We start from the raw sequence: 131,154 nt of genomic DNA on the forward strand, positions 1-131,154 counted from the left end.
AACTCATGTTGTTGTTGGTAGAGGATACTGCGGCTGGTGAAATGTTTTAATCACCCCTCGGATATGGTGCCTGCTTTTTAATTTTATCTTTTGGCAGTATCTGTGAAATACTGGCCCCATGCATATCCCCCCACCCCCTCTAAATTTCAGTTTGTTTAGTTCTGTCCATTGTTTTCTCGTTTAGGGCACAACCATTATTTTATCTGGGGACCATACGTCGTGTTTCATTGAATTGCATTCTGTGCATCATTGAAGATTCCATGTGCATATCCGTATGAATACATCTGCGGATGTCTCTAAATTACATTCTGGTATTTAGAACATGTGTAAATATTGGGTTCTGCTCTACCCGGGGCTAGAGGACGTGGAAGGTAACTTGCACTTCCACTGCTGTCCATGAACAGACTCAATCAAAACCGAGCCAGCAAATATTTGTTTTTATAATGTCGTGTTGGGCAACCTGTGGTTTTCCACTTTTTTATTTTACTATTATGGAAGAAACAATATATTCTAGTACTTTGCACAGAACACATGTTAGTAAACATAGTTTATTTCAAACAATAATTGCAATATTTACAATTCATGATACATGGTACTGATAATAATGCCTTAAAAAGGATCAGAGCCGAAATCAACAGCTTGTAGAGGTCTTTTCCTACAATAACATATTGTTATAGGTACAGTACGACAGTGGTTATGATCCTGTCTGAAATATTATCTTAAGCAATATATAATCAATTTTAGCGCTTAATCAAAGAACTATAAATTAGAACATTGTCAATAAAGGGATACTAAAGTTGTAGCGTGCACGGTCTAGCTCAGTATATTAAATATAATATAATTTTCCTATGGGCTTCCTTGCCGAATGATTGGAAAACAAATGATTCTTAAAATGATTGGTGAAATATAAAATAATTAATGGTAATCAATCTATCTCAATTTAACTGATGATGAGCACTCAAAATTAGTGGATGGGATCTTGTAGTATGGAGATTCACAACAAACAATGCCTGAGGTGAATACCATACATTAAGATCTTACCAAAATACTACTAGATGTCAAGTTCCTGTCGTCGTGGCCCTTAAACGAAACGCAATGTTTTGAGTAAGAACTCAGACTATGACAGGAGGTCAAGAACCCAATAGTATATGGTAATTATTTCTTATTTATTATCGCTCGGCAGCTTGGCAGATTCATATAATATATTTACTTTGACGTTGTTGACTCCTCAGTAGCCAGGCAGGTTCTGATCTCTTCGTGGCGCTGTCCCGGTATTTATAAGCTTTTATCCAATTGTAATTAATGAGCGCTCAATGATTATGACAAAATCAAGCTCCTTAGTACATTGATATTGGAAGTGCGTAGTTTGTCCTTAATTTTGTGTATTTTCCGTATTTAGAGCCTAAAACTATCGTAATTAACGTGTCAGTAGATAGAACTTTCTTTTCTAGGAATTCATGAAAGATTAGTGCTTATTTCATTGAGTCTATCATCTAAAATATTGAACTATGACGGATCATCGGCGGTTCGAATATGATTGGGTCTAACTATTCTAGGTACGAATCATAAGGTATGCGGTGACTAAATTATATCAAACATCCTGATAGAGGAATCTCGCCACATTACCCTCTCCTCCGAGTTCATGCGCCCCGCATGACATTTAGAAACATAACTTCGTATTCATAAATTACGACAAATTGAAAAATGCAGAGTATATCGAGGCATTGTTTAAATGTTTCTCTCTGAAACAATGCATACATAAGACAATATCTTTCCTTTAATCTTAAGTTGTTATCAATCACATAGCATATTGAATGTCAGTTTTTTCCAAATCTCAGACTGTTATAATATATTCAAAGATGATAATCAGAATCATATGTTCATCAGCTCTTCCACTGAGATCTAGCCATTATCGTCAACGTAAAATTTGATACTTGATGAATAAGGTTCATAAATAGTTTCACTATGTTGCATTTTCATATGCTTTTTCAAGTATGCAAGTTTTAACATAACTTTATTACATATGTTACATGTCCTCTCTAAATCATTCTTCTTTGAACACTCGACAATATGGTTTTCAAACCTTATACCTTCTGGTATATGTGTCCTGCACACAGGGCATATTGGCAAAAGTCGAAGTTTCTTCGTCTTGTCCGCCATGCTAATATCTTTGCAAACATCTGTATTTTGTAAGGAGTCTACGTTTTGGACTTTACTGTCGCTGTCTGTATGAACCTTTCTTTTCCTACGGCGTGTCCGTCTTTTATTCGGTTCATCAATTTGTCCTGGCTGACCAACTTGGTAACAACCTATTCTTCCTGTACAGAACAAGTCGAAAGTTTGTCCACGGATTTGGATGGTATTTTGTACAATGTCTATGCTTACATCATACATCCGCATAAAATCAAGGCCCAGTACCACGTCCATGTCGATCTCTGCAACTATGACAGTAGTACGCCAATATCTGTTGTTACCAAATAAAATTGACAGCTCTGTCTGTCCTTTGACTTTCAAATAATGCCCACTCGTTGATGAAACTTGGAAGTCAAATTCTTTCAAAGTGTGATTATGCTCAATTGAGCTCCACAGTTTGTCGGATATGAGAGTCAAAGTTGCTCCCGTATCTATCAAACAATCTACTGACTTCCTGTCAATACTTGCTGTGACATATAAACCTGATTTTCGCATGCTTGGTTCATTGCATCTGCGGTCATTTCTATATTTGTCTGCCTCCGATCTTAGTTTTGAGCTGCCTGGTTTAAAGTTATAATGGAACTCTCGTTTTCTATACTTGGGAGGAGAGTTTGTAACACCCGAATTTGAATGATGGTATCGTCTTTTCGATCTATCTTCATTTGCTCGATGATAAGGTGTTTGTCTGTATTTATCTTGTTGTACTCGTCGTCTATCATAACTGTATGGTCTATACATGGATCTATCTTCAGTCTTATTGTATTGTCCTTGGCGTTTCAAACTATCTACGCTATGTTTAAGATTCAAAACTACGTGTTTAAGATCTTCAATTTCTTTTGACTGTCCCTCATTTACTGCGCTTCTAAAGATTCCCTCTTCTTTCTTTTCTGCTCGACAGAAGGCCTCCAACTCCACTGCATGTCTGACGGCATCGTTTAGATCCGTAGGTCTGGCCTGCTTAATCTAGAACGCATTTCTGAACTCACAAGGGCGTCGATGAATTGTTCCTTAGCCAGGGTCTCCCGAACGTCGGCTGGGGCATTAGGATATGCCAAGTTAGCTAGACGTCGGATATCCTGTCCCAGTTCGGCCATTGACTCTGTAGCTTTCTGTTGTCTGTCTCTCAACTGAACCCTATATAACTCGGTTTGATTTCTCGGTGAAAACCTATCTTCTAAAGCTCTTATTAATTCATGATAATCCGTAGTCTTTGAATTAAGGTTGCCAAAAACTCCCTGGGCTTGTCCTCGTAGTGATACGGATAGATACAAGCCTTTCTTGTTATCATCCCAGCCATTTAAAGTAGCACATGCATCAAAGTGTGCCTTATAATCTGTCCATGCACTTGTCCCGTCGTATGTGGCTGGCTTCACCAAAGTCGTCTTACTGGAGCTTGATATTTTTGTTCCATCACTTGAACCTGAAGTTTCCTTATCTTCGATTTTTGGTGGATGGGAAACTTTTTTTATGCGCTCAGTCACAAATCTATCTGGTTTTAATGACTCTTCTTTATCTTCTGATGTAGGTGTTTCTGGTAACAGACGTCTAGGTTTCAAGGGTCCTTTATGTATCGTAGATAACCCTTCATCAGGTCTGCCTGGTGGTATCATTTTAAAGACATACTTTTTATCACTCTGTATTGGGGTTGAGGTGCCAATATCACTCAAGGTCTTATCTATTTCTTGTTGTAACTTTGAAATCTCTCGTTCAAGTATCAAAATCCTATTTTGTCTCCTCAACCTCTCAACCTCTTCAACCATGGTTTCGTCGTGATGAGGCAACCCAAAAATGTGCTCAGCCATCTTTTAACGTGGATAAGATAGCCTATATGAAGCTATGAATATGTCCCTCGTTGGGCGCCAAATTTTGTAGCGTGCACGGTCTAGCTCAGTATATTAAATATAATATAATTTTCCTATGGGCTTCCTTGCCGAATGATTGGAAAACAAATGATTCTTAAAATGATTGGTGAAATATAAAATAATTAATGCTAATCAATCTATCTCAATTTAACTGATGATGAGCACTCAAAATTAGTGGATGGGATCTTGTAGTATGGAGATTCACAACAAACAATGCCTGAGGTGAATACCATACATTAAGATCTTACCAAAATACTACTAGATGTCAAGTTCCTGTCGTCGTGGCCCTTAAACGAAACGCAATGTTTTGAGTAAGAACTCAGACTATGACAGGAGGTCAAGAACCCAATAGTATATGGTAATTATTTCTTATTTATTATCGCTCGGCAGCTTGGCAGATTCATATAATATATTTACTTTGACGTTGTTGACTCCTCAGTAGCCAGGCAGGTTCTGATCTCTTCGTGGCGCTGTCCCGGTATTTATAAGCTTTTATCCAATTGTAATTAATGAGCGCTCAATGATTATGACAAAATCAAGCTCCTTAGTACATTGATATTGGAAGTGCGTAGTTTGTCCTTAATTTTGTGTATTTTCCGTATTTAGAGCCTAAAACTATCGTAATTAACGTGTCAGTAGATAGAAATTTCTTTTCTAGGAATTCATGAAAGATTAGTGCTTATTTCATTGAGTCTATCATCTAAAATATTGAACTATGACGGATCATCGGCGGTTCGAATATGATTGGGTCTAACTATTCTAGGTACGAATCATAAGGTATGCGGTGACTAAATTATATCAAACATCCTGATAGAGGAATCTCGCCACAAAGTGAAACAAGCACACATATGGCTAATGAGAACACATGTTAGAGAAATATGCAGGTTTTTACATTTCACCTTTTTGTAAACAGAGGCAGCATTTGCTGACTTTGAATGTTATGCTTGGAATGTAGGTATAGCATTTAATAATGAAATAATAACATTACAGAATTTGTCATGGATACTTTGATCATACACCACCACTACAATCTGGAGTCTCATCTTTATCAACAAACAGATGTAATAGTAATGGATTTTAGCAAAGCATTCGACAAGGTTGATCACAATAAACTGATATTTAAACTTAATGAGCTGGGTGTCCACCCTCTGGTATCACAGTGGATAAAGTCATTTTTGAAGGGCCGAACCCAAAGAGTAGTTGTAGACGGCTGCACTTCTGACACCCTGCCTGTCCTGTCCGGTGTCCCTCGGGGATCTGTCTTAGGGCCCTGTCTCTTCCTGGCTTAAATTAATGACCTACCAGATTCTATTAAAAGTAAGGCAAGACTGTTTGCAGATGATACCATAGTATACCTTACAGTCAAGTCCTCATCTGATGCCCAAACACCACAAAAAGATTTGTACGCCCTTGAAAAGTGGGAATGGGACTTGTCAATGGAATTTAATCCAGACAAGTGTGAGGTGCTGAGAATTACTCGCAAACGAAACCCTGTCATGTTTCCTTACACCCTGCATGACAAGGAACTGAAATCTACCGATACCGCTAAATACTTAGGTGTTACACTAACTAAAGACTTAAACTGGTTTGAACATATAAATACTATTTCCTCTAAAGCAAACAACTCTCTTAAATTCATCAAAAGAAATGTTCAGACAACAAACAAAAAGGTCAAAGAGAAAGCCTATAACACCTATGTCCGTCCACAACTCGAGTATTGCTCATCCATCTGGCACCCCTGGCAAAAGTCCCTCTCATACAAAGTCGAAAAAGTGCAAAGATCAGCTGCACGGTTTATCTTTAACGACTATAATTATACAAGCAGTGTAACCCAGATGATTAACACCCTAAACTGGCGAACTTTAGAACAACGGCGCATACAAACTTCTCTCATCTATTTTTTACAAAATCCGAACGAATCATGTATGCGTCGACCATAACCATCTAACTCCGACCAGAAACCTTAACTACCTAATTCCACAATCCCGTACTCAATACCACATGAACTCCTTCTTCCCCCATACAATCAGACCGTATGGAATGGCCTTCCTCACTATGTACAGTCCAGCCCCAGCCTCAACATATTTGCTGAGCGGCTGGCTACTGTACATCTGCAGTAACTTCCTTCACTATGTTTTTAACTTAGCACCTGTAGTAATTTTTATTCTTTGCACCTAATGAGTTGTCTCATTTTTAACACTGCCCAGACAAGCGCCTTCCAGTCATAATCGCTAATGATTGTTGGAAGTAACATGTAGATGTAGATCTATATGTAGATCTGATTTTGCATCTTTAGTGTTTGTAGGTATATAAGGCCACTTTCAACAGCCTTTAGCGACGTGGTTAGAGTGTCTGCCTACAGATCACTAGGTCCGTGGTTTTACTACACATCAAACTTAACATCCTCCACACACACTTTGCTGGTTTTATTAGTTTTTGTCGTGTTGGGCGACCTGTGAAGCTTTCCCTTTTCTCTATTTTATTAGTACAATAATTTATGAGAAAATGTAAGTTACAGACATTTTAAATGGCTCCTAATATGTGCTGCGGCCAATCAGAACAGCTATTTAGTGTGTTGTAACCTATATTGTGAAAAGGGATTTTATTTAGTAGCCTTCAGCCTTGAATAAAGATTAAAGCCTCGTTTTCAATAACACGCGACGCCCCCGTTTATGTTTACTTTCCGTCTCCATTGAAAAGCTTGGTGATTATGACGAACACATTTAATTAAACTTAATTTTTTTATTTCTGATAGTTTCCCATAAAGTAAGTAAGTAACGTGATTAATTCAAAATTTACCATTTTCATATGACACTTAATCTTTTTACCGACGAACTACTTTTTTAGTCTCTTAATTATTCTTCCGCGACACACCTGTCGGAATATTCAACAGGTGTGAAATTTGTGACGACACCGGATGACTGTCTCAGGAAATTTGACGTTTTGCATGACAAGTTCCAAACAAAGATAAGAAAATTCAAGAACGACTTTCCTGAGGTAGAGTAAAATATATGCGCTGTTTATTTCTGCCTAGATCTGTACCTGTTCTCTTCCAGACTTTTTTTTTTACATCGCCATCGGTGCATGTATACAGTACCGGCTTCAAGCAAGTTCAACTTGTTTCGAATTTAAGCATTCAGGAAGTAAGAGTTTCCCCGTACCTGATATGTGTCTCATGTCTTTTTCCCAGGCTAGGAGATTGTATGTTTATCCCATTTGTCACCCAATCAATAAGAATTAAGATATTTTGATTGTGTTATAGCAACAGGTGCTTGAAACATATAAAAATAAACAGGTCAGAGACTTCCCCTGGATTGAGGGACAGTCTTTCGATCTAAACATTGTCTCTCGTTCGAAAGTCAAAATGTCTTTCGATTGAAAGACTGTATTTAGCTTAAGTGTTGAAAAAACATGAAATCATTAATAAACTATCATTTCATTACAGTCGCATTATTTATTCATTGAAACAACTTGTTATTTCAAGTAAACTTTACAAGAAACACATTGTCATAAAAATTTGCTTAAGCATTATAATGCTTAAACAAAATTCCCAAATAATTTTGATTTTGAAAATTTTATAAAAGAAAGATAACTTTCTATATTTGAAATAAATTTGCGCATTCTAAAAAGAGAGTTTTAATTACTCTTTCATTGATTTTCATGCTTAAGCTAATTTGAGTCTTTCGATCGAAAGACATTTTGTCTTTCGAACGAGAGACAATGTTTAGATTGAGAGAATGTCTCTCAATCCAGGGGAAGTCTCCGACCTGGTAAACACTGAAAGAAAAAAATCATAGAAAAAATACCAAGCAGGGCCCACGCTGTCGTTCGCCACTCGAGCCATTTGGCGAATCTGCGATGAAAGTGGCGAAGAAAAGTGGCGAAAATGAAAAATGTTCGTAATTTGGACCGCCATTTTGTTTCAGACGTTCTAAATCGTAACCTCCGAGAAATTATGTTAAAAAACAGTTGACTGGTTCCGATAATTTTACATTATAAAATTAACTTATTTCGGGATAGTACTACCCAGTCTGCGTTTACTTTACATATGACAATGTGTAATAAACATCTTGACACGCGTGAAGATGCAATTTGCAATCAATTAGCAACCGATTATGGGGTTAAAATAATCTTTTTGTTTTGTTGTCATTACGGCAGATTGAATGATTGATGCCTTTAATTTCCATGGATCAAATAATTAATAAATAAATCAGCAAAATAATGAATGGTTTGATGAATTTCTTTATGTTGTCGCCACCGTCAGACAGTCACAGGCACGGGTCCAGTGTATTTTTTGTTTAATATAAAAATCCTTTTTTTCACACAAATATACTTTTTATATGTTAGTGAAATAAAAAAAAAAATGATGACAAAAAATCCGGTCACAGTATCATACACGATACTGTGACCGGATTTTTGTCATCATTTTTTTTTTTTCATTTGACTAACATATAGAAAGTATATTTGTGTGAAAAAAGGTTGTTTTTTTTATATTAATCAAAAAAAAAAAATACACTGGACCCGTGTCTGTGATCTTAGTAAGTAATTAGTAAAGGTGTTTGCCAAGTTTTTTGAATGTCCTTAAAAGTTAGGAATGGATTTGAAATGTAATCCTGTATCAGGGTAGATTTCTCGGAAGCACAGAGCACCAAAATACAGCCCCCGGGCCATGCATTTACATAGTAGGCCCACAACAAAAAGAAGCTGTAATGGAAAAATATTTCAGAAAGATTGCTTCAAACATCCAACAACATTTTAAAATACAAAACTTGCTTTAGAGGTGTACCCACTTTCATTCAAAAGTCCCCCTATATAGCTAGAATATCACCATTTGCTTGTGGGAAGTAACAAAAAATTTCAACGTGCCGCGGGAAGGGAAACCTCTCCAGCACCCTCCCTACCGTTCCCGAGAAAAAAAGGTGGCTCCAACTTTTTTCAGCCCAGTGTGGGCCCTGACCAAGGTCCCTACTGGGGCTCGAACTGACGGACCTTGAAATCTGTATGTGGACATTCTAACCACGTTGCTAAAGGGTTAGCCCAACAGCAGGGCTGTTAGAAGTGGCCTGTATACCTGCTATCACTACACTTCTCCCACTTCACCTTTCAGAGCTTACCAGCTCTCCAGAATAACAATCCATGCCTGCAGCATGAGTCTGTCAAACACTTCTGACACCATTAAAGTAAACCCTGTGAGAGAAAATACCAAGGCCCCTTCTGGGGCTTGAACCCCGGACCTTGAGATCTGTAGGCAGACACTCTAACCATGCCGCTAAAAAGTTAACCCAACAGCAAGGCTGTTAGAAGCGGCCTAAAAATGTACTATCACTACAGTACTGTTCAGGGAATAAAAGAGCCCAGTGATTTTTTTACCATTTTAGGCCTGGGGCCCATTCTCTTTAGAAAAATTGTGCGTAAAAATTTGAAAATTTTAGAACCAAGTTTTACCATCATACAACCTTTATTTCAGAAATGTTATTGTTGTATATTGCAGTACAAGCCAATTTCTTTTTGTTTTTGAAAGTGTCTACTAAATTTTCCAGTATCTCTTCAGTGAGGGATTTGCAAACAGTAACAGGTCAGTAAATTGAGTACGGTAATACCTTCTGATTAGGGCTGTCATCGATAGAAACGATATCGATGTATCAACGATATTTTTTTGTCGATCGATTATCGATGCCCATTTTCAAAAATCGATATTTTACAGAGAGAAAAAACTATCCAGATAAACACTCAGACCCTCAAAAACAATTAAGCTTACAAAGTTGTAAATTTAGATAAATGCAAAAGAGAAGTGAAGGCAAAATAAAAATGAAAGATTTTATTAATTTTTATTTGTTTCTTTTATTTTCATAAATACAAATACAACACAATCAAACAGTAATATGAAAAGTAGGCAATAAAACTAAAAATAGCATTTACAGGAAGGTATATAGTATGTATGAACAAATAGGTTGTTAATCTAACTTAATAACCGATATATCGATGTATCATCGATATTTGTCTTCTGATATATCGGTATCGTCGATATGCTTAAGACCCAATCAATGACAGCCCTACTTCTGATACTGGTGGGTCAGTACCAGCATCACTTATGTAAATTGTTTTATCTCGGACTTGATCCGAGGATGTGTTTAATTGGTCATCAGCGTTCCCTGATTTAACCGAATCCTCTGACTTTATCGCTGTAAGCTTTTCCTAAGAGCTTGTTTTATTGACAAAGCCAAAGCTAGACAGCTTTTAGTTGTCCGCAGCATACTTTTTTGTTATTTTCAGTTTCTTTGTGTAATATTTACTTTATATACTGCTTGGAATATTTTCATTTCTGGTGAAAATTGGCAGGCTTGATTAAATACGATTGCAGTCATGTATACGAAACATCGAACAGTTTGCAAGGTTTAATTAAATACTTGATACCAACTCCAATGTGGAAGACATCAACTGTTTTAAATAGTACAATCCTCAAGGGACTCCAGTGAGGTAGACTTAAACTGTTTTAAATAGTACAGTTTTAAATGGTACAGTCCGTAAGGGACTCCAATGAGGTAGACATAAACTGTTTTAAATAGTACAGTCCTCAAGGGACTCCAATGAGGTAGTTGAGATAGTCATAAACTGTTTTAAATAGTACAGATCTGATCCTCAAGGGCCACCAATGAGGTAGACATAAACTGTTTTAAATAGTACAGACTGTCAGTCCTTAAGGGACTCCAGTGAGGTAGACTTAAACTGTTTTAAATAGTACAGTCCTCAAGGGACTCCAGCAAGGTGGACATAAACTGTTTTAAATAGTACAGTCCTCAAGGGGTTGCAAGGGACTGCAATGAGGTAGACTTAAACTGTTTTAAATAGTACAGTCCTCAAGGGGCTGCAAGGGACTGCAATGAGGTAGACTTAAACTGTTTTAAATAGTACAGTCCGCAAGGGACTCCAGCAAGGTGGACATAAACTGTTTTAAATAGTACAGTCCTCAAGGGACTCCAATGGGGTAGACATAAACTGTTTTAAATAGTACAGTCCTCAAGGGACTCCAATGAGGTAGACATCAACTGTTTTAAATAGTACAGTCCTCAAGGGACACCAACAAGGTAGACATAAACTGTTTTAGATAGTACAGTCCTTAAGGGACTCCAATGAGGTAGATTTAAACTGTTTCAAATAGTACAGTTTTAAACAGTACAGTCTGCAAGGGGCTCCAGCAAGGTGGACATAAACTGCTTTAAATAGTACAGTCCTCAAGGGACTCCAATGGGGTAGACATAAACTGTTTTAAATAGTACAGTCCTCAAGGGACTACAATGAGGTAGACATCAACTGTTTTAAATAGTACAGTCCTCAAGGGACACCAACAAGGTAGACATAAACTGTTTTAGATAGTACAGTCCTCAAGGGACTCCAATGAGGTAGACATAAACTGTTTTAAATAGTACAGTCCTCAAGGGACTCAAATGAGGTAGACATAAACTGTTTTAAACAGTACAGACGTCAAGGGACTCCAACGGCTGAACGAGGTAGACATAAACTGTTTTAAATAGTACAGTCCTCAAGGGACTCCAGCAAGGTAGACTTAAACTGTTTCAAATAGTACATTCCGCAAGGGACTCCAATAAGCTAGACGTAAACTGTTTTAAATTGTACAGTCCTTAAGGGATTCTAACGAGTTAGACTTAAACTGTTTTTAATAGTACAGTCTTCAAGGGACTCCAGTGAGGTAGACATAAACTGTTTTAAATAGTACAGCCCTCAAGGGACTCCCAACGACTGAACAAGGTAGACATAAACTGTTTTAAATAGTACAGTCCTTAAGGGATCCCAACGAGTTAGACTTAAACTGTTTTAAATAGTACTGTCCTCAAGGGACTCCAGGGAGTTAGACATAAACTGTTTTAAATAGTACAGACCTCGAGGGACTCCCAACGACTGAACAAGGTAGACATAAACTGTTTTAAATAGTACAGTCCTCAAGAGACTCCAACGCGGTAGACTTAAACTGTTTTAAATAGTACAGTCCTCAAGGGACTCCAATGAGGTAGATGAGGTAGTCATAAACTGTTTTAAATAGTACAGTCCTCAAGGGACTCCATTGAGGTAGACATAAACTGTTTTAAATAGTACAGTCCTCAAGGGACTCCAGTGAAGTAGACATAAACTGTTTTAAATAGTACAGTCCGCAAGGGACTCCAATGAGGTAGACTAAACTGTTTCAAATAGTACAGTCCTCAAGGGACTCCAATGAGGTAGACTTAAACTGTTTTAAAATATACAGTCCTCAAGGGACTCCAATGAGGTAGACTTAAACTGTTTTAAAATATACAGTCCTCAAGGGACTCCAATGAGGTAGACTTAAACTGTTTTAAATAGTACAGTCCTCAAGGGACTCCAATGAGGTAGACTTAAACTGTTTTAAATAGTACAGTCCTCAAGGGACTCCAATGAGGTAGACTTAAACTGTTTCAAATAGTACAGTCCTCAAGGGACTCCATTGAGGTAGACTGTTTTAAATAGTACAGTCCTCAGGGGACTCCAATGAGGTAGACTTAAACTGTTTTAAATAGTACAGTCCTCAAGGGACTCCAATGAGGTAGACTTAAACTGTTTCAAATAGTACAGTCCTCAAGGGACTCCAATGAGGTAAACTTAAACTGTTTTAAATAGTACAGACCTCAAGGGACTCCATTGAGGTAGACTGTTTTAAGTAGTACAGTCCTCAATGGACTCCAATGAGGTAGACTTAAACTGTTTTAAATAGTACAGTCCTCAAGGGACTCCATTGAGGTAGACTGTTTTAAGTAGTATAGTCCTCAAGGGACTCCAATGAGGTAGACTTAAACTGTTTTAAAATATACAGTCCTCAGGGGACTCCAATGAGGTAGTCTTAAACTGTTTTAAATAGTACAGTCCTCAATGGACTCCAATGAGGTAGACTTAAACTGTTTTAAATAGTACAGTCCTCAAGGGGCTCCAATGAGGTAGACTTAAACTGTTTTGAATAGTACAGTCCTCAAGGGACTCCATTGAGGTAGACTGTTTTAAGTAGTACAGTCCTCAAGGGACTCCAATGAGGTAGACTTAAACTGTTTTAAATAGAACAGTCCGCAAGGGACTCCATTGAGGTAGACTGTTTTAAGTAGTACAGTCCTCAAGGGACTCCAATGAGGTAGACTTAAACTGTTTTAAAATATACAGTCCTCAGGGGACTCCAATGAGGTAGTCTTAAACTGTTTTAAATAGTACAGTCCTCAGGGGACTCCAATGAGGTAGTCTTAAACTGTTTTAAATAGTAAAGTCCTCAGGGGACTCCAATGAGGTAGTCTTAAACTGTTTTAAATAGTACAGTCCTCAATGGACTCCAATGAGGTAGACTTAAACTGTTTTAAATAGTACAGTCCTCAAGGGACTCCATTGAGGTAGACTGTTTTAAATAGTACAGTCCTCAAGGGACTCCAATGAGGTAGACTTAATTTTTTTTTAAAAGTACAGTCCTCAATGGACTCCAATGAAGAAGACTTAAACTGTTTTAAATAGTACAGTCCTCAAGGGACTCCATTGAGGTAGACTGTTTTAAATAGTACAGTCCTCAAGGGACTCCATTGAGGTAGACTGTTTTAAATAGTACAGTCCTCAAGGGACTCCATTGAGGTAGACTGTTTTAAATAGTACAGTCCTCAAGGGACTCCAGTGAGGTAGACTTAAATTTTTTTAAAAGTACAGTCCTCAATGGACTCCAATGAAGAAGACTTAAACTGTTTTAAATAGTACAGTCCTCAAGGGACTCCATTGAGGTAGACTGTTTTAAATAGTACAGTCCTCAAGGGACTCCAATGAGGTAGACTTAAAATTTTTTAAAAGTACAGTCCTCAAGGGACTCCAATGAGGTAGACTTAAACTGTTTCAAATAGTACAGTCGTGGTCAAGGGACTCCAACAATTTCGACTTAAACTGTTTGAAATAGTACACTGTCTTTAAGGGACGGTGGTCTAGTGGTTAAGGTGTCTGCAGCTCAATACAGGGATGGTAAGTCGAGCCCACTAGGGTCACGACCATGTCTTCTCATGTGACACTAGTTCTGGTTTTTCCAGGAAGCAGACTCAAGAGTGGTTTAAATTATAAATCTTGAACTTGACAGAAGCTTTCATCACAATCCAGCTAAAATAAATAAGTATAAATTTAAGGTACGCCAGCAAGGTAGACCTAACCTATTTTAAATAGAACAGCCCTCTAGGGACCTACAAGGGACTTCAACAAGGTAGACTTAACCTGTTTTAAGTAGTACAGTCGTCGAGGGACTCCAGCAAGGTTTAAATAGTACAGTCATCAAGGGACTCCAGCAAGGTAGACCTAACCTGTTTTACATAGTACAGTCCTCAAGGGACATACAAGGGACCCCATCGAGATAGACTTTACCTGTTTTCAGTAGTACAGTCCTCAATTTGTACTTAAATTGAAAGTGGTTACAACTCTTGACTTAGAATCCATTGTTCCTCGCCTGTAGGTTCAAGCCCTGCTCATGTTATTTGAGGAAGTCATTCTGCTTGTTTCAGGAAGGATGTGCAAGCCTGTGCTTTAAGGCCAAAAAAAATTCTTTGTTTCCGGTAACATGCTGAAAAAAATTAGGGTTGGTAGGTCGGAATTTTTTTTTTTGGAAATTTTTTTTATTAAGGGGGACTTTTTGGAAATTATTTTTTTGTCAAAGAATGGTTACAAATAAGGGGGTTATGCCTTTAGAGCATCAGTAAGTTGGTTTTTAACATCACTGGCTATGTTTAAAGCATAAAAAGTGCAGTTTTGCATCTTTTTGTTAAAAAGTTGTAAAAATTTTTCTCCAAGGCCATAAAAACATTTAGGGTCGGGCCAAAAATTTAGGGTAGGTCGGGATACCGGAAACAAACAATTTTTTTTTTTTATGCCTAATAATGTCACCTAGGGTACCTGAAGGCTTCCAACGTCATTTACACTTGGAAAGTCTGTGTAATGTAAAACTGAACAAAACAAACATTATTTAAAAGCCTTTGTTGTGATCAAGTTTTAATACTTGAAATTTGTATAGACCAGATATTGTAGCAGCTCTGGGAGAATATATTACTGGAAATATTGCCTGCAACACAGCCACCTGATACCAGTGTATTGATTAATGTCTTTAATTGTACAGGTATCATCCCTAACTCTCTGGTTATAACTGACATCTTGCTTTGCATTGTTAATGAGGGGTGTGTTATATCTGTTTTCCCCCATTCTTTTTTTCCATTTTTTCTTCTCTTAAGGAAACCTGCCTCCAGGATTTAATGAGGTTTTTATGGTAATTACACATTTGTCTTATCTCTAGATGTTTTTGAAAATTTTGCATTGGAGAGTAAATAGCCAATATTGAGCAAGTTTTTTCTTGATTGTAAAGTTCCTATACTGGTATGAAATTTATTCGCCATATGCTTAAATCTTAGCATTGGGATCCATTCTATTTTAAATATTCTTTTTTCTCTCAGCAAATTAATCCCAAAAACAAAGTCAATGTTAATTGAATGGTATTATTTTTAGTGTGTGTTAAAAGCATATAAAGTATCGATGACTTATGCCAGGCTAACCTGAGATATCTAGATTACAGGATTTTCACTTATCTGTTCTGCTGCATCTAAAAAGTTCATTTTTGTTGCTATGTTATCCTGCATGTCCACTCACATGTTACTTTTTAAAGGACAGCACAGAGGTCACAAGTTTGATACCTAGTAGGTGTTTGTTCATTGTGTCCAGTCTGAATTATGGCTAATATTTGCTCCTAACCTGTTGTTCATGTTGGGAAGTTGTCAGTTTTCTTGCAAAGAATGATCTGGTGACATAATTATGTAGTACTTGTGTGGAAGTCAAGGATGCAGAGAATGATCTGGTGACATAATTATGTAGTACTTGTGTGGAAGTCAAGGATGCAGAGAATGATCTGGTGACATAATTATGTAGTACTTGTGTGGAAGTCAAGGATGCAGAGAATGATCTGGTGACATAATTATGTAGCACTTGAGTGGAAGTCAAGGATGCAGAGAATGATCTGGTGACATAATTATGTAGCACTTGAGTGGAAGTCAAGGATGCAGAGAATGATCTGGTGACATAATTATGTAGCACTTGAGTGGAAGTCAAGGATGCAGAGAATGATCTGGTGACATAATTATGTAGCACTTGTGTGGAAGTCAAGGATGCAGAGAATGATCTGGTGACATAATTATGTAGTACTTGTGTGGAACAAAGTTTCTTGTAGGTAATTGATTGCCACTGGATGACTGTTAGAACTACTGTTGAAAAATGACATTTATCTAAAACAAGTTTGATTATTCACTAAATATTTTATCAACTGGTATATTTGAGTTTAGATTTTTTCCTGGTTTGCATCAAATCTTTAAATGATTGTTGAATGTATTGTTAAGAGATAAAACAAAGATAAAAGGTAAAAATTGTATGATACAAATACAATGTGTAATATTCACTGATTAAGAGAAATGTCTTTCTGAATTATGTTGTATTTTCTTTTATATCTATGACTGTGGAAACTGTTGCAGAATTTAATTTCATGGACATAAAAGTTTTTTTTTAAAAACAGCAAGTTTGTGAGGCTGTAATCAAAATGTGGATTTTAAATTTTGATGATAGAATTAATTTTAATTATATTTCCTTATTTGGACTTAATTTCATTGATTGATGTAAATCGGTCCTCTGTGAATTTTAATGATGTCACAGTATTATCACCATTCTGTTCCCAGTGTAAGCAGAGATCAGCATTTAATCCATTTGTCTTGAATTAGGTTAAAAGTATGAAGTATGTATGTAAGATCTATGATTCATGATACATTATGTATTTATGTACTCCTTGCCTGTGGCTTATCATACCCTGTTATCAGAGATATAATTCTACCACTGAGCATATGTTTTTGATGATTTAGCCTGAAGATAAATATTTCATTTTTGAATTTTGTGGACTGACTTTATGTGTATATCAGCCACTTTACTGTAATTATGATATTATAGTAAATATTGTAATCCTGTTTGTTCAAATGGATGCTTCACTTAATTTGATGGAGGTTCTCAGAAGAGAAAGGTCAGGGATACATTTTGTAATAGTTTGATTAATAAATAAGCAATACTGTAAAGATTTAATGGCTATCTGCCAATCTGTTGTTACTAATATTTGCTTCATTATTTCATTGTTTATAATTTAAGGATTCATTGATCATAAATCTTATTATAATAACTTGAAATGAAAAAATACACTCTGCAAAGGGCTGTAAGCCAGACTTTTAGTGGATGTTTTTATGTGTTGCATAACTCTGTTATCTGATTAAGGCTTAGGGAATTTAATATCATAATTACAAATGTACTTTGCAGAGTCAGTATGTTATTTTCAAGTCCCAGGTCTATAGCTCTATGGTCAATGTCACTGATTTACACCCAGGTCTATAGCTCTATGGTCAATGTCACTGATTTACACCCAGGTCTATAGCTCTATGGTCAATGTCACTGATTTACAGGGTCTCTCTTCTGTCCTGTAAACAATTCACATAAAAGTGGTTTTGATTAAACTGTTAACATATTATGTTCTTGATGAGATGACATGAAGACCTGTAACTCAGAAGTCAAGGTCACAGTCTTGAGGTCAAAGGTTTACAAGGTGTTCTTGACTTGTATGGAATTTGCCAACCACCAAAAGATTATATAATAATATTACTATTTAAGCACATATATTTCTCTTAGCAGGACAGTGAAGCACACGTAGGACCTAGCTGTATTAATACTAACATCACATTTGATGGGCAAAGGTTTCTAGAGTATCGTTCCTGTCCTTGCCTAAAATTCTGCCATCAGTTAAATGAATGGGTTTAGATATTAATTAATTGGCATATATTTTGCACAAAATGAAATTATGCGTGCTGCACAAGACCCGTGGACGTACATGTAGCTCTAACGTCATGTTCCTACTGTCTAATCTATCATTACTTTCTTCATACAAGGAGTATTGTTTAAGTATGTGAAAAATTTTATGAAAAAAGATTGTAATTATTTATTTTCTTTGGATCGTCAACAGTCGTTGGGTTCGAGTCTCTTGCCTGATACCACTGTGAGTTGTAAGCTTTGCTGAAAGTGTCTGTCAGATGAAGCTATGCAACAGGCTAACTCAAGACTGATCACTCTTACCCAGAAGCCTTCTTGTGTCTGGGGGAGCACCTGGGGTCTTCCTCCACCAAGATTTTTAAACTCTCCTTTTAATGTGGTTTGTTTTAATAGTTTTAATCAAGGTAGCTTAACACTTTAATCTAGCTCACTTGGTTTGCTATCGTGTGTTATGATAGTTTGTTTGTATCTACTTCCTACATTTCCGTGCCAACTGGAGAATTACAAGCACATTCATTTAATTAGTTTTGGAGCTCAATGTTCAACACAATTCTTTCTCTGAAGTGCAATTATTTTGTAATTGAGAAACTTTGGCAATGACAAACATGTAGTTTTATCTGTGTTTCAGCCTAAAATAAATTAATTCTTTAGCTATTTTGAAATGCCCATATTTAGTTTTCTGTTTTCAGTATTTGCATATGTGGTTAGAGAACAAACATTTGCACAGTAGATTTAATGTAGGTAAAGTTCAGTAACTGTTCACTTTGGCTAGAGTTGATTGATAAATATTACTTGTTATATCTAAATTATTTTACATTTTAGAAGATTTCTAGGAAAACCTTTTGCTCTGTGTATAGAGTTTAAAGGGCAAGGAATGCCTGATAATTAGTTAATTTGATATGAAATCCATCCTCAAGCCTTTCTTAATGCTGAAAGATTTTTTAAAATAGGACCATTATTAAAAAAGATATGGCAGTTTGAAGTTTAAGAAAATGGCTGATCATGGAGGCAGCTATTTTAGTGTGTTTATGACGTCATTTACACACTGCTGAACTCTTTATTTAGCAAATAACATTTTAAATAGACTAATTTCATATGTTTCTTGATTGCAAGATGTAAAACATGGTATTTTTCTTCCATTACAGCTGGAATAAGTAGCGGAATTTATTTACAGAAATAAGTAAAAATAGTTCAAGTATGTATCAAGAAATTAAATAAATCTGCCATTTTGTTTCTTGTAGCCATGGAAACAAAATGGCCACCATTTTGATCAAATATTTAAATGCTCATAACTTTCTCATTTTTAAGCCGATTTTGAAAATTCTTTCAATTACTTAAATGATTTAAAAGTTCCTAGCCGACAAAATTAACATATGCGTAACTTTGCCTTTCCCTTTAATGCAATTTTCAACAGTATTTTAAGGTTATGTTACATCTTGGGTATGCTCCCACAAATGCTGTTATGATATACTTAAAAAATAAGACCTTTTTTATGCCCCCGAAGGGAAGCATATTAGTTTTCAACTGTCTGCCATTCGTTCGTCACAAGATTAACTTTTTGCATGAAGGCCAATGTTAACTTAAGCATGAAGGCACTTTACTCGCGAACGACTGCACCCACGACCTTCAAACTTCACATGCTGATAGTTCTTATTGAGTTCATGACCCCTACTGACATTGGGGTCACCTGGTCAAAGGTCAAGGTCACAGGGGCTAATGTTAACTTTTTGCATGAAGGCACTTTACTCGCGAACCACTGCACCCAGGACCTTCAGACTTCACATGCTGATAGTACTTATTGGGTACACGACCCCTACTGACTTGGGGTCACCAGGTCAAAGGTCAAGGTCACAGGGGCCAATGTTAACTTTTTGCATGAAGGCACTTTATCTGCGAACCATTGCACCCAGGACCTTTAAACTTCACATGCTGATAGTACTTATTGAGTACACAACCCCTACTGACTTTGGGGTCACCAGATCAAAGGTCAAGGTCACAGGGGCCAATGTTAACTTTTTGCATGAAGGCACTTTACTTGCAAACCACTGCACCCAGGACCTTCAAATTTCACATGCTGATAGTACTTATTGAGTACACGACCCCTACTGACTGGGGTCACCAGGTCAAAGGTCAAGGTCACAGGGGCCAATGTTAATTTTTTGCATGAAGGCACTTTACTCGCGAAACACTGCATGCAGGACCTTTAAACTTCACATGCTGATAGTACTTATTGAGTACACGACCCCTATTGACTTTGGGGTCACCAGGTCAAAGGTCAAGGCGCTGCGGTGGCATTTGTGACCATTAGTGACAGCTCTTGTTTCCTAATCATTTTTTTCCTGTCATTACCTCTTGTAGTTTCAGACTTACTGTACAGCCATAAAATATGTCCATTATACATTGTAAAGCTAGACACTTGCTAAGGATGTACTTACTAACATTTTCACAGTTCTTAAATAATATATCATGTGGAACATAGAAACTGACATGCTCCCAGTCAAATCTGTGTTAAAGATCACCTCTGAACAGAGACCACCTGGCTCTAAAGACTGCATGTTTTGTTTCCCATTTTAATGTTTACAGTGTATTTTAACCTGTGAATAAAGACCACCTCCCAATAAAGACCACATTTTGGCTCTCCCAAGGGTGGTTTTTATAGACAGGTTTGACTGTATACAAATGCCATGCACACTCGCATACATGCCTGCATTGATTTTATGGATTTATATGTGATGAAATCAACACTGTCACACATATGGTTTGGAAAAAGTGTGTAACACACATAATTATATAAAGAAGTTTAGAATGACAGGCAGCCACTATATCACACCTAGGTCCATTGTGGTACAGGTATATTATTCTCTATTGATTTGTTAACTTCTGGCTGCAGAAGAGCTATTTCAGCTATGATACTTATTATAGACTTCTGCCGTTTTTATTGAATACATGTTGGTGGTCCTCGTTATGGAAAAACTTCTACCAGCAGCTCATTTAATTGCTGTTGTTCTTTTTCTATTAATAGGAAATATTCAGTATCATAATTGTATCAACAGTTTGAAAGGTATGTTGTATAGAAAATAATGTGTGGTTTGTAACAAAAACTGCTGTTTAAACCTTGTTGAGTTGAAAGGTTTTAGAATTAATCCTCAGTTTATTTTAATTATTCAATTGGTTTATTTGATGACAAGCCTGTTAAAATTGTTCATTGTTTTTCTTTTATCTTATTTTAAAAGCTGCCTGCTTCAGTTAATACATAAAGGGAAAGGTTAGGTATATACTTGTACATGTTTCCGATATTGATGTTTTACAGGTGTCAGATCATCAGTCATGCAGCTGTAATGTACAGTTTTTAGTTTGCATTCAATATTATGCACTGTATAATCTATACTGGTTTTTATATTTATTGATTGTTTTATATCTTTTATGAAGTATATCTTGAGGCCATACCAAATTGATTAATAGTTCTTCGGAAAATTTTCAAAAAAAATGGGAGCGAGCGAGCGAGCGAAATTTTTTTTTTTTTTTTTCTCAATTTCGATTTTTTCAGAGGCGGGTAGCTTTTACATGGAGCGAGCGGTTATTTTTTTTTTTGCAGTAATGATTATACATGAAGTTAACATTTCTTTAAGAATAACACAGAACTTAAACATTTACAGTGTGACTAACACAGTAGATTGCTTTTCTGTATGTTTTAAAGACTACATGAATGGTTTTGCAAATAAATTCTTGCTAAAACTCACTGAATCACTTTGTTTTTATTTTGTATTTATAATTACTGAGGGATGAGTGTCTTATTTTTAATTTTGATTGTTCTACATTAATCTGAAGGCGTGCCCATTTAACGGCAGAGGATGAGGAATATTTAAGACAAAACGGCCACCCAAGTGGAATAACATATCTTCTGAAACCCAGTTAGATGGCTTCGTCACATGAGCAACTTTGTGCCCCTAGTGAAACTCCAAACGGTAGAGGTGAGGGGAAAGTAATAAATCACTTGACCAATGAGACCAAACGGAGTTGGGCACACAAATGCTTCGACATTGCTCGAATCCATTGGAATAATTTCTTAACTGATAAGGTTATAATTAGCTTAAGTTTTTGTGGTAGAGGTTCAGTTCAGTCAAAAATGATAACAGACGGACAAAAAATGATCCCAATATGGTCACTCTTTAAAAGTGTTATTTGTTGTGCTTTGATTGACCAAGAAATTTTGAGTTGGGAAGGTCTGTTTTTTCAGATTCTTCCTTTCAATCAATTCACAGCCAATTAATATACAAACAGGGAAAATTAGGGTTACAATACGACAGAAATTATTTTTTATATCTACACTACTTATTTGAAAAGAGCTCTAAACTTTTTTTTAAAATTTTTTTTTAATGAATATGCTGTATGCATTTTGACAGAATATCTGATTGCCGTACTAAAGAAGTTACGTTCAAAACGATTTGGGCCCTAGAAAATTAATGTGATGGATCAGTCAGGATCTGTGAACAAACTTTTTTTTAAGAAAGCACAGGCTTTGGCTCTAGATCTAAAATATTGAACTAAACAACTGATAACAAATGGTTTGAAAACGTTATCTTTGTTATTTTCACTGTATAATTTGAACAATCGTAGAACGTGCCTACTTCATCACCTACTGGCACACCGAAGGCCATGTGTGGCACTAGCACAGACACTCCAGATTTAAAACAAATGATGAACAACACAACAATTCCTGACTTTTTGAGTTTATGTCATCAGCTACATGTATTAAGAACGCATGGATTCCGATCAATATCACTTTGACGCATTAAAACAGCGATAAAACCTGTTTACCGTTATCATTCCAGACCGCGTAATCAGAAAAAAAAAAATTTTCGGCGATTTTTATGTACGTGTGGGCGGGTGATTTTTTTTTTCTTGTTCTCGGGAATGAAATCACTGATGCAGTAGTTCTGACGAACGACAAATCAATTTGGTATGGCCTGAATCATCAGAATAACCAAGAGTTTAGCCGGATGTATGGTTTAGCCTTAGGCAAGAAATTTTATGTAATATGCAGTATTTTTTGTTCCGCTGTCAAATGGGCTTGGGGCTTGTGTTTGATATTCAATTAAGATAGACAAATACAAAATCTTAACAGAATTTTACTCACAATTCAAAGATTGTACCTTACTTCATAGATTTGGTATCTAGACCAAGGTTTTATGGTTTAAAATGTTACCAGTATAGGTTTTTTAGGGGTCCTATATGGTCAAATTTTCAATCACTTTAACAAGGTGAAGTGTCCTGACAGTTGACAAAAAATGCTGTTTTGGTTGAAAAACATGAAAATTATGCCTCCAGAAATAAATAATTTCTGAGTTGAAAAAGAGGTAAAGTACACCTTATTATATCAGGGTTTTGTGGGACCAGGAAGATGTCCAAGTGATTCAAATTAGGTCAAGCTTTCTTCAAAATTGAGCCAGGAAAAATTTGCAATGTTTAAATTTGCTTTTTTCAGGTTGACATTTGAGGACAGACATCACTAACTGAACCATGGATGGGGGTAAGAAAGTGTGGGTTCCCCACCCCACAGAGGGGTTCAAGCTAGGACGAATTGTGGACATAGGGTCAGAATTCATCACCATTGAACCATTTGATGCACCTGGAACTGTAAGTGCATTATTTTGTTACCTAAGTACTTGTATGTAATTACAAAAATATAGTCCAATTCTAACAAAGGTTATTCAAAAAAATAAATGCATATACAGAAGGTTCATGAAAGGCTAAATGTATATTCATTTTAATAAGTGTCAGAATCATTGAAGTGTAAATTTTGGAGTAAATAGGGAGACTTTCATTATTACTGTAGATACCTATGTATAATGCGCTTTCATGTATAATACGCACCCCCAATTATTGCCCAAAATCCTGAGAAAAACATTTTTGGTCAATTTTGAGGTGGATTGAAAATGAAAGTAGGTTTTACATTGACACCGGTAATAAATTATCTCCACGTAGGAGAGCGGATTTGGTCTCACTGTACTATCAATTTTTGTTTTCTTGAAAATAAAACCAATAGGATATATTTGTTGTTTCTTTTTTAAATATTAAATATTTTTTTTAATAGATATTAAGATAGGAAGCAATTGTTTTCAAAATCTCAGAATGGCATCTTTCAAAATGACATGAACTTCTCAATTCAAACCGATAAAACTTGTAATAAAATGTGTGATTGTGTCCTTTGTTACGATCTGTTAAACTGTACAGATCAAATGGCCAGTAATTATCAGCAATTAGCGTGACACCTCGTGTCAGTTTTGTCGTTCACAGTTTGATCTCGGTAAAGGATAATAGTCAATCTTTTATTAGTATCATAATATTTACGAATTTTGATATATGTGTCTTCAAAATATTATTAAAGGGTTTATATGAAATTAATTTTGATTAAGGAAAAATAAACTACTATTATCTATAATAGAAAGTAACGGCAGTTGTAGTTTTAAGCCTAGATAATTAGCGCGGAGAGCAGTTTCCCTTTACCGGAATGGTGAGAATCGTAAACAAACTTGTTTTGAAGCTGGAAAATCATCTATACCTGTGTATAATATGCACCCTGGGGGTGGTCTTGGGGGTAAAAAAAACTGCATTGTACACAAGTATCTACGGTATAAAAAAAGGTATTTTCAATGTTTATGGCTCAACACCCCTTGTCCACTTGTAAATACAAGTAGAAATCAGCTTAGGACCAGTAGACCTTGAAGCAGTACTTGTCCTATAGGATGAGTGCTAGCCTGGGAATCCAGTGTGACAGATCGGAATCGTGTACTTCCGGTAACGAAGGTTTCCGAACATTTCCGGTCCATACTTATACCTGTTTGTATATCTCATGTCTTTTCCAGCAAGAGGTTACATTTTTGAATATACTCACTTCTAGAATAGACTGTTAATTTTATGTTATCAACTTTCTGTAAACTATCAAAGCTTATCATTAACTGATACTGTTCACTTACAGATACACAAACTAATCTTGTTTGAATTGCTTGTATAGGTAAATTCAGTTAAACGAACTAGTGATCAGTGAAAATTACCAAATTCTTGGCAGCATTGCATCGTTTTCGTTTCAAACACGCGCAAATTTAATAGGGAGGTTGGTCATGACCAGCAGATGACCCTAATGAAATTGAGGTCAGTAGGTCACAGGTCAAGGTCACAGTGACCAAGAACGTTTAAACAGTTTTTGGACAATAACTTCAGAACGCTTGGGCCTAACACAGTGACCCGGAAGAGTTAAATGGTTTCCGGATGATAACTTGAGAACGCTTGTGCCTAGGATCATAAATTTTTGTACACAAGTGTAACATGATAAAATACAGGTCAGGTTCGACTTTGAGTTTAGTAGGTCAAAGGTCAAGGTCACAATGACACGAAACAGTTAAACGGTTTCCCGATGATAACTTGAGAACACCTGGACCAAGAATCATGAAAATCAATAGGGAGGTTGGTTATGACCAGCAGATGACCCTAATAATTTTGAGGTCAGTAGGTCACAGGTCAAGGTCACAGTGACCTGGAACATTTAAACGATTTTTGGACAATAACTTCAGAACGCTTTAATGGGCTTAGGATCACAAAACTTAATAAGGAGGTTGGTCATGACCAGCAGATGACCCCTATTGGTTTTAAGTTCAAAGGTGAGAATGACCCGTAACATTTAAACCTTTTCTGGGCAATAACTTGAGAACGCTTGGGCCGATGATCATGAAACTTATATTGAGGTTGATCTTGACCAGCAGATGACCTCTATTGATTTTGAGGTCAGTAGGTCAAAGGTCAAGCAAGTTCGGCTTTGACATTGGCTTAGTTCTGTGTCAAGGCCATATTGTGGGGTATAATTCGTCACTCCTGTGAACTCTAGTTGACTTTAATGTAACTCATTGTCATTTTTGTTTTTGACTAGCTTTTTTGTGTGTAATTAACTATCAAGCTGTAATAATTCTCAGTAACATGTACATGTATTTGATTGAACATTCACACAAGGCATTCTTTCTATCAGTTAAACTTACATAACAAAGGTAACTCTTGGTTAAAAACTGTTCAAATTATGGCCTTTGATGTTTTGCATGCAACTAGTTATCAAACTATATCTCAGAAACAACTGCATTGTATTTGACTTAAATTAGTAGCCCGACAATTTTCTGGTAGCCGCCCGGCTACGGACATGGGATTTTTGAAGCCCTGAGGTTAGAGCACGCTGTCTTATAGACACCAGTTATTCTTAACTTACAAATGTTGTCATCTAATAATAAAATGTAGAAACTTGCTGTTTGGTATTAGCAAAACTATTTAATGTTGACACAACCATTTTATAGCGGAGAAATGTATTTTCAGACATTAAAGGCAATGTATGACAGATCATTCCCGGCTGAAGAGTACGATAACAAGGATGTTGACGATAATTGTGGACTGATGTACCTTAACGAGGCTACGCTCCTCAACAATCTCAAGATGAGATATCTAAAAAATAAAATCTATGTGAGTATGCAGTAGAAGCTTAATCAGTTTTACCAAAACCAGTTTATAAAGTAACATTTAAGATCCGAGTTTTCATATTTATCTTACCAGTGCTATTTCAATACCTCTCAGATAAAGAATTAGAGAAATCTTGAAGACATTAAACTAACAGGTGAAAGTAAGTTTATATAGTGTCATGATGTTTTTAAAATATCTTTCAGACATTCACAGCAAACATTCTGATAGCACTGAATCCGTATGCCAAGATTCCAGACCTGTACTCCTCTGATTGTCGGCACAAGTATAAAGGGAAGTCACTTGGGACCATGCCTCCACACGTATATGCTATAGGTTAGTTCGCACTTTTATAGCAAACAGCCTTGTAGCATTTAATTATGCCCCCCTTCGAAGAAGGAGGGGTATATTGTTTTGTATATGTCGGTTGGTATGTCGGTCGGATCGTAGACCAAATCAGTTTCTCGATGATAACTCAAGAATGCTTGGGCCTAGGGTCATGAAAGTTAAGAAGTAGATTGGTCATGACCAGCAGATGACCCCTATATGTTTTGAGGTCATTAAGTCAAAGGTCAAGGTCACAGTGACCAGGTTGATCATGACCAGCAGATGACCTCTATTGATTTTGAGATCAATAGGTCAAAGGTCACATTGAGCCATGATAGTAGAACTTTTCTGCCAAATAACTAGAGAATGCTTTGGTCTAAGATTGAATTTGATACGGAGGTCACTTATGACTGGTAAATAAGCCATAATTATTGATTTGATGTATGTCAGTATGTCAAACACCCAGTGCACAGTGACCAAATAATTTCTGTTGTGCAATTACTGAATGGTAATCTAGGTGGTATTTCGTGTTCTACGAGCTCTTGTTTAATCTTCTTGTCAATATTCCTGTCCTGATCTCCTCAGATTTCTTGCACAACTATAACAGAAAGTCATTTTGAACCAGGCCTCCACACATGTATTTACACTGTAGGTAAGTTTAGATATTTACCACAAACAAAGTAAATATTCAAATAGTACTGAATCAGAAATCCATATGCCAAGTTCCCAACCTGTTTTCCTCAGATTGCCAACCCAAGTACAAAGGGAAGTCACTTGAGACAGTGTCACCACATGTGTATGCTATAGGTAATTCAGGCTGTCAGGGCAAACAGTCTTTTAAATTATCTGTAGGTCAAGTTCATTTTCGCAGCAAATATTTTTGTAGCCATATGTGAAGATGCCTGACTTGGCAGCCTGTCAGCACCAGTGCAAAGATAGGAACCTTGCTTTCACATGTTTAGGCTGCAGGCAGGTTCAGACATCATCAGCTAGTATTCTGTAATTATAGCATTAATAGGGATGACTTTTGAGGCCAATTTTGACAATTGCAATACTATTTTATTGCAGGTTACTATTGCAATACTATTGCAATAGTTATTGGCCACCATGTTTTATACAGTAAAACTACCAACTATATATATTTAATCAAAGTTTCTAAGAAATGAAGATATGAGAACTAAATTTATTAATTACCTCCCAGACTTCTCAGTCCTTTATGGTAGTTTAAGTCCATGAGGTTAACTATTGTAATAGAGACGTAAACATTTTCCGAGACGCAAATGAAAGCTGGCTCTGTTTTTTGGGTTATAAATTATTTCTATTTTTACTAAAATTTCAAAACTATCGAAACTATTGATTGTTGAAGGAACTATCGGCGATTGTTATTGGATCGTGACTTTTCTATCGATATGTACTATCGGGACACTCGGGATCGCAATGCATAGATATTTCAGTGTATCGTTACACCCCTAAGCATTAAACCATTTTGCAGATATTGCTGAGCTCCAAATAAGCACAGCTATAAGATAAGTAGCTAGAAACCATGCTTTTACACTTTCATTCTATAAGCATTGACTTTTAATGAGATAGAATGAAGGGAAGTCACCTTGACTCTGGTGTGCCAAGTAATTTTAAAATCCCTTGATGAATGGCAGAGTTATGGACCGGACACGACGGAGACCCTATTAACCTTTTACCTCTAAGTAAAACCATGAGTTAACGAGAAAACACACAGAGTTTTGCTTGTTTGTTCCACTTTATATAGAAATAAATGCAAAGAAACACTATTTTTTAACATGCAGAAGTTCAAAAGTGTTTTTTTATTTACAGCGGATAAAGCATACCGTGACATGAAGGTGAACAAAGCCAGCCAGTCGATCATTGTCTCGGGGGAATCTGGTGCCGGAAAGACTGAGTCAACCAAATATATCCTGAAGTATCTCACAGACAACTGGGGAACTAAGGCTGGTCCTATAGAACAAAGAATTATAGAATGTTAGTAACTGTTAAATCATTAATCGTCGGAATTTTCTTTGATTTTGTGGATGTGTACGAGAATAACACTAGATCCCATCTTACAATAAAAATGTTTTATTAGTTCATTGGAGTGGACTCATTGTTCCTCCAAGCCTGTTGTCTGTCAGTCACTCAAAGTGTAATAAGGTTAAAAGTACATGATATTTTTTCTCGAAACTTGGTACATGGATAGATGGCAATATGGAGAATTACTCTATTGCTGTAGCAACATATAGTTTAAAAAAATATTAGAAAAAGATGGATTTTGTGATAGCTTAAAAAGAACAAGTATTTTTTTCATGGTTTGTCCGTTGTGTGTCTGTCTATCGTTAACATTGTCAATTTCTTTAAACATCACTTCTTCCAAAACCAATGAGTAGATTTTGATGAAACTTGGCCTGGATGTTCTTTGGGTGGTCCTGTACAAGATTTGTTCAAATGGTTGCGCTTGGTTGCAAAAAGAGGCTGCCAGAGCTAAAATAGATTTTTTTTCGAACAGCATCTCCTTAAGCACTGATCTGGTTTTGAAATAATTTCACATATTAAATGGTCCTTATGTAACCTGTGAACAAGATTGTTCAAATTATTCTGATTTGTCAAAAAAAACTTGGCCGTTAGGGGCCATGATCACTTTTCCCTGTATGTATACAATGGAAACTTAAAAAATCTTCTTGTGTGAAACTGAAAGCCCGATTTTAAAGTAATTTTACACAAATGGTCCTTGTGTGACCCTCTTCCAAGATTATTCAGAATCATTTAAAAACATGGTGATTTTAAAATAATTTTACACATAATGTCCTTGCGAGACATTTTACAAAGATTGTTCAAATTATTCTGATTTATTAAAAAACATGGCTGCCAGAGGGCATATTCACTTTTCCCTTTATGTATATAGTGTAAATTGTATGAAACTGTTGGCCCAATTTTGAAATGATTTCACGGTCCTTGTGCGACTTTCTACCAAGATTGTTCAAATTATTTTGATTGGTCATAAAACATGGCTGCCAGAGGGAGTTGTCACTTTTCCCTTATAGTTATATATTGGAAACTTTAAAATTCTTCTTTTCAGAAACAGCAGCCCTAGTTTTAAAACAATTTTACACAAATGTTTCTTGGATATTTGACGTTTGATATCCGGGTTTGACTGTCTACTGTAATTGTTCAAATTATTGCCCTAGGTGCAAAAATGGCCATGCCCATGTGTGTGAGATGTATATAATATAGACTGATACAAAAGAAACTTTGAATATCTTCTTCTTTGGATCCATAGTTAGCTAGAGCCTTGATATTTATATAGAACAGGTGAGCTGTTTAGGGTCAATGACCATCTTGTTTTCATATACAGATCTCATATTTAGCTTGGCTATTTGAAGAATAAGGAGGGCTATTACAACTGAAAAATAATGTAAGAAATTAAAGTATTTTGAAAAATCAATTTTATTATAATTGTACTCTATTGAAACTTTCAGCTAATCCTCTCCTAGAAGCATTTGGTAATGCAAAGACAGTCAGAAATAATAACAGTAGTAGATTTGGAAAGTTTATAGAAATCCATTTTGATAACAAGGTGAGTCAAGTAGCTTTAAACAATACAGTAAATTAAGGTATAATGTTAATTTGCCTTTTATATTGTGACAAGACTTTAGATTGAATTATTCTTCAAACATGGTAATGCAATATTGTAAACAGGATTTTGTTTTTAACTCACTGTTAAGTTTCCTAAACAATGGTCTTAGACTTATTATAAAATCATTAATTTCCATGCATGGTCATAAAATATTGTATGTTGCAATATTTGAAATAGCTGTACGTTTTATATCTACCACCAGCGAAAAGGCATGCAGATATTTATATTATTAAAAAGAAAAGATCAGGTAGTGAGAGGTTTTGTATCAATCAAAAGTGCACGAGTGTTTATTATAGATGCTGAGTTGCAAAAAGCTTTTAATGTCTGTCCATCAGCAGTGCCAGTGTACTAATTATAGGAAACATTAAAATGCTCTGTTATTTTTCTTTCAGTTTCTAGTAGCAGGAGGTTTTATATCTCACTATCTGCTAGAAAAGTCCCGTATTTGTGTTCAAAGCAAAGAAGAAAGGAACTATCATATATTTTATCGCATGTGTGCTGGCGCACCACCGGATCTCTTCAAGAAGCTTCAGCTAGCTGCACCGGACCAGTTCTTTGTATGTTTTAGTACAGTGTTTTATTGCGGAGATTCAGCTGTTCTGTTGTGTCCTTAGTTTGAAAGGAATAGGGAGACAAAAAAGGGATTTGGAACAATTATAGGGGGTTTTGATAAATAGGCTTTATGTTCTGTAATACAGAATTTATATATACTGAACAAAAACAGTTAATCTGCCATTTATTAGCTCAACTATTCCTAGAATAGGTAGAGCTATTGGACCTGCCCATTTGTTGGTGTCGGGGTCTGTGTCTGCGTTAGTGTCCCTGTTTGGTTAAGTTTTTGTATGTAAGCTAGGATTTCATTAACCACTTTTGGGAACACATTGAAACTTTACACATTTATTCACTGTGATGAACCAACTTGCATTGTGCAGGTTTCATAATTGTGTTTTGCCATTTTACAGAATTATGCCTGTTTTTCAAGTTAATTTTTTTATGTAAGCTGGTATCTTAGTAACCACTTAATGGGAATGGTTTGAAATTTCACACACTTGCATTGTATAGGTTCCATAAGGTTCCATTTTATAAGGTTATGCCCTTTTTCAATTTAATATTCATTCAATTGACAAGGCTGTTTAATAGTTGAGTGTTACTGTCCTCCGACAGCTCTTGTTATTTTGCCAATATTTTACAAAAGTACAAAAAATATATTGTATAAATTAAAAAAATTCTTAGAACAATATTTAAGACTTTGTACCATAATTTAAAAAGTCACAAAAATACACTAAACTGTCTAGAATTTTCAAACCAGTGAAAAATATTATGAAGGGGGGGAAAATGACAACAAAAACAAAATAGCTTCAGTGTCTAACCCAATCCAAAAAGAGGATTTGATATTCAACTGTTTTCTACTAAACATTCAAACTTCTGTATTCTTATGAATGGTATTTAGTCACTTTCTATAAATGGGTTGTGGTAGTAAAATGATTAAGAGATATAGGGATACCTTTGGGTGTTATAGTTTTGAAAGTTTGATCTGTTGTTAACAGCATGTTGATCTAAATGTATGCTCAATTTCTAATAGGTACATTCAGTATTTTTAAGGTAATTGGCAATAGAGCAAAATGGTGGGTAAGCTGTTATGTTCAGTATGTATGGATTATGTCTTTTTTTTATGAAACTTTTGACATGTTTTTGGTTTAAACATATTTATTTATCAAGATATACATGGCATATAACATCCATACACTACAAATATCAAGACAAATGGATTGAATTGAAAGCTGCTAGAGCTTACAGTAATTCTCTCCACAAGATGTTTTTCAACTCAATATTTTATGAATGTTGAAAGAACTACACCACAATTATCTTTTGATGTATTTACATCCTTTTAATGTGATAATTTTTTCCATTAAGTTATCTTTTGACATAATACGGTTTATTTACAGACTATATATTGCGGTTCATATACTGTGAAATCATTGTTTTTGTTGGTGGCTGATTGTTTGCTTCAGTCCACAAAATTTAATTGAAGCAACTCAGACATGCACATTTCCAATCTTATAAGTTGATAAGAGTTGTTTTTTTGTAACATTTCGTTTTCAGCATAATTTGTACATAGGTGTTCTTATATTGTCTTACAAACATTGCGTTAATTAAGTTAATTGACCTTTGTCCTGCATATTTTTAATGATGAGTGATAATAGGGCCTCAAATCAAAATGTTATTAAGGGTAGGTAATTTTTGTATTGCCTTTGTTATTACCCTTGTGATTAGATATTGTGAACCATTTTCAGCACCAGAATGTTGTGTTCAAAATTGTTGTGAAAAACCTGTTTTACAGCAGGTAAACATTTTGTACATTGGATGTTTTTTCTCAGATGCTCTGAACTATTTGAACAGAGGTTTGAAATTTTGCATACATGTATTAACAAAATTCCAAGGTTTAATTTGACCCTGCTGTTGTGAACGTATGTCTTCCTACCTTTAAACTTGTCAGCTGTTGTGATTTATGTTTGTAATGATGTACTATTTGATGGTAAACTTTCTCCAATTTTTTGCATGCCTTTTAGTATCTGTCTCGTGGAAACAGTCAGTACTTTACCACTAGAGAAACAGAGAAGTCCCTTGGAAATGAAAGGAAAAGTCAGATGGTAAGTATAGTGCATGAATAATCCTATTTTTTGTGTATTCCTTATTAAAGGGCTCTTCACAGATTTATGAAAAGTAAAGTTATCTGAAAACTGAAAGAAAATTCCTGTTAAATTGATAAAATTTAGTAAATTCATACACAGATTCACTCAAAAATTACTTTTGAAAGGAGAAGACTGTATATACCATAGTTCTAGTCAAGCCAGATTTACCATGTTACATTTAATCAACTTATTTTGAAGCACTATAACTTAATAAAAAAACAGAAAAGTTTTAAAAAAAATATGCTCCATAATATTGCCCCCTTACCCCCACAACATCTTTCAAAATCTTTATGTTGGAATCTCAATGACTATGGTAGAGGTATCACAGTGTTGCCCCTGTCAAGTCAAGCCTCCACAGATACAGTGGTGTGGGAGAAATATTGATTTACTCCAGTCTGTCACAAAGCTTGTCCGCACTCTTTAAAGTTGAACATTTCTCAACCGATCTTCACCAAACTTGAACAAAATGTGTTTGCCAATAAGTCCTCGGCCAAGTTTGATAACTAGCCAAATCGGCCCAGGCACTTCCGAATTATGGCCCTTGAACATAATTACCGATACACAGATGTAGACCGGTTACTCCTACTCCAACTGATACCAATAGGCTGTAAACAGTATATAAAGACAGACTTACTATTCAGATGATGATTAGGCAGTCGTGGGAGACATGCTCTTTTCTCAAAAGCACTTTGAGTTGTATGCCAATGTCAGAAATAATTCTTGGGTCTTACTTTACCAATGAAGTAGAAAGGTCCCACAATGAACATAGCTATCTTTATCTTGTATAAATGGATCTTAATCAAAGCGTTGATAGAATGATGAAAATATGTAAATTAGAGTGATGAGATAGCTTTTGTCTAGACACTACTCAATTCTTTGCTACAAGTACATAGTCCTCTTTTATCCACTTTTTAGCTCAAACCTTTCTCTCGCTACGTTTCCCAATTTTGTAAATGTATTTTTGCATGATTCCTTTCAGAATTAGGTATTGAAACAGTGATTTGTTTGTGATTTCCCTTTACTCCATTAAAAGAAAAAAGCCAACTGGCTTGTTTTCTGTGTAGAAACAACAGGTTCCCTGAAATAGACAATATTTTTGTGACAAATTGTAATATAAAGTACTTATTTTGACAGTTTCTAAAGAATGGCAGTCTACATGACCCAGTCCTAGATGATGCAAGAGACTTTAAGGTATGTGATGACGCAATGAACCATCTCGGTATGACGGAAGATGAGAGATTCTCAGTTTACACGATAGTGGCCTCAGTTCTACATCTTGGGAATATCAGCTTTGAAGACAACCATGAGGATACCAAAGGTAGCATGTCTAAAAATTTATACTGTTTGAATAACTTTTCAGGAATGACCAGGAATGGTACATATTTTCTGTTTTATTGAGGTTATTTCATTTTCCTATGCCAGCTCAGCTAGTAGAACAAAAGATGAAATATTAAGAAAAGTTCTGTAATTTGGATTCGTTGATGAGAGATGTAGACTGCATAATTTTAGCATAGGCTTTATGAGAATTTTACAGATTTCATGGTTAGCAACCTCATTCTTGTAGTTAAGAATTTGCAAAACATAAATGTGTGTGTCTTAGGACAGGACATGTTGTAGATTGATACTGATATTGGTATTTGTGAGTGGCATTATTAAAGAGTATGAGCAAAAATAAACTAAGGTGAATATGACCTATCTACAGTATAAGATTTATTCTTAAAAGTCATTCTTCCTCCACCTCTGAATCATATGAGTTGCAAGTTACCATTGAGAACAAGCAGATACCGGTGAGGAATCCAGGTGTCAGATAGGTCATCAATACTGTTAAACTTAATGTGTAAAAGCCTACAAAACAAATGTGTATTTATTAACAGGTGGCTGTATAATCACAGCTAACTCAGAAAAGTCACTGCAGATTTCAGCAGTACTGTTAGGGGTGGAGAAGGAAGAATTAAGGGAGGCACTTGTCACTCGAGTGATGCAGGCAACAAGGGGTGGAGTCAAGGGAACAGCCATCAAGTATGTAGCTATCTTGTCTACAATGAAGTAAAATTACATTTTTCTTCAAACAATGTTTTTAACATTTTTTTTTCTGCAGTGGCTAGAGCAAAAATTGAAAACAAGTAAATGAAGAAGTGTAAGTTCTTACTAACTTATTTGGATCTTCTTAGCTTTTATTGCAAAGTCTTGTTTATTAATAAAATCAATTTATGACACTTAGCAATATTTTATGAAGATTAATCATGTGTTGAAAACACAAAACACCTTGAAATACCAACATTTGATGTAGGTTTTGATGCAAGTGTTTTGAAGTAGACTATTTTAAGTAGACATTTTAATGGTGTTTCGTTTACAGGGCTTTAGCCAACAAAGATCATGGAGAAGTTATTATGTAAGAGTCAGGGGTGTCATTAATATTTGAAGAATAAACAGTTGCTTTAGGAAATGTAGCAATATCAGGAGCTTTACTTGTTACTTATTTATATGTACTGATAAACATGCAGGTCTATTAGAGAGAGATACAAAAAATTATAAACAATTTTTAATGTCTTCCTCAAGTAAAATATTGTCTATAAATGTTGCTGTTTATGAGAAAATCAAAGGAAAATAATATGTGGAAAATTGTACTAGAGATTATGTACATTATTTCAAAAGTGTTTCAGACACTTGCCCTTTTTATGCTCCCCGAAGGGGAAGCATATAGTTGGTGCTTCATCCGACTGCCGTTCTGTCCGTCTGTCCAGCAATTGTCTGGAGTATTTCTCAGCAACCACTGCTTGGAATTTAGCGAAACTTCATAGGAAGTTTGAATATCAAGAGGAAATAGGCATATCATCTTCATGTTCTTGCCGGATGATTTTTCACAGAGTTATTGCTCTTTGATTATTCAACTTTAGTATACTATAGTACAATACATGTCCATTGTATTTCTGAGCAACTACTGGTTGGAATTTAGCAAAACTACATAGGAAGCTTCACTATCAAGAGGAGATGCACAAGTTGTCTTCATACTCTGGCTGGTTGATTGATTACAGAGTTATTGCCCCTTGATTATTCAACATAGTATGCTATAATACAATTTTTGTCTGGAATATTTCCCAGCAAGGAGTCATTGGAATTTAGCGAAATGTCATAAAAAGCTTCACACCCAAGAGATGTGCATAAAATCTTCATGTTCTGGTCAGATGATTTTTTTAGTTATTGTCCTTTGATTATTTAACGTGAAATACAGTATTACCATTTCTAGTCCGCAGTATTTCTCAGCAACCATTGGCTGGAATTCATTAAAACTTCATAGTAAGCTTCTAAAGAGTAGATGTGCATATTGTCTTCATGTTTTGGTCGGATGATTTTTCACTGAGTTGTTGCCCGTTTAGTATTTGGCATAGTATACTTTAGTACCATTTATTGTTCTAAGTATTCTGCAGCAACCACTAGTTGGAGTTCATTGAAACTTCTATGAAGCATCACTCATTTCTACTTCATTTCTACCAAAAGAATAACCAGTTAACAGCTTTGTGTGTTGAGTACAGGATAAATGTGTCTTTGTCAAGATACTGTTATTAATGACACCCCTGGAAAGATATACATGTATATAACACCTGTGAACAAATAAAGGCAAGATTCCTTTATGTACAAACCTTTCAGCAGGAGCTTAGTGTTGCCAGATTCTGTGTTCTATATATGTCACCTCACCAAACATCAAACCTGTCTTATATAAATCACCTCCATTGTTAGGAGATCAAAGAAAGAACAACAACAAAAACCCATGTAGATTATGGGAACAGTAGAGGTACTGGGTACTCATGGGCATGTAAATTATTTCTTCATATGCTACATGCTTGTTTCTAACTAGCAGAAAAATCTGTATTGAACCCATTATTTTGGAAAGCTAAAGAACACAAACCACAAAACTACTTTTTTGAATTGGAGAGTTCAGTCCCTGACAGGAATATTCTTTGTGGAATTTCACTGTTGTCTATTGCCTCTTCATTTGATTCTTGGGTTATGTTGTAAGTTGCTTGCAGACATAAAAGCACTGCCTCGGACAGAGTTAATGAACATCTGGATATGTTATCTGCTGGAAGTAACTGAAATATGACTGATACATTTACATAGAATACTTAACAGTGAAACAGATAATTATGTGTTTGTCTATTTTTACAGTGTCAGATATCTTTTAAATCATGCTACTTTTTCATGTACCTTAATTAAATCTTGTAATTTTTGTTTTTTGGTTGTGGATGAATGTTGGGTTGCATTGCCAGGACTTGGCTTTAAGGAGATTCTTTTTTATCAGTTTTTCTGTTTGCCTTAAACATTTCTCTCTGGCAGATGCTTTGCAAGTTTTTTCATCTAGGTAGATATTGCTTTGCAATTTCTTTCAGACTGCTAGTGATTTACCCGTTATACAAATAAATAAAATCAGGTTTCTTCTTATAAGTTTCCTTTTATTTTGTACCTTCAAGTATAAGATTAGCAAATTTCCTGAAGCTTTCCAATTCCCTATTATTTTGTATGTGTTATCAGACCTTGGAAGAGTCACAGACCTGTTACATATAATTTCCTGCTATTTTACTTACCCCATTTCATCTATATTTGCCATCCCTAAACTTCTGTAAAATCATAGAATTTCACTGCACTAAATTTTTTTTTCAGTTGGCATTATTATGAAAATATTGAAGTAGCTTATTTCCTTTTGGCTGGGTTTCATAATAGTTCACTATTTCGCGAAATTCACTCTAGTATTTTGTGCATTTACATGATTGTTTGCTGTAAACTTGCAACATTTTTAGCTCACCAGAGCCAAAGGCTCAGGGTGAGCTATTAGGATGGGTCACCGTCCGGCGTCCGTTGTCCGTCGTCCGTCATCCGGCGTCCGTAAACTTTTACTTCAAACGACATCTCCTCATAAACCGCTAGGCAAATTTCATCCAAACTTCACAGGAATGTTCCTTGGGTGAAGCTCTACAAAAATTGTTCAAAGAATTGAATTCCATGCAGAACTCTGGTTGCCATGGCAACTGAAAGGAAAAACTTTAAAAATCTTCTTTTCAAAAACCAGAAGCCCTAGAGCTTAGATATTTGGTGTGAAGCATTGCCTGGTGGACCTCTACCAATTTTGTTCAAATCATGACCCCGGGGTCAAAATTGACCCCGCCCCAGGGGTCACTTGATTTTACATAGAAAAATCTTAAAAAATTTTCTTCTCAAAAACCAGAAGCCCTAGAGCTTAGATATTTGACATGTAGCATTGCATAGTGGACCTCTACTAAAGTTGTTCAAATCATGACCCACAGGGCCAAATTGACCCCGCCCCAGGGGTCACTTGATTTTACATAAGAAAATCTTCAAAATTTTTCTAAAAATTAACCAGAAGGCCTAGAGCTTAGATATTTCACGTGTAGTATTGCCTAGTGGACCTCTACAAAATTTGTTCAAATCATGACCCCCGGGGTTAAAATTGACCCCGCCCCAGGGGTCACTTGATTTTACATAGGAAAATCTTCAAAAATTTTCTAAAAATAAACCAAAAGGCCTAGATCTTAGATATTTGACATGTAGCATTGCCTAGTAGATTTCTACAAAATTTGTTCAAATCATGACCCCGGGGTCAAAATTGACCCCGCCCCAGGGGTAACTTGATTTTACATGGAAAAATCTTTAAAAAATTTCTAAAAATAAACCAGAAGGCCTAGATCTTAGATATTTGACTTGTAGCATTGCCTAGTAGATTTCTACAAAATTTGTTCAAATCATGACCCCCAGGGCCAAATTGACCCTGCCCCATGGGGTTACTTGATTGTACATAGAAAAATCTTCAAAATTTTCTAAAAATAAACCAGAAGGCCTAGAGCTTAGATATGTGACATGTAGCATTGCCTAGTGGACCTCTACAAAAGTTGTTCAAATCTAAACCCCCCAGGGTCAAATTGACCTAGCCCCAGGGGTTACTTGATTGTACATAGGGAAATCTTCATAAATTTTCTAAAAATAAACCAGAAGATCTAGATCTTAGATATTTGATATGTAACATTTCCTAGTAGACTTCTACAAACTTTATTCAAATCATGACCCCCGGGGTAAAATTGGCCCCGCCCCAGGGGTTACTTGATTGTACATAGGAAAATCTTCCAAAAATTTCTAAAAATCATCAGTTTGACATTCGAAACATGTAGCTCATATTATTCTGGTGAGCGATCCAGGGTCATCATGACCCTCTTGTAATTATTTTAAATCTGTTATCTTTAAAATTAAAATAATGCATTGATTAATGTTTGAAAGAAAATAGAAAACAGCGAAGTACCGGGTAGATACGGTTAATCTATCACAAATATTTCTGATTTCACTGTATGTGTGTACATGTACCATTTTAGATCATTTATGACTTGAGAGTTTTCCATTTTAAAAGATTTGTAATGTCTTTCATCAAGTGATCTCTTGCATACAGGAGCTAAATATGAATTTCTTCTTGTCTGTTGAAATACAGAAGCAGACTGTTTTCTCTGATTTATTTCATAACATACTTCAAGTTGATGCTTTCTAGACTGGCATAACTTAATGGCTTCATGAAAGCACCAATTATATTTCATTGTTACTGTGGATTGTAATTGTGAGTGAAATTACTTTGGGTAAAAGCAGAAGCTGCTTGGGTTGATGTCTGAATTTGGGTACTGAAGCACTTACAATGTGATTGTGATAACAGACTAGGAAGTTCTGCATGTTTGAATCAGATATTGTTTTACAATATAGAATTTTATTAAACTACATTTTTTTCAAAGCATCAATTTATCCAAAAGCAATTCAGCCAATAAAAGAGATAGGGTTGTGTGCTTAATTTATGGTTAAACCTATTTGAAAATATTGGTCCTACAGTCAATTTTCACAATATGCTTCTATGGTAAAATCACACTTTTGATGACATTTTCACATATAGAAAAAGTTCAACAATGTAGATGATAATGATACCTTTCATAGATGTAGATTTACCTTTTTAGCTCACCAGAGCACAAAGTGCTCATGGTGAACTATTGTTGTTATGATGTGTCCATCGTCAGTTGTGCGTCGGTCCATCTATTCATCAGAACTTACCTAATGTCAAAATTAATCCTAAGAAAAACAGTAGCGATGTCTGTTTAACACTTTATACCAGTGATATAACAGATTGTAGGCAACATTTATGCTACCTGTTTATCGGCTGCCAGCCATTATTCTAGGGTTTCTAGATAAATGATGTTATGGTATTACTTTCGGTTAATCAAACATGCAGAACTACCTTAAGATCAAGTCTTTTGCATATATATGACGTTGCGTACGTTGTTGGCAAACATCGGAAATTTTTCAGTTTCTTTCACTTCAGTGTTTCATGAAATTCGTTTTAGAAATACGGTTGTTTATCTTCTTATATCACAAGAAAGGCAAAACAATCGCCCTGTTAGTAAATGTGATCGCATTTACATTTAACAATTAGTAAAAATTTAATTCGACATAGAATCATAAAAAACAACACAAAAACGACATGTAAGATGTAGCAGAATTTACCAATGCGCATCATTTAACGGCTTGGTAAATTCATAAAGTTATTTTTTTCCATCAAATAAGAAGACTCGGTGACGTGACGTTAACTATATTTGACGTCATTGCAGTCATTTGCTGTTCAGTACTTCCTGTAGAAAACAGGACGCAAAAGACAAATCCAACTGAAAACGTAAGATTTTATGTCTTTTCTCGACAGGATTTGTTAAAATTTCTGTATTTTCTTTAACTATTTTATGCTTTCTATAATACTTATTTTGACAAAAAGTACATAAATTCTACTTTTGAGTTAGTAAGATTTTGTCCTATTTTGACTTTGATAATGGCGTTTAATATATGTATACTTTAATCTAGCCGCGATGTCATACGTGTCAAAAAATGCAAAAAATAAAATGACGAAGTTGTTACGTGCTAAAGATATATGTATGTGTTAACAAAACTTCGACTACATTCTGAAAGTACATACAGTTGTCTGCAAATTGATATGCATAAGTCTTACGTTGAATATGACTTTTATTAAATTTAACACATTAAGATTGCAAAATCTAGCCGAGATGTCACAGCCATGAAATTAATGTAACGTCGACGATATGTTTGAAAACTAAATAACGCATACGTATTACAACTGTATCTAAACATCGCAATATAATTCACTGTCTGATAAATAATTTGATTGAATAAATACTATATGTACATCTATATCAAATATTTCCTTAAATATCGAAACGACATAATTTATGTAAACTGTAGTCCAACCACCCCAAGGAATCCCTGTAACGTCAAAACGGCTAAAAACGACGATAACGTCAGTTACGCTAATGTACGCCAACAATGAGCGTAACGTCTTATATATATATATTTGTGGAGCAGCTTTGTTGAAGAAAGTTCAATAGAAGTTATGTTTAAAAATCAACTATATGTGTATTGTTACCACAGGGTTCCACTGAAAAAGTATGAAGCATCAAGTGCACGAGATGCCCTAGCGAAGGCTGTGTATTCTAGACTGTTTGACTACATTGTGTTGAGAGTAAACAAAGCCATTCCTTTTGCAAGCTCATGCAGTTTCATTGGTCTTCTGGATATTGCTGGCTTTGGTAAGATTTCAGTTTTCATTCCTCTGTCACCATAAGACAGTCGGTATTTAAATGTTGGTTTTTGTGCTCCCTAAAATAGTGAGGGGTGGGGGTGGGCGTGCACTTTAGAGTTGCCCTTGTCTGTCAGTCTAGTCTGTCTGTCTGTTGACTGTCTGAATTTGTTGCATGCATATCTCAAAAAGTATTTGATCCAGAGTCATTAGACGTCACAGGATTGTCATTCAGCATAAAGTTGTGCACCTGGTGTTTTAATTGGGATTTTGCAAAGCCACACCACAGTTATGGCCCTTGACATACTCAAAATATGCATAGAAAGGGGTTTTAAGGTTGTGTCATATGTATCTCAAAAAGCATTTGACCCAGTATGGAAATATTATGCAGCATGGGAACTTGCACAGCTTTGGTTTTAAACATGCATAAAAGGGCATAAAAGTTTGTTTGGCCTGCACCTCAAAGTGTTTGACTTAGAGTTGTAATATTACAGGAAAGTTATATGGCTTGAGAAGTTGTGCCCCTGATGTTCTATTTGGGATTTCACTCTGCCAGACCAGAGTTATGGTACTTAATGTGTATTCTTTCACACATAAAGTGCTTAAAAGTTTGTGTATATATCTTTAAAAATAATACATCTAGTCATGGAAACATGCAGGAATATTACTCAGCATGTAAATTTATGCTCCAGAGTTTTGTTTTGGATTTCACTCGGCAAGACCAGGGTAATTGCCTGTGACTTAGTGAAAAACAACCTTTAAGGGCATAAAAGTTAAATTACATGTATGTCAAAAAGTATTTGTGTCATGAAACATTAGAGGATTATTAAATAGCATGTGTGGGCACCTGATGTTCTGTTTAGGATTTCACTGAGCGAGACCAGAGTTATGGACATTTGAAGTGCTTAAAAGTTCATGATGCAATTATTTTTAAAGATATTTCATCTAGAGTCATGAAACCGTGTACAGTGACAGGAAGTGGTCTAGTTATAACCCCACTTTCGGGGGGATGGGGCGGGGGTGGCCCATATAGATTTGCCCTTGTCCGTCCGTCCTTCCGAGAATGTTGTGCTGCGCCTAGCTCCAAAAGTATTTGACCTAGAGTCACAAAACTTTACAGGAATGTTGGTCAGCATGTGTAGTTGTGCACCTGGGGTTTCGCCTCTGGATTCATTCAGTCATTTATGAGTTATGGCCCCTGAATTTGTAAAAATTGGTCATTTTAGTGTTGTGTCGCGCCTAGCTCCAAAAGTATTTGAAGTAGAGTCACAAAACTTTACAGGAATGTTGATCAGCCTGTGTAGTTGTGCACCTGAGGTTTCACGTCTGGATTCATTCAGTATTGTAGGAGTTATGGCCCCTGACTTAGTAAAAAATTGTCATTTTAATGTTGTGTCGCACGTAGCTCCAAAAGTATTTGACCTTGAGTCAACAAACTTTACAGGAATGTTGATCAGCATGTGCAGTTGTGCACCTCGGGTTTCGCATCCAGATTCATTCAGTCGTATAGGAGTTATGGCCCCTGACTTAGTTAAAAATTGGTCATTTTGATGTTGTGTCGCACCTAGCTCCAAAAGTATTTGAAGTAGAGTCACAAAACTTTACAGGAATGTTGATCAGCCTGTGTAGTTGTGCACCTGAGGTTTCACGTCTGGATTCATTCAGTATTGTAGGAGTTATGGCCCCTGACTTAGTAAAAAATTGTCATTTTAATGTTGTGTCGCACGTAGCTCCAAAAGTATTTGACCTTGAGTCAACAAACTTTACAGGAATGTTGATCAGCATGTGCAGTTGTGCACCTCGGGTTTCGCATCCAGATTCATTCAGTCGTATAGGAGTTATGGCCCCTGACTTAGTTAAAAATTGGTCATTTTGATGTTGTGTCGCACCTAGCTCCAAAAGTATTTGACCTAGAGTCACCAAAGTTTACAGGAATGTTGGTCAGCATGTGCAGTTGTGCACCTGGGGTTTCACATCCGGATTCTTTCAGTCATGTAGGAGTTATGGCCCCTGACTTAGTTAAAAAATTGTCATTTTAATGTTGTGTAGCGCGTAGCTCCAAAAGAATATGACCTAGAGTCACCAAAGTTTACAGGAATGTTGGTCAGCATGTGCAGATGTGCACTTGGGGTTTCACGTCCAGATTCATTCAGTATTGTAGGAGTTATGGCCCCTGACCTTGGAAAAAATTTGTGTCCTTTGTCATTTAGTGGGGGCATCTGTGTCCCATGCACACATTTCTAGTTTTTATGCCCCCACTTTTGGAGGGGCATATAGATTTGCCCTTGTCCGTCCGTCCTTCCGTCCGTCTGTCCTTCCGAGAATGTTGTGTCGTGCATAGCTCCAAAAATATTTCACGTAGAGCCACAAAACTTTACAGGAATGTTGGCCAGCATGTGTAGTTGTGCACCTGGGGTTTCGCATCCTGATTCATTCAATCATGTAGGAGTTATGGCCCCTGACTTTGTAAAAATTGGTCATTTTAATGTTGTGTCATGCCTAGCTCCAAAAATATTTGACAAAACTTTACAGGAATGTTGGTCAGCATGTGTAGTTGTGCACCTGGGGTTGATCTGGCACATTTTTTTATCCTTAAATTATCATAGAAATATCACAATGTAAGATAAGATGATTACACAAGTTCATACTATTTTCTAGGGTTGTTTCAGTTTAAATATTAATACTCAGAACTTCAAAGTTCACCCATGATGACATTTTGCCACATATGAAAACAATGTTGCCTTCATAAACAGAAAAAAAACAACAACAAAGACAATCACCAGTTGACATCAAAATGACACATCTAATCATATGAAGTTATGATGATGTGAAGTTAGTCTTTCAGCAATCAATAGTGAAAACTATAGTGACATCCTTGCAGATTAAGTTCACTGTGTAGTGCAAAGGCTTATCATTGCTTAGTGACAGAAATAATAACTTGTGACCAAAATAACGTCAGTGACGTGCGGTGATCTTTGTTATCATACTTCCTGTGCATGTTCATATCACTTTAAGTTAGCGATTATTTTTCATATTTTCAAAACTTACTGCAAATAGTACAAGGTACTTGGGCTGGAAGTTTTGTTGTTTTCATTGTACACATTTTATGGTTCCAGTGACATTACTTTTGGATCAGCCCATGTAATTGTGTTTTTCAGAGTATTTCCAGGTGAATAGCTTTGAGCAGTTTTGTATCAACTACTGTAATGAGAAACTGCAACAGTTCTTCAATGACAGAATTCTGAAAGAGGTAAGGAAATATATAAATTAGGTTTTATAGCTTTTTTTACCAGAGTTCTGAAAGTCACTGACTATTAATCACTTGCCCTCGCCCATTTAAGTTTGAGCCCATTTTGGGCCGTCATTTGAGACAGCTTTTCACCTGGCTAGCGGAACGTTTGTTGTTCTAGCTTAGTTTCAGTCAAAATTGTTATTTCGGGTAACTTTTTTAAAATGAGAGTTTTGTTTGCATTGGGATTTTATTTAGTGGATAGACACAACCAGTTTCCTTGAAAAATATGTCCCCTATATCTATAAATCACTTTACAGCAACTCAGTTTTTTGACAGCCAGATTTATAATCGGTAGGTTCCTTAAAAATCTCATGAACTGATATATTTTGAGCACAGTGAAAAATTAATACTATTTAGGAGCTTTAACAGAAATGGTATACATAGTTTATAATAGATATTTCATACTAAATGTTTTTGATGACATTGAAAATGTTCATTGAATGTAAATTTTTAGTTTTTATGTCCAGGATGTGTTATACTAGCATTATGGTTTGAATTTTTCAGGAACAACTTCTGTATGAGAAGGAAGGGCTGAATGTAAAGAAAATCAAATGGACAGATAACTCTGACTGTATAGGTAAACACATTGGAACTATGTTTTCCAATTTGAAAAATAAATAATTATTCCACTTGACATGTAGGTCTAGTGTTAGTTTTCCTGTTTGGTCATTTATCTTTATTCCACTCAACAAGAATGTAATTTTTGATCCATTTATATATGGTTGGAAAATAATTCTATTCAAGCACTTAACATGGACTGTGAAGCACCTTACAGTGATGGATATAAAATGTTGAGCAGTCTAGTAAAGCTGTTTCACAGTAGGTCTGTTACAACATTTTATATAGAAAAGAGATTTGAAATGCTGTGTTGATGTTTCAGAATTGATAGAGCAGAAGAGTAAGGGTATATTTGACCTTCTTGATGAGGAGAGCAAACTGCCAACACCTAAACCTGATCACTTCACAATGGAAGTACATAACAGGAACAAGGACCATTTCAGACTCAGTGTAAGTTTCATACTGGACACAGTAGAAAATATTGTGCAACCTTTTCAGGTTCTGCAGGGTATACAGTTCCTTAAAGCAAAGCTGAATGGAAGACTGAAATTTGTTTGTTTTTCATGTGCAGGAGAAATGGAAATTGTTATGGGAACACATGCTGTGGTAGAGATGTGGGGGTGGGGGCGGGGGGAGTCTCTTGAGGTGGAGGCAGGGGACTGGGTGCCATCAACAGGAGTTGTTGGCACTCTAATTTGAGCAAATTTTATCCATTGTTCACCAAATTTTTGGGTCAAGTTTGATACCATGCTGCATCCCCGTAATCTGTGAAGTTATGGCTCTTGAATTACTCAAAATTGCAAAACTTGACAGTTTGCTTATAACTTGAGCAGTCCTTCTCCAGTATTCACCAGACTTAGTCACAATGTTTATAGGCTAAATATGTCAGCCAAGTTTGATAATCAGCTTGATCCATCAAGTCTCTGGAGTTATGACCCAAGTTACTCAATATTGTGAAAATTGACGGAGTCTGCTCTCTAACTTGAGCAGTTCGAATCCAGTTTTTGCCAGACTGGGTCAAAATTATTTTCGAGGATATGTCAGCCAATTTCCATAACCATCCAGATTGTCTCTGAAATTATGGCCCTTGAATTACTGAAATAAGTGAAAATTGACAGTGTCTGCTCTCTGCTTGAGTAGTTCTTATCTAGTTCTCACCAAACTTGGTCACAATGTTTATGGGCATAATATCTCACTCATGTATGATAACCAGCCAGATAGTCTTAGTCACTCTGTAGTTATGGCACTTTAATTACTTAAAATTGTGAAAATTGCATGTCCGCTATATAACTTAGGTAGTATTCACCAGACTTAGAATGCTGGATAGTCTGCAGGTTATGGTTAAGAAGAAGTGAAGACTTATAAGAAATGTATCCAGGTGCAAAAAAATGGAATAATTATGTAGAAAATGTATCCATATGCATAGAATTTTGGCATCTATAATAGATGCAAAGAAATTTAGCATATATAGAAAAGGTATCCAGAAGCAAAGAAATTTGGCATGCAAGAAATGTATCAAGATGCAAAGAAATTTAGTATATATAATTCAGGAGTATATGCAGTTCATTTTATTCTGTTGAGACAATGCATGTTTTTTTGTGTTACAACATATACAGAATCCCGAGGGATTGGTTGGTGCCCGAGCCTGTAGGGCGAGGGTACCAACGTATCCCGAGGGATTCTGAAAATGTTATAACACAAAGTGAACATGTGTTAATGCTATTCTAGCATAAAACATAAAAAAAGATCATTAATAAATAAATCCATTCTACCTCAACGTCATAAAATTTCCATGAAATGCGCGGGAAGAGCTGAGTTGTTTTTTCACGTTGACGTAATTTCCATTCGAATTATCCGTTTTGGGGCCATAATACGTTTACGCTTTGCCACGGAACGTGCATATATAAAAAGGTTGTATAACAGCGCATGAGCGTGAGAATCTCTATGTTAATACATGTTTTCTCTCTTTTTAAAACACCCCCAAAAAGTGTCGACAACAGCAGTTTTATGCTAGAATAAACATGTAGACCACAATGTTACTAGACATTGGCTTGTTTTTCCAACATTCGATAATTAATGTCAATGTTGCAGTGTTCGAAGTCGATCTGTTCTCATTAAATTTATTGGCACATATATGAGTGATGTATGAAGGATTTGTCTATTTCATTGTTAGAATATAATTCTAACATGACTCGATTTGATTTCCAGTTAAACAAAGAAGGAAATCAAGCTCTGTATATTCTGCGATAAACAACGGTTGACGCGCGGACCGGTAAGAGAGCATTATGACGTCAATTATGACATCAAATTGCCTCATGACGTCCGATACATTACTCCTCGTGTAAATGAATTCCAACATAATAGTTATTATAATATGTCAATGAGCATGTCAGAATGAAAACAATCAAGCCCTTCTTGTGATTTATCGTCTAATTTACCACAGTTCATCATTCAGATGCTTCAGTATTTAACCACTCGGGCTAGCGCCCTCGTGGTTCAGTTCCTACGCATCTGAACTCTGAACCACTCTGCGCAGGTGTTATGTCTCCTCCACTCCCACTGGGGGAGACATTGTTTTTGCCCTGTCCGTCCATCACATTTAATTTCCGATCAATAACTGGAGAACCATTTGACCTAGAACCTTCAAACTTCATAGGGTGACAGGGCTTATGGTGTAGACGACCCCTGTTGTTTTTAGGGTCACTTCATCAAAGGTCATGGGGGCCTGAACATGGAAAACCATTCCCGATCAATAACTTGAGAACCACTTGACCCAGAATGTTAAAACTTCATAGGATGACTGGACATGCAGAGTAGATGACTAAACTATTGAGTTTTGGGTCACTCTATTAAAGGTCAAGGTCGCAGCAGACAGAACATGGAAATCCATTTCTGGTCAATAACTTGAGGACCATTTGACCTAGAACCTTCAAACTTCATAGGGTAATAGGGCTTATAGAGTAAAACTTCATAAGATGATTTGTCATGCAGAGTACATGACCCCTAATGATTTTGGGGTCACTCTGTTAAAGGTCAAGGTCACGGGCTTGAATATGGAAAACCATTTCCGATCAATAACTTGAGAACCACCTGACCCAGAATGTCGAAACTTCATAGGATGATTGGTCATGCAGAGTAGATGACCCCTTTTGATTTTGGGGTCACTCTGTTAAAGGTCAAGGTCAAAGGAGCACGAACATGGAAAACAATTTCCGATCAGTAACTTGAGAACCACTTGACCCAGAATCTTGAAACTTCATAGGATGATTGGACATGCAGAGTAGATGACCCCTATTGATTTTGGGGTCACTCTATTAAAGGTCAAGGTCAAAGGAGCACGAACATGGAAAACCATTTCCGGTCAGTAACTTCAGAACCACCTGACCAAGAATGTTGAAACTTCTTAGCATGATTGGACATGCAGAGTAGATGACCCCTATTGAGTTTTGGGTCACTCTATTAAAGGTCAAGGTCGCAGCAGACAGAACATGGAAATCCATTTCTGGTCAATAACTTGAGGACCATTTGACCTAGAACCTTCAAACTTCATAGGGTAATAGGGCTTACAGAGTAGATGACCCCTTTTGTTTTTGGGGTCACTCTATCAAAGGTCAAGGTCACAGGGGTATGAACATAGAAAACGCTTTCCATCAGTAACTTGAGAACCACTTGACCCAGAATGTTGATACTTCATAGGATGGTTGGACATGCAGAGTAGATGACACTATTGATTTTGGGGTCACTCGATCAAAGGCCAAGGTCTCAGGGGCCTGAACATAGAAAACCGTTTCCAATTCATGGCTTGAAAACCACTAGGCCCAGAATGTTGAAACTTAGTGGAATGGTTGGACATGCCAAGTAGATGATCCCTATTGCAGTTTTTGATAAAGTCAAATATCTCTGTTACTATCAAAGCTTTTGACTTGAAACTTAGAATACTTGTTTACCGTCAAAGTCTACACCAGGAGAAACAATCCCCATAACTCTGCTTTGAATTTTGACAGAATTATGTCCCTTTTTAACTTAGAATTTTTTGTTAAAATTTTTGATAAAGTCAGAAATCTGTTACTATTAAAGCTTTTGACTTGAAACTCAAAATAGTTATTTACTATCAAAGTCTACACCAGGAGACACAATTCCCATAACTCTGGTTTGAGTTATGTCCCTTCTTAACTTGGATTTTTTTTACTGGCAAAGCTCTAATTCAGAGTCAAGCACTGAGAAAAGTGCTCTTGTTGAAGAGTGATATAAAGGTTGTAAAAAGTTATTTTTCAAACATAGAATATGAAATTTGATTGATCATTGTCTGTTCCCCAATATTTTAGATTCCAAGGAAATCCAAACTGAAGTCACATCGAGATGTACGTGATGACGAGGGTTTCCTCATCAGACATTTTGCTGGTGCTGTCTGCTACCATACTGTAAGTTATAAGTTACGTCTTTTCCATGTTGAATATGTATGCCTCTTTCTCTGTACCATCAGAGTTGCCACTGATTTCAGACTTTAGCAATCTTTAAATTGCAGTGTCCATCTGCTAGTTATATTCAAGCAGTTTCTTTTGAAAATAAGAAGTATAGATTTTATCATGATTGAAAATAAAACACATTAATTTTTTAGAGTTGTTAGTAAATTAAAACAAAATTATGTCATATGGGTGACTTCCTATCCAGACTATCTTTACATAAATGCCATCAGTTGAGGCAGCTCTGGAATGAAAAAGAAATAAAAGCTTTACATCTTCATTGTCAATTTTAGGCCCAGTTTATAGAGAAGAACAACGATGCCCTTCATGCATCCCTGGAGTTCCTGTTCCGAGAGAGCAACAACAAACTACTGAAGCAGATGTTTGAGGCTGTAGAAGTCTCAACTGGCAAGTTGAACTTTATCAGCGTTGGAAGCAAGTTCCGGTCACAGCTTGTTGTTCTCATGGAAAAACTTAAAGCAACTGTAAGTGTTAAATGTTTTGGCATCAGTAATTCAACTGATTGAACTCCTGGGCTTTACCGGAACTCCAAGACATTTAATAAAACTTTAGTCAGCAGCATTTAAAATAAAACTATTGATGTACATATACAATGGAACTGTGCAGAATGAAATATTTACAAGTTGACGTTCAGAAAATAGGATTGTCTCTTTATATTGATCTAAGTTAACGGTCTTACTTAAGAAATTGATGATAATTTGAGATATAAGAATCTTTTAGATGCAAATAATATTTTAACATTTTAATCCATTGAAAAAGAAAAACAGCTGGTGTGGATTTACTTGAATCTGTATGAAAGGTTTCTGTTTATTACAGGGGACAAACTTTGTACGATGTATCAAGCCTAACAGTAAAATGGCGGACCATCTGGCTGAGGGGGCATCTATAATGAGTCAGCTGGAATGCGCAGGTATCATTTATACCCTTCTACTATACAAAATAGAAAGTATTATGCCATATAGTAGGGGTTTTATATAGTAAAAGGGGCCTCACCGGCTGAATGGTCAAAATCACTTGCCTCTTATCCTGTGGACTTGGGTCCTACCCCGGTTATTGTGCCTGAAATAAGGTGTGGAGAGACACCTGGGGGTCTTCCTCCACCATTACTTCTGCAAAGTCACCATATTACCTACCATGTTTTTGTGATTTACAGTTAAGCAGAATAACAGTTTGCTACTTCAGATATTTCAGTTTGCAGAATTGAAAATGAGTGAATATGATCAAATTATAATCTGACATAACTTACTTACTTATTATGATGTTTCAGGTATGAATGCTGTGTTAGACCTCATGCAGCAAGGTTTTCCTTCAAGAACACAGTTCTCGGAGTTGTACAATATGTATAAGAAGTACCTGCCCCCAGATCTAGCTCGTCTTGATCCTAGACTGTTCTGCAAGGTAAAGTTATTTTAAACTTACTGCATAAAAGTAACATTGTTCTGTTCTGTGTTGTTTTTCAGTAGGAAGGATTAAGAGTTGTATGGGCATTATACTTAGGTCAAATTATACTGAAAGTCATGAGCAAATCTCCATAATGGGCCATTTAAGACTTTCGTTATAAAACTCATTTTGGAGGACAAATTAACATATATAATATATTGCGTTTTGAAGGTAGAAGTTTTTAATGTGTTCAGCTTCAGCATGCTTCAAAACTATATCATTTTGAATGTAGTGTAGATTCCCACAAACATTTATTGAGTCAAATAGGGATTGTGATTCAAAATTGCATTTATTTATTTACAGGCATTGTTTAAAGCCCTTGGTCTGAATGAAAACGATTTCAAGTTTGGTTTGACCAAAGTATTCTTCAGACCGGGAAAGTTTGCTGAGTTTGACCAGATAATGAAGAGTGACCCAGAGAATCTGGCGGCCCTCATCGCCAAGGTGCGCCGCTGGCTTCTGTGCTCGAGGTGGAAGAAAGCACAGTGGTGTACTCTGTCTGTCATCAAACGTAAGCATGGTCTTACACACATACTCACTCATTTATTTTATGTGTACATAGTTGTACTCGCCATCACTAATCTCGCGTCATCACTAATTTCGAGGTGTCTAAGTTGCGCCACCTACACGCTGTTTGCATGTCGAAGTTCATGACCTATTTTACACATGCTAGAGAAAAACGTTCTTGCCTACAGTTACCTTGGTAAGGATCTGTCCATATTTATTAAAATAATATTTTTCAGGTATCTACTGCAGAAATTAAAAAAATATCCATTAATTGAGCAAATATTTGCAATGTTTACAAGGTCCTGTAATAGCCATTCGGCATTTGCCCTCATTAATTATGCGAATTAAGTCCCGCCCATTGGTTAGAGAACACCGAATTTTACGTAACATCGTTCAGGCTACTAGACAAAAATGAATGAAATATCAGTATCAGGCTATCAAAACGTCTTAAGCTTGACGGAGGAGGAGATGGGGCCCCAGGACCATCTTCTCTAAATATGCCCACAATACTGAACAGTGAATTGGAACATGGTAACTAAGTATCAGGTAGAAAATAATCAGTTATTGTACCAAAGTTAGGCTCTGATAAATTATGACCACGCCCGCGGCCTTGTGGTTTACTTGCAAAATATCAAGTGTGCCAAGATGAGCTTATTTACGATAATGCCAATGTTAACAGTTCATATAAAGCATTTAAACTGATGTTTAATGACTTTTGACTGTTACTGTTAGACTTAGGCAGTTTTTTAATGTTTAAATAATATTTAGTGTTCTTTAGCCTATGATATTTTTGATTGCCACAGTTGTTAAAGTATACCGCGAAATTAGTGATGTGGCATCACATGATGACAGTGGCTGACTTGTTGTTTGAAGTACACATGATTATGTCTTGGATGAGATCTGATTCATTTTTCACACAGTTTTTTGATGCATATGACATGAAATACTGTGGTAAAGATCAAAAATACTCAGTTGTGTTGCTTTTTGTTTAATGTTGTTAAGTCGAATGTCAAGTGCTGCGACAATACAGATGAACAATATACTGGGTATTAATTGTTTATTTATAAAAATATGAAATTTGAGCATAAGTCATCCAATAGTATTTTGAAAGATTAATATTTTTATTAGGTGCACACACTAGAGCCTACAGTCTTGCTACAACTTGATATGCTTCACAGTTGCCATGTCACATTAAATGATAGCTCAAGTCATTACTTTGTGGTTTTCAGTAAAGAACAAAATTATATGGAGAAAAGAGAGACTTGTTACCATCCAGAAAACAGTTAGAATGTGGACAATTGCCAGAAAATTCAAACCCAAGTAAGTTTTCTTAAAAAAAAATAACACTTAAAAGTTGTCACAATGTAAATGAGAAACTCTCAGACTCGGAATAAGTAGTTGAACTGTATATTGGGTAATAGTCACGATGGTTTTGTTTGTTTATATGAGCAAGCAGGGCAGTACTGTAGACTGGTTTATGTTTGCTTTTATGAGCAAGCAGAGCAGTACTGTAGACTGGTTTATGTTTTCAGTTTTGGCAATTCTCATAACTGACAGAAATTGATTAGTACATTAGTACAATAGATAATTAATAAAGAAACAAATAATAATAAAAGTAATTTGGGAATATTAACGAAAATAAAACCATTGTGAATATTACCCAGTCTACATAAGTGAATTCGGAACACTGAATATTTAACGTCATTATCTCAGAATACATAACTGTGAAAATGAAATTCCTAACAACACCTTTGTTGCTGTTGTGTATGAAACCTTACCTACTGTGCCTCTGTACTAGGTTGATGAAACCATGGACAAATTGCACTCTGTAACCCACAGTTTTGAATACGGGGTCAGACTAGTAGATCTTATAGATACAGATATATTATGATTTCATTAAATGTTTCTGTTTTGCTCAGATATGAAGTAATTACGAAGGTGAAGGCCACAATGAGCCAGTTGACCTTGATGAATGACATTGTATCGAAGATGAAGAAGGACAAGGAATCAGCTGCCTCCAAGGTCAAGGAGATTGAGACTGCTCTCACTGGTCTTATTCACAAAATCAGGGTACATATTTTTAAATACCTTATTAAGTTTTAGACAAAACATTTTTTTTTTAAAAGAGGTCAAAACCTAGGACACTAAGTCAAATCATATAAAAACCTTGTTAACGTTCTAGAGGCCACATTTTCTGTTTTATCTTTAAACTTTGTCTTTATAGAATATAGGTCATATTCAAAACTGAATTACCTGAGGTCAAAAACTAGATTACTAGGTTAAATCATACAAAAACCCTGTTTACACTTAAGGAACCACACTTTCTATTAGATCTTCATAAATCGTTGTCAGAATGTTTGTCTCTATAAATAGCAACCACAGCTGATTTTTCAAAGTAGCTTAACCAATGTTTTAAAAACATATTCATATTCTGCTTAAATAATCAAACAAAGAACTTTTTAAATTTTTGAAATATCTTAAAAAATAAAAAAGTTATGAAGATTTGAAATTTCTTAAAACGTCATTTTTTCTGGAATTTTTCCTCTATATAAATAATAAGGAACTGATTCGCAGTCGCGGACCGTTAAAACTCTTATGTTTACATTAATGTTTGGTCTTCCACTCATTTTAAATGATAAGTAGCTGAAATTTGGCATACTTATGGTATTTTTCCTGTAGAATACATTTCTGGTGTCTGTTTTGGCATAAGGTGTATAGTTGCCTTTATATTTCACTTACAATGAGACATGGTTACGATTTTTTTTTTATTTTCTTGTTATATCTCGACTCCAACGCTGTCCAAGTTCAAGTATGTTACCATATTCTCACTGTTTTTTTTCACAAGACATACAAGACATAATGTATAGGACTAGGATTCTCAAATAAAGCATATAAAAACTAAATCTATCATTTTAATTAAGAAATTTAATGTATCAGATATTCCAGCAGACTGGCAAAATGGCTTAGACCGGTCATGACTCCAGATGTAATTCTGAAAAACATAGTGTAAACTGTATCATTATACAGTGGAGTCCGCTTATTTGCATACCCAATTTGTCAAAGCAAAATATGCGAATAACCGGGCTATTCGTTTATCCGAATATACGTATATGGCTTCTGTTTCGGTATGCTTCGGCTGCTCTAGGAGCAGTGGTTATTACTTTGAATCAATACGGCAACATTAATTAGAAAATGTGTCACTAATGGAGTGATTAATCATACCTGTGTATGTTTTAAACAGATAAAGCTGTAAACGACAATATTTTTTATTTACCACTGACTGGAATTTACCCGCGAATCGTACAGATATCAAAACGCCATGCTGGTAATTTTCCATTCCACGAGCACGTGCGACCTATCGTAATGCCTAACTTACAACGCCGTTACTTTTGTTCATTGACACGTATACAAAAAACGCGCGTCACGCATTCAATTTTTTATTTTATCGCTTCAAATTTTCAACACCGATTGAGAAGTAATATAGTTTGAATTCTATAACGATTTAAAAAAGGTTTTAACAGAAATGTTGGCAAAATTCTATAAAAACGGTCGAATTTTCATAAAATTACTTGCAAAATTTCAAACAGCGCGATCCTAAGTACTTATTACTTTCTAAAAGTAAATAGATGATACAAACTATGGGCATAAAATTCAGACTTTTGACCAGAAAGTGCAAAAAACAGAATAGAAAAATCTTAAATAATGAAAAGGCAGCAGCAATTTAAAAATATGAAGTAAAACGATTTTTGCACAGATTTCTGTTACGCGACCTCGTGAACGTACATAGAAAATGCGGTTAAAAACAAAACAATAATGTTGTTGCGTATTTTTAATAAGTTTTGAATGAATCTTTGTACATGTACATGTATTTTTTGACACGACACTTTATAATAAGATATTCTTCTCAAACCATTTTGTAATTTCCTTCAGGACAAATAGGTCACAGGGGTAAGAAATCCGCTATTATAGTTTGACACGTTTACCTGTCATTTTATACGGGATATTGCACATTTGCTTTAACAAATTAAAAAGAAGCTTTTTAGCTCGACTATTCATAGAATAGTGAGCTATTGCACTCGCCCATGCGTCGGCGTCGGCGTCGGCATCTGCGTCCGCGTCCGCGTCCCGATTTTGGTTAAGGTTTTGTATGTAAGCTGGTATCTCAGTAACCACTTGTGGGAATGGATTGAAACTTCACACACTTATTCACTGTGATGAACTGATCTACATTGCACAGGTTCCATAACTCTATTTTGCTTTTTTACAAAATTATGCCCCTTTTTCGACTTAGAAATTTTTGGTTAAGGTTTTGTATGTAAGCTGGTATCTCAGTAGTCACTAATGGGAATGGATTGAAACTTCACATACTTCTTCACTATCATGATTTGACATGCACTAAGCAAGTCCCATAACTCTACTCTCTTTTTTTTCAAAATTATGCCCCTTTTTCGACTTAGCAGTTTTTGGTTAAATTTTTGTATGTAATCTGATATCTCAGTATCCACTAATTGGAATGGATTGAAACTTCACACACTTGTTCACTGTCATGATCTAACATGCACTGTGAAGGTCCCATAACTCTACTTGGCATTTTTACAAAATTATGCCCCTTTGACTTAGCACTTTTTTGTTAAGTTTTTGTATGTAAGCTGGTATCTCAGTATCCACAAATTGGAAAGGATTGAAACTTCACACACTTGTTCGCTGTCATGATATGACATGCAGTACAGAGGTTCAATACCTCTACTTTGCATTTTACAAAATTATGCCCCTTTTTCAACTTGTATTCATTCAATTGACAAGGCTGTTGAATAGTCGAGCGTTGCTGTCCTCCGACAGCTCTTGTTTATTGATTGTTACAACACTAGATCTACTTCTCAGCACTTAAGAACCGAGGCGGTACGATCAAACAGTGATGTGCAACATGGCGCGAAAACATGACGTAATGCCACGAAAATCTCGGGGAAACTATACAGCTTTGATCTCCACTTCTAATGTCATGATACCAACAAACTTCCTTTAGCTCTTTGAAGGGGTGTTAATTGATGATGAAAAAAGGCCAATTACATTGTTTATCAACAGAATAATTACCAATAATCGTCAAGGATTTTTTTTTTCGTGGGTGGGGGATGTTACCTGACATTCATTCTGCAAAAACGTACAACAAAAGGTCTTAAATTCTCGTGCAGATCGATAAAAGTGTAACAATACGTCACCTGTACATACTTAACGTATTTAAATTACCAATTTACCTGAGTGATTCACACGTTGACGAATTTGTCACGCACCGATTGTCACCTAGGCGACGTGAAACAGCTGATCGGCTAGAGTAATTCACAGTAAATTTTCAGCATCTTTTGATCATTTTTATCGCTGTTTGTGACCAAATTAGTGGACTTTTAGCCAAATGTTTTATGCAATTAAGCGGGACGGATTAAAAATTCAATGCAATTATGCGAAAAACTTTAAAGGTAATTATATAGGGATCGATCGGTGCTTCAAGTTCGTATGCGAATATCCGGGATATGCGATTAACCGATATGCAATTAAGTGAAACGTACTGTATGACTATACATTTTAAATTATTGTACATATACTTTTCAAATGATTTCCTAAACAAAAATAATATATAATAATCATTAGACACGTGCTATGTATGAACAATTACTATTGAATTGATATTTTCATTTTTTCGTACCCGTTAGGTACGAACAGGTTGAGTACGAAACGCGTATGAAAAATCGTCCTTTTATGCATTGAAATTGCGTAAGTAATAACAATTATTAACAGACTTTAATTGGAAATAAAAACACTTTATTGGAACATTCATTTCTGGGGGCAAATCGTGACTCTTTTCCTTAAATAAGAAAATAATTCATAACGAAAGTGAAATTCCGGTCAGCTGTTCGTCCGCGTTGTTCCGACATTGAATTTTCTCAATAAATATTACTTCTTCTTCGTAGTTTCAGTAAGATATTAATATTTTTTACAGACATACATATTTTCCAAATAAAAATCAGTGGAAATAGGTCTTTTTACATGATTTTCGAGCCGAATCAATCGATTTACCACATTGACCTAATTGATCAATTTTCCAACATGGCGGACCGGCGAGTGAAAAAAAATGGAAGCGGGGAGTTTGAATTTAAAATGAAAATGCGGCATACTTGTAATAGGTTCCGAAACATAACTTTGGTATCGAATTAATTGTTAGGGTTTGTATTTATTAAAAATAAATGTTAATTCAGCGAATATTGTATATTTGGGCGTATTTTTCACGTCAACTTTACGGAACGATTTCTCCGGTTTGGGGGGTCATATGCAAATTTAAGACACACCTACATGTAGGTCGTCCAATCGGCTGTCTTCTGATACAAGTCATATGAATATTAATGAGCACTACGCAACCCACGTTTGCATTTGAAAGGAGTACATATTGCCCGCGGCGAGTAATAAAGCAATTAACAACAAACTGTCAATAAACAGTGGCCAGATTAACTAATTACTGGGGCATCTGGAATGACTGTAAATCAGATTTATGAATGTTTTATACTGTTAGAAAGATAATTTTATCACCTTTTAAATGGTAGTTTTTGTGTTTTTGTAGCATGACAAAAAACGATTTTATGGGGAAAAAAGTACACTAACCCCTAGAAATCACCAGAATTCCAGCTGATAAGCCATTGATTTCTTTATCAGAGGTGGTTGCTACTATAAAATTTAGGTAAAGTTCAAAATTTGATTACTGGAGGTCTAAATCTAGGTCACTAGGTCAAAGCATAGAAAAACATTGTTCACACTGAAGAGGCCACATTTACTACTTTATCTTCATAAAATTCAGTCTGTGTCTGTCTCTTTGAAATCTTAAGGCCACATATTCTAGTTGATTTTCATAAAACTTTGTCAAAATATTTGTCTCTTTGAAATCTAGGTCAGCTTCGAAACTGGACCATCTAGATCAAAAACTAGGTCATTAGGTCAAATCATAGAAAGACATTGTAACACTTAAGAGGTCATATTTTCTACCTGAACTTTATCTGGAGTAAGAACTAGGTCAGGTGAGCAATACTGGACCTTCAGGGCCCTCTTGTTTACTTTTTAAGTCAAAATCTCATTTGTATCCAATTATTTACAACAATATTTTAGACGACTGACATGACGCGAGCTCAGATGGATAATGCACATCAGGATCTTATCAACAAGATGAACCGTAACCTTGACGACCTGAAGAACCAGCTGGAACAACAGAAAGTGAAGGAAGAACAAGAGCGACTGAGGAAAATACAGGAAGAAATGGAGAGGGAGAGAAAGAGGAAGGAAGAAGAGGAGAGAAAGAGGAAACAAGAGGAAGAGGAAAGGAAATTGTAAGTTTTCTGTTCTGTTTAAATATTAGATGCAAGTCATAGAAAGGACCATCCATTGAAATCAATTGATTTTATGTCTATTCAGAATAGAGAGAGCAAAGGGCTAGACATACAGGTTTTTCTTTCACATACACACACAGGTAATACTTTGTTTTTTAGCTCACCTGAACCAAAGGCTCAGTGTGAGCTATTGTGATCGCCCACCTTCCGGCGTCCATCCGTCCACACTTTCCTTTAAACAACATCTCCTCCTAAAGCACCAGTTCAATTTTGATGAAACTTCACAGGAATGATCCTTGGATGGCCCCCTTTCAACATTATAAAAAGAATTGAATTCCACACAGAACTCTGGTTGCCATGGCAACCAAAAAGAAATACTTGAAAAATCTTCTTGTCCAAAACAGCAAGGCATAGAGCCTCGATATTTGGCATGTGACATCATCTAATGGTCCTCTATGAAGACTGTTCAAATTATGCCCTTGGTGTGAAAAGAGGCCCCGCCCCGGAGGTCCCAAATATTACATAGACTTATATAGGAAATTAAAAAAAAAAAAAAATTTTGTCTGAAACCACAAGACCAAGGCCTTTGATATTTTGTATTTAGCATTGCCTTGTGGACCTCTACCAAGATTGTTCAGATTATTACCCTGTGGTGGAAAGAGGCCCTGCCCCGGGGGTCCCAAGTTTTACATAGACAATGGAAAAAATGGACAACAGGAAAAAACTTCAAAACTCTTCTTGTCTGAAACTGCAAGGCCTAGGCTTTTGATATTTGGTATGTTGCGTTGCCTAGTGGTCCTCTATTAAGATTATCCAAATTATGCCCCTGAGTTGAAAAGAGGCCCCACGCAGGGGGTCCCAAGTTTTACGTAAGACTTATATAGGAAAAAAATTTAAAAGTCTTTTTGTCTGAAACCACAAGACCTAGGCCTTTGATATTTGGTGTGTAGCATTGCCTTGTGGTCCTCTACAAAGAATGTTCAAATTATTACCCTGGGGTGAAAAGAGGCCACACCCAGGGGGTCCCAAGTTTTACATAGACTTATGTAGGAAAAAACTTTAAAAATCTTCTTGCCTGAAACTGCAAGGCATAGGCTTTTATATTTGGTATGTTGCATTGCCTAGTGGTCCTTTACCAAGATTGTTCAAATTATGCCCCTGGGGTGAAAAGAGGCCCTGCCCTGGGGGTCCCAAGTTTTACATAGGAAATTTTTTTAAAAATCTTCTTGTCTGAAAGTTCAAGCCTAGGCCTTTGATATTTGGTATGTAGCATTGCCTAGTGGTCCTCTGTTAAGATTATCCAAATTATGCCCCTGAGTTGAAAAGAGGCCCCAACCCGGGGGTCACTTGTTATATGAGTTATATAGGAAAAAATACTTCAAAAATTATCAGATCATATTTCCTAGTCTGTTTAACTATAATTACCTGATGATCCCAAGTGATTAGGGGTTACCTGACTGTGACCTTGACCTACTGACCTTCTTTCTTGTTTTTTAAGATACAGCCTTGAAATTTGGATGACTTTCAGTGACCATGAATGTGACCTACTGATCTACTTTCTTAATATTTTAGCATCAGTTTGACATTTGAAACATGTAGCTCATATTACTCAGGTGAGCTATCCAGGGTCATCATGACCCTCTTGTTAAGATATTTATCATCGGATGCAGTTGGTTCAACATATCATAGATAATCACTTTCATGTTAAGGGCAAAGTTATTGAAGGGGGTCATAATTGTTTGTCTGATGTTATTTGATGCTAATGACTTGGAGAACGACATAGGTCTATGTTTATAATTATGCCCTGTCTGATTCAGTGATAGAAAATCAGCTTAAGATTTCTATTTAAGCAACCATACAAGACATACAGACTGGTTTTAGAGAAAACATCTGTATGTCATGCATAATCGAAAAGGCCATAGGTCAGTTTTTATCAATATTGAGATTTTGATATCATATTGTTCGTCTTGAAAAGCTCTATGTCATTAAGTTTAGTAATACCCTTAAACTTGTAGAAAAGCAGAGATGGAAGCCAAAAGAAAGAAGGAAGAGGAGGAGAGAAAGAAGAGAGAAGCGGAAGAAAAGAAACAGCAGGTAAGCTTAAAGTTTCATATAGCTGTATTGTTCTACCGATGATTTTTGTGTCCCCCAAAATTTGGGGGGTTTGGGGAGGAGGGGGGCATTAGAGTTGCCCTTGTCCGTCCGTCCCAATTTATGTTGTTCATATCTCAAAAAGTATTTGACCCAGACTCATCAAACCTCACAGGATTGTTATTCAGCACAGGGAGCAGTGCACCAGGGGTTATAATTTGGATCTCACACAGTCAGACCAGACCAGAGTTATGGCCCTTGACATAGTCAAAAATAGGCATAAAAAGGGCCTAAGTTTGTCTTGCATGTATCTCAAAAAGTGTATTACCCAGTATTATGAAACATTACAGGAATATTATTCAGCATGTGAAGTTGTGCATCTGGGGTTTTGTAAGAGATATCACTCAGTCAGACCAGAGTTATGGCCCTTGACTTAGTAAAAAAACATACATAAAAAGGTGTGTCGCACATATCTCAAGAAGTGTATGACATAGGGTCATGAAACATCATAGGAATATTATTCAGCATGTGAAGTTGTGCACATGTGATTTTGTTTTGGATTTTTATCAGTTGGACCAGAGTTATGGCCCTGATTGTCAAAAATATGCATAAATGGTATACATGTTTGTGTCACATGTATCTCAAAAAGTATTTGACTAAACAGCCTTATCTGGAAATTCCAGGTATGTTAAAGAAATTTTGCAGGTTAATCATAATTCCATCTGTTTAAGTTGTGTCCAGGAAAATTTCAAGTCCCGTTCCCTTGGAACTCGAAATGCCGAGTTTCAGCTGTACTTTCCAGTACATAGAATACTGTAAAAACAGTGTAAAAACTAAAAAACAAAATACATTTTTTACATCTGCAGGAAATTTTGCGAGTCCAGAAAGAGAAAGAACGGCAAGAACAAGCAGAAAGACAGGCTATCATTGAGCAGGAGCGTCGTGACAGAGAGATTGCCTTGCGTCTTGCCGCTGAAGATCAGAATCAAGTTGAGGATGTTACACTACCACCCCTTGTTAGGTATGCTGTGTTTTCTTTGTGTCAGGTTCTTTTGATTTAACAGACAAAAAGAGAAGTATGCTTCTTATCATAGTTTTAGTGATGTATCAAAAAGTTATAAGTGTGAAATATAGTCCTAATTTAATACGCTTAATTTGGTCTAATTTTATCATTATCACAATATATGTTTAATTTAAGAGAAAATTTGTTTATTTCTTTATAAAGGGACTATAAAAATACCTTGAGCATTTGCAGCTTCATAAACCTGGGAGAGATGCTCAGTAAGCTTCATAAACCTGGGAGATTAGCTCAGTAAGCTTCATAAACCTGGGAGAGTAGCTCAGTAAGCTTCATAATCCTGGGAGAGTAGCTCAGTAAGCTTTATAAACCTAGAAGAGTAGCTCAGTAAGCTTCATAAACCTAGAAGAGTAGCTCAGTAAGCTTCATAATCCTGGGAGAGTAGCTCAGTAAGCTTCATAAACCTAGAAGAGTAGCTCAGTAAGCTTCATAAACCTAGAAGAGTAGCTCAGTAAGCTTCATAATCCTGGGAGAGTAGCTCAGTAAGCTTCATAGACCTAGGAGAGTAGGTCAATAAGCTTCATTAACCTTAGAGAGCCCATTTGGTTAGCTCAGTAAACTTCATAAAACTGGGAGAGTAGCTCAGTAAGTTTCATAAACCTGGGAGAGTAGGTCAATAAGCTTCATAAGCCTGAGAGAGCCCACTTGGTTAGCTCAGAAAGCTTCATAAACCTTGGAGAATAGCTCAGTTAGCTTCATAAACCTGGAAGAGGAGCTCAGTAAGTTTCATAAACTTGGGAGATTAGCTCAGTAAGCTACATAGACTTGGGGGAGTAGGTCAGTAAGCTTCATAAACATGGGAGAGCCCACATGGTTAGGTCATTAAGCTTTATAAACCTTGAAGAGTAGCTCAGTAAGCTTCAGAAATCTAGGAGAGCCCACTTGATTAGCTCAGTAAGTTTCATAAACCTGGGAGAGTAGCTCAGTAATCTTTATAAACGTGGGAGAGTAGCTCAGTAAGCTTCATAAACCTTGAAGAGTAGCTAAGTAAGTTTCATAAACCTGGGAAAGCCCATTTGATTAGCTCAGTAAGCTTCATAAACCTTGGAGAACGCACTTGGTTAGCTCAGTTACCTTCATAAACCTGGGAGAGAAGCTCAGTAATCTTGATAAACCTAGGAGAGTAGCTCAGTAAGATTTATAAAGGTGGGAGAGCCCACTTGGTTTGCTCAGTAAGTTTCATAAACCTGGAAGAGTAGCTCAGTATGTTTCATAAACCTGGGAGAGTAGCTCAGTAAGCTTCATAAACCTAGAAGAGTAGCTCAGTAATCTTCATAAACCTGGGAGAGTAGCTCAGTAAGCTTCATAAACCTAGAAGAGTAGCTCAGTAATCTTCATAAACCTGGGAGAGTAGCTCAGTAAGCTTCATAAACCTGGGAGAGTAACTCGGTAAGTTTCATAAACCTGGGAAAGCCCACTTGGTTAGCTCAGTAAGCTTCATAAACCTTGGGGAACCAACTTGTTTAACTCAGTAAGCTACATAAACCTTCGAGGGCCCAATTTGATAGCTCAGTAAGCTTTATAAACTTGGGAGAACCCACTTTGTTAGCTCAGTAACCTTCATAAACCTGAGAGAGCCCACTTGGATAACTCATTAACCTTCATAAACCTGAGGGAGCCCACTTGGATAACTCAGTAAGCTTCATAAACCTTGGAGAGACCACTTGGTTAACTCAGTAAGCTTCATAAACATTGGAGAGAGCCCACTTGATTACTTACAGTAAGCTTCACAAACCTTGGAGAGCCCACTTGGTAAATCAGTAAGCTCCATATACCTGGGAGAACCCACTTTGTTTACTTTTCATAAACCTGGGAGAGCCCACTTGGTAAATCAGTAAGCTCCATAAACATGGAAGAGCCCATTTTGTTTACTTTTCATAAACCTGGGAGAGCCCACTTGGTAAATCAGTAAGCTCTATGAACCTGGGAGAGCCCACTTTGTTTACTTTTCATAAACCTAGGAGAGCCCACTTGGTTAGCTCAATAAGCTTCATAAACCTGGGAGAGTACCTCAGTAAGCTTCAAAAACCTGGGAGAGTAGCTCAGTAAGCTTCATGACCCTGGGGAGCCCACTTTGTTTACTCAGTAAGCTTCATAAAGCTGGAAGAGTAGCTCAGTAAGGTTCATAAACCTGGAAGAGTAGCTCAGTAAGCTTCATAAACCTGGGAGAGTAGCTCAGTAAGCTTCATAAACCTAGAAGAGTAGCTCAGTAAGCTTCATAAACCTAGAAGAGTAGCTCAGTAAGCTTCATAAAGCTGGAAGATTAGCTCAGTAAGCTTCACAAACCTGGGAGAGTAGCTCAGTAAGCTTCATAAACCTGGGAGAGTAGCTCATTAAGCTTCTTAAACCTGGGAGAGCCCACTTGGTTAACACAGTAAGATTTATAAACCCTGGAGAGAACCCACTTGGTTAGCTCAGTAAGCCCCATAAACCTGGGAGAGCCCATTTGGTTAGCTCAGTAAGCTGCACAAACCTAGGAGAGCCCACTTGGTTAGCACAGTATGTAGAGCACAAGAATATAGATAGAGATATAACAAGTTCAAGCCCAAGATCAGACTTCTGTCTTCTGAGATAGTTCATGTAAAGAAGTTGTCAGTTACATGTGAGGAAGTTGTCAGGTAGGTGTCGGAAAATGGAATCCAGGAACATTAGTTTTGTTAAGCAACTGCTGTACTGATACATTGTTGGAAAATAGTGTTAAACCTAAATTTACATATCAAAAATTATAAGAGGGAATCTTTAAGTAAAGCTTTGGTTTATGTTTCCAGTATAATGCTGTAAAAATATATGGTATTTAATTCAGTGGTGAACTGCCCAAATCTGGTAGTGGTACCAACCTAGTGGCGGGTGGTAAGAACAACCCATGGGTCATCGACAACTCTGTGAGGTGATAAAAATAAGTGCATGACCCGCAACATGAAGCACCTTGTTCATGAGACACATCTGTCTTGTAGCACTTCAAACCTAAACCATGTGCATTTATATACACTGCCATTTTCTCATTTATAGACAAAAAGCCTATACCTTTTAAGTTTCTCATAGTAGTATTGTGAAATCATTTAATTTCGTGGGCGTAAAACTTTGTGAGGTATTTTGTGGGGAGAGGAACTTGTGGATTTCAGATTTTAAAATAGTGTTTTTCATTCTAACATAATTTGATGGTTTGATAGAAGGAAATCCACAGAAATTAGTCCCCCATGAATATCTGATTTCATAGTAGGCTTTCCTACATCCTTATGCATCCAACTTGTTGAAAATTCCTATACAGTGAAACACCATTAAGTAACAAGATGGCTTGAGCACCAAGCTCACACAAACACCACTCATTGGAGCATGATGGCTTGAGTACAAAGCTCACTGAAACACCACTCATTGGAGCAAGATGGCTTGAGCACCCAGGCTCACTCAAACACCACTCACTGGAGCAAGATGGCTTGAGCACCCAGCTCACTCAAACACCACTTATTGGAGCAAGATGGCTTGAGCACCCAGGCTCACTCAAACACCATTCACTGGAGCAAGATGGCTTGAGCACCAAGCTCACTCAAACACCACTCATTGGAGCAAGATGGCTTGAGTACCAAGCTCACTGAAACACCACTCATTGGAGCAAGATGGCTTGAGCACCAAGCTCATTCAAACACCACTCACTGGAGCAAGATGGCTTGAGCACCAAGCTCACTCAAACACCACTTATTTGAGCAAGATGGCTTGAGCACCCAGGCTCACTCAAACACCACTCACTGGAGCAAGATGGTTTGAGCACCAAACTCACTCAAACACCACTCATTGGAGCAAGATGGCTTGAACACCCAGGCTCACTCAAACACCACTCACTGGAGCAAGATGGCTTGAGCACCAAACTCACTCAAAGACCACTCATTGGAGCAAGGTGGCTTGAGCACCCAGGCTTACTCAAACACCACTCACTGGAGCAAGATGGCTTGAGCACCAAACTCACTCAAACACCACACACACACGCATTGGAGCAAGATGGCTTGAGCACCCAGGCTCACTCAAACACCACACACACACGCATTGGAGCAAGATGGCTTGGGCACCCAGGCTCACTCAAACACCACTCACTGGAGCAAGATGGCTTGAGCACCCAGGCTCACTCAAACACCACTCACTGGAGCAAGATTGCTGGAGCACCCAGGCTCACTCAAACACCACTCACTGGAGCAAGATGGCTTGAGCACCCAGGCTCACTCAAACACCACTCACTGAATCAAGATGGCTTGAGCACCCAGGCTCACTCAAACACCACTCACTGGAGCAAGATTGCTGGAGCACCCAGGCTCACTCAAACACCACTCATTAAAGCAAGATGGCTTGAGCACCCAGGCTCACTCAAACACCACTCACTGGAGCAAGATGGCTTGAGCACCCAGGCTCACTCAAACACCACTCACTGGAGCAAGATTGCTTGAGCACCCAAGCTCACTCAAACACCACTCACTGGCGCAAGATGGCTTGGGCACACAGGCTCATCAAACACCACTCACTGAATCAAGATGGCTTGAGCACCCAGGCTCACTCAAACACCACTCACTGGAGCAAGATGGCTTGGGCACCCAGGCTCACTCAAACACCACTCACTGAATCAAGATGGCTTGAGCACCCAGGCTCACTCAAACACCACTCACTGGAGCAAGATTGCTGAGCACCCAGGCTCACTCAAACACCACTTATTGGAGCAAGATGGCTTGAGCACCCATGCTCACTCAAACACCATTCACTGGAGCAAGATGGCTTGAGCACCAAGCTCACTCAAACACCACTCATTGGAGCAAGATGGCTTGAGTACCAAGCTCACTGAAACACCACTCATTGGAGCAAGATGGCTTGAGCACCAAGCTCATTCAAACACCACTCACTGGAGCAAGATGGCTTGAGCACCAAGCTCACTCAAACACCACTTATTTGAGCAAGATGGCTTGAGCACCCAGGCTCACTCAAACACCACTGACTGGAGCAAGATGGCTTGAGCACCAAACTCACTCAAACACCACTCATTGGAGCAAGATGGCTTGAACACCCAGGCTCACTCAAACACCACTCACTGGAGCAAGATGGCTTGAGCACCAAACTCACTCAAAGACCACTCATTGGAGCAAGGTGGCTTGAGCACCCAGGCTTACTCAAACACCACTCACTGGAGCAAGATGGCTTGAGCACCAAACTCACTCAAACACCACTCATTGAAGCAAGATAGCTTGAGCACCCAGGCTCACTCAAACACCACACACACACGCATTGGAGCAAGATGGCTTGGGCACCCAGGCTCACTCAAACACCACTCACTGGAGCAAGATGGCTTGAGCACCAAACTCACTCAAAGACCACTCATTGGAGCAAGATGGCTTGAACACCCAGGCTCACTCAAACACCACTCACTGGAGCAAGATGGCTTGAGCACCAAACTCACTCAAAGACCACTCATTGGAGCAAGGTGGCTTGAGCACCCAGGCTTACTCAAACACCACTCACTGGAGCAAGATTGCTTGAGCACCCAGGCTCACTCAAACACCACTCATTAAAGCAAGATGGCTTGAGCACCCACGCTCACTCAAACACCACACACTGGAGCAAGATGGCTTGAGCACCCAGGCTCACTCAAACACCACTCACTGGAGCAAGATTGCTTGAGCACCCAAGCTCACTCAAACACCACTCACTGGAGCAAGATGGTTTGGGCACACAGGCTCATCAAACACCACTCACTGAATCAAGATGGCTTGAGCACCCAGGCTCACTCAAACACCACTCACTGGAGCAAGATGGCTTGGGCACCCAGGCTCACTCAAACACCACTCACTGAATCAAGATGGCTTGAGCACCCAGGCTCACTCAAACACCACTCACTGGAGCAAGATTGCTGAGCACCCAGGCTCACTCAAACACCACTTATTGGAGCAAGATGGCTTGAGCACCCAGGCTCACTCAAACACCACTCACTGGAGCAAGATGGCTTGAGCACCCGGGCTCACTCAAACACCACTCACTGGAGCAAGATGGCTTGAGCACCCAGGCTCACTCAAACACCACTCACTGGAGCAAGATGGCTTTAGCACCAAGGCTCATTCAAACACCACTCACTGGAGCAAGATGGCTTTGGCAGCCAGGTTCACTCAAACACCACTCACTGGAGCAAGATTGCTGAGCACCCAGGCTCACTCAAACACCACTTATTGGAGCAAGATGGCTTGAGCACCCAGGCTCACTCAAACACCACTCACTGGAGCAAGATGGCTTGAGCACCCAGGCTAACTCAAACACCACTCACTGGAGCAAAATGGCTTGAGCACCCAGGCCTACTCAAACACCACTCACTGGAGCAAGGTGGCTTGAGCATCCAGGCTCACGCAGACACCACTCACTGGAGCAAGATGGCTTGAGCACCCAGGCTCACTCAAACACCACTCACTGGAGCAAGGTTGCTGGAGCACCCAGGCTCACTCAAACACCACTCATTGGAGCAAGATGGCTTGAGCACCCAGGCTCATTCAAACACCACTCACTGGAGCAAGATTGCTTGAGCACCAAGGCTCACTCAAACAGTTGATATTTTCCCTGGCTGTTTCATTTATATTTCTATGTTTGGTTTACTTGAAACACTGGATAACTCTAGCATTTTACACATACCCTTGTATCATAATGTCGTCCGTGTTTTACTATATTTCATTGTACAGTTTTCTTAAAAAGGTTGTTGACATCTTGTATTAGTTTAAAAAGATAACATTCTTACTCCTCAATAACTGGAGAACCATTTGACCTAGAACCTTCAAACTTCATAGGTTGGTAGGGCGTATGGAGTAGATGACCTCTATTGTTTTTGGGGTCACTCCATCAAAGGTCAAGATCACAGGGGCATGAACATGGAAAACCTTGGACCCAGAATGTTGAAACTTCAAAGGATGATTGCACATGCAGAGCAGATGACCCCTATTGTTTTTTTGGGTCATTCCTCAAAAGTCAAGGTCACTGAACATGGAGAACTGTTTCCAGTCAGTTACTTGAGAACCACTTGGCCCAGAATGTTGAAACTTCTTAGGATGATTGGACATGCAGAGCAGATGACACCTATTGATTTTGGGGTCACTCCATCAAAGGTCAAGGTCACAGGGGTCTGGAATGGAAAACAGTTCCTGATCAATAACTCAAGAACCACTTCACCCAGAATGTTAAAACTTCATAGGATGACTGGACATGCAGAGTAGATGACCCTGATGACCCCTATAGATTTTGGGGTCTCTCGATCAAAGGTCAAGGTCACAGGAGTCATAACATGGAAACCAGTTTCTGATCAATAACTTGACAACCATTTGACCCAGAATCTTCAAACTTGATAGGGAGATAGGACTTACAGAGTAGATGACCTGTATTGTTTTTTGGGTCACTCCATCATAGGACAAGGTCACAGGGGCCTGAACATGGAAAACCATTTCCGATCAATAACTTGAGAACCACTTGACCCAGAATGTTGAAACTTCATAGGATGACTGGACATGCAGAGTAGATGACCCCTATTGATTTTGGGGTCACTATTAAAGGTCAAGGTCACAGGGGCCAAAACATGGAAAACTGTTTTCGATCTATAACTTGAGAACCACTTGTCCCAAAACATTGAAACTTCAAAGGATGATTGGACATGCAAAGTTGATGCTCCTTGTTTTTGGGGAGACATGTGCTTTTCTACAAAAGCAACTTCTAGTTTAATAATGATGTCACTATATCAGAATGATAATGTAAAGCAGATGTCACTATATCAGAATAATGCTGTAAAGCAGATGCCACTATATCAGAATGATGATGTCACTTTATCAGAATGATGATGTAAAGCAGATGCCACTATATCAGAATGATGATGTAAAGCAGATGTTAATATATCAGAATAATGATATCACTGTATCAGAACGATGGTGAAAAGCAGATGCCACTGTACCAGAATGATGATATAAAGCAGATGCCAGTATGTCAGAATGATGATTTAAAGCTGATGCCACTGTACCAGAATGATGATATAAAGCAAATGCCAGTATGTCAGAATGATGATATAAAGCAGATGCCACTGTATCATAATCATGAAATAAAGCAGATGCCAGTATGTCAGAGTGATGTAAAGCAGATGCCAGTATGTCAGAATGATGATGTAAAGCAGATGTCACTATATCAGAAGTTTGACGCTGTCTTCCCAGTTAATAGTAGGCTTTCACATTCAGAATATTATCAACAACTCTCACAGTAAATCACCCTACTTTTTTCCCATTTCCCATCCCCTGTCTCACCAAAATACTTGGACTGCAGAAAAAGAGTTCTCTACATATATCTCTGTTTTTCGTATCTCAGGGTTTCTCATATTCTCGTTTTTTGCCGTCAAGTTGTCGAATAATTTAATGTTTGTTATTTTCTAGTCAGGAATGGTGCAAAACTAACACACTGAAAATTTCAAGTGATTTGAATGCATATTGACGAAACTATCAGCATTTTACTCAGTTTTCAAAAAAAACCTCTTTTTTTTCTGGTGGTATTAGCAAATTTGCCATAAATTATTGATTATGCAATTAATTGTAATATTTCTTGATGTACTTAATACAGAACATATCTTTTTATAACACAGTGGTAATTTTAATGTTTTAAATTCTACAACTTATTTGTGATGAAAAGTCAAATCTAAATCCATGGGAATACAAGAAACTCTTGGTCCATTTCTGCGGGTGAGGGTGGTATCAAACAATAACAAAATAATTAAATGGGATAATTTCAGTAACATTTTATGACTCCATCTGAAAGACAAGTGAATTTTCTACCAAATAACACCCAAATGCTGTTTATGGAATGGTTAACCTGTTACTGGGAATAAAAACAACCCCTTAGGCCCCCGAGAATATGAGAAAACAGGATACTGAAAAATACATTGACATGTTATATGCAAATCCTAATTACCTCAAATCCCACCACCACATAGCTTAAAGTACTCATGTATAGTACAAATATGTACAGCTATAATCTGTCATAGTCGGATTGTACACACTTTCCTTTGTTTATCATCTTGTAATTTTGTTTGTACAAAAATGGTAATTTTGTGACAGGAATGATGTCATTTACGATATATGGTTTGTTTTTCATTTACTCACTTTCACAGTTAAGCACTCTTATATTAGACCAAATACTAGAATTGATTTTGATTTGTAGATTATGTTATGAATGCATGTGATAGCCATGCTTGTAATGTTTGTTTTATTGTTTATATGCATATTTGATAAAGTCAGGAGACGTCTATGTCTTCATCGAGAGAACGTCCATATTGCAATGATTCACTAAACAAATTAAGTGATCTTCACAGAACCAGAAAAAGAATGTTTTTATTACTGTAACAAATTGATATAAAATCTCCAGAAACACTAGAATATTATATTTGAAGCATTTGTCAGCACAGACTGAAACCACTATAAATAAGGAAAATGTCACCAGCCTTTAAAACTACTTATATTTTACAAATACTGAAATAATAGAGAGGTTGAAATTTCAAAAGCAAGCGTGTACACTTATGTACAGAAAACTCCTCTACATAGACAAAAATTGTCTGAATTTTGATTGAGTTGCGCACTGTACATATACCCACATACTTAATACTTGAGACTTAAGTTAAGAACATTTTGAATTTGGTTGGTAAAATTATAAGAAAATCACACTGTTGTGAAGCTTGAGACCTCAGACGCTTTCTGAAATGATAAATGAAATCCTGCACATGCCTGTAACAGTATATATATGAAATCTTTACCTCACTAATACACAGAGACTGGAGACAGAAAGTATGAAATCTTGACCTCACTAATACACAGAGACTGGAGACAGACAGTATGAAATCATGAACTTTTATCAATAGTTGATACAAAATCAATTCATGAGATTTGCTCTAAATTTTCTTGACTTGTAAATACATTCAAAGTTAAACCTTGCATAAATTTGAAACCAGAGCAAGAATTATGTAGAAATTCCTTTTTCAAAATATGATTTTCATCATTTTATTTGTGTAGGTCTGAAGCTGTAATGGCGCAGCGTGCCGCCGCGGCCGGTCAGAAGCATGACTTGTCCAAGTGGAAGTATGCAGAGTTAAGAGATGCCATCAATACATCTTGTGGTAGGCATGCTATAAAATATTTTTAGTTTGCAGACACTGGATTTGCTGTCTTTTCACCATATTTGTGCCTTCGACATTTAGAAATAAGTAAAGAATTGAATATTGTTATTAGATATATAAAATGCTCAAGCAGGATGTGACATTTTGTTTATAGCTCAGAAGAGCATAAGGAGTTTCTATAGTCAAGTAGTTAAGCTCTCACTCTTGTGTGGACGCCATCCAGCTGGCTTGTAGAAATTATATGGTTCTACCTGTACGCCCGTCCTTACCTGAAATAATGCAGTAAGGGCACTTGAGATATTCCTTCACCAGCTGGAAAAATACCACATGGAGTTGGTGCGAGGTTATAAAACAAGTATCATATGGAGTGGGTGTGAGGTTATAAAACAAGTACCGTATGGAGCGGGTGTGAGGTTATAAAACAAGTACCACATGGAGTTGATGTGAGGCTATAAAACAAGTACCGTATGGAGTGGGTGTGAGGTTATAAAACAAGTACCGTATGGAGCGGGTGTGAGGTTATAAAACAAGTACCGTATGGAGTGGGTGTGAGGTTATAAAACAAGTACCGTATGGAGCGGGTGTGAGGTTATAAAACAAGTACCGTATGGAGTGGGTGTGAGGTTATAAAACAAGTACCATATGGAGTGGGTGTGAGGTCATAAAACTGGATTTGGACACCACTCTCAAATCTCGAACATCTGATTGCTTGTTTCATTTAACCTTGGAGCCTAAGAACTGTATTGGTTTGACTAAGAACCTAACAAAACATGCTTTTGAGTCTTTATTAACATGAATTTGTGCTATACACAGATACTGTGATAACATTATATAATGATGACATTTGTCAATCATGGAGAAATCTGCTTTGCCCACTGGTTGAATTTGTAACCTCTTGACTGATACCCAACTTTTAAATGTATTGGACAAGGTTTAAAATTGGCTGTCTTTACTTCTGGTATGGAATGACAAAATTTAAGTGTACCAAAATAAGACATGATTATGACAGTTTATAGTTAGATATGTTTAATGGCAAGTATTACACAAACTAAAATAAAAACCTTACGGTTGTTTGTTTATTTGTCAAATATTGAATGCAAAGATTTCCCAGAGGGCAAATTCAAAGGTTATAAAACTCAGCTTGGAGTTCTGTTTCAGAATACTGGTACATCCTTGCCAATGGTTGGACATGCTGAAACAGCCAACCAGATGCTGAGTTTGTAGACGTGTCTCCAAACTCTGGGTTTCTAACCTTGGACCAGGTAGTTCAAAGCTCTTATTTTAATTTGCTTTGTAGAATTTTTTTAAATGTTTAATTACAGACATGGATCTGTTAGACGCTTGTCGTTACGAGTTTCATCGCCGACTCAAGGTTTATCATGCATGGAAATCCAAGAACAAGAAACAAGGTGGTAAATCTGACGATCAGCAAAGGGCACCTACACAAGTCACAAAAGAAGGTGTGTGGCAGTAATCAAATTGAATTTTTGTTCTCCCAAAAATTTTGGAGGGGGCACTTACAATTGCCTTTGCCCGTCGATTCATTTGTTTGAATTTGTTTTGTGCATATCTCAAAAAGTATTTGACCCAGAGTAATCAACCTCACAGGATTGTCATTCAGCATATGAAGTTGTGTACCTGGGGTTTTACATAACCAAACCAGAGTTATGGCCCTTGACAGTCAAAAATATGCATAAAAAAGACCTAGAATTTCGCATATATCTCAAAAGTCTTTGACCTAGGATTATGAAACATAACAGGAATATTATTCAGCATGTGAAGTTGTGCACCTGGGGTGTTGTTAGAGATTTCATTCAGCCAGACCAGAGTTATGGCCCTTGACTTAGTTGAAGGAGCATATAAGTTTGTGTTGTGTGTCTCAAAATGCATTTCATCTAGCCTCATGAAACATAATGGGAGTATTATTCAGCATGTGAAGTCATGCACCTGGGGTTTTATTTGGTATTTCTGTTGGTCAGACCAGAGTTATTGCCCTTGATTCAGTCAAAAATAGTGCATAAAGGGCATACAAGTTTTTGTCCCATGTGTCACAAAAAGTATTTGACTGAGAGTTATGAAACATTAGAAGATTGTTATATAGCATGTGAAGTTGCGCACCTGGGGTTCTCTTTGGGATTTCGCTCAGCCAGACCAGAGTTATGGTCCTTGACTTAGTGAAAAAAGCGCATAAAATTCTTTTAAAGTTTGTGTTGCATATATTTATATATATCTTAAAAATATTTCACAAAGAGTCATGAAACCATGTAGTAATATGATTCAGGATGTCATTTAGGCACTTGATTTTTTATTAGCTCACCTGTCACATAGTGACAAGGTGAGCTTTTGTGATCACCCTTCGTCAGTCGTCCATCGTCAGTCCGTGCGTCAACAATTTCTTGTCTGCACGATAGTGGTTTCATTTATGATTTTATTTTAATTAAACTTGCACACAACTTGTATCACCATAAGATCACGGTTCCTTTCTTGAACTGGCCAGATCCCAGTATGGGTTCCAGAGTTATGGCCCCTGAAAGGGCCAAAATTAGCTATTTTGACCTTGTCTGCACAATATCAGCTTTATTTATGATTTGATTTTTACCAAACTGGCACACAACTTGTATCACCATAAGATCTTGGTTCCTTTCTTGAACTGGCCAGATTCCATTATTGGTTCCAGAGTTATGGCCCCTGAAATGGCCAGAATTAGCTATTTTGACCTTGTCTGCACAATAGCAGCTTCATTTATGATTTGATTTTAACCAAACTTGCACACAACTTGTATCACCATAAGATCTTGGTTCCTTTCTTGAACTGGCCAGATTCCTTTATGGGTTCCAGAGTGATGGCCCCTGAAATGGCCAGAATTAGCTATTTTGACCTTGTTTGCACAATAGCAGCTTCTTTTATGATTTGAATTTAATCAGACTTGCCCAAAACTTGTGTCACCATAAGATCTCGGTTCCTTTTCTGAACCGGCCAGATCCCATAATGGGTTCCAGAGTTATGGCCCCTGAAAGGGCCAAAATTAGCTGTTTTGACCTTGTCTGCACAATAGCAGCTTCATTTATGATTTGATTTTAACCAAACTTGCACACAACTTGTATCACCACAAGATCTTGCTTCCTTTCTTCAACTGGCCAGATTCCATCATGGGTTCCAGAGTTATGGCCCCTTAAAGGTCCAAAATTTGCTATTTTGGCTTTTGCAGCCATATAGAGACTTCATTTATGGTTTTATTTTATACAAACTTCCAAAATATCTTCAACAACAATAAATCATTGATTCCATGACAAATCAGATCCAATCGTAGGTTCCAGAGTTATTTTATATCTGATTACCTCCCCTGATTGTAATCAAAATGGATTTATATCAGTAAGTACTTATAGGACTTATTTGAAATTTCATTATTGCTATTAGTTGGACTGAGACAATCAGGGTAGATAACTATGGATTGATTTTATGTCAAATTACCTCCCTTTATTTCAAATTAAAATTGGTATATCTCCATAACTAATGAAGATACTGATCTGAAATTTCATTTATGTCAACAGATTTATTTGGCAGATCCTTCTTTTGTTCACTTACAATATTTTTTTTTTAATTACTTCCCTTTTACATTACTATAAATAGCTTATTTTTAGTAACTTTTTTATTATTGGCCGTAGGGAAAAACCGAGACCACTTTTCTGTGGTACAACATGGATGGTACCTCCAATTTTTAGGTGTATTTTGACATATCTATACCTTGTTAGAATTTTTTTTTTCGTTTGGTTAAATTTCTTCCCTTTGTTGTTCCTGTCCTTTAGAATATTTTTTCTGAGGACCTTCTTGTCCTCAAGTGCAATGATAACAGGTGAGGGATATAGGGCCATCATGGCCCTCTTGTTTATTTTTTGGATTTCACTCTGCAAGACCAGAGTTATGGCCCCTGACTTAGTCAAAAATATGCATTAAGGGCATAAGTTTTATCACCTATATCTCAAAAAGTATTATAGCATGTTTTGTGCACCTAGTGTTGTTTTGGGATTTCACTCAGCCAGACCAGAGTTATGGTCCTCGACTTAGTTAAAAATGCACATGTAGAGCTTAAAAGTTTATGTTGCATTTATCTTGAAAAATATTTCATCTAGAATCATGAAACCATGTACAGTGACAGAAAAGGGGACACCAGTGCCCAATGGACACACATCTAGTTTATCTGTATCGTTATTGTGTCTCCCATGCGTCCTTCTGAGTCTGCACCTTGGTTAAAGTTTTGATGCACTTTCTCTTTATCTCTATTACTTGATGGATATGCTTCAAACTTAAAATAGTTATTCCTCATCATCACATCATATGGAACAAGGGTCCGAACTCTCAGACCAATATTTCATGATTATCCTCCCTTTTTACTTAGAATTTCAGGTTAAAGTTTTCACTCTATCTCAGTTATTACAAAATGGATTTGATTCAAACTTAATACAGTTGCTTGACATTATCACACACATCATATGACACAAGGTCCATACCTCTGGCACCAATTTTTCATGAATTATGCCCCCGAAGGGAGGCATATTAGTTTTCAATCGTCTGTCCGTTAGTTAGTTCGTTCGTTCGTCACAACGTCCGTCCAAAGTTCGTGACACGCCTAGCTCAAAAGTATTTGATATAAATTGATAAAACCTTGCATGAGTCTTATCATGATATGAACTTGCGCACCTCCTATTTTTCGTCTGGCTTTACCCCCTATTTTCAGAGTTATGGCCCCTGAAATAGTCCAAATTGCACATTTTCACCTTGTGAAGCGCCTAGCTCAGAAAAGTATTTAATATAAATTGATTAAACCTTGCATGAGTCTTTATCATGATATGAACTTGCGCACCCCCTATTTTTCATCAGAGTCTGCCCCCTATTTCCAGAGTTATGGCCCCTGAAATATTAAAAAATGCACATTTTCACCTTGTGACGTGCCTAACTCAAAAAGTATTTAATATAAATTGATTAAACCTTGCATGAGTCTTTATCATGATATGAACTTGTGCACCTCTTATTTTTTGGCTGGCTCAACCCCCTGTTTTTAATGTTACGGCCCCTGAAATATTCAAAAATGCACATTTTCACCTAATAATGTGCCTAGCTCAAAAAGTATTTGATGTAGATTCATGAAACCTTGCTTGAGTCTTTATCATGATGTGACCTTGCACACTTGGCATTCTTCTTGGGAATCTTAGTGCTTATTACAGAGTTATGGCCCTTGAAATAGCCAAAATAATGGATTTTTTGTTTGTGATGCTCATAGCTCAAAAAGTATATGGCCTAGAATAATGAATCCTTTTCATAAAATGTTTTTTGAGGCTATACCCCCTTAAGACTGCAAACATTTGAATTATTGCCCCTTATTTGTGACAAATGTACCAGTGGGGGCACACCCTGTGTCCTACAGACACATTCTAGTTACTTAGAATTTCAGGTTTATTGTGGTACACTTTCACTATATCTTTGTTATTATTGAATGAATTTGATTAAATCTTAAATAAGTTCTTCCACATCATCCTTCTCATCATATGGCACAAGGTCAGTAACTCTGGTGCAAATATTTCATGAATTATATCCACTTTTTACTTAGAATTTCAGTTTAATTTGGATGCTTTTTCACCATATCTCTGTTGTTACTAAATGGATTTAATTAAAGGTAAAATGATTTTTCCACATCTTCACCCGCATAATATAACACAAGGTCCATTATGCTGGCTCCAATATGTTAAGAGTTATGCACCCTTTTTACTAATAGAATTTCAGGTTCAAATTGTGATGCACTTTTGTTCTGTCTCAGTTATTGCTTAATAGATTTGGTTCAAACTGAAAATGGTTGTTCTACACTGTTAATGATATGACACATGGTGTATTACTTTTGCAGAAGTTTTCCATGTATTATGTCCCTTTTTATACCCCAGCAAACATGTTTGAGGGGGGTATATAGGAGTCAGTTTTGTCACGTCCCGTCGCGTCGCGTCCCGTTCCGTCCCGAAATCTATTATCTCAGTTATTACCAAATGGATTTGATTCAAACTTAAAATATATGTTCTACCTTATCACCCACATCATGTGACACAAGGTGCATAACTCTTGACACCAAGTTTTCATGAATTATTTCCCCTTTTACTTAGAATTTAAGGTTAATTTTGTTGTATTTTCACTATATCTCAGTTATTACTTAATGGATTTGATTCAAACTTAAAATAGATGTTCCACCTCATCACCCACATCATTTGACACAAGGTGCATAACTCTGACACCATTCTTTTATGAATTATGCCCCTTTTTACTTAGAGTTTAAGGTTGATTTTGATGTATTTTCACTATATCTCAGTTACTACTGAATGGATTTGATTCAAACTTAAAATAGATGTTCCACCTCATCACCCACATCATGTGCCCACATCATGTGACACAAGGTGCATAACTCTGACACCAAGTTTTCATGAATTATGTCCCCTTTTACTAAGAATTTAAGGTTAATTTTGTTGTATTTTCACTATATCTCAGTTATTACTAAATGGATTTGATTCAAACTTAAAATAGATGTTCCACCTCATAACCCACATCATGTGACACAAGGTGCATAACTCTGACACCAATTTTTCATGAATTATGTCCCCTTTTACTTAGAATTTAAGGTTAATTTTGATGTATTTTCACTATATCTCAGTTACTACTGAATGGATTTGATTCAGACTTAAAATAGATGTTCCACCTCATCACCCACATCATGTGACACAAGGTGCATAACTCTGACACTAATTTTTCATGAATTGTGTCCCCTTTTACCTAGAATTTAAGGTTAATTTTGATGTATTTTCACTATATCTCATTCTGATTGGCTTTGAGCCAAAGGGAAGTAACCTTTTTTTAACTTTTGTACTTAGTTTCTTCCCCTTAAATTTCAGGAATTAGTCTATTTTTAGAAATCCTATTTTTAGATTTTTAATATTTTAGGTATTTTTCTAACTTTTTTATTATAAGTCCTATGTAAAAAGTAAAAACATTTTTCTGTAGTAACTTGGGTCGGTAAGACACTTTTTTGTATTCACTTTTAGTGTATCTCTAATATTAGAGATTTAATATATTTACTAGTATTACTATACTAGTATTATACTAGTATTACTTATATGTGGAAGCCCAGGATGAAGTACTCCAAAGTATTTTTAAGATTCCTTATGGTTGCCATTCTTCTGTGACAAGACCGTATGGTGGGGGTATGAGTCACTCCTGTGACAGTTCTAGTTAGTCTAGGAGATAGACTTAATATAGAGGAAATAACTTTTAAAATGTTCTTGCCTGAAGCTGCAAGGCATAGGCTTTTGTGACTGCTCAATGTCTGTCGTGTGTCGTCCATCCGTCAACATTTTCTAAAAAAACTTCTACTTGAAAACCACTGGGCAGAATTAAACCAAACTTCGCAGGAATGATCCTTGGTTGGCCCCCTTTCAAAATTATTCAAAGAATTGAATTCCATGCAGAACTCTGGTTGCAATGGCAACCGAAATGAAAAACAAAATGGCAAGGCATAGAGCCTTGATATTTGGCGTGTGACATCATCTAATGGTCCTCTATGAAGATTGTTCAAATTGTGCCCCTGGGGTGAAAAGAGGCCCCACCCCGGAGGTCACAAGTTTTACATAGACTTATATAGGAAAAAACTTTAAAAATCTTCTTGTCTAAAAGCATAAGACCTAGGCCTTTGATATTTGGTATGTAGCATTGCCTTGTGGTCCTCTGCCAAAATTGTTCAAATTATTACCCTGGGGTGAAAAGAGGCCCTGCCCCGGGGGGTCTCAAGTTTTACATAGACTTAATATATAGGAAAAAACTTTAAAAATGTTCTTGCCTGAAACTGCAAGGCATAGGCTTTTGATATTTAGTATGTTGCCTTGCCTAGTGTTCCTCTACCAAAATTGTTCAAATTCTGCCCCTGGGGTGAGAAGAGGCCCTGCCCTGGGGGTCCCAAGATATATAGGAAAAGATAAATAAAAAATCTTCTTGTCTGAAAGTTCAAGGCCTAGGCCTTTGATATTTGGTATGTAGCATTGCCTAGTGGATCTCTAACAAGATAGTTCAAATTATGCCCCAGGGTTGAAAAGAGGCCCCGCCCTGGGGGGTCACTTGTTATATGAGTTATATAGGAAAAAATACTTAAAAAATTATCAGATCATATTTCCTAGACTGTTTAATTATAATTACCTGATGACCCCAAGTAATTAGTGGTCACTTGACTGTTACCTTGACCTACAGACCTACTTTCTTGTTTTTTAAGATACAGCCTTGAAATTTGGATGACATGTACAGTTTTGCACACCGGTCTTAAAACTGACTTTCAGTGACCATGAATATGACCTACTGACCTACATTCTTAATATTTTAGCATCAGTTTGCCATTTGAAACATGTGGCTCATATTACTTAGGTGAGCGATTCAGGGTCATCATGACCCTCTTGTATACTTATTTGATGTACTTTATCTCTGTTATTACTAAATCCGTTTGACACAGACTAAAGCTATTGCCCAATATCTGCATCCACATTTGAGTCATTAAACACTCAAGTGACAGCTTCAATTTTCAGCCTAATTTCACTATCCAGCATTGAAATAGTCGAGCGCGCTGTCTCCGGTGACAGCTCTTTTTTCCTGTCCAGTCTGTAACTCAACAATCCATGAAGGGATTTTAATATTACTTGGCAAAAATGTACCTCGTAAGAAGATGATGTGTCATGCACATCTTTCAGACCCCTAGCTAAAAGGTCAAGTTCACACTTGGCGATCAAATGTTAACATGGCATGAACAGGGTCATTTTGTGTCTGCTCCAGAACTCTGTCATCCATCAAGGGATTACAATGTCATTTGGCATAAATGTTCCCCATAAACAGGTGACGTATTATGAACAAGACCGAGAACCCTAGCTCAAAGGTCAAGGTCACACTTGGAGATCGAAGGTCAATAGAGATTTTTTCCTGTCCGGTTGTTAACTTTGTCATGCAAAACAGGATTTAGATATTAATTTGTACAGATATTCTCCTGGATGAGACAAAATGTCATACACAAAACCTGGATCCTTAGCTCAAAGGTCAAGGTCACACTTGGAGGTCTAAGGCCAAGAAAGCTTCCTGTCTGGTCTGTTACTCGACAATCCTTAAAGGGATTTTAAAATTACTTGGCGCAAATGTACCCCATAATAAAACAACATGTCATGGGCAACACCCAGACCCCTAACTCAAAGGTCAAGTTCACACTTGGAGGTCAAAGGTCAATAGGGTTTTTTTCCTGTATGGTCAATAACTCTGTTATCCATTAAGGGATTTTCATGTATTACTATTAGTAAACTATTGTAAACTATTACTACAATATTTCCAAAGAAAGAGTATGAAGAAAATATTACTTGCATGTTTAACATTCTATAATTATGTCTCCTCACTGGGGGAGACATACTGTTTTTGCCCTGTCCGTCCGTCAGTCCGTCACACTTCATTTCCGATCAATAACTGGAGAACCATTTGACTTAGAACCTTCAAACTTCATAAGATGGCAGGGCTTTTGGAGTAGACGACTCCTATTGTTTTTGGGGTCACTCCATCAGAGGTCAAGGTCACAGGGGCCTGAACATGGAAAACCTTTTCCGAGCAATATTTTGAGAACTGCTTGACCCAGTATTGAAACTTCATACTTAGGATGATTGGTCATGCAGAGTAGATGACCCCTATTGATTTTGGAGTCACTCTGTTAAAGGTCAAGGTCACAGGGGCCTGAACATGGAAAACCATTTCTGATCAATAACTTGAGAACCACTTGACCCAGAATGTTGAAACTTTATAGGATGATTGGACATGCAGAGTAGATGCCCCCTATTGATTTTGGGTCACTCTATTAAAGGTCAAGGTCACAGGGGCCTGACTGTGGAAAACCATTTCCAGTCAGTAACTTGAGAACCACTTGACCCAGAATGTTGAAACTTCATAGGATGATTGTACATGCAGAGTAGATGACCCCCATCAATTTTGGGGTCACTCTATTAAAGTTCAAGGTCACAGGGGCCTGAACATGGAAAACCATTTCCGATCTATAACTTGAGAACCACTTGACCCAGAATGTTGAAACTTCATAGGATGATTGGACATGCAGAGTAGGTGACCCCTATTGGTTTTGGGGTCACTCTATTAAAGGTCAAGGTCACGGGAGCCTGAACATGCAAAACCATTTCCGGTCAGTAACTTGAGAACCACTTGACCCAGAATGTTGAAACTTCATAGGATGTTTGGACATGCAGAGTAGATGACCCCTATTGATTTTGGGGTCTGTCTTTTGAAGGTCAAGGTCACAGCGGACAGAACATGGAAATCAATTTCCGGTCAATAACTTGAGAACCATTTGACCTAGAACCTTCAAACTTCATAGGGTGATAGGACTTACAGAGTATATGGCCCCTATTGTTTTTGGGTTCACTCCATCAAAGGTCAAGGTCACAGGGGGCTGAACATGGAAAACTCCTTCCAATCAATAACTTGAGAACCACTTGTTTCAGAATGTTGAAACTTAATAGGATGATTGGATATGCAGAGTAGATGACCCCTATTGATTTTGAGGTCACTCTATCAAAGGTCAAGGTCACAGGGGCCTGAACATGGAAAACCGTTTCTAATTCATAACTTGAGAACCACTAGGCCCAGAATGTTGAAAATTATAGGGATGATTGGACATGCCAAGTAGATGATCTGTATTGCAGTCGACCATCAGTGTCTCTTTGACTTTTGCTCCTGTCCCCTATTGACTTCTTGCCTATGTGACTATGCTTTGGGGGAGACATGCGCTTTTCTACAAAAGCATCTTCTAGTTCAGATTGTTAGGGGAGTGTCTATTGCATGAGTTTTATACAATAATTGTTCTGTATTTTTAGCGGAGACCGTTGTTGCACCACCGCCACAGTCTAGAGCCAGGCAGAGTGAGGAGAATGGAATCCAGCGATTCTTTAAGATCCCCTTTGCTAGGCCAGCTGATGAGTATCGTGAAGGTGGACATCATCAAGGCATGTGGTACGCACATTTTGATGGGAAGTGGATCGCCAGACAGATGGAGGTTTATCCGGAAAGACCGCCTATATTGATGATATCAGGTATTACATTTTATACATTAACTGGATGTATATTTTCTGAACATTTTTGAGTAACATAAAAGTTAATTTTGCATATTTTGCACTTTATTTGATGTACCATGATCTTGTTCATTGATAAGTCAGTGTATGCAGCAGCACATTGTATATGGTCTGCAGCATGTTATTAATTGTCTTAATTCTGTCTTCCTTGTTTCATATAATATTAAAGTAAAGAAGAAATTCAAATCATGCAAGTTTAGTAACAGGGCAGTCAGAACAAAGAAGTCATACAAACTTTTGCCAAGTCTGCTTTGGTCAATATAGCATTTTTTTGTGTTGACTGCCAAGTCAGGATATAACCTGGATGCTGTGTATTATTGTACCCCCCGACAACAAAGTTGTAAGGGGGGGTATACTGGTTTCAGGTTGTCTGTCTGTCTGTCCGTCTGGCCGTCTGTCCGTAGACGCAGTCTTGTGCGCACCATCTCTCCTTAGCCCCTTGACAGAATTTAATGAAACTTCACACAAGTGATCAGTACCAACAGTAGTTGTGCATGGGGCATGTTAGGTTCTTTTAGAAAAAAAATTTGCAGAGTTATGGGACTTTGTTTTTTGTTACTATACTATATACATAGACACAATCTTGTGCGCACCATCTCTCCTCATCCCCTTGACACAATTTAATGAAACTTCACACAAGTGATCAGTACCAACAGTAGTTGTGCATGGGGCATGTTAGGTTCTTTTAGAAAAAAAATTTGCAGAGTTATGGGACTTTGTTTTTTTGTTACTATACTATATACATAGAGACAATCTTGTGCGCACCATCTCTCCTCATCCCCTTGACACAATTTAATGAAACTTCACACAAGTGATCAGTAACAACAGTAGTTGTGCATGGGGCATGTTAGGTTCTTTCAGAAAAAAAATTTGCAGAGTTATGGGACTTTGTTTTTTTGTTACTATACTATATACATAGACACAATCTTGTGCGCACCATCTCTCCTCATCCCCTTGACACAATTTAATGAAACTTCACACAAGTGATCAATAACAACAGTAGTTGTGCATGGGGCATGTTAGGTTCTTTCAGCGACAAAAATTGCAGAGTTATGGGACTTTGTTTCTTGTTAACATACTATGTACATACAGTCTGCATATGCAATCTTGTGCGTGCCTAATCTACCAAACCCTTACACACAATTTAATGAAACTTCACACAAGTAATCATTATCAGCCCAAGTTGTGCATGGTGCATGTTACATTCTTTTAGATAAATATTCTGCATAGTTATGGGACTTTGTTTTTTGTTACTATACTGTATACATACAGTCCACATAATTATGCAGTCTTGTGTGCGTCAAATTGCAATGTACTGTGTCAGTGCATGCGGGGGGTACATTCATCACCTTTAGTGATAGCTCTAGTTTGTTAAAGGCTGAATTAGAACTGTATGCTTAAAATTATATATTATAGATTAATACACTACCTTGGAAAAAATAAACTAAATATTGTTTTTGCCCTGACTGTGTCCATCCGTCAGTCCGTCCATCCATCACACTTCATTTCTGATCAATAACTGGAGAACCATTTTACCTAGAACCTTCAAATTTCATAGGGTTGTAGGGCTTTAGGAGTAAACGACCCCTATTGTTTTTGGGGTCACTCTGTCAAAGGTCAAGGTCACAGGGGCCTGGACGTGGAAAACCATTTCCGATCAATAACTTGAGAACCACTCGACTCAGTATGTTGAAACTTCATAGAATGATTGGACATGCAGAGTAGATTACCCCTTTCGTTTTTGGGGTCACTAGATCAAAGGTTATGGTCACAAAGAGCCAAAATATGGAAAAAACTTTTCCAATCCTTAACTTGTGAATCACTAGACCCAGAATGTTAAAACTTCATGGGATGATTGGACATGCCGAGTAGATGATCCCTATTGTAGCCAACCATTAGTGTCTCTTTGACTTCCGCTCCTGTCCCCTATTGACTTATTGCCTTTTACTACTGTACTTTTGGGGAGATATGCACTTTTCTACAAAAGCATCTTCTAGTTAATTTCTAGAATGTGTTCTGACCAATTCATGACTCTTCATCAGCTTTGTAGGTCCAAACTACAATTAGTAACTGGTTACAATGACATAAAAATATAAAGTATCATACAAGCAATTACATAGCAAGTTCTTTAGCTTAGATATGACATAATGCTTATGCAGATTTACACTCGCCAAAACAATTCTTACATTGAAGCAATAATAACATGCATATATTTCATCCTTCATGTGAATATAAAATGTGGTCTTCACAGCATTACAGGAGATAATTCAATACTCGAATAGGCTTAGTATTAAGTATACAGCATAAATTACTATGCATTCTTCGAACACATTCACAACACAAACAAGATGAATCAAGATGGATTTAAGCATGGCTTTGTCTGTATAATTTACAAATTTGATATCTTCAAATTTTAAGTTGATTTGATATCATGCTGGCAACCGCACAACTTTGGTCACCTAATTTTTGAGATTACATAAAAATCACATAGCACTAATGCCGCTCATAACAAATAAACTATATATGTATATACTATGATTTTCTTTCTATGACAGATCTGTAAAGAAACACTTGTGCAAATTAATGATGATTTTATTTTAGCTATTTCTTGATGTGTACATTTTAATCTAATCTTGGAAAAAAGTTAACAAAATTACAAGCACTTTCGACAATACTCTACTCCATGTCTAACACCAATAGTTAGCCCGTTCCACAATAACAATAGTATTGTAGACCGTTCCACAATAACAATAGTATGGTAGCCCGTTCCACAATAACAGTAGTATTGTAGCCCGTTCCACAATAACAGTAGTATTGTAGCCCGTTCCACAATAACAGTAGTATTGTAGCCCGTTCCACAATAACAGTAGTATTGTAGCCCGTTCCACAATAACAGTAGTATTGTAGCCCGTTCCACAATAACAGTAGTATGGTAGCCCGTTCCACAATAACAGTAGTATGGTAGCCCGTTCCACAATAACAGTAGTATTGTAGCCCGTTCCACAATAACAGAGTATGGTAGCCGTTCCACAATAACAGTAGATTGTAGCCCGTTCCACAATAACAGTAGTATTGTAGCCTGTTCCACAATAACAGTAGTATTGTAGCCCGTTCCACAATAACAATAGTATGGTAGCCAGTTCCACAATAACAATAGTATTGTAGCCCTTTCCACAATAACAATAGTATTACAGTATATATGGTTAGTTTTGCAGTAGTACAGTTACAGTAGTGTGAGAATCTACTTACAGAATGATTGTTTACTTTCCTGTAGGTGTAGATGATCTTAATATGTGTGAGCTCAGTGTTGAAGAAACTGGACTGACAAAGAAAAAAGGAGCAGAAATTCTTGGCCGTGAATTTGAGCAAGAGTGGAACAAAAGTGGTGGCTCAGATTATCTGAGGAAAAACTCCAACAAAGTTACATCAAAATTTCTACAAAAAAGACTTGGTATAGCAAAATAAATATAGGCACAAAATGAACACTAAAATTATATAGAACTCTATAGCTGTTATTGGCACTTGTTATTATACAAAGACAGGTTGTGTTTTGTTTTTTAAAGTTTACATTTTGTGAAGTGAAATGTAGTGCATTTTTATGTTGTAGATTTTGAGTATTGTAGCTTACAGTTTTATGTAGGAAACCAAAGGGAAAGTGGATTGTAGTCACATGGAATTCAGGTGTACTTAAATCACATTTCTGTTATTTTTCTTTATCATGCTTATTGTGACAATATGCTTACAGGAGCAAATTTTATGTGGGCTAAATTTGTGTTTTTACACTGTTTTCTTTTGAATGTATAATTGGCTTGTGTATAGAAAAATCACTTCTGAGAAATAGTCATTTAAGTTACGAAACTGTATCAAATGCTGGCCTAGTTGGCGGCCTACTATTAAAGATATTTTGCTTTCAGTTTTAAGATTTTGTTTAGGAGTGGCCTTTTGAAGATGTTTAATATTTTGATTTATACATATTTATATGTGATCTTTTTGTATTAATTCAGAATTTGATTTTGCAACCATGGCAGGCCATGGGTTATTTTTTTGGAAGTTCTTGCAGTTTTTAAAAGAGCTGAAAAATATACTATAGATTTCATATACATGTACCTGAATTCTAGCACAATTTTCTCTGGCCTTATAAATTACTAATGGTTGAGAAAAATAAAGAGCACAGTGCAAAGGGGATCTTTAACTCCAATATCAAACCTGTTGTTTCAGACCACATATGTATGAGTCAAGCATCTTTTTTGAAGAATGCACTATCCATTTTTGTCTCCACCTCTATTTGATGTGAGGAACTTGTGACATGATAGGTATTCATGTATATACAATTTCTCAACCACAAACTTAACACATTCCATTTAATATATATTTATTATTTGTACCAAAATGCATTACCTGTGAAGAGGGAACACAATTTTTAAGTGTAAAACTTAGCTTATACCAGAAGCAGAATGACTGTCTTACCTGTTGATTATTGTTTATATATGATCTATTTATTTTGAACGAGTCTTCATTATAGCCTGATAAAGGAATGAATTGTGTTGATTTACAGCAAAAATGTTCTAACATTTTCAGCTGATATTATGACAGAAATATAGATAGAACATCTTAAATACTAATGCTGAGAAAACATTTCTGCATTTACCACATGATTTTCTGTTTACACAACATAAACAAGTATGCATTACTGATACACAAAAAATACAGTCATGAATTTATTATTTTGCGAAACATAGTTAAATTGTAAATAGTCTAACTTAACTAGTTAATCCTGAAATTATTGATCTAGCTGTGTCACTACTACTTGACTGAAGACTGCATTTTTTATGCTTACAGAAGAGAAACTAACTTTGCATAGTTGACACCTGGCTTTAATTTATGTTGTGTTTTGCCTGTCAGATTCCTTTTTTCTACGTTGATTTGTGTGTTTGTTAAGTCTCAGTTAGTATTGTGATAATTACAAGGATTGATTTTTCTCTTCTGTTTACACAACATAAACAAGTATGCATTACTGATACACAAAAAATACAGTCACGAATTTATTATTTTGCGAAACATAGTTAAATTGTAAATAGTCTAACTTAACTAGTTAATCCTGAAATTATTGATCTAGCTGTGTCACTACTACTTGACTGAAGACTGCATTTTTTATGCTTACAGAAGAGAAACTAACTTTGCATAGTTGACACCTGGCTTTAATTTATGTTGTGTTTTGCCTGTCAGATTCCTTTTTTCTACGTTGATTTTTGTGTTTGTTAAGTCTCAGTTAGTATTGTGATAATTACAAGGATTGATTTTTCTCTGTATTGTGTTAGATCTCCTCGTTTTCTTTTTAGTGTTAGTAGCCAAAAGATAAACTTACTAAGTTTAGGATATTTATGTTCTTATTGTTGTATCATTAACATACATATGTTGTATTGTTGGATTCAGGATGGGGACTTGCTGCCTTAAAATCAGTATTCTGTTTTTACCTATGTTTGAGGCTGAAAGTTTTAAAGGTTAAGGTCTTGAGTTTCAGTGACAGAATGTTTTCTTTTTTTGCATTATTTTGAAATTTCTAAAATAAAAAACCATCTATTTTAGAAAGTTTAACCTCTATTGACCAAAATTATAAATTCTGATAGGCAGTGTCTGTGTGACCAACCAAAATTCTAAATTCTGATAGGCAGTGTCTGTGTGACCAAAAATATTTATGATGTCTTATTTGATGTTTTGTTTGTTGTCATAATAGGTGTTGTATTTGATGTCATAAATGATATCTTAACAATGTCATTTTGATATCATTTTTTTCTACTTACTTTTAACATGCCTAAGTTTTGAACTATTTACAGTTCATATAATTTCTAGTTGTGATATGTTATAAAGTGATAGAGTAATTCTAGGTTGTTTTTGTTTGCTGTTAAAACTTACAAGTAGAGATAGAAACCCATTGTTTACAAGTTTATACAGTAGAACTCGTGCAGAGATTGAGTTGCCAGGCATAAAGCTATCAAAAATAAGACAAAAACACATGCAAACCACATGTTGAAAAGTCATTTGTTGTGTAATACAGTAGACACCATGTATGTGATATAGTTTACATTACAAATATATATAAGAACTGATTTAATGCTAGATTTGTATAGAATTTTTGCCTAAGATTGCATGTACATTTTTGATATGGACAGAAATTTTGATATCCTCCTTTTTGAACTTCCTGTAGTTGCTGCATTATATAGAATTGTGTGGGTGAAGGACATTTTACTCTGATTATTAGTGTGAGCTAGAACTCGTGAAGGTTCTCATTGTTAGAATCTATTTTAAATTATATTTTTTGGATAATTAGTGATAGTAAAAAATTTTAGTGAGCCGATTTTCGTTTTTAGCTCGACTATTCGAAGAATAAGTAGAGCTATCCTACTCACCACGGCGTCGGCGTCGGCATCAGCGTCACACCCTGGTTAAGTTTTTCGTACCAGTCCACATTCTGACAAAGTCTTTTGAGATAAAGCTTTGAAACTTTCAACACTTGTTTACCATCACCATGTCCAGTTATAGGCAAGAGTATATAACTCTGTCAAGCATTTTGACTGAATTATGGCCCCTTTTGACTTAGAAATCTTGGTTAAGTTTTTCGTACCAGTTCATATTTTGGCAAAGTCTTTTGAGATAAAGCTTTGAAACTTTCAACACTTGTTTACCATCATCATGTCCAGTTGTAGGCAAGAGTACATAACTCCATCAAGCATTTTGGTTGAATTATTGCCCCTTTTTTACTTAGAAATCTTGGTTAAGTTTTTCGTACCAGTCTACATTTTGACAAAGTCTTTTGAGATAAAGCTTTGAAACTTTCAACACTTGTTTACCATCACCATATCCAGTTGTAGGCAAGAGTACATAACTCCATCAAGCATTTTGGCTGAATTATGGCCCCTTCTGACTTAGAAGTCTTGGTTAAGTTTTTCGTACCAGTTTATATTTTGTGTAAAGTGTTTGACATATGGCTTTGAAACTTTTATATCTTGTTCAGTATTATAGTCTCTATCAATAGGCAAGAGTACATAACTCTGTCATCTTTTTTGGCTGAATTACGGCCCTTTTTGAACTTGGAAATTGGTTCTGTTTTCATATATGTCCATGTTTTGTCAAGACTATTTGACATATGGCTTTTAAACTTTAAAAACTTGTTTATCATTATGATTTCCATCTGCAGGCAAGAGTACATAACTCTTGACAACTATTTTGGCTGAATTATGGCCCTTTTTGGACTTTGAAATTTTTGTCAAAATATTTGAACTGTGGCTTTGAAACTGTTAACACTAGTATATCAACATGATTTCCATCTGTAGGCAAGTGTACATAACTCAGTCAACTATTTTGACTGAATTATGACCCTTTTTGGACTTGGAAATTAGTTAAACTTTTCATACAAGTCTGTGTTTGCCTAACATATAACTTAATAACATATTTGCCATCATGGTCACACATTGCCACTTAGTGCAAGACTAATCGAAATCCACAAATACAGGAAAATTTTTCGTTTAATCCATTTTTTTCTTTTGTCTGAAAATCTATGGAAATATTTTGACCCCATTCTTCAATCAATTCTTCGAATAGTCGAGCGCGCTGTCATCCGACAGCTCTTGTTTAACATTCTTTTCATACATGGCATATTTCAACTGAAATATTTCGTTTCTTTGAATCATGTTTTACTTGTAATATTGTAGTAGCTTAATTGTTGCCCCTATTTTCATACTTTCTACTTTGTAAAAAAGAGAATATTTTTCTGAATATAGATATTTGGACATTGGACCATGGGCTGTTTTTGGAGAGCCTGCCATTGTATGTTAGTATAAAGTTGACTAGGGACAAATTTACATGCATTTAAATTGTGTCAGTGTATTTGTTATTTGTTGAAATTGGACCAGAAGTCATGTTATGAAGATGGGTCATTTTATAAGATTTTCCTTGTGTGATTGTGATACTTGTAAACACAAGAAATAGAGTAGTTGCTGTCTGATTCTTGAGTGTTTGTTAATATGTAGTTTAATCACTAAACACAATAATAATGTCTGTTCAAATTGTTGCGATAAATTTATCTAGTTGCTTCATACACATAATTCTACATGTGTAAGACTTCAGGTATAGGTGTTACAAGTACATTTTGAATATGTATTCTTAATTGAAGATTTTAATTTTTGGAATTTTTACACCTCAGATGCATATTGAAATTGAGAAGGAAGTCCTATTCGAATAAATACCTAGTGAGAACTGCCTTTTGTCAAATTTTTCCTTCAAATCTACATTTTGAAATGACCTAATTGTTGAGAATCCACCCTATTTTAATACTCCATATTTAACAATATTTATAAGATATGTACCCTGTTTTGTATGTATTTATTGTTCACATAGTTGTTGTATGTATCCCTGTTGAACAACTAATTTTCATGCTTCACATATCAAGTGACCTTCAGATTTCTAGTATATTTAGTGTACTGTTGTTATCTATATGCAGCTATAAAATCAGTAAAAGAACAAATATAAGATAAATATTTAAGAGCATGATCCCAGATATACAGCAGAGTAAAAACCATGTGAAACAGATTGTAGCTTCTATGAATTTCCAAATTCTTATATCAATTCTATTCAAGTTAGCAGATTTACCATAGTTTGTAAATGAGTGTAGTGCTTTAGTGTTTAAGTACTGTAAAGTAAGAAATGAAAGTGCTATACTGAAGCAATCTGACTAAAGTGCTTGATCTTCTAAACGAAGATCTGAGAACGACCCATTCACATTCGTCTTCTGTATATTTTGGATTTCCATTATTGCTATTTTTATGTTATCCAATCAGACGACTTGTTCGATTGTCAAAGAGTAAGAAAAATATGCAGTTATTCCAGGACTCGAACCCGGGACCTCTCGCTTACAAAGCAAGTGGCCTACCGACTGAGCTAACCGGCTATTTGATACATTACGACATAAGAATTGTAAATATCAAAAGTCAATGCTTCAGGTAGATTTGCAAGATGTTGTAAGCTAGGCTCTGATTGGCTAGTGAAAGGGCCGTCAGAACGGGGCAATGAATAGGTCGTTTTCAGATCCTATGCGTAGCGTAATAGGAGATGTACTTTAGTCAGATTGATACTGAAGGTATGTCTCTATAATATTGCTAGAGTGAAATGATGCAACAAGTTAAGTCTGGATGTAAGGTAGTTTGTTTATGTTATATTATGATAAAGAGCAGGATACGGTAAAAATGTTCCAAGTCAACAAGACATACAACAGTACCACATATATGCTAGAAACATCACATCCCTTTTACAGATTTATAAAGTATATATGAAATTTCAGCTAGGTTCTAGTGGAAATGGTTTATTGTAATGTAAATGAAAATAGCTTCAAATCAAAATATGTTGTGCCTTCTGTCAGTCTAAATGTGAGGAGCTATCAGCATACCACTGACTGACTAACAGACTACAGTATAAAAAACATAATCATCAGAAACAAAATGATATTTTGGACTTTATTGTTTTGAAATGCCTTGTCCTGTAATCATTTCACATTCATAAAGTTACTATTTTGATTTGATGTTTTATTATACATATTCAAAATTGGGAGGATGAGCATCAAGTCAGTTAGCAGAGCTTGGAGAAGTTAGCTTTCATTCTGTTGTATATACTTAGTGATGGGATGGGTTTTAAAAGGGGACATGGTTGAAATAATGTAATCAATCAGGTTGGTGATGCAAGAAATAAAACTGAACCTACTTGAAGAAATGTATCATGTAACCAGTTGATTTTGCAGGTACAAGTAATTAAACAAATCCGGTTTGCTGATACAAGCTCTTTGGAAGCAATGTTATTGTTGCATTTTGTGAGTTATGATTTTGTCATTGTATACATGTGAGTCACTGCTTATACAAAACCATGAAAACCAAATAAAGAATATTGTGACTGTATGGATTCACAAAAGAGATTCCTGCCTTCTTTTTATTTGTACCCAGCAAAGATAGTTCTCTTCCCAGTATTGGTATTGTTGCTGTAGGTGTTGGGTGTATGTTAATTAAGCATAATAGGTTTCTCCGCAAATCTAGGTATACATTTATAAGCATAGCCTGTTTCTATACAGCTGTTAGTATAAACAAATATATAGGACTTTTATGCCCCCACTTTTGTGGGGGGGTATATAGATTTGCCCTCATCCGTCCTTCCGTCCATCTGTCCGTCCTGTTGTGCCGCGCCTAGCTTCAAAAGTATTTGATGTAGAGTCACAAAACTTTACAGGAATTTTGGTCAGCATGTGTAGTTGTGCACCTGGGGTTTCACGTCTTGATTCATTCAGTCGTGTAGGAGTTATGGCCCCTGACTTTGTAAAAATTGGTCATTTTAGTGTTGTGTCACACCTAGCTTCAAAAGTATTTGACGTAGAGTCACAAAACTTTACAGGAATGTTGGTCAGCATGTGTACTTGTGCCCCTGGGGTTTCGCGTCCAGATTCATTCAGTCATGTAGGAGTTATGGCCCCTGACTTTGTAAAAATTGGTCATTTTAGTGTTGTGTCACGCCTAGCTCAAAAAGTATTTGACCTAGAGTCACCAAAGTTAACAGGAATGTTGGTCAGCATGTGTAGTTGTGCACCTGGGGTTTCGCGTCCAGATTCATTCAGTCTTGTAGGCGTTATGGCCCCTGACTAAGTTAAAAATCGGTCATTTAATGTTGTGTCGCGTGTAGCTCCAAAAGTATTTGACCTAGAGGCACCAAAGTTTACAGGAATGTTGGTCAGCATGTGCAGTTGTGCACCTGGGGTTTCGCATCTGGATTCATTAGTCATGTAGGAGTTATGGCCCCTGACTTGGTTAAAAATCGGTCATTTTAATGTTGTGTTGCACGTAGCTCCAAAAGTACTTGACCTAGAGTCAGCAAAGTTTACAGGAATGTTGGTCAGCATGTGCAGTTGTGCACCTGGGGTTTCGCATCTGGATTCATTCAGTATTGTAGGAGTTATGGCCCCCCTGACCTAGGGAAAATTTGCCATTTTAAATCCATGTAGTGGGGGCATCTGTGTCCCATGGGCACATTTCTAGTTGGTTTAAAATCTCATCACAACTACTGGAGGAGTATAACATTCTGTTAACTCTGTTATGTCCCACTTTGAAGAAGGAGAGGTATATTGTTTTGCAGATTATGGTCTGTATGTAGACCAATCGGTTTCTGGATAATAACTCAAGAGCACTTGGGTGTTGGATCATGAGAGTTGATAGGGAGATTGGTCATGACCAGCAGATTACCCCTATTGATTTTGAGGTCGAAGGTCAAGGTCACAACGACCATTTCTGGATGATAACTCAAGAACGTTTGAATATACATGTAGATCATCGGAGTTTAAACACTGCAACAGGGGCTGCATTTTCCACTGGATATTCATGAAATTTGATAAGAATGATTGTTTTGATGAATTCTAGGTCAGGTCCGATAAGTATTGATCTGGAGTTAAGAACAAGGTCACCCAGTCAATTCAAAGAAAAACTTTGTGTTGCAGTAGGGGCTGCATTTTTCACTGGATAGTCATGCATTTTATCAGAATGATTCTCTTGATGAAGTCTAAGTCAGGTTAGATTATGGGTCATTTGGGATCAAGAACTCGATCATTAGGTGAAATCAAAGAAAAACCTTGTGTATGCTATAGGGGCTGCACTAAACACTGGATATTCATAAAATTTGGTTAGATTGTCTTGATCAAATTTAGATCAAGTCTGAATGTAAGTCATCTGGTGTCCTTGTGTATGGAAAATTAAAGGCTACATTTTTCAATCTTCATGGACTTTGATTACGATGGTTAGCGACCTAGGACCATACCTAGAACCATTTGGTCCTCTTGTTTATTATATTAGGTTCAGAACTATAACTCGACCCCTTACATTTTGTGAAAATTAAAGTAAAAAATAAGCCTAACTGCATGTCTTGGTATTTTTGTGTGTGCGTGTGTGTGTGTGTGTGCGCGCGCGCGCGTGCGCGTGTGTGTGTGATCATTCTTCTTGATAAGTACAGTTTTGAAACTTATCAAAAAATGTCATTAATAGTTAAGACGGCAAAGAACTTACTCTTGCCTCACGCCAAACACCCATGTTCATGCCGACACATAATCGGCCTACGTATGTCGATATCTCAACGAAACTACAAAGAGAGATGAAGACATTATGCAAAAACACCCTGTGACTTCAATGTCCATTTATCATCGACGCTTTAAAGGTTATTTTTCAATAAGTAAAGGCGAGAGGATTATATTATGATTCATAAATTTCCACTCTCTCCTGCAAACCGTCACGTGACAATCAGCTGGGACAGAAAAACGCTTTATTTGATGACATTATGATATTATTTCCATAAATTGCATACATGATTTTCTTACAGAATAATATTAATAGCTTGTAAAACATTTCTCCGTATGACATTCTTTAACCATCGTTTAAATTTTAAGCAGTGTATAGCGTCGTCGATTTTAAGCCAGTTTTATTTTAAAAACATGCTGTGCTTACGACCGAAGCCTCGATAAAGATGGCCGTTAAACGTGGGAAAAGTGGATTTATTAACATTTACCAGCTAGCCTGACTTCTTGATTTTGGTCCGCGTCAGACAAGTTTTGCTCGTAAGCGGGCTTCTCAGGAATGTTTTTCAAACTACACACGTGTCTCCAACAGGACAAGTTAACTCTAGTTTTACATTTTTTAAAACATAAAAATATTGGTGAATTAACAGATTTCTCAGAAACCACGATCGATTGTTGGAACTGGGTTAATTTGTTCCAAAGTTATGTCTCTTTATTACCTGTTTCTGCGTAAAATGTGACACTTGTAATGAGAAAAAAAATGAGAATTGAGTGTTTTTTGTAAATGATAAGAGCAGGATATAAGGGAACCATTGCTGGTGTATGACTTTGATGATCGTTTAAGACCTGAATTTCTTTTATTGACAAAAAGGGTCCATTCTGACGTGACCACTCACATTTCTCACATTTCTAGCCACAGCCAATCCCTACCTGTACCAGTTGTCATGAGAAATCTTTGAAGCGAACAGAAGAATGTATTATATAGACATATTATTATGTCGTGTTAATGTGTCAGAAGACGGAGTGACATGATTGATGTAAGGATCTTATTGTCTTTACAGCTGTATTTAAGAAGGCCCGTCCTGGGTTTTTAATTAATTAATGGAGTGCATTTTAATGGAGCGTGATAAGCCGTCGTTTTCTATGTTTATAATAAAGTTTGAAATACTAGAATTATAAATAGTAAATACATCGACTATTTTTGAATTTTGTGCTAAGAAAATTCAGAAATTAAGAACGTCCGTGCAGTTGGAAATACCGATGGGCAAAAACGTAAATGACGATAGTGCGTGTAATTTCATAAATAATCATTTAAAGTTTTATCAATTTTCCGTCATTGCGTTAGTAGGAAACCATAGACCAACATAATACTTTTATTAGTATGGCCCTTCAATTCTGTAAGTATAGAAAAATGTTCCTGAGTCGCTGTAGAATTGCCAGCAAAAGCAACATACAACAAAATAAATGCTATATTTCTTAAGGAAGCTTTGACACTAAATTTTGCCAATGAAAATTGAATTTATGTTTAACAATCGTAAATACGTATTCCATCGTGGTGTATTCGTCAAGAACGTGGGAAAATTTTTATTGCCATGACAGGCCCGGATCTGGCATATTTTTGTTTTCTTGACTCATACTCTAATGATCATAAATATGACTAAACTTTTAAAGAAAGGTAATTTTTGCCAAAATCTAGTAATATCAAAGGAAAGGACATTTAATATTATAAATGTGAACGAAACACTTTACATTATTCTACATGTTTATATTCTATCTATCTTTAATGCATTTGTATATTGATAATAAATATTATTTACAACAGAAGCGTATTTAACAGTTGGTTACCTGGTAACAGATCCCTGCAGAGAAAGCTGTCTGCTGATAAGCGTTTTAACACTAGGGAACCGGCCGGTGCCTGTAGTATATACCATTTGCATCCTACGGGGAACCAGTGAAACTCCCCCTTTACAGCACCTCATCTACAGATGTGCATTTTTCGTAGGTTGTCAGGTTTATTTTGGGAGCAGGCAGTTTAAAGTACATGTGTTGAAAGCTTGTAAGAAACATACTTAGAAACACAGCGGAAATATAGATACTACCTGGAATAAATATGTATATTGTTTAATGTTTCACATGATAACTGAAGGTAAGTCCATTTATTAAAACTGTGAAGTTGGTTATTCGTCTCATTTACTCCAGTTTTAGTACTAAGCTTTAGTAAACGACAGTACATTTAGCAACAATGACATGTCTTATTTTAGATAAATATCAAACCTGTCTGTAAAAAGTAAAAACCACATTTGGGAAATGTTGAAATGTGGTCTCTCAACACAGGTAAATTACACTAGCCGAAACACAGAGGGAAAATATGGGCCTTTTCAAGCAGGTTTTACAGTAGTGACCTTTACTCGGATGTGGTCTTTACTACAGGTTTGACTGTTCTATAGTTAGGGAGAATTAAAATAAAAGTTAAAAAGAAGCATCTAACACTTCATTTATATCATAATGATAATTAATACTGAATGAGTAGACTGCACATTTTTTCCTATTTATATCAAAAACTCAGTGAGTTACTTTTATTGTTTCATATCTTGTTTATAATACTATAAAACGAAATTTCTAGATGCGTTCCCTTTTAAAAATAACACAGTATAATTTCATTAAATACTTGTCATTACTATTAAATAAGCAGCTTTTTAGTGTTTTAGTTACTTCGCAATTAATCATTGCCGTGTATTCTTGTTTTATATATTACCTCATGAATAATTCACGAAACGTTTGCTAGACATAAAACATTGTTATGAGCCTGTGTAAAAACTGCAATTAACAATGTCGTATTATTTTATTATTTCATTTGCTTTGAGCTGACAAGGTTCAAAAATCCATTTTCTTGACGTCATTTTGTTGCAATATTATAAACACTGATTCTTTTTCAAGAATCTACAATAGATTTAAAATGTTTTTGTTATCAAATTGTGATATACGCCACAGCCGGGATTCGAACTCGCAAATCCGCGATTTTAGTCTAACCTGCCGCGCTAACAAGGCGGTTACTGAAAACCTTATCAAAATTATTCAGTATGAAACATATACACGTATAACTGTTGCTAAACTCAAAATGAGCAAAAATCCATGTCTTAAATACTAAAGAAAGAAATAAGTTTGTTATTTTAATACATCAACCCCGCGAAGAACAAGAAAAACTATAAAAGCTTCCGATTACGGCGTTAAAGTTGCTATTAGTTATTTATCGAATTTGCGATCGTATTTTTCCCGGGATCAAAATTTTTTAAATACTTATTTTCCTGTGACCATGGAGGTAGTATAGAGATGGATATATATTATATTACCTCCATGCTGTGACTTACCTTGTATTTAATTTAAACAACGAGAAAAATACCAGACATCTCCCGTTTTTAAAGATTAAATATAGTCTGCTCAGTATTTTTTTTGTTTTATTGATGTTATTTTGTTTACCATAGAAAATCACTTATGTGGTAAAAGATCAGAGATACACATTGAAGATTCGTGACTCGGCCCTTCGGGTCTCGTGTATTGTTTATCTATACTTCACGGTTACACGCTGTTTCTTCTTCTGTACAGAGAATTATCTCGGCGGGCAGCAGTAACGGAGTTTACATAAGATCTTATCTGCTGAATTATGCAACTTGTAGAATATGGACCGTAATGCTTCCTCAGGTCTCGGACAGACATTCCGCGTCAACGACATTTTTACTAAATTAACAGTATCATTTATACATAATAATTCGTCGAGAATCAGCACACGACTATGGCATGTCAAACGTTGCTAAATTATATATGTATGTTATTATTATTGTATGTTTGTTATTGTTATCCAATGTTTTGTCATTCATATTCTAAAAGTCATTATTGTTATTCTATATTTCGTTATTCTTATTGTATCGTTGATATTGTTGTCCAATGTCGTGTCATTCATATTCTAAGTCTTACCATTGTTATTCTGTATGTTGTTATTCTTATTGTATGTTCGATATTCTTATGGTAAACGTCATCATTGTTGTTCAATATCTGACGATTCTATTTAAAAAACGTGTCATTCTTATTCTATGTTATGTGATTGTATTTGTATAGCGTCGCAGTGCTATTTATATCGCAGGATATCGCACATACAATAAGAGTATCAAGCTTACAAAAACAATAATGAATATACAAAAACAATAACGTCTTTTACAATAAGAATATCGAACATACAATAAGAATAACGACATATACAATAACAATGGTAACACTTAGAATACGAAAGACACGACATTGAATAACAAAAACAAACATACAATAATAATAACATACATGTACATATATAATTTAGCAACGTTTGACATGCCATCTAGGTGATCTGACTATTGAATATGTGATGCAACTATAACATAATCTTACTTGTAATGTGTATCTTCTCCTTGTCAATGTTATTCAGTAATTGAAAGAAAAGGAAAATATACTAAAGGAAAATCTAACATGATGTAAGTATAGCTTTCAGATAAAAACCCAGTCTGCAAGCGCTTTATGTAAGACAATTTCGGTTGGACCTATACTTGACATTTTGGTAGCATTTTCGTGGAGATGTTTAACGTAAACAAACTTTATCACACATGCGTTCATTTCCATATTTTAGCTGTCTGTTTGTTGACATGTATATCAGACAAAAAATCTCTCCTAGAATATATACATGATCCCTACATTATGAACATAAGGCTAGAAATTACTTTTGTTAAATTGGTCTGACTATGTGTGACAGCTCTCAGAAAATTGTTGATTTTATTTAGAACATATAACTAATTTATTTACTACCGTCCCACCTTTAACGGCACCTTTTTAACTAAAAAAAGCCACAGTAAAGTGGCCACAAGATTTTTATGGGTCCACTGATATTATTTTAAAGAAACGGAATCGGAAATGTTAAATAAATATCGATAGACGTTATAAGTATTCATGTTATTTTGCAACAAGTTTTTCATTACGTAACGATGGCGAGTTAATCAAGCCAGTGCTCTTGGGTTCTCAACTTCGAGAAGTACCTTTCTGCAGGTCGACCAAGCTCAAGACCTCTAGATTATAGTTCTGTTCTCATAACGTTTTGGATATAGGATTTCGATCGTGGAAGTTCATGTACTTTGAACAAGCATATTTTGTTAGAAAACTGAATGTGAGAAATGTGGCTATGAATCAGAACTGACATGTAAGTGTCAAAGAAGTGTCAGAAACCCCCTAACATGCGTTTAAAGTCATCATCAATCTGCCATTACTTGTGTTCTTATACACCATTAAGATAAAAAGGTCGATTGACAGCTGCATGTACATGCGATATATCAGTGTTGTAACACTTGCCGGCGGAAGAATTATGTCCATATATTCTAGGTCCCTTGGTGAATGTAATGATTTATATAGGGAACAATGCATGAATTAAATTTCAAACTGTTTACAGTGTAACCTTTGCTTATGAAACCCTTGATTAGCAAATATACACAATATATTATATTCCTTTGCTTGCGATACCTTTGAATAGCAAACACGACATCCGTGGTGAGCAAAGGTGCACAATATTACCTCTGTGTACGATACTATAAATTACACACTGCTACTAAGAGCAAAGATAATATAGCGTCTGTTAACAATACCCCATGAAGAGCATAATACCTCGCTGCAAAAGTAGACATTTTCTTTCTTGCTAGATTTGTTAGCATTAGTATATCGAACACAGTCAGTCTTTCTGAGGATGATTGCAGGACCCGATGTCGCTCAGTAACGACGTGGTGCATTGTTACTGGAGTGAGACTAGGTTTATGGCAGGCTTCTTGAAACGGAATGTCTGAACATGTAAACTGGGCCAAATTTTCAATATCTGTAATAACCGACGCTGCTCGGCGTGTTCGTGTGAAAACCTGATCCAGAGGTCCTACTTAAGTTATTCTACCCAGGTGCTTGCCCGTGCCACAAAAGGGCACCAGGAGGTCTTTCTTCGCCATCAAAAACTTCAGAAAGCTTTCATATGACATAAAATCATGTTTTTGCGACTTAAAACTAAACAAAAATTCTGGGCTACACTTATGTGTGGGTTTGAGTGAAGTCATGAGTGATGCTTATTCATAGTTATTTTTGGTAATTGGAGCTTTCAATTTTGCGTTACGATCCGGTTCACGGTTGGTATTTCAGAAAACGACACCCGGGTAGATTTTCTAGGACAACACTAACCGCTAGAATAAATATTTAGCGAATATGCATTGCGGGTATTTTTGTTTTATATTCCCGCAAAACATCAGTCTTTTTAAAGTATGAAATGCTGATTGATATAATGTTTAAGCAACGTTCTATGTCATAACGTTGACTGCACATTGCCCGAAGCAGATGTCTTCATGTTACTTGAATGTCTAATTTCTTCTTTAAATAAAGACTATATGCTCTGCGGGTAATGTCAAGGTCGTTTGATAATTCTTTATTGTCTCACACAAAGGCGTAATTTCAAATAACTATCTCGGACTGTTTCGAACAGGGAGCATGGGGTTGAACAACTTCATGTTTGTCTTTTTTCCCTCTCTCTGTCTCATTCTAACGTAGTATAAATGAAAGCTCCTAGACCAGTTATTTTCTTATATATTTCAGTTCTAGTTAATGATACCTGTTTATATCCCATTTGAAATAACATAATGTCACAATATTGACGCCTATGAAACTACTTTGAAATAAGATATAAAACTATGTTTTTCACAGTGTCTTTATTGTCAGTCTAGAAGCTCCCGTGAATAATTCACATACCGTTGTGGATATTTCAGACAGTAAAGAACTATAGGTGTAAATCTACTTTTTTATTTTTCAGAAATGCATCAGCAGTACCGGTGGACAAGAACATACGTTATAAAGACGGTTGTTTTAGCCGCCATTCTACTGGTTAGTTTACAGTACCTTGTAAATGTTGCCATCTTCCGGCGAAAGGAGTCTATAACTTTTCTTAAGCTGCTCGATTCTTCTGTGGAAAACATGTTGAACCAGACTGGACTTAAGTTTAAAGAGCGCATTCACGACAGTGTTACAAAAATGGAGAAACCATTAGAATTATGCCCGGTAATTCCACCAAAGCTAAGTAAGTACAACATTTTTACTATTGCCAGCTCATTATGCCAGAGATTTAATGATTTTATAATCAAAATACATATAGTCACAAACATTAACAGGAGTAACGTCAAGTTCGTAATATAACATGCTCAGCCGACATAGAAGCAGCACTATCTTTATCCATGGTAACCAGCTTGCAACATCTGCAACTCTTCAAAGCCGATCGGAGCCAAACTAAAACTTTGAACTGTCTAAAATCTTAGTCTGTAGATCCTCTTGTTTGCCTTGGCTTAATATCCATTGTCTTGATTTGAAAAGTAGAGAAAACAAGCAGACCTGTGCAAACTTTTATGTCTCAGGAACTAAACTCCGCATAGAGAAAAAAAAAAAAACATTCGACGGGAACTGGATGCTTACAATACATACACACAAGACATTTTCAACATCTGCACCCTTAATGAAATAGCAGTCAATCTGACTAAAGTACATCTCCTATTACGCTACGCATAGGATCTGAAAACGACCTATTCATTGCCCCGTTCTGACGGCCCTTTCACTAGCCAATCAGAGCCTAGCTTACAACATCTTGCAAATCTACCTGAAGCATTGACATTTTATATTTACAATTCTTATGTCGTAATGTATCAAATAGCCGGTTAGCTCAGTCGGTAGGCCACTTGCCTTGTAAGCGAGAGGTCCCGGGTTCGAGTCCTGGAATAACTGCATATTTTTCTTACTCTTTGACAATCGAACAAGTCGTCTGATTGGATAACATAAAAATAGCAATAATGGAAATCCAAAATATACAGAAGACGAATGTGAATGGGTCGTTCTCAGATCTTCGTTTAGAAGATCAAGCACTTTAGTCAGATTGAAATAGCAGTAAGCCGTTTATCGACCTTAAGAGAGTGTATCCACAAAACATTTCTTTTGCAAATAAACATTTTAATTGTATTCTTTAAAACTTCGGCAGTAGCTTGTTTCAAAAATCCAATACACTTTTAAAACACATGTAAATCTTATGTGATAATACTTTACGATGATTACTTTCAGAGGGGCATATAAAAGTGAATGCTCAAGTTGCTGCCTGGGCTTATATTGAACAGGAGAATGCCGTTCTGTCGCCTGGTGGACGTTACAAACCCACCCACTGTTTGGCAAGACACCGTGTGGCCATTGTAGTACCTTACAGGGACAGGGAGATTCATCTAAAGATTTTTTTGAAAAACATTCATCCGTTTTTACAAAGCCAGCAACTTGATTACGGCATCTTTGTTGTTGAAATGGTGCGTATTTCCGTTATATGTATATTTAGCTATATTGTTTCTGTCGCGTTTTCTGAAGATAGTGTCTACATTGTTTCCTGCTGTACAGACAAACATTCACATAAATATTGACCTTGCATTTTATAGGCCTCTTTACTTGATGGAAATAATCTGTTTGTTGAAAGTAAATTGGTATGTCAACACCTTAAGTGGGTGCCAACTTTATCTTATCCAAGGTATTTCAATAAAATGGAAAAGTAATATGTCTATATTACCTGTAAAACAGGATAACAAATATGCAAACAGTCCTCAAATTGTTATGTTCCATTTTCTCGTAGTTTTAGATATTTGTTCCATACTTACACGTAAATTAGGCTGCAGAGAATTTTCTCTTCGCATCAGTAGTTTTATCATTATATTTTACCTTGTGAATATCTATGGGTTTTATATTTTTTAATTCGCTTGTTTGTTGACATTAACTACCGAAAATGTCACAATTTCCTCAGGGCATTTCTTGACTGACATTTACATATTTCTTATAACCGAAATATTTTAAGGATCTTTTAACGGCTAAACTAACACTCTTTTTTTCAGAAAATTGTCTTGTCATTATTTTTCCAGACCGTGAACTTTGATGAGGTTAACTTCACATATACCTAAAATAAGAAGTGCCAACTTGAAGTATATGAGCCGTGCCATGAGAAAACCAACATAGTGGGTGTGCGACCAGCATGGATCCAGACCAGCCTGCGCATCCGCGCAGTCTGGTCAGGATCCATGCTGTTCGCTTTTAAAGCCTTTTGGAATTGGAGAAACTGTTAGCGAACAGCATGGATCCTGACCAGACTGCGCGGATGCGCAGGCTGGTCTGGATCCATGCTGGTCGCAAAGCCACTATGTTGGTTTTCTCATGGCACGGCTCATATATTTTTTCCAATGCATCTACTTTACAATATAACATTGGCAATAAATATGTAAGCTTAGAATTACCAGACATAACTTGAAACGAGAATAGTATATTACTGTCTGTAGCGGACCAATCAAAACTCTAATTACATAAGTAGTCGTTGGATAGAGTTTAGATATATTTAGTGTGATTAGTCCACTGACCTTTTCTTTTAATAATGCACACTCTAAACACGACATTAAGCACATAAATAAACAGTCTCTCCCAGTTGTACCAAGCCAAACATGCCAAATTTGTAGGTGACAGTGCCACATGGGTTACCTCGCCTTTTCCCCTATAATACATAAATAAAACGACAAAATGTCCCCAAGGTCATAGAACAGTGGGGCAAAGAGTGAGGCTTTACCATACACCCAAGCAAGACACAAATACGAATACAACCATACTGTAAAGTACTTGCTAAATCAAGTAAAGCAACACCGGAACTTAAGATAGTTCACCGGAAGTAATGGCGTATCCGGAAAACATAGAATGTAGCCTTGATTCTGGGCACGGTAATGAAAATCATTTTATGAATTAATGGCAACAGGTGAGTAAATTATTACAACGGCAACATAACTATCTTTCTAAAAATAAAATATGGTATTAAAACATCTGATACGTTAAATAATTCCAAAAAAAAAATCTTATAATCAGCTTGACTGCGTGGATCTCTTTAATCATTTGACGTCATAATTGACGTCATAATGCTCTCGCACTGGCCAATATCTCGAAAACAAGCACACTAACGTACACATTTTGTTTCACCATATTATAGGCCGTATGTTTATTTACGACTGTGAGAAGTTTCATTAAAATCTACATCGTAGAAAAAAATCTATTCGCGAAAATGTTATCAAAATGATTTCCCCATATAAGCAAAAATCGAGCACACGACCTTGTGTTTTTTATTTGCCTTGTTTTCTAAGTTTAATAAAAAAAATGATCCGAACGTGTAGAACTACCTTAAGCTATGCACTAAAAATCTCGAAGTAGCCCTGCATGTACCAGAGCTAAAAATAGAAAATATTTAAAATGCATCTCCTACTATATTGCTGGTATGATTTTTACGTAAATGTCTCACAGAAATGTTCTAACAAGATTGTTCAAATTATTCCGATATTTGTCAAAAACATAGCCGCCAGAGTTTGTGGTCACATTTCCCTACATGTGTATAGTAACAAGTTTAAAAGTCTTCTTAACAGAAACCAGTGACCCATTTTTAAAACAGATTTACACAACTGATCCCGAGGTGATCCTCTAACAAGACGATTCAACTTATCCTGATTCATAAATAATATGACCACCACAGGGCGTTGGCACTTTTCCTGAATGAAAAATATAGCTTGTAGAAACTGCTGGCCTGAATTTAAAAAGATTTCACATGAATGATCAAGTTATTCTGATTCATCAAAAACACGGCCACCTGTTTTAGTGGGAACTTAAAAAAATCTTCTTGTCTACTTGATTTTGAAATAATTTCACAGAAATGTTCCTTGAGTGGCCATTTACATGGGATATTCATAATATTCCGTTTTGTCAAAAACATGGCTGCTAGAGCTAAAAACAGAAAACAATGCAAATGATGTCTTCCCTTAAACCACTGGTATGAATTTGAAATAGTTTCCTTGTGTAACCCTCTTCTAGTTGTTAAACGCCATCTTGTATAATTTTGTTAAAAAAGTATAGTTGCCAAGAGCGAATCTAGGTTTTCATATATGTCTCTATGAAAAACTTTGAAAGTCTTGCCCTCTAAATCTACAGGCCAATTTTCAAAGTTTTTGGCAGAAATGTTTCTGGTTAAACCCATTTGAGGTGTGTAAGGTCATTATGGGTATCTTATTTTTATTTGTTAAAGAAAACAAGTCATTTAAAATTTGGTTTTATTTTACAAAAATAACAAATATATTTAACATCACAAACATAAATTAATGCGGTTTATATTTTTATATTGGATAGTATCGTACATTTGTTGGTCCTATCTTCTAATCCGACATTTATTATAGGCATGTTCGCTAGAAACACGTTTATTTACTATGCAATTCATTTAAGAAATGAAATGATTTTTTCCGGTGTTCATGCGAAATGATCGCCAGAATAGGATCTGCAAATTAAACATGAATCGCGCTAGAATAGGATCGGCAAATTAAACATGAATCGCGCTAGCGTTCATTTCGCATGAACACCGAAAAAAATAGTTTCATTTCTTATATTTACATTATATTTCCTTTCTATTTGTAAACAAGATGATATTATAAATTGCACATATTTTGTGGCATTTAACATTAAAATCAGCTTCCCGGCCATTCTGTTCACCAGACGGAACAACTGCGACGTCATCTAAGGAACGTTCTCCCTGACTATACGCGGACGTCGTCAAAACAGCGGCTGGTTTTCACTAAGCAGCGATGATGTAACTTCGCGCCTTTCCTTTTGCTGTCCATACAAAATGAACGTCATAATTTTCAATAGAAAAGAATAGGGCGGATGTAAATATACGAGTATAGCTTTCTTCTGTAGATGGAAAAAAGCAAAATCGCATCAAGACACATAAATCAATCTAGGTAATGACTGTTTTAGTTTGGGCAGTTTCCTCTGTGCAGCGTTTTCCTTGTATCTGCACGAACAGATACATGTATCTTTTTCTATTATTTTATAGGCGCAAGATATAAAGTTCAACCGAGCGTTGCTTATGAATGTTGGCTTTGTGGAGGCTATGAAACAATATGACTATCAGTGTTTTGTATTTCACGACGTTGATCTACTGCCAGAGGACGACCGTAATCTTTACACATGTCCGCAGTTTCCCCGACATATGTCTGTAGCTATTGATAGGCTGCAATACAAGTAAGTTGCCTTCAGCTATTGCGGACAGACTGTTTTGAATGTGTGTTGAAATTCGCTTTTGGTAGATCGCAAATGAAATATATAGCTATTAATAAATCACATTTTACAAGTAGATAGAATGTAACACACGTAATTGTATTAGCTAATGATTGACAACCATACAAGCAAGTTCATATGCCTTATTTAGTTTTTGATAGACAGCGATGTTAGTAACTAAATAGTAAGTTGTCTGTAGCTATTGATAAACAGCAGCACAAGTAAATTGTGTGTAGCTATTAACAGACAAAAATACAAATAAATTATAACTATTGACAGCAATACAATGTAAGATGTCTTTAGCTATTGACATAAGTGATGCAAGTAAATTGTTTGTACCTATTGGTAGAATGCAAAAAAGTAAGTTGTTTGTATTTATTGATAAACTGCAATGCAAGTACACTGACAATAAGTTTTGATAAATATTAGAACCACAGTATAAATAAGCTAGCTGTGGTTGTTAATGAAATGCACTACGATTTAGTCACAATCTAAAGGTACTTTTTCGTATGATTGCAATATTGCAATATCCTACTGTCGCAAAGAACTGGGGATTTGAACAAATACTCTCAGTGGTAAAATAAATCTGTTTTTATGTGAATAATTTCTCTTTGTTACTCATGACAGCAGTGCGATAATTGACTAATTGTTATAAAGTAGAAAACCACAAATAATATCTTAATTAACAAGAATCCGCCCTAATAAATTAGGTTGTAGTTGTAAACTTTAATTCAACGAAATGTTTTTCGGTGCAGCTTTTGGCTTTAGGTATGTGAAGTAAGACTTGGCACGTCACAATCACGGCGGTTTGTTGACGTCGTCCTGCACTAAAAGGTTTATTATGTCTATGTGTTATTTAACAAATAATCAAGGCCTTCGAGTGGTTTATCGTCTGATTTACCACGGTTCAGAGTTCAGATGCGTAGGAATTGAACCACGAGGGCGTTAGCCCGAGTGGTTAAATACTGAAGCATCTGAACGATGAACCATGGTAAATTAGACGATAAGTCACAAGAAGGCCTTGATTGTTTTCATTTTGACATGCTTATTGATATATTTTAATAAATATGCTGGACTTCATTTGCGCGAGGAGTAATGTATCAGACGTCATGCGGCAATTTGACTTATGACAATTGACGTCATAATGCTCTCGCGCGTCAACCGTTGTTTATCGCAGAATATATAGAGCTTGATTTTCTTCTTTGTTTAACAGGAAATCAAATCGAGCCATGTTAGAATTAACAAATAATCAAGGCCTTCGAGTGGTTTATCGTCTGATTTACCACGGTTCAGAGTTCTGATGCGTAGGAATTGGACCACGAGGGCGTTAGCCCGAGTGGTTAAATACTGAAGCATCTGAACGATGAACTGTGGTAAATTAGAGTATAAATCACAAGAAGGCATTGATTGTTTTCATTCTGACATGCTTATTGACATATTTTAATAAATATTACGCTGGACTTCATTTTACCGAGGAGTAATTATCGAACGTCATGTGGCAATTTGACGTCATAATTGACGTCATAATGCTCTCTTATTGTCAACCGTTGTTTATCGCAGAATATACAGAGCTTGATTTCCTTCTTTGTTTAACTGGAAACCAAACCGAGTCATGTTAGAATTTACCTTTTCAGATTACATACTAGTATGACAAAGCCTGCATTAGTGATAATAAATTGAAATAACGTAATTTTAATGAAGAATATTATTTTACACTTTAAATCTGAAACTTTGAAGACATTGGGGTGCCATTGCTCCACCACCAGTCGGCTGAGAAATGGCTAGCACCAGAGGCCACAATATCATACTGGTTAAAAATAAACCATGACACCATTCTTAGGAATGGATACCCCTTCCATACCCACTCCCAGAGATTTAACAGCATTCAGGGTTCTACCAAAATGTCTTCTTTGAGATCGCTATTGTCTCGTCCTCTTTCTGCATCCAGATTACTGATTGTTTGGTAGTCAGAATTTAAACAAACTCTAAAATGCACCAACAAGCCATCATTACATACGTATGTTTTTAAAATGTCCAGAGGGAGACCCATGACCTCCCCCACGCCCGGTTACAAGAGGTGGATATCCCCTGTCCTAGTTATCTCCACTCAGCGCTATATGCGCCTCGCCGATGAGCATTCACCCTTGTAAAACTTTTCTGGATTCGGGTCTGCATGGCTTGAAGATTTCTTATCATTTATGGGACAAAATATGTATACCACTAACTTGACATCATACAGTTAAATATTTTTAGTTCGAAAATATTTTACTTAGAAATAACCTTACTGTTTATTACATGACTGTATTCTATTGTTTCTCTGATTGGCTGAAAACGGTTCGAAAAGTAATGAGTACATATCATATCAACTTATCTTGGGTTATAAATAGTACGAAAATAAAAATAGATCGAAGTAGGTGCTTGGAAAACCAATATATGCCTGATTTGGTCTAAATTTATTTCTTATTTCTTTATTAAAGATACAATTGTAATAACAAGACTGACTATACATCTATTCATGTAATGAAACAATTATTATGGTGGCTGATTTCTGCCATCTCGTTCTGGCGTGTTGGCGCGTTTGCAGGACGCCAGAACGCCAGGACGACATTTATACGCGCCAAGACGACAAACAAGGCATTTGTCGTTCTGGCGGGGGCGCCAACACGCTAAATTGGGAAGTTGTCGTCCTGACGTTCTGGCGTCTTAGCGCGTTTGCAGGGCGCCAAGACGCCAAGACGCCAGGCCCCAATTTCACGAAAAAACTTAAGTAATTGCTTAGCTAAGTCTGTTATTTCAAATGCTTGTTTTTGCCCTTTATGCATCTTCAATGTTGACTTTTTCATCTATATCAGACCCGTACATGACTATTTCATAGATCAAAGCACAACAGTTCTGAATTTTACAGAAAATGAAGTATAGAAATAAGAAATATACTTAAGCAAATACTTAAGTTTGTTATATCCTGCTTAAATAGAAATATATGATATTTGTGTGACTGAAATAAGTACTGCAGACAAATACAACTAACCATAGTTTAATTTAGCTATAAATACATTGGTTTAGAAAAATCAACATTAAATAACAATAGCTTAAGCAATACCATGATTTTGAAATAACAGACTTAACTAAGTAATTACTTAAGTTTTTTCGTGAAATTGGGGCCAGGACGACAATTATACGCGTCAAGACGACAAAATCCATATTTGTCGTTTTGGCACGTTCACTTTTCGTCTCGGCGTGTTGGCGTCTTGGCGCCCCCGCCAACGCCTTCGGCTCGGTAAATATAACTCTTTTCGGGTTGATAAATCCTGATATCAACCTATGAAAAAGTCGATAATTGTATAATATATCATGTTTGTTTCATCACGGCACGGTGCTTTGGTGTTTTGGAATTTCGATTGTCATAGCAACACAATTAACATTTGTTCATATTAAAGATATGGTAGAATTAGACATGTCTTAGATAACTGAATTACCATATTCTAATTTCTAGTTTCAACACAAGAAAAAACAATGATTTTCTAGTATTTTATAAGGCAAGGAATGCCTGAATAAGACGTTGGTTTTAGATGATAGTTACCCTCAAGCCATTCATAATGCTGAAAGATATTTTTTAATCGTACCAGTTCTGAAAAATAAATGGCAGTGTGGGATTTAAGAAAATGGCTGATCATGGAGACAGTGATTTTAGTGTCTTCATGACATTATTTACACTTTGTTAGTAAACATTTAAACTGGATTAAATTCTAATGTTTCTTTAGTTCTGGAGGTAAAAGATAAAACATGGTAATATCATAGCAGGAGAAACTAGAGATAGGCAATTACAGTTTATATGAATAAAATCCGCCATATTGTTTAATGTTGCCAATGCAAGAAGTTATTGTGTATTTATCAACAAGTTCTGCAGGATGGTCTTTTTTACATGGTAACTTTTCATCAATTACATTTTGATTTTCAGATTGCCATATTCTCAAATATTTGGAGGCGTTAGCGCCATGACGACAGAACACTTCAAGAAAATCAACGGATTTTCTAACATCTTTTTTGGATGGGGAGGAGAGGATGATGATATGTATAGAAGGTATAGTTAATTTTGGTGGTATTTTTACTCATTTATACCTTTCCTTCAGATGCTTTCATGTTAGACATATATTTAGCAGCCGTAGACTGTGATTTGAGGGTTGAGAGTCCCATCCTTGGTCGAGGCGGCTATTCTTCATAGCAATATGAGTGCAGAATGTCTTACGTATACTGGTAATACAGAATATTTCTCAGAACATTTAACTTTAGAGAAATATATCGTCACCTCAGTGAGAAAACGGTTAGTTACACTGACATATAGAAGTTAACTATATTTTCTGTGATATCGAATCACTATTGATTAACGCAGAATGTGGTTAACTACTTTAAATGTCAAATCCATTAATCTGTTTTTGCACTGAAATTACAGTTTGTTTGTTGTTTTAATGAGTTTTCTCAGAAGTGGTTTTGTCATGAAATCTTTTAATAGTTATGGAGGTATTTTACCTTATTATATGTAATGTAGTAATCAGTGTGATCAATTACTATATTTTATTACAGAATATTGTACAGTAATCTTACAGTGATCAGATATTCGCCGGAAGTAGCACGATATAAAATGCTGATTCATGCAAAAGATAACCAAAATTCGGACAGGTACTATGACTTACATCAGTGTTATCTCTAAAACATTCGACCAGTACAGTACAATAATCAGTTCTCTTGTCATATAGTAAAAATCTATTTTATTGTAATTTTAAATATGTATAATGAAAACGCGGTTCGGAGGCCCCGAAGAGAGCGGATTAAGACCGCATACCCTTCTCAAAGTGCTAGTACCGGTCAGATATACCGAAAAGGTTGTCGAACCTAGCTAACAGAAGCAATTTCACCTTAATGTTTTTTCAATACAACTGATGTATGATAAGTAGATTAAAGATAAAAGCTCATTGCAAATGTTTCACTGAATCGTCTAACATAAAATTTATCATGGATTATTTTGAAAATTGCTTTACAAAGGATTCCTCATTTACCATTTCAGATTTATGCTTTTAAGAACAGTTAAAGCAAGGCGGAAAACAGATGGTATAACAAGTCTAAAATATAAGATTGAAAAAACAGAGCTCAGACCTTTATACACATGGATTCTTGTTAGTGTAAACATGACAGAAATTCTGGATGCGGAACCAATCCACAAATCAGCATACATGAATCTGAGACGCAGTCATCAACTGAAAAAGGTTGAAGTCGATAAACCACAACACAATAATCTAGTTCATAGAAAAGTTGTTCAAAAGGTGAATCAAGGTAAAGTAGTCCAGTCGGCAGATAAAAAGCAAATTAATGAAACAAAAATAGCCCAACCTGATGATAAAACGGAAGTTAACCAAGAAAAAGTGGTACAGGTAGATGAGGTTAAAAAGGGAGTGAACCAAGGAAAAGTAGTCCAGGTAGTTGAGGCTAAAGAGGAAGTGAACCAAGGAAAAGTAGTCCAGGCTGATAATGAAAACAATAGAAAACAAGTTAGTGCCGCTGTTAAACAAGAGAAGTACAATGTAGATAATAACAATCCAGTTAAAACGAAAGATTCGGTCTATGATGCTAAAGTAAATGTGAAAAAGAATCCAGTGAGCGTTCAAAAGCAACAACCGAATGCTCCAAAACTAAAACTAACTAATGGCTTAGCCAAACGTAAACGCATAACAATGGTTAGTTGGATTCCAAGTGAGTTTAATGGCATTTTACCGACAAATCTCACAAAATTTGAACCACTACCTATTATTGTACCTGCGCATACATTAAAGAGAAAAGTTAATAAACATCATCCTGCCAACAGACACCCTGATAAGAAAAAAACAATTAGATATAACGTGAACGCAGCAAAACGTGTTAAAATTGGAACAAAACATGGTCAGGACAAAAAAGTACTTCAACATGCGAACACAGGTGATAAAAGTAATGGAGTTCAAGGTCACAATATAAATATCCACAATTTACATGATGCTACTTCTAAAGACGTTCCTAAAAAAATAGATGAGAGAATTCAAGATAATAAAGCTGTGAGATAGCAGAGCTTCACCAAATAGGAAATGTCTTTAAATGTTAATCTATTGACAGCATAATTAATATCAGATAAGAAAATACACCACGCCAGTATTAGTTTGAAGGCCAGAAGACAGAGAGAAGTTTCATTAAGTATAACATCAGAAAATAAAGGCATCAGTTGACGGTTTGTTGTGGTTGAAGTATTTTTTTTCCAGGAATGATTGCCTAGGAAGCATTTTAATTCTCCAAGATGAAAACTAACAGGACGCAGAACAATTACCGGTCTAATCCAAAAATTCAGATTTATATACTTTAGATCTCTAAAATTCAAGTTTACGCAAATTCTTTCGCATCTAAACTGCCTGAAATTTGCAGACCTTTTAATATATACAAGAAATACCACAGAGAAAAAAATCACGAAAAATGCAATATAAGAATTAAAAGCGAGTTAAAATTTAAGCATTAAACTCTAAAACGCAAGTCTTCAAAAGCATCCAACCTTCGAAAAAAATTCATACTTGAAACGACAATTCACAATTACTTAAAGGGGTTTACTTCTAATGTAATATTTATAAATTTATATAATGCAACATATATGTTTATAGTTATATGTATAACATAAATTTTGTTTTAATTTTGAGCATATCTTACACGACCATTAATGTATTTATGTATTATTGTTCACTTCCATTCTATTTATTGATGTGTTATTTGAAATGTATTATGCATCCAGATGAACGCAAGTTATTTTTGAAATTGGGGAAACACATTATAATGTTTGAAAATGAAAATAATGACTGATTCAGTGCAGGTAGTGTAGAGTCGTACTGACAATTTCTCCAGAAGCGATTTTGGCATTCTCCAGTTTTTACGGAAAGCCACGTGCGCTACATACGAAGAATTCCGAACTCCTTAAGCGGAGAATATGTACTCGCGCGGAAATAACCGAGTATCAGTACGGGTTAGGGGAATGTTCTCCGTGGAGTATCAGTACAGGTGAGGGTAATGTTCTTTGGGGAGTATCAGTACGGATGAGGGGAATGTTCTCCGTGGAGTATCAGTACGGGTGAGGGTAATGTTCTTTGGGGAGTATCAGTACGGATGAGGGGAATGTTCTCCGTGGAGTATTAGTACGGGTGAGGGGAATGTTCTCCGTGGAGTATCAGTACGGATGAGGGGAATGTTCTCCGTTGAGTATCAGTACGGGTGAGGGGAATGTTCTCTGTAGGCAACGTGTCTGAGTGGAAAATTGCCACTTTCATAAGTAAGAATAGAATGCATCGGTATGTTAAATGACAGGAGTTTTACACTAGTAATCAAAGTAAGACGAAGTTGATCCTAAATCTTTAATTTGACCGCTGACTTCAAACAGCTTTGAACTAAAAATTTCATAATTTATACAATTAGAACTGCTTACATCTGGGTGTGTGCAATCTTTATGTAGGAACGTGTTACAAGCCTCTGTGTCAAAAGTCTGTGATAAAACAAACTGATCTTATTTAAATAAAATGTATGGAAGCACAATTACTGGTTAGTATTTATATTTTCATTGTCTGTTTCAAATTGTTGGATGATAATCCTCAAGATAAAACGTAAGAAAAACACAAATTACTTGTGCTGCGCAACATAATCATGCTACCTTAGATAAACATCATTGCCGGTAAATGGGAACATACATGTGGCACTACAATCCTCACTCCACTCCCCACAGCCCCATCTCTCCCCTCACACTACAATCCTCACTCCACTCCCCACAGCCCCACTTCTCCCCTCACACTACAATCCTTACTCCACTCCACACAGCCCCATCTCTCCGCTCACACTACAATCCTCACTCCACTCCCCACAGCCCCACCTCTCCCCTCACACTACAATCCTCACTCCACTCCACACAGCCCCACCTCTCCCCTCACACTACAATCCTCACTCCACTCCCCACAACCCCATCTCTCCCCTCATACTACATTCCTCACTCCACTCCACACAGCCCCATCTCTCCCCTCACACTTCAGTCCTCACTCCACTCCACACAGCCCCATCTCTCCCCTCACACTACAATCCTCACTTCACTCGCCCCACCTCTCCCCTCACACTACAATCCTCACTCCACTCCCCACAGTTCCACCTCTCCCCTCACACTACAATCCTCACTCCTCTCCACACAGCCCCATCTCTCCCCTCACACTTCAATCCTCACTCCACTCCCCACAGCCCCACCTCTCCCCTCACACTACAATCCTCACTCCACTCCCCACAGCCCTATCTCTCCACTCACACTACAATCCTCACTCCACTCCCCACAGCCCCATCTCTCCCCTCACACTACAATCCTCACTCCACTCCCCACAGCCCCATCTCTCCCCTCACACTACAATCCACACTCCACTCCCAACAGTCCCACCTCTTCCCCTCACACTACAATCCTCACTCCACTCCACACAGCCCCATCTCTCCCCTTACACTACAATCCTCACTCCACTCCACACAACACCATCTCTTCCCTCACACTCATCTATTTACAATGAAGTACTGACGTGGACAAACATGGACTTCTATACATGTATAAATGTATGTAAGATAATAGAGAAGATAATCATGTAGAAGGACTATATAACTATTAAAAGTATGAACATATCAAAGTACATGCGCATATAAAAAAGTACATTGAGTATATCTAAATATTGTCAGTTGGTTAGTTCATATGCAATAGTATAGGCTATACATGTAAAATAATTTAGAAAAAACTCCCCGTAAAACAGCAGGTTACGTAATTACGCCCCCATCACACCAGACTAGTTCGCAAAACGTCTCAACCCGTCCTAAAAAATCGTAAAACGGGCTGCCATCCGGCTAGAACGTTTGTACTTTGGTCCGATAATATCCGTAATATGATCGTAGTTCATTAACAGCTCTCAATACGTCCATAGCGTCTTTATCCCGTCTGAAGTCCGTTAAGTTCGGTTTGGGAAAAGTTGACCGTTCACCTCGTGTGGGCACAATTTGTAAACAGTCGAAGCCAGTGTAGTAAAAAAGATTGATAATGAATGTAGTATTTCAGATTACAGCACGTCCGAAAGCAACACGAATAGAAAAAACGAAGCAAGCACATATCATTTCTCAGAATTAAGCAGGTATGAATGTCAGAAAAGAAACACGCAAACGTAAGATGAACAAATGGCCATGTAAAAATGCAAAATGGGATGTCAGAAGGAAGCATGCATACTTGCATATATGTAAATCGCCAGATTGGATGTACGAAAGCACAGTGCAGTTTTTGCCATAATTATGTTGCATATGGTGACTATTGATCGATATTAGAAATATACGTTGACTGCTTTATTTAATACTTACACACGGCTACTAAACCCTAGCGCCACCACCAAAACGTGGTGATAAGGAAAAGAGCTATAAACATTACCGTGGTGCAGCTATCACCACGTTCAAACTAAATGTTAACATTCTGTCAAATGTTTTTATTGATGAAACTTATTTCAAAAATCGGAGAATGTAGCGCTGTGTAAGCCTTGAACACTTTTACTACAGGATAGCTGTAATTTCATTAAAATATGTTAAAGATTGTGGTGTCAAGAGCTTTTCTGCTGATTCGTACAATTGCACATTTTAATATCTGTCTGTAATCGAGCTGTAATTTGATGCATAAACAAATATAAGAACATTATCACGCATGTAAATTAGCTCTAACAAATCTTTGAATGCAGACATTACTTAGCGTTCTTACTAATGGGTTTTTTATGTGGAGTTATTTGTGAATATTAGCTGTTGCTGAAAATAGTAATCTCTTAAAGTTTTGGATTACAGAACTTACAGATTACTAAACTCAATCAGGTAACATATAGTTTTGCTTAAAACATGGAGATAGACACCTTTATCAGAGAATATGAGCCGAACAATTACGAAAACACTGATGTAAAAGTGCCAAATACAGCATCTGTAATCCAGACAAATTTAGGCAAATATGATCTTGACATTTAGGTAGCAGATGCCGGTTTTTTCTAGTACTTCGGACTTCCGAGTGATGTGGCCAAGTCAGACGGCTTCTGATATCTTACAAGATGCAGACCTGAAAATAAAAATATACCTGTTTACATCTTACTTGAAGAAGAAATAAAATACATAGTAAACTTCATACAAAGCATAGATTTTTAAAAGAAAGATAATTTCAGCCCGCAAAAATACATGACATTTCAGCCCAAATTAGCCATTTTTCCAAGTGGCCTGAAAATTAGTGGAAATGATAGAGCCAAATGGCCACATGCATCCGAGTACTCAGTTTCAAGTATTACTTGCAGAGCTTGACAAAAATACCTGTCAACCGATTACTTTTTTCACTATTTTCAACTGTGTGAGGCCTATATGTTACTTGACAGTTCACGAGAAGCTGAATGCTGATATTGGTATATACGCATTTCAAGCAGTTATAGGAAAATAATGCCATCAAGCTTACATTCGCATCTGCCAGAATTTCTGCAACATACCATTCTTAAACTTGGTAAACAAAAACTCACATCAACAATCTGTGGCTGGAAACTACCAACTGCTACCTTATTTTACCCCGATGCTCCCAAATACAAATCGTGAACACGCAGATGAATCTGACGAAGATGATGAAATCCCAAACATTACCATTGAATACGAACATTGCACAGACATTGTTGAACAGGAACGTCTCTTACTATTCACTCGAGAACAACCTGCTGACATGTTTGTTAACCACTTAAAACTTGATTACGAACTATGTGAACAGAAATTTGAGAATATTTGACTTATGCTAGTCAGATATGTGCGAAACCTAGAAAACTTTCAATTTGACAGCAATACTGAAATGAAACGAAGAATGAACGTGCGTACTGGTGACAGTGCTGCCGTGAAGTTAGCCTGTGATATACATGCACTACCTAGTGTTATAGAAGGGCGGATTACTCTTCCATTAAAGAGCTGACCGGTATTCAAAACGGAATACTGCAAGAAAGTCATTGGCCGTATAGATCTTAAACAACTGTCAATGTAAATGTGAAATTAGCAATCTGAAAGATGTCGTGGTGTCACTTCAGGCAGATCTGCTTCTTATAAAACAACGTCAGGCGGCATCAGAAAACATTCGAGGTAAAGACAGTGCTGAGATAAAATCCTCGGTAAATAATATAAAGTTGAATTTGTCCACGAAACATGAAGAAATTCATTCCGAAGTAAAAGATATGATCAAACGAATGGATAATTTCAGCGAAACCATAAAATCTGATGTTAACACTTGCACATCTATGGTGTTGAAAGTGGACACAATTTTAAACTTTCGCAAGACAATCGAACTGAATCGAACTATTTAAAATATGAAGATGATCATGTCCTCATATCATAAGACACCGCCAACAGTTCACTCAACGCATGACGTGGTCAACTCCCAGTCACAAATCACTGAACAGGAACTTCTGTTCTCTTCACATGCGGAAACTGTTGCAGACGACAACTTAAGATCAAGTGATCAAGACTACGAAACATGCTTTAAGTCCGCAAGTGACCCGGCTGGTCCGTACTCTGCGGAACTGCTGCAGATCAGCGGACTTACAGTCAACAAGAATGTTTAAAGTAATGCATCATTTGGAAATGTACCAATCCCTACTCGCGTTAGTGTACGAGAAAATCGGGATAAAAAGAAGAAAAAGCAAAAACGTATCAATTCTGCAATCATAGACTAATACCCCGGTCCACGATTCTACCGTAATAGGCATATAAACAATACTGAAGACCAACCTTCCGATGATTATGGAGACTTTTCACAATATTTTAAACGTAAAAAGGCGTTTCTACGTCGGTGGGCTTAAACCAACAATAAATGAAACAATTGCATCGTTTGTGCGTAATCAGGGACCCAAAGTTACCAAGGTATCGGTTTTCCAAAACAGAAAACAGAAAATTCAATACTGCTACGATTCGAGTTAACATCGAAGATGACGAAAATGCAACTCTTCTTGTGGACGATCCAACATTCTGGCCCTCAGGTGTCGTCTGCAGGCCATGGATGCCGAGGAACAAATTCAGACAACAGTACGACTACGATAACTCGAGAGAAGAATGGGATCGGCGGAGATCCCGTTACAACCCAATTGTGTGGGAGAATCGCGACGAAACTCCAACTTATAATCGATACTCGTTACTTGAAGACGATGTAGACTATTAAAAGTAATATCTTTTTACACAATCAATGGCAATAAAAGATCTCAACATTGTAACTTTGAACTCTACTGGCATCATGTTCAGTGCAAGTTATTGATGTAACTTTTTAAATACTTATAGAGTAGACATTTGCGGCATTTCCGAACACTGGTTATACAGAAGTAATCCCCACTTTCTTGATTCTATTCATACTGACTGTACTAGTATTGCAATATCAGACCCACACCTTGAACTATGCACTAATCGTAAAGTAGGCAAGGGAGGTTTTAGACCTGAACATATTGAAGTTTTATTTCTCATATGTAGACAACAAATCTTCAATCAATAAAACACACAGAGAAAATAAAACATTTCGTAGCTAAGCATTTCCAAAATAACAAGGCAGTCTGAAAGACAGCTAAATCCCCCGCCACTGCTATGGATAGTGAAAGGGTAAAACCTTTGATTTTAGCTGTGACCTTGACCTTGAACTGACATGGCTGACTCATGAATTCTGCACAACGTCTTGATGAGGTGATCATTTGACCAAAGTTTCATGAAAATCCTTCAAGGGGTTTAGGAGATACAGAGCTGAAACCTTTGACCTTCAGTTGTGACCTTGACCTTGAGTTGACATGGCTGACTCATGAGTTCTTGATGAGGTGATCATTTGACCCAAGTTTGATGAAAATCCTTCAAGGGGTTAAGGAGATACAGAGTGGACACCAAATGGAAGGCTCAAACCTTCGACCCTTAGTTGTGACCTTGACCTTGAGCTGGCATGGTTGACTCATAATTTCTGCACATCGTTCTGATGAGGTAATCATTTGACCCAAGTTTTATAAAATTCCTTCAAGGGGTTTAGGAGATATAGAGCGGACACGAAATGGAAGGCTCAAACCTTTGACCTTCAGTTGTGACCTTGACCTTGAGCCGACATGGCTGACACATAAGTTCTGCACATCGCCTTGATGGGGTGATCATTTGACCCAAGTTTGATGAAAATCCTTCAAGGGGTTTAGGAGATATAGAGCGGACACAAAATGGAAGGTTCAAACCTTTGACCCTAAGTTGTGACCTTGACCTTGAGCCGGCATGACTGACTCATGGGTTCTGCAAATCGTCTTGATGAGGTGATCATTTGACCCAAGTTTTATAAAATTCCTTCAAGGGGTTTAAGAGATATAGAGCGGACACAAAATGGAAGGCTCAAACCTTTGACCTTGAGTTGTGACCTTGACCTTGAGCCGGCATGGCTTACTCATGGGTTCTGCACATCGTATTGATGAGGTGATCATTTGACCCAAGTTTTATAAAATTCCTTCAAGGGGTTTAGGAGATATAGAGCGGACACAAAATGGCAGGCTCAAACCTTTGACCTTGAGTTGTGACCTTGACCTTGAACCGACAAGGCTGACTCATAGGTTCTGCACATCGTCTTGATGAGGTGATCATTTGACCCAAGTTTCATGAAAATCCTTCAAGGGGTTTAGGAGATATGGACCGGACACGATTTTGTTACAGACGGAAGGACGGAAAGACGGAAGGACGGACGGAAGGACGGACGGACGCAGACCATTCCTATAATCCCTCCGCCACGGCGGGGGATTAAAAATGTCCGCCACATAATATATCATATGGCCATTTTATTCTCGGGAAATCAGTCGTTATACATATCTAACCTGCTGAATTCCAGCTCATCTGATTTAAAAACAAATAATAAAAAATTGAGTTATTGTCATCACTTGATCGGCGTCGGCGTTAGCGTCGGCGTTGCCTGGTTAAGTTTTATGTTTAGGTCAGCTTTTCTCCTAAACTATCAAAGTATTGCTTTGAAACTAGCAACACTTGTTCACCGTCAAAAGCTGGCCCTATTCAGCAAAAACATAACTCTGTCCTGCTTTTTGCAAGAATTATGACCCCTTTTGGACTTAGAAAATATCAGATTTTTTGGCTAAGTTTTTTGTTTAGGCAATTCTTCTTCTAAACTATCAAAGCTATTGCTTTGAAGCTTGCAGCACTTCTTTACCATGATAAGCTGACCCTGTAAAGCAAGAAACATAACTCCATCCTGCCTTTCGAAAGAATTATGGCCCCTTTTGGACTTAGGAAATCAGATCCCTTGCGGTTAAGTTTTGTGTTTAGGTCAACTATTCTCCTAAACTATCAAATTGCTATTGCTTTAAAGCTTGCAACACTTGTTAACCATCATATGCTGACCCTGTAAAGCAAGAAACATAACTCCATCCTGTTTTTCGAAAGAGTTATGGCCCCTTTTGGACTTAGGAAATTAGATTCCTTGGTTAAGTTTTGTGTTTAGGGCAACTATTCTCCTAAACTATCAAATTGCTATTGTATTGCTTTAAAACTTGCAACACTTGTGGACCATCATAGGCTGCCCCTGTACCTCTGTCCTGCTTTTTGCAAGAATTATAGCTCCTCTTGGACTTAGAAAATATTAGATTTATTGGTTAAGTTTTATCTTTAGGTAAACTTTTCTCCTAAACTATCAAAGCTTTTGCTTTGAAACTTCCAACAGTTGTTTACCATCATAAGCTGACTCTGTACAGCAAGAAACATAACTCCATCCTGCTTTTTGCAAGAATTATGGCCCTTTTTGGACTTAGAAAATCATGGGTAGGACAATATTTCTATTATACAGAGACAAAAAGATCAGATGAGCGTCTGCACCTGCTGGGCGGTGCTCTTGTGTTACATCTAGAAACAACATACATGTAACACCAGCATGTGGAATTTTCGTGAAATGACAGAAACTTAATTTTTTTTTTCAAATGTTTTTTGTTATAAAAAAGGAATCAATCGAATTATCTGCCTAATTAATGACAGAGTCATCACCAAATTAATACAATACAGTGTCACATTTCCCCATTTCGCTAATATTTTCAAGTACCTCCCCATATTCATTGTCAGGATTAGAATCATTTCATATCTTAAATTGTTTCTTGATTTGAAAGCGACTGACTTGTCAAAAGTTTTGTTTTATTTGGAATAGGATTTCAGTTTTATGGCCTATTTTTGATCAGTACGCAAATTAAGCCCCTTTCAAAGTTTTTGAGTGACGGTATTTTGGAGAAATATGTGTTCTTGCCTTCAGTCAGATGATTGTGTTTATTTGAATTAGTCGCTTTGGAGAAAAAGGCTTGGCAAGATATTGGTCTTCTTTTAAGTTTTTTTCGGAGATATCAAATTTTCCCTTTTCGCTCGAGACTTCCCATCTGCAACGGATAAATATAGTGTCTGCATGATACTTGAATATAGAAAAGTTGTATAATTTAATAAAAAAAATAGTCGTTCAATCATTATTCCCAAGCATACTTCAAACTAACTTTAAGACATTAGATTTAAAAAGGTAAATTACAATCCCTGCATTTATAACTTATTTGTTATGAATAAAACTACCTATTTTTGTCAGACGTTCTAACGCTAACCGTCCGCAACAGTGCCACCACCTTCGAAAATGCTGGTGTATTTCATTTACAGGACACTTTATTAATACTAATGTATGTCTGTGTGAGTACCATTTACATTTAGACCATTTGCAAGCGGATAATGTTCATATAGTGTGTCTATACATCAAAATTTAGCTGGAATGTATACAAATGTCAACATTTACAAATGTTGGAATCAGGAAAGAAGCTTTTGGCACTACAATTTACATGATATCTTAACGAAATTACAGTTAACCTGTAGTGATAGTGTTCTTACGCGGCACTACATTCTCCGATATTTGAAATAATTTATATCAACGAGAATGTATCGTTAAATATATAGATTTTACTTTGAAACCGGTGATAGCTGCATCACGGAAATGTCGATAGCTCTTTCCCTTATCACCACCTTTTGGTGGTGGCGCTAGGGTTTAGTAGCCGTGTTACAAATCGACGTGGAATAGTTTTGTTGACATTTTGAAGTAAGCAGTCTTTATTTTTTCTTAGCATTGATAGTTAATGGGAATTTTAAACATGTTGAAATTATAACAAAACTTGTAAGATCAAAACATTTAAAATATACATGTATTGTAACAACATTTGTCGGATGATCGAGACTGTGCTAAAGGTGGGGGGAAGGGGTGGGGGAGGGGGGTTAGTGACTATGGAATATTACTGGAAAGATATGAAGTAAAGGATAGTCGCCAAGATAAAATCGTGCCATGGCTTGTTGGCGACTAGACAAAAGGGTTTATATGTTGTTGATTTGTATCTTTAGTGAAAACCCTAATCATTTGAAACTGAATTTTATTTAGTGTATTTGTCATGATAAATAATTGATTTTCATCGAAAGTGTTATATACTTTTGGCAGTATGTAAAGTTATGGTGTCCTCAAATTTTCTGGAAAAACATCAGATTCATCGTTAATATTAGGTTTGATGTTTTCAATTTCTTCTACACACTTGATTACATTCTGAACAGCTGTAGATGGGATATCAGTTTGTACCTTCTCATAATGTTTATCTTTATCCATGCAGATGCTGTTGAACTTCTTTGATATTGTCTCCTCTGTTCATAACAACTACTGAACCTGGTTTATCAGCTTTTAAGTACAGAATTGTACTTTGGTCACGAGACAGGCCCTTTAAAGACCTGCTCCAGTTCTGCCATTTAACCTTAAATTGTCACTTAAAAAGCATGAATATCCTGACTATTAACAGTGACGCCTGTCAAAATAGAGTCTATTTTATATAAAATTCTATATAAAATACCTGTGGTTTTGCGTGCTAAAGTGTGGCGCGCGGCCATTAACTGTTACCTATTGTAGTCATGGGTTGCATACACACAATAGAATTTGAATAGCCAGGGAGCAGGGCTTTAAACACGCACGGTCATCTTGGGAAATATTTGTATGCTCGCGTTTATCTGAAACAAAATTTAAATTTTTTATGTAATGGCAAGTTCAAATAATGGTCACGAGCACTCTTGGGAGTAAAAGTAAGCGGACTGTTTCCTGTTGATAAAAGGCATTTCTCTATAATCATTGTGTTTATAAGTACTATGATTTTGACGGTCATTATTAGAAAGTCACAGAAATACTCTTTAAGGTGTAACCGATGTGTAAATCTAAGTGTGTTCAGCAAGCTTGATTGTCTCGCTGCTAAGCTGTCTTGGTAAATCTTTACATCTTCAGAAATATAAATGAAAACAAAGTTCTAAGAAAATGGTATTAATAATAATTTTTGTTGGGTTTAACGTCGCACCGACATACTTATAGGTCATGTGGCAACTTTCCACCGTTTGATGGTGGAGGAAGACCCCCGTACAAATTTTACAACGGTTGGTAATATATTCATAAATTTGATAGACATTGTGCAAGCTAATAAAAAAGGACTCTACTGTTGTTTTGTCGATTTTAAGCAGGCATTTGACTCCGTCTGGCGTGATGGCCTTTGGCAAACACTTCAAAATGAAAATACATGTATAAATGGTAAATAATTTAAAGTAATCACAAGTCTGTACGGCAAAGTATTTTATTTTTTATTACTAGAAATCATCATTTACCAATTTAAACTAGAAGATGGAAAAAATATCCCTCATAATGAAAGAATTTGTATACGGACCTTTTTACATCGTACTAATTCCTTAGCAACGGAAAACAATTTCCGCGCATGCGCACTCTACGTAGGGCAAAAAGACATGACTGCTCAATATAAATTACTTTAGAGTTATACTGTATTTCAATCTATCCGATCAGTAATGAAATTGTTTGATTGTAAATATCCACTGAAAGACAAAGGAAAATATATGTAGATCTTTGCAAACCCACAGCTGATGTAGTTTAACTAATGCGCATTATCTTTGAGGATTTTGGAATTTTAATATTTTTTTTAGCAATGTTGTTCTCGACAAATTCAGGTTAAGAAAAATGAAAAAAATGGTATATTCCATTAATTATAAAGTTTTTGTTCTATTTCCTAACATGACCTCACATAACTTACAACCTGTCGCAGTTAGCTTACATGATACTTGAAATATAATTAACTGCCGCAGTTGAAAATAACAAAGTTCAGCATTTGATTTTTTTACCAAATCATACTGATTAATTTATTCCGAATTCAATGAAAAAAAAATGAATAAATAAAAATCATAGATATAATAATAATAATTTTAAAACTGTTATTCTTTATTTCTATTGATTCTTCAAACTTGAAAGTTTTTGTATGACATTATCGTGGTTCGGACGCGGTCAGATTTAATAGAGAGGGTGCGTGTAGCGGGGATGGGTGTTCTACATTTACATTCTTTATCTGTTCTATTTTTTTACGGAATTCAAGTTTATCATAATTATTCTATTAAATTACGGAAATGACTTCTGCTCACGATATCTAGCATGTAATCGTAAGAAATAAAATAATTAGAGATTTATATTAGGTGTTTTCCTTCAGTGTGTAGTTATAATCCTGGATTTGATTCATATCTTACGAATTTAGATTTTTTTTGTAACTAAACTTTTATAGTTTTAAATGAAAATGTCCATTAAAGTTCCAAAATATATACTTATAGAACTTAAAATACTAGGTACCTCATTTTTTTTCATTCACAAAACGGATTCGCCGCCTGATATATTAATCCGAGTGCGTTCGTATATTATGGCATTGAAAGTACATCATATCAAAGCCATCTTATATGCTTCAGTAAATTTTATGATCCGCTGTAATAGAGGACACCCCTGAAAGGATGTTTATTACCACGATGTACTATGTTTCATCATTTAATTTGCATAACAGTCACGTAACGATTTCCGTTAGATCACTTAAAACAGCAACCTCAGTGACATGGAGCCGCGACCCCGAAGTATGTAGATATCATTCAGATCGAAGAAAAATATATAAAACAACTATTTGAAGTTGTGGGAAAAATATATATTATGAAAAATTATGACATTTTTAAATGTAAGGAACAAGTTTTATATTAGTATGATGTGTGGAAATGGACTCGAAATGCTTGTTCTTTTCTGACGAAAATATGAATAAAACAGGCTTTTCAGGTAAGATATGATTAAAAACATACATGTCTTTAATCAAAGCTTATAATAAATTACTTGACTGAAATCAACCTTATAGTGGCAAAACAATTCGTAATAAAATGATGATTTTGTGTAGGTTTTCTTATGGCATACAGACACTAAAAAGAAAAATGGCGCAAAAAAATGGTAGCATAATGGCGGATACAAATAGTCCTCAGAGTTTCTGTGCTCTGTAGAGCTATTTCCCTTATTTTTTTTGCAATATTTTTGCTAAAATCACATGACAGATCTATGCTTGATACGTAGGTAGCAAACATTACAAAATTGTTCACGAAAACTTAGATCATACACCACCAGTATAATTTGGGGTCTCATTTTTTAGCTGATTTTGCAGCTTGTGTGTTTGACTGAAATTATTTTTCTTGCATCAAACATGATCCCAACTTTACAGACATTCAAATGGGTCCTGATGTGTGCTGCGGTCATTGGAATTAGGTAAATTTTATATAGAATAAAGAACAACAACTATTTAGTGTGTTATAACCTTATCGTTGAATTTTTTTGCCATACGTAAAGAGCGCATGCGCGTTAAAATCAAAACATCCGTGGAATTTGCATAGTTACCGTAGCTTGGGTAAAAAGGTCTAATGTAATGATGTAGAAGACGAATATCATTACATTTTTATGTTATCCATTATTTAATGACGATAAAACACGATATATTGATAGATGTACAAGAAAAAGACCAAGAATGTTCACGTTTATGAACTTATTCACATCTAGCAATTTTAAACTAATGAAAATATTTTTCTAGGTATATTTTGTAAAAGGATAATGAACTATATTAGATCATAACTCGCATCATAAAAACTAATCATTTACTAATTACATTTTGTGCTGTCAAATCACAAGGTTGTTAATATTCGTCATTCCATATCTCACGCAACTATTTTAGTTTATTATACGTCCCTTTTGTCTATAATGATAAAATCCCATTACCCGAGAAAGAGATATTTTGACTATCAAAAGCATTTTCAATCTCTCTGACATGTGACCAAGCGAAAGTGACTGTCAGGTCATGTGACCGCGCTGATATTTTGAGGGCAATTAACTGCTTCAATATTTTAGCCAAATGATTGTTCGACGCCGCCAGGAGGCGGTGTCGAGTATATGGGATACACTTTTATTTTGGACCCTGTAAAGATGGTAATGAATACTTTCGGAATGATAAACTGTACACCGTGAATAGTTTGTAAAAGGACCCACGATATTGCACAATAGATTTTAGTGAATAAACAAAAAATGGCAAAAAGAAAATATAAGAAATGTATATAATGCAACTTATTATGTGATATAAAACAATGTTATCTGTCTTTCCTCTCCTTATTTGTCGAGCAGAAAATATTTTTTTATTTGCAATTTCGTCAAAATGTTGTTCCGATTTATTGATAAGGGAGGTTACTCTGTAAGTCAAGTTTTCTATTTCTGACCTTAACATGACCTACTTACCTATCTAATTTTCTATAAATAGAACACATCGCAGATATACCATACTCCAACGTATGAATTGCGGACAAGGGAGCGTTCATGTATTTTACAATAATTAACCTTTCAGTAAACTTAGAGAGAATATTTAGAAATAAAAATACGGAAAATTACACTTTGCCTGCATAAATTTCCTTGAAAAACGTATTAACAAATTAAATAAATAAAGGAATCAATAAGCATATATATATTGAAATGAACGTAGGAAGTGCCGCTGTTAACTTATTTTTAATCTTTTGTCTTATTTTCTTTGTTGATAGGTACAGCTAGTGATGTAATTTCAGAATGCGCACATTTTTGCAGATTCCTTTTACAGTTGTATATTTATTTAATTGTTATGGTTACCTTAACTTTGAAGCATGGAGTTTCCCATTTGTGCCCCCATGTACAACTGGTCAGAATATTTCTAAATATTTTATAGACTCGTCTTGATTCTAACCTTTGACTTTTTTTTTTGCTTTTGTGTCATATACTTATTGTTTACAGATATTCACTGTCAACTAAGGTGTGCAAAAAAGGGCCAGCATTTGGCTGAATTTGTCAGTGACAAGTTAATACTTCTTTAAAATGTGGTTAGATCGAAATACCAAAAGCTATGGGACCATAACTTATCAAAGTATCAGTGACTTTCTTAATAGATTTCTTTGTTGAATTTATATTTTCATTAATTTTATATGACTAGTCAGTTGCTCTTGTTGTATTATATCTTGTTACTTGTTTCATTTTTCCTTTTATTACTTTTATAGATAGTTTGTTTTTGTATATGTCCATTCCTGTCTAACTTAAAAAAAGATTTTCATTAAAACATTTCCTACACTTTGGCAGTGGGTTATTACGCTTGCTTAATTTCTTGTAATATTAGATTTGAATCTAGACACTGACATATTCCTAGTAACCTTACGGTTCAACGAGGACTTCAAGTTTACCGTTCGTCCAAAAAAAAAATGAATTCTATGATATTCCAAAAGTAAGTAAGAAAGATTCCTGACATTTGCTTTGTGAATAGGAGCAATTTAGAGATTATTCATGTTATATCATTCTTTTCTTGGACAAGATTTTTGGTTGTTTTCGCAACGGAAACTGTATAATCTGCATTCTGAAATCTATAACGTAGGGGTGACTAAGGTCCATGAAACTTAATCAGTGAATTAAAAACACTCATTACATTATATGATAATAAAAGTAATGGTTTCTGTGAACCACAACTTTGAAATAATTATCTTTCAACATTTCCTCATTTCTCATTTCTGTGAAACTTCATACACATGCTCCTTTCATAGGTGCTGACCTTAGTTGGTGAAATAATTACTTTAATTTTGTATGTAAAGGGACCTCCTACTCGCAATGTCAATGTCATTGCAGGTAAAGGATTTGTAATACATGGTAATACTTTTCTAGCATGCTTATTCTTCATGCTCTTAACAGTTTATAACATATATTGTATTATGTGCTAATGTTGATACTTTTTAACCAGTCAGACTAACCAAACTAATAATTAGGTGATTTCTCATATTGTAATAAATGTACTTCAGACACAACACTTGGCGGCGTCTTTGATGCTTGCATCAATAAATTTCCTTGTACACATATGGTATCGACGTCACTATTCAATATGTACACAGGCAATGACCGCGCTAAAGATGAAACTGTTGAATTTAATGAATTAAAAACATTTTATGTACTAAATTCTTTTCGATATAATAAAATAAATATCATATAGCGGCGTGTGTGACATTGATATTGTCAACCCCGGAACAGAATGTCACCACTGGGCTGTCGCCTCGGATGACAGTCTGTCCTCGGGTTGACAATATCAATGTCACACACTTTGCCATATGATATTTATATAATGGCCTGTAGCAGGTCTAATCAGTCAAGACTTGCTCATGCAGGTACTAATATGCTCCAGATCTGACAAAAGTTTAATCTTCTGTATGCATATGTTTATTCTTATACCGGAGATATATAGTGCCTTGGTACAACCTGTACATTCTCGGTAGCTTAGTGGTAGAGTGTCCGTTTCGAGTGCGGGAGGTCGCGGGTTCGATCCCTGGCCGCGTCATACCAAAGACGTTAAAAATAAATGGTACTAGGCGCTCAACATTAAGAGGATAGTGCTAGGGCTGGTCAAGCACGGTGTCAGTATAATGTGCCTGGGTGGGGTACATGTGTCTGTGGTGTGATATTCTAGTGAAGCAGCACAAGTTGGGCATAGTGCTCACTGCTACAAGCAGACATCGTCGTTTATATGACTGAAAAATTATTGAAAAAGACGTTAAGC

The 131,154-nt window shown here is 36.4% G+C and overlaps 2 protein-coding genes across 6 annotated transcripts; both read left to right on the forward strand.

The window, feature by feature from the left end:
• Positions 1–6,723: 6,723 nt before the first annotated feature.
• LOC123551416 (unconventional myosin-VI-like) lies at positions 6,724–93,799 on the forward strand. Of its 5 annotated transcripts, none has more exons than XM_053540905.1 (30): positions 6,724–6,821; positions 23,410–23,561; positions 26,280–26,423; positions 26,624–26,753; positions 28,575–28,739; positions 30,230–30,327; positions 30,780–30,944; positions 32,958–33,038; positions 34,215–34,398; positions 34,955–35,099; positions 35,437–35,472; positions 41,553–41,710; positions 44,859–44,950; positions 45,497–45,569; positions 45,873–46,000; positions 49,876–49,971; positions 50,307–50,498; positions 50,851–50,944; positions 51,302–51,432; positions 51,778–51,985; positions 53,211–53,301; positions 53,901–54,051; positions 59,128–59,345; positions 61,361–61,439; positions 62,303–62,457; positions 65,318–65,401; positions 72,558–72,661; positions 73,984–74,121; positions 83,587–83,802; positions 87,116–93,799. In XM_053540905.1, exons 2-30 carry the CDS (start codon positions 23,445–23,447, stop codon positions 87,304–87,306), a joined length of 3,864 nt encoding a protein of 1,287 aa, XP_053396880.1. In that variant the 5' UTR covers positions 6,724–6,821; positions 23,410–23,444; the 3' UTR covers positions 87,307–93,799. The 5 variants fall into 5 exon arrangements, with proteins under 5 accessions (XP_053396880.1, XP_053396879.1, XP_053396881.1 ...); XM_053540904.1 differs by lacking the exon at positions 6,724–6,821 and adding an exon at positions 6,861–7,052; XM_053540906.1 differs by lacking the exons at positions 6,724–6,821; positions 35,437–35,472 and adding an exon at positions 6,862–7,052.
• Positions 93,800–97,900: 4,101 nt separating this feature from the next.
• Positions 97,901–114,365, forward strand: LOC123551417 (uncharacterized). The gene is made up of 7 exons (XM_045340347.2): positions 97,901–98,075; positions 102,783–103,046; positions 104,072–104,304; positions 107,889–108,076; positions 112,071–112,193; positions 112,694–112,789; positions 113,175–114,365. Exons 1-7 carry the CDS (start codon positions 98,054–98,056, stop codon positions 114,199–114,201), a joined length of 1,953 nt encoding a protein of 650 aa, XP_045196282.2. The 5' UTR covers positions 97,901–98,053; the 3' UTR covers positions 114,202–114,365.
• The last annotated feature ends 16,789 nt before the right edge of the window (positions 114,366–131,154 follow it).

Source organism: Mercenaria mercenaria, chromosome 4 (assembly GCF_021730395.1).
Source record: "Mercenaria mercenaria strain notata chromosome 4, MADL_Memer_1, whole genome shotgun sequence".
NCBI lineage: Eukaryota > Metazoa > Mollusca > Bivalvia > Venerida > Veneridae > Mercenaria > Mercenaria mercenaria.

Bases quoted from the DNA above. Each gene is read 5' to 3' on its own strand.
- LOC123551416 (XM_053540905.1), top strand. From the start codon at position 23,445: ATGGATGGGGGTAAGAAAGTGTGGGTTCCCCACCCCACAGAGGGGTTC. The intron at 51,986-53,210 runs GTAAGCATGGTC...TGTGGTTTTCAG, and splicing joins TACTCTGTCTGTCATCAAAC to TAAAGAACAAAATTATATGG. The intron at 54,052-59,127 runs GTACATATTTTT...ACAATATTTTAG, and splicing joins GTCTTATTCACAAAATCAGG to ACGACTGACATGACGCGAGC.
- LOC123551417 (XM_045340347.2), top strand. From the start codon at position 98,054: ATGTTTCACATGATAACTGAAG. The intron at 98,076-102,782 runs GTAAGTCCATTT...TTTATTTTTCAG, and splicing joins GTTTCACATGATAACTGAAG to AAATGCATCAGCAGTACCGG. The intron at 108,077-112,070 runs GTAAGTTGCCTT...TTTGATTTTCAG, and splicing joins ATTGATAGGCTGCAATACAA to ATTGCCATATTCTCAAATAT.